The sequence below is a fragment of the Myxocyprinus asiaticus genome, chromosome 44 (assembly GCF_019703515.2).
Source record: "Myxocyprinus asiaticus isolate MX2 ecotype Aquarium Trade chromosome 44, UBuf_Myxa_2, whole genome shotgun sequence".
In the NCBI taxonomy this organism is placed as follows: Eukaryota; Metazoa; Chordata; class Actinopteri; order Cypriniformes; family Catostomidae; genus Myxocyprinus; species Myxocyprinus asiaticus.
The window spans coordinates 20,369,777-20,491,672 of record NC_059387.1 but is presented as its reverse complement, the minus strand read 5'-3'; the positions used below and the strand labels follow the sequence as shown (position 1 = coordinate 20,491,672).

Below are 121,896 nucleotides of genomic sequence, written 5' to 3'. Positions count from 1 at the left end.
TTATCATTTACTCACCCTCGTGTCATCACAGATGTGTACACATGGACCCAATTAGGCTTTATCTACCAAGGATTCTGCAAGACAGAACCACATCATAATTGCCAGATGCTGATACAGAAGGATGTGGAGCCAACCCCAAAATTAAAACAGGTAAGACCACAAACTGGCTGTATTCCTTTAGTTTACAGCACATTCTAAAAAAAAAAATAAAATAAAATAAATAAAAAATGCTATTTATATATATATATATATTTTGTGAAACATAAGTGTCCCCATGCCACAATGTTCTTTTGCAGATTATATACAGTAAACAGTTGTACTTATATGAAATCCCACGTAAGAATACCATTTTTTTTTAAAGCCCAAAGCACAAGGTAGGTGAAACAAATGTTTGGCAATTTTTTATTTCAAAATAGCCTCTTGGCTTTCCAGAAGCCAGAATTGTTCCAACACCATTGTTTAATAGAATGTAATATTTGTACATTTTCAGGTCACCTCATATTTAAAAACATTTTTACTTCAGAAATTAATTTAGACATTGTAGTTCTAAAGACAGGACGAAACTGGTCAGGCAAAGGGTAAAAGAAAACTTAGGATCATATGATCTCACATTCTTCATAAACGAAACAAGCTCTATTAAAGTGATACATTTTTGTGGGTTAGTATTAGTGAAAATGCTAAAGGTAGTCTAAAAGCACTTTTGGTGAATGCCCTTCTTACATTTACTGTATATGTATTGAATGTAGCTGAACTATCATACATTTTACTGTGATGCAACATGTGTGAGAAAACCATTTCACTGAACAGTACAACCATTAAACCCATGTTCATGCTCACCCAAGTGTCTAAAAAAGGTTCAAGCAGTGTTTTATTGTGTAAACAGTGAACTGAACCTAATAATCTGTACTAAGTAACCATGAAACACAACACCACCATTCAAATATTACTTAATGAAAGTGAACGCACCTGGACACCAGAAAGGTATAATTTCATATTTTCAAGACTGAAATGAATGTTCTGGGCTTTATAAAAGGGCATGTGACATAATACCGTTTACTGCAAAAATAATTTTGACACGTCCCTCGTTTAATGAAAAAAAAAAAGCAAATATCGTGGTCCGAGTAAGGTACTTGCTATGTAAGTGAAAGGGGCCAGTCCACAAACATTAAAATACACCGTTTCAAAAGTATAGCCACAAGACAAATATTATGTGTTAACATGATTTTAGTGTGATTAAATCAGGGATTTACCAGCATTAACCAGATTACAGGGTTTACTGGCATTATTTCATCATGACAAAGTTGTAATATTGGATGTAACTTTACACAAATAAGGTTAGTAAGTGTCTTTATCATGCTAATATAATGTATAATGTTTATGTCTTGTGGCTATACTTATAATATTTATGGACTGGCCCCATTCATTTCCATTGTATGCAAGCACCTTCCTGTGACCGCAATTTATATATATATATTTTACATACACACACACACATACAAACAAGGGACGAGTTTTGTACCACTTAACATTATGCCACAAATGCGGTCAATAGAGCTTAACTTGTATTGAACCCAGAACACTGCTTTAAAATGGGTGGACTTTAATATTGAATTGTTCTTGTATAAATGAGACTGTAAAATATGACATAAAAAAAAAAAAAAAAAAAAAATAAAACATGAAAGTGCATCAAATATCTGGGGAAACAACCAGCATGTGAATAATTCAAGACTGAATGTAATGGTTTCAACATTTTAAGCTGTTTCTTTTAAAAAATATATATATGAAAACCTTACTTTGATGATGTTTTCCACTTGAAACATTTGAGATGAATCCAATACTTTACCTCTACATTTTTATATACAGCTCTGTGAAAAAAAATTAAGAGACCACTGCAAAACTATCAGTTTCTCTGGATTTACTATTTATATGTATGTGTTTGAGTAAAATGAACATTTTGTTTTATTCTATAAAAGTACTGACAACATTTCTCCCAAATTCTAAATAAGAATATTGCCATTTAGAGCATTTATTTGCAGACAATGACAATTGGTCAAAATAACAAAAAAGATGCAGTGTCTTCAGACCTCGAATAATGCAAAAAAACATTAGTGGTGTTGATCTGGGGGTGCTTCAGCAAGGCTGGAATCGGGCAAATTAGTCTTTGTGAAGGACGCATGAATCAAGCCATGAACAAGTTTATCCTGGAAGAAAACTTGCTTCCTTCTGCTCTGACAATGTTCCCCAAAACTGAGGACTGGTTTTTCCAGCAGGACAATACTCCACGCCACACAGCCAGGTCAGTCAAGGTGTGGATGGAGGACCACCGGATCAAGACCCTGTCATAGCCAGCCCAATCTCCAGACCTGAACCCCATTGAAAACCTTTGGGATCAAGAGGAAGATGGATGGCCACAAGCCATCAAACAAAATCGAGCTGCTTTAATTTTTGTGCCTGGAGTGGCATAAAGTCACCCAACAGCAATGTGAAAGACTGGTAGAGAGCATGCCAAGACGCATGAAAGCTGTGATTGAAAATCAGGGTTATTCCACCAAATATTGATTTCTGAACTCTTCCCAAGTTAAAATATTAGTACTGTGCTGTTGAATGATGAAATGAATATGAACTTGTTTTCTTTGCATTATTCAAGGTCTAAAAACACTGCATTTTTTTGTTATTTTGACCAGTTAATGACAATATTTTTATTTGGAATTTGGGAGAAATATCGTCAGTACTTTATAAAATAAAACAAAAATGTTCATTTGACTCACATACCTATAAATATTAAATCCAGAGAAACTGATAATTTTGCAGTGGTCTCTTAATTTCTCTATATTACAAAATACATAACACTGATTTCTAATAAATGGAAAAACCTGTAAAAAATAAAAATAATTCATTAGATGATTCATACATAGGAAGCAGTCCATGCTCTATGGGGTTAATGTCTTTGAGTTGGCTGGTTATACAGTGCATGGCAGCAGTCCTTTCTTAAAGGGGAAGGGCCCAAGGCACTGCCCTCAGGGTCCTGAGGGTACCTGGGCTTGAGGGTACCGGGTTTGATGCTTTCATTCCACCTCTCCTGAGGGGTGTCATGCTGTGGTGGAGGCAACTTCTCGGTTTGCTCTGGGGGTTTGGCTGGCTGTGGGGAGAGGGGAAGGTAAACTTGGGCCTGAAAAATGTCCTCCTCATCCTCCTGCTGGTGTTTTGGGGTCTGATGGAGATCCAGTTGTTGCTCCTGCATGATGTTGGAGCTGCGCAACAGGAAGTCATGGTGAGTCTCCAGCTCAGTGACGCCGTTGCCACTAAATGTCATCCCGTCATTGTCCAGCTCATTTTCCAGCTGCTGAACCCAGGTGCCACCTCTGAGAAGATCACTCAGTTCGGTTTGGCGACCCTCTGGGAGATCATTAAGAGACTTGAGAGTCTCTGTAAGTGTTTTGGGAGTCAGGCCTGCTGTGGCGGGGCTCGGAGTGACCACAGGGGGCCATTTCTCTTGGACAGGGCTTCCAGCACCGCTGGCCTCCTCCAGGACCCCAGAGCCCAGCTCAGCCAGGGGGTCAAGCTTATTGGTTTGGTTGAGTACCTTTAAATTTCTCAGCAGTGCAAACATACTATCTACATCCTTCCAAAAGTTTGTCCAGTCATCCAGGCTTGGACTGTAGTTGTGTCTGTGTTCATACAGACTCTCATTCACACTGTATAGATCTGCCAGTCCTTGCCAGTTGACATCCTCTGTGAAATTGGGCATCTTAACCTTTGTGTATGTCCCAGGCTGGTTGTGCTCTAGGAAAGAGAGTAGAGGGAAGGAAAGAACTCTGTTAGGTCTGAAGGTTTGACAAAGGCCGTGCAAGAAAAGAATTTGCTTTGGAATGTGTCTAAAACATGCAGTTATGCCTAGCGAGAGCCCAGGGCCTTGAATTAGCGCCTCACACACCACTGAAGACCAATAGAAAGCTCTAAGGCAGTAAAGCAGTGTGAATTGCAGACAGAGTAAACCAGTATAACGTGCCTCCAAATTAAAAACCCAAATCCAATTCATCATAAATAAGGGGTGCACAGACAGACTGAAAATCTTCAAAGCAATGAAAAACGTAAAAATAAAACATCCAACAATGATTCGAAAGTTACTAAAAGATGGAAAATCCAGACAACCTGGGACCAAGAAAGTGGCAACCAAAGAAATAATGAGACGGAAAGAGTGGACAAGGTGTAGGAAATGAAAATCTGTAAAAACAAATCATGTTAAAGGGAGGGCAAGATGGAATGAGCATTCCCAGAGCAGGCCAGGCAGTAACTGATGGCCTAGGAGACATACAGGCAGCATTCCTGCTGCAGTGAACCAGTACTGCCACTCAACTCAAGGTCTAAAGAGATGTGGTGTGCAGTTTAAGTAACTACTTAAAGGGATGGTTCCCTCAAAAAATGAAAATTCTGTTATCATTCACTCACCCTTTTGCTTCAAAGTATGACTGTCTCAAATTTACCTAAACAAAAGGCAACATTTTAGCCTCAGTTCACTTTCAGGTGCATTTTTCTCCATGTTATGTAAGTGAATGGTAACTGAGGCTAACATTCACATATTGCTTAACATCTCCTTTTGTGTTCCACGGAAGAAAGTAAATGAGTAAATGATTAAAGAATTTTAAATTTTTTTTGGGTGAACTATCTTTTAAGAGTGGAATGAAAATAGAAATGGGTTCATCTAGTCTCAAAGACTCACAGGAATGAAAGGCTTGGCCTCCTCAACTTTGACCATTTTCGATGCTGCTGTTGTCTGGTAAGCAGGTAAGCCAAAAAGCAGATGTCAGGACAGGCGTGAATGAGAAAAATGTAATAAATATTCTGCTTGTGATGCAGTAGATTCAAAGAAAAGTTGATGTTCCGTGGAATGATATGTGTTCATATACTATTCCTCAACACAAACTACATCTGATGTAGTTGAAGTTTTGGAATTAACTTTGCAAATCATTTAACAGCAAATTTACTATGACATAAGCAGTGATCTAAAAGATAAATATAAAATCAGAAAATGTTAAGAGCGTGTAGATAGCCTGACATTTAGGAATGATAGCAATAATAATAAATAAACAAGAATTATCCATTAAGAGATAAAATTAGAGGAATTAATTTGTAATTGCAGTTTAACACTTATATTGTGGTGATTCTGAAGTAATGTAATGAAATACCTGAATTTCATGTTAGCTCAACCCAGCATGCAACCACACACTTAGTTCAATGAAACATGTCGTATTAGTGGAAACGGGCTGCCCATGCAGTTATTTCGAAAGCCAATGAGGGATTCAAAAAGTGTGGATACCTGTGTTGATCATAGCTTCCTCCATCTTTACTCCCTGATCAGGAAAATAAAAGCAATTAAATGTTAAATGTCTATTGTGATTAAAAAGAAAAAGAAAATAAAACAAAACAGTCACACTGCAGTTCCTCATGCAAAACCCCAGCTCCTATGGAGAGGTATTGTTAGATTAAAGACACAATGAAGGAATGATGTGGTGGAAGAACTGAGATGAATGAGTAATTACAAGGGTGGACATTTGATGGTCCTGCTTGCATTAAGAAACAGATGCATTTGTCAGATGGTAAGAAGATGTTGTGTTAAGAATGGAATGAATGTTACATAACATTACAAACATTCTGCAATGCTGTTATACAGTCTTGTAGGAATAACATGAGAATTGCACTAATGTGTATTAACATGCATCTTCATTTACAATTTTTAAAATATATATATTATAGTGTATCCTAGTTTTCTTCCTATTCTTATTTCTTTCCTCTACCCACCATGAATACACATATGAATATGTGTGTACACGCTTTTAAGGCTAAGCTACAGTTTTATCCCTGTTGAAATAAACAGCATAGACTAGCCTAAGTCATATTGCTGGTCTTGACTGGTCTCTCAGTCTGTTCAGGGCTCAGTCTAGTCTGGTTTTAGAGTAGTTTTGGGCACCTGTCAGCTGGTCAGGCCAGCTAGAATATTTTAAACCGATAAGACCAGCAAAACCTCTTAGTCTGGTTCAAGATTTATTTTTTTCCTGCAGCGATTATGAACCGAGAAATTTAATACCATCATTTTTGCCTATAACACACAAACTCTGGCCACATCATTGATTTTGTTTTTGAAAACAGACATGACAGCTCGTACTGTACACATTAAACACAAAACGTCAAAGCAGCTGTTACAATTGATGTCTATGATTTGTCCTGTTGTTGTGATGTCAATAGGATAAGTCAGTCTCTCCGCATAGGAAATTATAAACAGCTTTCCACTGTTCTGAAAGTACAGTTGTCCTGATGACAGCACACTCTAAACTGCTAAAAACACAATGTTACAGATGCATCTTCCTTCCTACTGAACAGAAGTGCCAGAAAATGTTTTTTTATGTTTTTAACCACAGCTCCACTGCTGAATAATATATATGAAAAAACACCCAAAGAGGATTGTGTGTCAGATATAACTTTATAATTTAAGATCATTGTGACGAGGAGGAGGGAAGAGCCAGACCGTGTGGACACACAGCTGGCCCTGAATCGGGCTAATCAACCAGGAGGGGGATAAAGACTAGCCGGAGGTGCCAGTTCGAGAGCAAGAGAGACACACGCGGCCACGTTGCATGTGTGTCTGTGTTTGTTTGTTTTATGTTGAGTTTTATTATTAAACTTTACGTTGACTGTTTAGCTGGTTCCTGCCTCCTCCTTGCCCATCCCTTACCTCGTTACATTGGTGCCGAAACCTGGGAGGGAGGAGGGATGCGCTGTTGCGGAGTCCATGCCACTACCGTCCGCCAAAGGAGCAGCCGCAGCGTCTGCCTAGGGATGGAGGGGTCGCTGCCGGCCCCCGAGAGCCAGAGGAACCACTGCCATGCGCCGAAGAAGGGGAGGAGCGGTTCCGTCCGCCAGGGGCCAGAGGACTCGCTGCCATCCGCCTGGGGAGGAATGAGCTGGCGTCCGCCAGAGGGCGGAGGAGCAGTTGAGGACCAGGCAACAGCGCATCCGGGAGCCGGTGGGCAAGATTTCCCTCTCTCTCTGTAACACTGCCTCGCTCTTTTCCTCTCCCCTTTCCCTCCTCTCGTCTCTCTCAGGGTTCAAAAAGGTGGGGAAGACCTGCTGGCAGGCACGGCCAGAAGGGCAACACCGCCCCCCCCCCCCCCACACCCTCCCAGGAAGGGAGGGGATTGCGTCATGCCGGGGGTTTCCCCGGCCTGAGTCGGGCGATGGAGAAGTGTGACGAGGAGAAGGGCGGGGCTGGGCCTGAATCGGGCTAATCAGCCAGGACGGGGATAAGGACTAGCCGGAGGCGCCAGTTTGAGAGAGAAAGAGACGCACGCGCCCCCGTTTCATGTGTGTCTGTGTTTGTTTTACGTTGAGTTTTATCAATAAACTTTACATTGACTGTTTAGCTGGTTCCCGTCTCCTCCTTGCCCATCCCTTACCTCGTTACAATCATGAAAATAGTTTACACAGAACACACATAGGTTTTTACACCTAATTTAAAAACAAAGCATATATTTTACGTTTATGCATCGATACTTTTATTGGAGTGCCCAGCACCGTCCATCTAGCCTGGTATTCACTAGGAATGGAGAAAAATGCAAAAGTATGAGATGATGTGATTGATAGGCTGCTGAAATCAAGCACAGCCCCTGGTGAGGGAATAAATGGAAAATATTAATGGGAAATATAAAGATGAGAAGATTGTTTAAAGAGGAAACCTATAGTCCAGACTCCATGATCAATCCATTATCCACCATTAGAAATCATGCCACATTGCATCATGTGGTACACCCCATTCATGCATCATGAAAAAAAAAAAATCAAACATGCCAGACCATGTGTTCCTAAAAATTTACACAACTGCATTTTTTGCAGACTTTTTTCCCCCCAGCAATCTTAGCAACAGAAATAAATGCCTCTGCATGTTTCATCCTCTATTTGGCCATGTGTTGCTAAACATTTAGGACTTTCTCATGTAAGAGCAATATGTAGAACTAAAACAGCACTAAGAATGGATGCAATGGGGGCCTGGGTAGCTCAGCGAGTATTGACGCTGACTACCACCCCTGGAGTCGTGAGTTCGAATCCAGTGTGTGTTGAGTGACTCCAGCCATGCCTCCTAAGCAACCAAATTGGCCCGGTTGCTAGGGAGGGTAGAGTCACATGGGGTAACCTCCTCGTGGTCATGGTCGTGGTGAGTGGTTCTCGCACTCAATGGGGTGCGTGGTAAGTTGTGCATGGATTGCGGAGAATAGCATGAGCCTCCACATGCTGCGAGTCTCCGGGGTGTCATGCACAGCGAGCCACGAGATAAAATGCGCAGATTAACCTTCTCAGAAGCGGCGGCAACTGAGACTTGTCCTTCATCACCCGGATTGAGGTGAGTAACCGCGTCACCACGGGGGACCAAGTAAGTAGTGGGATAATAAAAGAAATTATAAAAAACAAAATTAAAAAAGTGGATGCAATGGATGCAATTACATTTCGACAAACTTGCAAAGCTTTCTGAAACAAACAAATACGACGAGCTAGCATGTTTCATCCCCGTTTTAACACACAAAAGGTGGTGCAGAGAGAGTACAGGAGTGTTACCTGCATCTGAACTTTTCGGTCTGGGGTTGCACTGTTTGTGTCCTTGACAGCTTCTCATTTCCATTAGCTGAAGATGCAGCTGGCTCAGAACATCTCTCTCCACAGTATAAACTGTATTGGTTAACTGCAAAAAAATATGGTGCATCAGTAAGTGTCAGTAAGTGCAGTGATTAAGTGAATAAATGAAATCGTAATTTATGGGAATAATACAGGTATGTCTTAATTTGACAGGACAGTGGAGGGATAGGGAGGAAGTGAGAGAGGGTTAATGCGGTCAAGAAATGCAAGCCAGACTCAAACATGCATGTCCAATGGAGCACCAAGGCTCCCGAATGCTTGGAGCACATGAACTACCGCTGCACCATGGCTCTAACTCAAAGCAATTCTGATGATATTTAAGGAATTGCAGAATGCAAATGAAAACATTTTATGGCTTTACCTGGTAAGGATCACTGTTTAGGTCAAAGTACTCCAGGAATCCAGTGGCAAATTCACAGAACAGCGTGTTGTGAGTTTCATTAATAGTTCTCAGACACCAGTATGTGTTGTTGTTGGAGCTTGTGCAGGCACAGAAGCCACCCACTATGGAGAATAGGAAATTGGTTTACAATAAAGAACATCACTGGAAAAATATCAACTAGATGGACAATCCACATCATCACCAAGAGACTTATGTCCTAAATATACCAGGCATTATTTTGTTTGCAGTCATGTATCATTGACCATTTCCTTACAGTTCCAGAAGGGGGCAGTCTGCCAGTGGTCATTATTATGCGTGAAGCAGGTGAGGCCAGGAAGACTGCAATTATCACCCTTCCTCTGCCTCTTCCTCTCCTTCCTCTCTTTCTTCCTGCGACGGATCTCATTGTAGAGTTGAGCCTTGCTGTCCACTTCCAGCATGGCCTCTCTGTGGCATAAGTAAATGAGAAATTAGAGCCAGAGTAAAAGGGATCACTATCCCAGGTGGAATACACCATATGTAGACCAGATGGCTCTGCACAAACAATAGGGACAAAGGTCAAGAGAAGTGGGAAGACCTTGTACACATCCCCCATCCGCAACATCACCGCCTGTTACTTGCCCCATCTTCTGACATTGGACTTTGTTGCAAACCAGGATATTTCAGTGTTTCAAAGGGAAATTGGTGGATGTTGTTATTGTCTGCAGTAGTTATGGAACGAGCTCCTTGGGTTATAAACCCATGATCTGACCAATGGATTATGATGGAATATGAAAAGGTGAATTTAATACTTCACTAATCTACAACACTTCTGCATACATGCATGCATGTATTTCACACACCTACATAAATGAGACCAACAGAGAATGCTTGGAGTGAACCATCACCAAGATTCGGTGTTTGCATTACTTCCAAAAGCCATTTCCAACATTTCTCCAAACAGACTGTATTACAGTTAACAGGATACACATCACGGCCTTGTACCATTCGAATAAAGTTCATGTATATCCACATACAAAACTCCTTTGATGAGCAGAAGCATTACCAATGTTAAATGAACCACATGGTTGAAAAAGTCTTTGAGACACCATAAAAATCAATAAGTTAATCCAACACACTTTCTTCCAACTATTAGACGATACAATTGCGAACACACGAACATGTACACACATGAGAAGAACTCACTTAAAGGGATGGAGGTGGTCATTCCTATTCTTCAATCTCTCAGGTTTGTTATTCTGCTCTCTCTCTTTGCTATAATAGCTGGTTATAATGAGGAAAGAACAGCACTAAATTAAAGTAGACCATCAAGGCAGAATTTCTAAAAAGACCTTGATCTAACTCTGGAATTGATTTGGGTCATAATGCTATTTGGATTTGAAACAAACCAATTTGTATTCAACCAGGATTTAACAGTTCAGAACATCATACAAGTTATTTGTTCATAAACAGATTTCAGACCAATTGGATTGTGCTAGGAAGCTTAAAAAATGGAGAACTATTGCAAAAAGCACGCATTATCATGTCATGGACTAAAAGAGGGACGGAGAGTGGACAAATGGCCAATCATTTTTCCATAGTCCAATCTCAGATACCTCAAAGTAATAAAAAAAATAAAAATAAAAAAAATCACTTTGACTCAACAAGGAATTGATTAACAATGTTTGAGATTTTAGGACTTTATATGGAACTGACCTCTTCTTTTCACAGTCACATTCATCTGGTCTCCTCCTCTTCAGATGACCTCTAACCTCACGGAGTTTCTTCATTTTATCCTGGAGAAGTTCAATCTGTGGAACAAGCACATCAGACAAACACTTCATGTAGTTTTCAGCAGTCAATATAGGGAAGTGGAACGGGACTCCAATAAATTATATGTGGACAGTTTACCTCATGATCCACAAAGTTCTTGTGGTCTTTCCATGCTCTGGAGGACTGGTAAATTTCCCTTTCACATCGCACAGTGTCATTCATTAGTATGAAACACCTGTGATACCAGGATATCATGAATAACAAATGAGAAAAAAGCATTTTAAAAGGACCACAAACAACTAAAAATATGAGTATAAATGCTACAATGGAAACCCAAGATTAGACAGCAAATTATGTCAGGAATAACGTTAAATTTTACATCCAGGAACACAATTGCTACATATACCAAACATTTCACAACATCACAGTGTATTGCTACAAGCACTAAAAGTTGCGCCCAATGGGTTGGAGCTCTTACTTGTGTGTAACTTTGAGAGAAATGGGGTAGCCCACTGCATTAGTGTCATCTGACTGCATTTCTTCTGAGCCATCATCAGACTCCAGCCCTAAGTCCAGATCAAAGGCTCCCGCTGGCTCATAGTGCAGTTTGCTGATTGGTCGAGGCTCAAGGGGAGTTTTGTCATCAGCCTGCAGGTCCACATCATAGATCTCTCCCTCAAACTCCACTGACAGAGATCTGGCAGGCCGAGTGTGCACAAAGCGAGGTCTGTAGCCTAAGGGAAATGATCAGCGTAAGCCACACATGCTTAAATATTTATATACCATATGTAAATACTTATATGCATTGATACCATTCCTAAATATTTATATACATGAGGTACATTTCCTTGAATTCTTTCACAAATATTTTAAAAACATGCCATTTCACTGACTGTACAGCTCATTACCTATAGATGGCACCAAAACGTTTGACTCAGAGCTGTCTTACTATAATTGGATCCAGATAGAGTTCAGTCTATCAGTAGTGGGGACTGTGATCCTTCCCAGCGACTCAAATATTTTGAATCGGTTTACTAAAACAACTTAGTTTCATTCACCAATTCATTGAGTGACCATTCCTGTAGGCTACATTATTAGACCAAAAGGTGGTGACCAGTAAGTGACTTTCCAGACAATAATGACAAGCAATGGCTGATGGCATACTATTGATGAATGCTGATATACTTTTGATGAAAAAATGTACACACAGTTTTTATTAGCCTACATAACAATGTTTAGTGTTTATATTGTAATATGTTGTAGATCATTGTAGGAGGGTATATTTTGTTTTCCTTGTGTTTTTGTGTGAGCTGGAAGAACAGATTTTTTAAAATAAGAGTCCTCTGTGTATTTTAGGCTTGTTTATAGTTAAAAGTCCAGCATTTTGTAACAAATCATAATTTTTTTTCTGGTTGTTATTGGGATTTTGGCTGCACAATAAGATAGAATTTTATTCATTTTAGATTCTTTGGATTCTCTATATCTGTGCCCATCACAGTACGGAAAGAAAATGTTTTAAAAAACAAAAAATAATTTTTCCCCCCCCAGTCAATTAATCAGTAAGCTGCCCATTTCACCACCTTATATGTATTGGCAAAATCCAATTTTGGTCAACCTGTTCTTTCAAGTATGGCATCCAAGATTTCAGCGTTTGTCTAAAAACATCCTCGAACAGCTAACAAACCTATTCCACATCAACTTAATCTGGATTTTTGAGCATGCTTTCTTACGTGGACTGCTGCTCTGAGCGAACCGTCTGTTTGCCCGGCGCTCTGCCTTGGCTGTTTTGTAAGGTTGGTCTCCGCAGTTGCAGTCTTTCTCCCGGCTGTCATAGCTACGAGAACGGAGACTCCTTGCCCTTTTCTTGGATCCCTCCTTCAGGGAGCCCTTACACTTCTGCAAACGCCATTTCCCACTGACCTCCTCGACACAGTGCCATTTCTGTAACAAAGGGGAAAATAGCTTTCAATAAGAATCTAGTGGGACTTGGAACATTTGGTCTGGCTAACTACTTAGTGTGCAATAGCCGCTTAATTTGCATAACCAGAGCTTTGTTTATTAATTAAATTAATCCGTTGTCTGTGAAGAGTTTAGTGGTCAAGCATCAGCATCTGTAGTGTAATCCCATTTATTCACAATCATAAGAGCCCCACCTCACAATTTAGACCTAATATCCTAATTTGGTTAAGCCGTTTGCTCTGAAGATGCTCAAAGCGGACCACAACTCAGACATGTGTTCAATACTATGGGAAACCACATCCAAACAATAGCCACAGCCCTGCTCAGATTTCCAGTGAAACTGTGGTGTACCGTCATTGAGTTTGTGTCTCCGGGAGTGATGGTGAATCAGGCTCACAGGCACACAGATGGAGCAGCCTGCAGCTAGGATTTTTGTTTGCAGGGCATTAAGCCATAAAAGGGTGAGCCAAAGCTGGCCTGAGCACTTTAACTCATTTAGTTCATCCAGACAAGCATTACAGTAGACAACGCACACTAAAGCTCAGTGTACACCGTACGATTTTGGCCACAATTTTGCAGTCTAAGACAAGTTTCGGGAATCGTAAAAGATCTATTTCATCGTATGGCAAAATAGGCAGTCATGGATTTTTTTAAGGATAGGGTATACTTTGTTTTTCCGTGTGCCATTCCGTCTCATGAATGGTCGAGTGATTAGCCTTTTAAAAGTACACTCTTTTAACCGAGAGCCCATAAGGAAACATTTGACCCATGCATACTATGACTGCATTGTAATACTTTTTATACACAATCAACGGCAGGCACATGCTGACCGTTCGCATGCCTACAAAAACTAGGCTGTACGCAACAGTCTACACGTACTGTGCTGATGACACTGGTGCCCAGAAAACTTAAATATACTTTGGCCTTTAGTGTGACATGTTTACCGATAGCCATTTAATTGTCTATGTGATAATAAATAGTCTCTGGCAAAGTTATAACAGTGTGAGAAATTTTAGGTTGCAGTCCTGCAGTGTGACTGTTCTTGCGATTTACGCCTAACGAAGAACCAGTAGGAGCACAGCAATTAATGGTGTGTGCGTGTGTGTGTGTGTGCGTGTGTGAGAGAGAGAGAGAGAGACGTTCAGTTAAAAAAAAACTTGGCACTAGTGTAACCGGTCCTGCTCAACCCACACCGAGCGGGATTCGAACTGGCGTCAGCCGGCATGGGAGTTGGGCACACTAACGAGGAGGCTAAAGGCTACAGCCCCTAGCGTCAGTTGCTAGTGCCCCTCTTGAGGCCAGAAGAGTGAGGTTTACATGTACAGCACAGCCATCACGTACCAGCTGGCTTCCTTTACACTAGCTACAGTATTCCATTTGATATGTAACTTTTTTCAGCGTTCCCTTCACATTATGATACCATCAAAATTACGTGAAGTCTCTCGTGCGCTCTGAAGTTTATGCCTTCTTTTGGTCAGATACAACTCACTCCAGACACAATAATTAAATATATATAATATTTTTTAGGTTTTCCAGACAAGACATCGTCAGCATTAACACAAGGGCTTGCTTGGATTGTACGATACTACTGTATTTCAATTTGTCAATGAGGATGGCAGAATGTACACGGACCAGTCAATGCTGCCAGTGGACCCTTCCGGGTTTTGGAAAGTGGAAGTAAATGACTGCAGTGTAAACTTCGACAGCAGTGAATGGGTGTGAATGTGAGACCATGCCAAAATGTAACTTTTGCTTACCATTTGCTCCAACGTCAAAAGAAAAACGCAACTATTGAGTTTCCACAACTTTCCAAATGAAGAACAAATAGAGAGACTGTCAGGAAAGAGATGGCAGATTTAATGTCACTCTCTCATCAGCTGTATTGAACTTTTTTTTATTTTTTATTTTAAACGAATTCCAGGAAAATATAATACAAAGTATAATGTTATAAATTTATACTAAATAATTAAAATTATTGCCAGTATAAAAAAAGTTTGTTAGATTTACGCTTCTAAATAAAGTGAAAACGCATAATCACAGTCTGTGAAAAGGGTCCATTGTAAGCAAAGGCTGGGCTACGATGTATATAGATAATTGATGTCGCACATTCTGACTTGGCTTTAATGCAAGATCTCTCCGGGGTCATCCGATTAGCAACAATTGTAAAAGGCCAAAAAAAATAAATAACCGTGTGCACCGGCTTGACACATGTTGAGCACTGCTTCTCTCTCACATCCACACACACATATGGAGACTGGCTCTGAATAGCCACTCGTCAAACAGACATGAGTAAACAGAACTACCGCCAACTATGCAACAGCTCACTACTTTATTACTTGAATGACGGAGACACATCTCAAACTCAGGAAGAAACACACAGAGAAACTTACACAGGCATAAACTTTCACAAACCCTAAATCACATACACACACTGCCCTCATTGACTCCGCTGCAGGCACTTGTCAAGTATTGCATTAATGCTGTCGTTGTAAGGCTATAACATCACATTCCTACTAGCAATAGAGGAAAGCACAAATTCAGAGAGTGAGGGAGTGAGACAGACAATGTATTAGAAAGACAGAGACTGATACGTTCCACAAGCCAAGACTTGAACTGGAAGTAGACCAAAACTACTACAAGCTTTGTCTGGTTTCAACACCTAAACCATGTCAATCTTTTCAGTGAGTGCATTTCACACCAAAACATACTGTCTGATTGCGGTTTAGTAGTGGGTGATGGGGGAAAAAGTAGAAATTCTTGATTTTAAACATTTACTTAATCAGTATAGTTGTCTTGTCTTCAACTGAAACTTTCTAAACATCCTTGATACAAAAATAAGGTGCTTTAAGAGAAAGTTTTCTTGCCCTATTGGCAATTAGTTTTTTCTTGTTTCAAGCATAAATCTAACTATATTTTGTAATTGTCAATGAAGAAAAATACATTTACAGTAATAAAGATGTTTTCTGAAAACAAAACAAAAATTTTTCTTGTTTAATCTTTAGAAACCAAACATAGAGATTGACAAATTATTTTCTTTTTTCATCCTTGAACATGTTTTTAAAAACTTTAAAAAAATACTATGATTATAAAAAGCTTGATTTTTAGGTTTTTGTGTGAAACAAGAAAACTATTGCAGTTATGGGGAAATCTTGATCATATAAATTAAAAAATGAATTTAAGTATGTATTGCTTAATTACTGCAAACAAATGTTGCAGTTCTGTTACTTAAGAAAGTTGATTTTTTTTTAATTTTTTTTTTTTACTGGAAACAAGAAACAAGATATCAAATTTTGTAAGATCAAAAAATCAAAATAATGATTAAATTATTATTATTATTATTATTTTTTCAGTGTGCTACAGTATACTGAATCAAGATTAATTTGCATAATATTTTGAGTATGTGAGAATGTTTTACAAATCTGTAAAAGGGTACAGAAACTGAGCTTTGCATATGCATTAGGAAATGAGTCGGGATTGGCCATAAAAGTTTAATCTTCAAATTACAACCGAGCCATCATGTTTAATTATATAAATAAGGATCTAATTGCAGGATTAACTAACTAACATGGCAGGATTAACTTTGAGGCAGGTGACTGAACTAAAATGAAAAGATGGAAACCTGTGTGTTATTTCAAGCTGCGTTCAATCAAATTCCCAGACAATGTGTTGCGGGCAAACACTTAAATTGACCATAAAAAGAATCTGGTTTGCATTAGCACAGTCCTTGAATTTCTGTCTGAATTTACGCTACCTGAAATTGTCCCAATTTGTAATGTTCAGCACTCTCTGATTCATTGCCACACCACAGAAGGTCTGGTGGACACGGCACACAGTGTGCTGGTTAACTGAGCACTGATGAAAGAGAACTACAATCAATCTCCAATTATCCTTAATTTGTTGTAAATATCTGTTTAAATTACAGTGGCACCAGTCACAGGACTTCGGCTTTGCACTGCACATTGCAATCTCCGGTTTCTTGAAAAAGGTGCAAATGAATGTATTCAATCATAATCTAAGATTGAATGATTTGGGCAAAAAGCATCCTTACAATTCTCAGAGCATTTTTTCAACACATGAACACCCTGGATCAGGCCAAAAGCAGGATAAATGAGGGCCAGGTTGAGACTAGTGGACTACCATGCTGATAAAACCAGCTTAAACTAGTCTAAGGAGGTTAGATGGTTTTCCAGCCTGGTCAAGCTGATGTTGCTGGTCTGTTTTTGCCAGTGTCAGAGGGGTTTTGGGCACTCATCGTCTAGTCAGTCTGGGGGACAAGCCAGACCAGCTCAAAATCAGCTTGGCCAGTCATGGGGAGCTCCTAATCCATCTTAAACCAGCCAAGACCTGCATACCACCCTATGCTGGTTTAAGATGTAATTTTCCAGCAGAGTAACAACAGATGAAGTGCAGACATTGCACATGTGTTTGTCAGAAATAAAAAGGTGGTAGATACAGACAGAGGCTGAGAGACAGAGGAAGACAAATTAATGAGAGACAGACTTATGTATTGTGTGCATTGTGTCTATACCTGTCCTGGTTGTTCACAGGGCGTCTGAAACTCGGCCTGCTGACACACCTCCTTCACCTTCTTGTATTTAGGTAAGCTATTGGAGTGTTGGGTGTTCAAGTTGCCTACTGAGTCTTCCTTCTTCCGCAGGATTTTGCTGGAATGACAAATGGGCTTTGGTGAGTTGCCAGGCTGTGTTTCAAGGGTGGATGCCTCAATATGGCTTCAGGTGCTGTTAAAGCATGGGCGCCCCATCCAGGTCAGTTTCTTTACATAACCGTTCTGTGCCAAGTCAGCTGACCTCCTGATATTGCACTCAACCCTGCACCCCAACCCCTATCTTGTGTCACAGCATTTAAATAAGCCACAGAAATAACTGCATCATCCCCTGGGTAGCAAGATATTTATCCTGTAGTTTCATTGGATGTACTTTTGGCTCATCAAATTTGAGGTTGCTGTACATGGACAGCCACAAAAAATAAATAAAAAAATAAAGCATTTAAGGATTAGTTTATCCAAAAATGTAAGAATTATGCTGTAACAGAAGTGTACTTGTTGGTTTTTTTTTCCATGCAAGTGCAATAAATGGGGAGGGCACTTAAATAAAAAAGATCCAAAACCCTGCTAAAAAAAAACTAAAAACAGCTAAAACCAGGTTGGCTGGTCTTAGCTGGTTTAGGATGCTTAGTCTCCCAGCCTGACCATCTGAAAAACCAGCCAACTGACAGGCCTGACCAGGGTGGGAGACCATCTAAGAGTAGAAAACCAGCTTAGGCTTGTTTTAGCTGTTTTCACTGTTTTTTTTTTTTTTTTTTTCAGCAGGGAAGCACCGTAAAAGTCTCATAATATTAAATTCATGTGCAACATTTCAAGTCTTTGAAGTCATACGACAGCTTTCTGTGATAAAGTCATTATTCTCCAAATATCCATGAATTTCTCTTTTGTGTTCCATAGAAGACATAAGTCATACGTGTTTGGTATGACATGAGGCTGAGTAAATAAAAATTATGATTGCACCATTCCTGGAAAAAATCTTCTTTCACTTAGCCTTAGCACAAACAAATCACGGGCTGGCTGCTGGAGCGGTAATATGCCATTGCGCAGACTGATAGCCCCCTGTAAGTGACACGAGGAATGTTAGACCAAGACAGCAGCGTGGTTGCACCCACGGCCGCAGTTACCACACATAGTGATTACGTGCAAAAGGCTTCCAAGCCACGTATTTTAAACTCAACCCCTGGAAAGTCTAAAGTGGTAAGTGATAGAAGGGTCTCGAAAGATTTGGTTGCACGTTCTTGGATTTTTGTGTCGTAATAAAAGTATTCTGAGACAAAAATGCGCAGTGGCCCCAAAAAGGTATTTGGACATTTAAGCCACACTTAAAAATGTATGAATGTCTTTGCAGTATATAAGAAAGTTTCAAACCAATGGAATTTATTTGAAAGAAATACAGTACAATCACACTTTATGCAAAATATTAAAATAAGTTTGTTAGGCTTGAAATTATAAAACAATAGATACAATCTTCAAAATGACTACAAAATATATATGGACACTTTCTGATTGCCAAACAATAGTGGAATATGTCCATAGTTAATGAACAACATTCTCTGCTCAGGCACCTGTGTGAAGTTGAGGGGAACTGATTATACACATCCACTAAACATCACCATGAGATCGAAAATGACAGAAAAGTTAGCACAAAAAAAGGTCATCATTTGTTTGCAAATGCCACTTTTTTTGTCGTTTAATGCATAGAAATTCATATACTTTGAAGTGTGGCTTCCCAAATACTTTTTGGGACCATGGCAAGGTACTGTTAGTTAAAAAGGGTAATCTGAACTCCATACCTACATTCCCCAAGTCAGACACAGGGTAACAATAAGGGTAATGCTTGGTAGACATATTAAGTCTGAATCTGATACCACAGGTAATATCATATATTTCCCTGGGGAAGGATTTGTTGCTTGGGAGCATCCTGCACAGTTGCTGAAATGTATCCAATAATGAGCGTATAGGACTTTCATTTAAATAGCTGAACTCCTGAGGACATGTTTGATTGAAGGATGCAAAATTCTGATATTACTGGGATGCTTTAGTGGTTTTTCATGGTTATTTGGCCAAAAAACAAGACTATATTTCAGATATTTTCCCACATTGTTAGGTGAACTTGACCCAAGTCATGTCAATGTAGAAGGATGTTTGAGTAATGGAATCTTAAATTCATAACTTGCACTTGATCTTATCTCTTGGCGGTTTCTCAGAAAAATACTGGAACGCAACGATTTGCATTGTATGTGGTGAGCCTCCCATACAGAATAAATCAATTCAAATTTATTTCACACATTTTGTAATGATTTTACGGTATGATTGAGAAAAGAGGGAATAATGTTTGTTTTACCCCCGCTCCACAAGGAATGTGTCCCTCCAGACTTTAGGTTTCCGGTTGGGTTTGAATCTGAAAAACGAAAATGCAAATATTTAATTCCTTTCCCAGTATTCTTGTCATTTGCATACCATAAGCATTTGTTTAGTTTGGCCTGAATTATGACACCTTAATCTGCTCAATAACTCCTGCCATCATGAGTGGTAGTCATCCAAGAGCATTTATTACATTCTTTAAAAAATTAAATCCAAATGCAAAACCATAACTTCCATAACTCAACTTAACTGATTTAAAGCTATACACAATGAGATACTACTCAACCGTATATTTCCCTTCAGACTGGGAATATCATGTTTTTCATGGAGAGGAGTCAGCTCACCTATTCCCCGTCTTTTCCTGCTCTAGAAGTTTCAGGATAGATTTGCCATCCATATCAGGTGGAGTGTCAAGACCAGCTATGTCCATGATTGTGGGTGCTAGATCAATGTTTAGCACAAGATGATTGTTTCTATGAAAAATAGACCATAACATAATGACAAAGCTGAAAAGGACTCACAAGTTGACAGCATTCCCACACTTTCTGACCAATGAATTTCCATGGCTTTTCCATGATCTTTCCAGTTGTTTGTGATTACTGAAGGACTTTTTAAAAATCATTCATATTCAGACCGATTCACTAATGAATCATACAGACTGAGTTGTGAACCAGTTCGACCATTTTATTAAAAAGAACAGACTCAACCAAACAGTTTGTTGTTGCTTGCAGGCAAGTTTTACTCTACACAAGTGCAATAATGAAATATGCATAAAGCATAATTATGCATATTTATGCAAAGCATAACTAGAAAAATTCATATTCTCTATTGAAGTTTCCATAACTTAATATTTTGACTGTTACTCTACCGAAAAACAAACATATCCTGATATTTTTACAAGAAATATCAAAGAATTTGATTAATTCCATGATATTTCTAGGTTTTTTTAAAATACGTAAATAAATTCAGAAAATAATTCTGAAGATATGCCGCACCTGAATATAAGTTACACCTGGTCAAAAAAGCATCGTTGAAAGTGACATCTGCGTATAAGTCACACTGATACTCTTTGTGTAATCATGTGTTTTGGTGTTTGACTGGCTGACATAAATTACATTATTCAAGTCGCTTTGGGCTATGTCATAGGATCTTCAGGGGGAAAAAAATCAGAAAAATAATTCGGAAAATAAGTTGCACCTGAATATAAGTCACACCTGAATAAAACAGCATTGTTGAAATAAAAAAACAGAGAAGCTGCATCCATGTATAATTCACACTGATACTCTCTGGGTGTAAACATGTGTTTTGGTGTTTGACTGGCCGACATCAATTACGTCATACTGTATAAAATGCTTTGGACTATAAGTAAGGATCATTCCGATGAGAAAAAAAAAAAAAAAAACTTTTATTCCTGAAATTACAGTGTGTTGTGCAAATGGGCTCAAAGTTTTAAGTCAAAACTGAATTTACCTTGCACCTGGCTCCACATTTGGACCCCTAACAAAGAATGGCACCCTAATGTCAAAATCATAGGGCATAGACTTCCCCTTGATTAGTCCAAACTGCCCGATGTGGTACCCATGGTCAGCTGTGTAAATGATATAGGTGTTATCCAGCTCCCCGGTGTCGACCAGAGCATTGTATATCTGGAACACACAGTGAAAAAACATTTCCTTTCAGTTCATATTAAATATCTTTAGAAAATCTATGATTTGGAGCAAGAAAAAAACACTAAACCACAGACCTTTTCCACTGAGTCATCTACAGACATCAACGTCTGGAGCCTCTTCCTGTGCAGGAAGTTGGTGAACTCCATGTGAATTGGCTTCATCGGGCCTGTGTACTGCATGATCCAGTGCTTGTCCATGTTTGGTGCATAGTTGTAGCTGGGAGTTCTACACGGAAGAGCACAACATGCTACTGTAAGTCAAACATGCACCTGTCTGCTATTTCACAACCACTTGTGTTTGTTGGTGTTGTCTGTTGTAAAAAACTTGACAAGCATCAATAATGCTCCAGTCGCACCCTCTCCACGGAAATGTACTAATTCTTCTTGCTAGGTGTTTATCTTGGGTTAACTCGCCATCTCTTCTCACACCAAGCTGAGAGACCCAGGGTTTCTTGGCAGTGTTTAATCGTTTGAGGGTTGGCACATGCGTAAGAAAAATAACAGCTTCCCCAGCCTTCAGGCCCAAAATAAAGTTTGTAATATGTCCAGCAACGACAGAGCTATAAGTAATTTGCATTTGAAGTGGAGAATAAAAAGCTGTGTAAACAGGAGGCTGTGGACTTGTTTGTGGAGTTGAGGTTACAAGATGGCCACCTGTTGACTGCAGCTGGCCAAGCTCCACAGCTGAATCATTGTGCTGGAGAGATGGCTTTCTAGGCAGGACTCTTGTGCTTGGTATCACTATGAATGGTGGTCACAAAAAAGCTCTATTCTGTCTGAGTGAATGGCTCCTAGGCTCTTCTCCTCAGGCTGTCTTTGTCTACTCTCTGAACTCTTCACACACTTAGTAAGGTACACTAATACACCACACAAAAGGAACCTGTCTCTTCACATAGGTAGGGAAAAGGCAGCATGCCACCAGGAATTTTGAACTAAAAGGAAGGAATTAATCTGGATCTGACACCCATCACAAAGCAGGGTGGAGCACCATTGTCTTTGCAGAAACTATGCATAAGGTTCTAATCTCAATTACACTGTAGTTGCAAACATAACATATTCCATTAATATTTTTTGGGAAAGTATGTTAAATTTAATGTGAATACTGTTTCAACTTAAAGGAACAGTTCATCAAAAAATGAAAGTGTTCCAAACCTGTGTCCCTTTCTTTCATGGAACACATGAGGAGAAATTTTAAAGAATGTTAGCAGTGCTCTTTTCCATACAATGAAAGTGAATGGTGACTGAGGTTGTCAGTCACTAACATTTCCTTTTGTAGGCCTCCTTTTCTCAGAAGAAAGGAAGTCGTGGCATTCAGGTTTGGAACGTCATGATGGTGAGTAAATAGAGTTTTTATTATTGGTTAAACTATCCTTTTAATATGATTTTGAATACAAAATATTGAAGAAAGTCATGCTCTTTTTCCTCTCAAACCCCTTTCATGAACAGGTTTGTGTTATGGCAGTGCAGCCCAAATGCTTTTCAGATTACTCGTATCAGTTACCCCACCAAAAAGTTTGCAGGCTTATGCAATGCTTTTCCAGACTGGCAACAAAATGATTTGTGGCTTTATGCGTAATAACTTTGGCAGGGTACAACATTATATTATGGACTTGATGAATAAACCACAATTGCATCTTAAACTGTTTCCAGAAAAACAAAATCCACTAGTCAACTTTGGCTTTAGAATTCAATGTTCCAGGTTTAATACATGTTAAAGGAATAGTTCACCCAAAAATGAAAATTCTCTCATAATTTACTCACCCTTATGCCATCCCAGATGTTTGTGACTTTCTTTTATCTGCTGAACTCAAATGGACATTTTTTAGAAGAATTTCTCAGCTCTTTTGGTCCATACAATGCAAGTGAATGGGTGCCAAAAAATGTTGAAGCTAAAAATTCACATAAGTTAACATAAAAGTAATCCTTAAGACTCCAGTGGTTAATGACTTCAGAAGCAATATGGTAAGTGTGGGTGAGAAACAGAACAATATTAAAATCCTTTTTTTTTTTTTTTTTTTTTTTTTACTATAAATTCTCCTCCCTGCTCAGCCAATCTCCACTTTAACTTTCACATTCACATTGGTGATTAACATTTTTCATGCACATCACCCCCTAGTGGATAGGGAGGAAAATTTCTGGCAAAAATGGACTTAATTTATCTATTTCTTACCCACACCCATCTTATCACTTCTAAAGATATGTATTACAACACTGGAGTCGTATGGAATACTTTTATGCTGCCTTTGTGTGCTTTTTAGAGCATTACAATTTGAGCACCCATTCACTTGCATTGTATGGATCTAAAGAGCTGAAATATTCTTCTAAAAATCTTTGTGTTCTGCAGAAGAAAGAAAGTCATACACATCTGGTATGGCATAAGTGTGAGTAAATGATGAGAGAATTTTTATTTCTGGGTGAACTAACCCAGCTCAATTGACAGCATTTGTGCATAATGTTGATTACCACAAAAAATCATTGACTTGTTTGTTGATTATAAAAAAAAAAAAAATAATAAAAAAAAAACATTTCTTTTTTTCTTTTTTAAACAACACAAATTGCAGTTACAGTAAGGCACTTCCAATGGAAGTGAATAGGGCCAGTCCATTAAAATTAAATTACACACGGTTTCAAAAGTATAGCCACAAGACGTATACATTATACGTGTTAACATGATTTTAATGTTGACCTGTGTTACGGTAGTAACCAGATTACAGGATTTATAGAGTTATGCTGTCATGACAACAAAGTTGTAATATTGGAAATAACACACATAATGCTAGTAAGCAATTTGATCACACTAAAATATAATGTTTACGTCTTGAGGCTTTACTTTTGAAATGGGGTGTATTGTAACATTTATGGACTGGCCCAGTTCACTTCCATTGGAAGTGCCATAATGTAACCATGATTTTTTCTTTTTTTTTCTTTTCTTTTTTATAATAGAGGGAAGAGTTCAAATAATTTTTTGGTGGAAATCAACATTGTTCTACAAATGCTGTCAACTGAGCTCAACTTGTTTTGAACCTGGAACATTTCTTTAACTGCCTGTATTGGATGGCCCAAGAGCAGCTTCTGAAGCCCTACTGCTCAGAATGCAACCTGTGCCTGCCATCTGTTTTCCTGTTCATTTGGTTCAACTTGCCAAGCAACCATTTTGGCATTAGAGCAACCTGCCAGCCAATGAACCTTGGGGTATCCAAGTGTGAGCTATTCAGAGCCCAGAGTATGCGCTTAAAAAGATATTAATAACACAATGGGTTTTCTAAGACAAACAATGCATTCCACACATCCCAAAACCAACATGGTGAATGGCATGATTGATATGAGAAGACCTAGGAAGTTGTGTTGGTGGACAAGCTGAAAGAACTGTGAGAAAGGCAGATAGAAAAGGAGATGCCTGAGGGACAAAAGTGTGATCTTTTCCTTATTCTAAGTACTTGGAGATAGCAGGCTTGCTGCCACAACACTGTGTGGAATAGGATCCTAGCCATGGATTTGATAGTGCAGTGAACCCATCAAGGTCTTGGCACCAGAATGGGGTCCATAAAAATCTCATCCTCCATCATCGTGCTTGGCATATGCCAGAAATGTACTTACATTATAAATAATTTAAATTTCAAAGTGGTAGAATCATGTGTGAAATGCATTTCAGGGCACTGTCATCTCTTAAGAGTCTAATTTTAATGGAGTATCCAAATATATGAGGCCACAAAAATTCCTAGAACTCAAACTTATATATACCTGTGAGACAAATTTTAATGGTTTAAAATGTATAGGGAAATTATCTGCTTGGAATGCTACTGTTCTTTTGGAATATGGGCTCTTGTGTGCCTTGGAATATCATATTATAAATACATACAGAAAAATAAAAATATCTAGACTCAACAATTCCAACGCCAGTGCCTATTTCGAGAGGATTTGGAACTAAATGACACTTACATGTGCTGGGAAGCATTTGGGAAGAACTCGGAGTACTGGGGTGCTGAATCCTCTGGGCCGTGAGGCGCTGCATGGCTGATTACCATCATCACCGGCCGATGCGGGTACATGCGCTTGGACATTCTGAAGTAGTCGATACTGTTGTTGGTGATCAAATCAGTGAAGTAGTCCTAGAATTGACCAAAGAAATAAATCCATAAACTGAATAGAAGTGTTTAGGTTGCAGTCCCAAAATCTATGAGTAAGCATTTTCAAGAAATGGGTTCCCTCTTGAATTTCCAAAGAGATTCTAGAACAGTGGTATTGGATAATTGTTTTTTTTTGTATTTTTATTTTTATTTTTTTGTGGTTATCATTACTTGAAGAGACTTTAACATTTTGTTCTACAATGTAAGTTACTTACCCTGATACAATAATGTATCAAGAATGCTAGTAGTGTTTATATTGAAATATTCAGCACTAGCTTTATTGAGTTGTTCTGTTTATGTTCTAAACATAAATGTATATTTTATTGTTTCCTGACAAATGACAGTTAATTAAGCAGCAATTTGTTAGCAACTTAGCAAAAGCATACAATGGCTTCAAAAATGTATACTTAAAGGAATAGTTCACCCAAAAATGAAAATTTGCTGATAATTTACTCACCCTCAGGCCATCCAATATGTATCTGAGTTTCTTTCTTCATCAAAAGAGAATTTAAGATTTTTAGGATTTCATTTCAGGCCTCATCCTCTAAACAATTGAATGCACTCCATTTTTTTGACGGTCCAAACTGCATATTTAGGGTGCATCAAAATAATCCACACGACTCAGTCGACAAATAAAGTTCTTCTGTGTTTGAAATTGTTTTGGACTGTTTTGGTTTGTGAACTGCACTTGGTCTGTGCAAGTTTCTCTTGTAAACAATGACAAATTCCTGCCTCCTCCACGTGATGCGTGACTTACCAATGAGCTTACGTCATCCCTCTCATGAGCGCGCATCACAGAGATGTACGTGGAAAAATACACTGGCTACCACCCCTGGAGTTCGCTAGCTCGCTTGTTCGAATCCCAGGGCGTGCTGAGTGACTCCAGCCAGGTCTCCTAAGCAACCAAATTGGCCCGGTTGCTAGGGAGGGTAGAGTCACATGGGGTAAACTCCTCGTGGTCGCTATAATGTGGTTCATTCTCAGTGGGGCACGTGGTGAGTTGAGCGTGGTTGCCGCGGTGGATGGCGTGAAGCCTCCACACACGCTATGTCTCTGTGGCAACACGCTCAACAAGCCACGTGATAAGATGCGTGGGTTGATGGTCTCAGACGCAGAGGCAACTGGGATTCGTCCTCCACCACCCGGACTGAGGCGAATCACTACACGACCACGAGGACTTAAAAGCACATTTGGAACTGGGCATTCCAAATTGGGAGAAAAAAAAAAAAAGTATATAAAGTATTGTTTTGTTTCTAAAAATAATAACAACCTAAAAATAATCAATCCTTTGGGTTCAGAAGAACTTTATTTGTCAACTGGAGTCGTGTGGATTATTTTGATGCACCCTAAATATGCATTTTGGACCATCAAAAAAATAGAGTACATTCATTTGAATTGTTTAAAGGAGGAGGCCTGAAATGAAATCCTAAAAATCTTAAATTCTGTTTTGATGAAGAAAGAACTCAGATACATCTTTGATGGCCTGAGGGTGAGTAAATTATCAGCAAATTTTCATTTTAGGGTGAACTATTCCTTTAAGGTCAGACTGTGTAATTTTTATGGAATGATATGTGAAAGTCTCTTGAAGTAATGTTAACCACAGACCTTATTTTATTCATAAATGGAAAACTACGCTGTTCTAAAAACCCATCGGAAAATCCAGAGGGAGCCAATGGTGAATTAGCCTACAAATTTATGTCATAAATGAAACATCTCATTCTACCTACACCAAGTCATACTGACTGATGCAAGCAGTACTTTACAAGTAAGAAACTGCTGCATACAGTTTATTTCACAGCTTGAATAAATAAAACAAGTTAAGGTAGATTAGTGAAGTTTGACAAACTTTGACGTTGGCTTGACAAAGCCTGGCTTGAAAGTTTTAAAAGCTTGAGATCTGAAGGTTTAACAGACCTTACAGTAAGACACACAGCTAGTTATCTACCAAGCTAGCTAGATAGACAGATAAACCATCAGATAGATAGATAGCTAGACAGATAGAGAGACAGTTGATTAAGGTCACGTCCAGAGTAGTCTGGGTACCAGTAAGTTTGATGTCGCGTCACAACGCCTTGAGGCTGCCTACGTTGGACTCGTCAAAGCAAACGTTCTAAACCATTTATATTTCTTTTTGGCAGGAGTAGCGCCAGCACGTGCAGCACAAAATACAACAGGGCATCCATTTACTGTCAGCACAATGCAACTTACACACCAAGCGTAGACCGCATCATTGATTTTAATGGGAGTGATTTGCTTTTGTTGCGTCGCGCCGCTTGTGTCTGTTGTAGACCGGGTGCAAGGATAAGAGGCAAAATCAGTTTAAGTTTAAAAACTCAATTTTCAAACATCATAAGTATGCTGTTATGTAAAGCGTTTACAAAAGTCTTTGTTTTCAGTGTCGTTCCAGTGTGGATAAGAGCAGTAAATGTAGCTAAATTAATGCATTTTCAACAAAAAAAGTATTAGTGTGAATGTGACCTAAAGGCCTTCTGAGTGGGTTTGTTTACATTTCAGTGTTTAATTTTTTGACAGTTGGAGTTTGAAGAGTCTTTGTCTGCTTGAACATTCCATAAGTGCAAGTCTATCCACCTTTTTCCTGAAGGAAGTGTTCCACGGTTCACCTGTTTTCAATTTTCTCCAGTGTTTTCACTTCCATCAGCGTACAGTATATTTTTAGCGGGTAATGTAATGTATTACATTTGTAAAAATTGGCAAAATGTGGCTCTATATTTCTGATACTTCACTTGCACTTCACAGTGCCTCACCTGAGTGTGTAGATGTCATGAAGCGTTGGTCCGAGGTTAGCTACGTTTATATCATTAACTACTTTGAGTGCTATGACAGCCAAAAACTGCACAAGCTGAGCCTGAAATTCATTTTAACTCCAAATAACACTTAAATGGTTGTTGTTCTCTGTCTGGATCGCTCTCAGTAGTTTTTACATTGCATCTTGAGACCAGAAACAGAAAACAGGCAATTAGAATCATAATGGCACCACCCAGTGGTTGCTCAGGAAAACCCTAACCCAAGTTTGTAGAATAACAGTATGTTGGCTTTGTCAAGACAACCAAACAGTGAACAAATGAATTTATCCACACAAAATTAAGATTCTCTAGTACTAGGATCAGGTGACAGAGCTCATATGTTTGTTTAAAGAACCATGTTGTGCTTGTGCAAACCAGTAATGAAGATGTCAAGTGTGTTGACACCTTCACTCAATAGTAAGAGAGGGTCGTAGCCCTCCATAGAGTTGGCGTTATGAAAACAGCAAGGTCTCAATCTTACTGCTATGAGGCTCAGCAGGAATGTGCACAAACTCTGAGGGTTTAGGGGTAAAAATCACGTGGTACTGAAGCTATAAGCCCCTTGATGGCAGCGCTCCTGGCTCGGCCTGGTTGTGGGAAAGCCTCTAACCCCCCCTGACTCTCCCCATTGCTAAAACATCAGCTACTGGCATCTGTGGGAGTGAAAGTCTTATGAAGGCTATTGTACAGAGACTTGTGCAGTGGACTATGCTCCTCAGCATTCCAGCAAATGCTTCATTTCAACAACATCTCTTTTGTTCCTCTAATTGTCCCAGCATCTGTTTTGAGTATTTTGGAAATCTATTCAGCATCATCTTAGTGTCCAGAAGTGAGTGAAAGAGCACTGTTCGTAACATCTGAATGTGCCTTCCCTGACTAACATATTTGAGAATGGATCTAAAAATTGTTTTGCTTGGACTGACTTAAGGCACAAACTGTTCTAAAACTATTCAACAAAGATGAGTCAAATTTTTATCAATTCACTTGTTGACTAAACGGAGGCTACAGCTCATTTAAAATGTGTGGTATTCTTCAATAATGAGAATCACTGCAGGGACATTTTGGCTATACAAAATTTGGAGCAACATGTCAGCTTAAGATATTCTTTACTTTTCTCTTTTCCAAAGCACTGCATAGGTTAGCCTATGCATTAAGACATATTAAAGCTTTATTAGCAAGTTTCAACCTTTAAATGGGAACTTATTACAGTGTTCCTAAGGGTTTCCTGGAACCACTTGAACATCTAGCCACATGATTTCTCCAGCCCTCAATAGAGAAGCCTTCAGCCTCTTGTACATCTCCACTTGTGGGTAACAACACCTTCATCCAATTCAACAAGTGGGTTATTGACATCCAAGTGCCAGTCCAAACATTTATTTACTTATTCCTTAGACTACCTGGTAAAAAAAAAAAACAATATCAGGCCAATGTGTGCCCAAACCATGAAACCTCTGCACAAAATTCACATTCCCCAAAAACATGCTACCTGGGAGACAGCAATGAGGGAAGCCAAAAATGTATTTTGACAGCAGCTCTAAAACACACTGTGGAGATTGAAGATAGCCATGTCAGATTAAACAGTTTGAAACCAAATTTTATCATTTATCACATTTTTATCACAAAGATGGCAAATGTAGTGAGTTTTTTTTCACCCTCACTATTTTTTCACAGATAGATACCAGATACTGTGAACCATTGCTATGTTCGGAATGGAATACTAGCTTACCAGTAACTGAATACTGCACAGTATATACTGCATCATTTTTTTAAAAAAAATTTTTTACAGTATGTGTAACAGAATGCATAATGCAACAATAAATGTTTAAATGTTACATTGTTGTCATGTTACTTTGCATGCTTAATTCAGTAAGTGGCATCCAATTTATGAAAACAAAGCATGTTTTTTAATGAATTTTTAACTTGAAATGCCAAAAGACATTATAAAATTAGTCATGAAAGAGAAAAAAAACAAAAACATACTGCATTGTTGGATAGAGTACACAGCACGCACTGTAGTATTGTGCACATTTAAGCCAATGTAGCCGGTCATCCGTGTATTCTACAAATACAGTAAATGTGCATACTAAGCACAGTATACATACTATATACACTGCAGAAATAGTTATAGTATGGTAATATTCTTTTCCGAACAAAGTCCATGTCCACCCTTTCAAATCAGCGGTTTGCAAAAAACAAAACAAAAAACAAACAAAAAAAAACAACAACTTTCCCCCAACATCTCTTTATTGTCTACCAAGTCTTATTTGGTGTAACCAACTACTGATGATACAGAAGACATACCCCCTTTAATATCATCACATTCCATGTGGCATCATCCAACACAGGTTTTATATGCAATTAGAGGCCTGAAATTAGTTGAGAACAGACCTTACAATTGAGTTTAAACTGAAAACAGAGTTTAAAAAAGGAAACTTTGGCATGATGACAGTGCTGTGAACTTGCGTGACCAGAACGCACATACCTTGGCATAATCCGCTCCATGCTTTTCCTTGTTCCCATTCCGACAGACAGTGTAATTATAGAAACGGGAATTTTTGATCAGCCCCACCCATTCACGCCACCCAGGTGGGATGTAGCTGCCGTTGTACTCATTGAGGTACTTCCCAAAGAAAGCTGTGGGACAAAAACAAACAACATATAAACTTGATTCTATGTTCAGCGAGGTAGCAGAAAGACTAATATTATCGTCACCTCAAAACATTGCTTTTCAGTAGCACCTGTAAATGTCCATTTCAGCATTGGGTTCAGGTTGCATCTTTTTTCCACTGAGCTAAAACATGTTCCAAGAGCCAGGCAAGCAGCCAGTCTGCCCCAGAGAGTTAATTGTAGACTAACACATCAGCTGAAATAAACCACAAGCTGTGGCAAGAACCCCTGTATTCAGGGTCAGAATGTGCTGTAACTCTAGACACACAAAACAGGGCTGGCAGCACCATGTTTAGCTTTCACAAACCAGACAGTAAGATTGAAGATGGCTGTAAAACCTTTATTTAACCTCAAGGAACAAATTTAAAGCAACAGTCCAGTGGAAATACAAAATTAATTCAACACCTTAATGAACCTATAAAATCAAAACTGGAGTTGTGTGGCTTTCAGTCCATGTCTTTTAGCTTTGAACCTATCTACATGCAAGTGTACTACAAAAAGTTGATAAAATTAACTCTTAGCAGACATACACATTTAAAATTGACAGGGAAACAGACCAAAAACATTAATGACTCCTCTTGCACTACACAGATTTTTGTCCAATCAACGGCTTTTTAGAACGAGAATATCCCTCCCCCTAATACCACCTGCAACCAAACTACAAATCAAGTAGCAAATAGTGGTTCATGGCTGGGATTTGACTAAATTCCATTGCTGATTTAAAAAACAAAACAAAAAAAGAGACTAACCCTTTGAAATGGGAATATGTCAACATAGGACAGAAAACTGCACTCGTCAAGTGATGTCTACAGAATTTTACCAACACAAAACTGTAATTGTGTAGTATTTGTAGCTTTGGAAGATCTAAAAAGATAAGCTTAAGGATCACATCCAAAAGAACAACAGAGAAGCATATTAGAACAAAGATTTACATAATATTCATAAATCAAGCATATCAGAATGGGTCATTAGGTTCAAATTTCAATCACTCATTTGAGTTTACAGTATACTTATCTAAATCAAAATCTCTTACCTGTTCTGTATCCAGTATTGTTGAGATAAACAGCAAAGGTACGTGGCTCATGCTGAGCTTGCCAGGAAGGCGAAGAACAGTTCTCGTTGTTGGTGTATGTATTGTGGTTGTGAACGTACTTCCCCGTCAACATGGATGATCGTGATGGACAGCACATGGGCGTAGTCACAAACGCATTGGTGAATGAGGTACCACCGTCCTCCATGATCTTACGAGTTTTGTTCATCACCTGTAGTGAACCTGCAGCACCAAGCAAGACAAGTGCAATTTCAGTACCAAGCTCTACTGAAACAGTTTAAAAAGTCTGTTGACTTTTATATGGACATTTTTGCATTTGGCAGATGCTTTTATTCAAAACAACTTGCATTCAAGATACACTTGTGTTCCCTGAGAATCATACCCATGATCATTGCATTGCTAGCACCATGCTCTACCAGTACAAGAACTCTATATTCAAACCTCTTATCGTTCTTAAAATACATCATGCAGTCTGAAGAAGCCAATGTAAGAGTTATATGTGAAGAAGGCTTCCTGCAGCTTGTATGGCAATCCAATGATTGGCTGTGGTTGCAGGACTAAGGCCTTCAGCCTTTTAGATGTTTGAGTGAAGCCATTAAATATTAAGGCAGGAAATCAGTCAAACCTGTGATGACAGTCTGAGATTGAGACCTATTGAATGTTATGCTCTCAGAGGTAGGAACTTGATCCAGTGACAACAGTTAAGCTTGCAATGTGTGTCTGACATAGCTGTAATGGGACAGAAATGAACCGAAGGCCTTGGGTGGCAGATCAAGAAGGCTTATAACAACAAGCATGCTAATGCTCCCAGGACACTGGACTGAAGTGCGAGAAGGCTAAAAGCATTTTTCTTGTCAGGGTTGAGTTAATAATGAATGGTTCAAGCTAAAAAAAAATTAAAAGAAGAATGACAAGCTATAGTGTAAATGGATAAGAAATACATTTGTAACCCAACCCTGCTAAGAAATCCAGCATTGCTGGTCATCAGCTTAAGTTGTTTTGTGTGCTGGTCCCCCAGCATGGCATGCTGGTGTGCTGGTGACTCTTCCAGGCTTTTTAATTAGCTAAACTAGCTAAGACCATGCTGGCCAAACAACTCTACCAGCTGGGTTCTGCTGGTGAAAAGCATGGTTATGCTGTTTCACCTGCTAGACCAGCACCAAACCAGCACTAATCAGCATTAACCAGCTTAGACCAGCATAGGAATTGCATGCTGGTTAAACTGAATTTTTTATCAGGGTATAACACCATGCTGAAAAAAACAGCTTAAACCAGCCCAATGTGGTCAGATGACTCCCAGCCTGGCCAAGCTGGTTAAGTGGTCTGTTTTGATGATTTTAGAGGGTTTTTGGGCACTTCTCAGCCTCAAAGCCAGGCTAGTCAAGTTAGGCCGGTTTGTTTTGATGGTTTTAGAGGGTTTTGGGGGACTTGTCAGCCTTCAAACCTGGATAATCTGGTTAGGCTGGTCTGTTTCGATAAGTTTTAAAAGTTTTGGGGTACTTGTCAGCCTCCAAGGCAGACCAACCAAGTTAGGCCAGTTTGTTTTGATGGTTTTAGAGTGTTTTGGGCACTTGTCAGCCTTCAAGCCTTGCCAATATGGTTAGGCTGGTCTGTTTTGATAGTTATAGAGAGTTTTGTGGTACTTATCTGCCTTCAACCCTGGAAAATCTGGTTAGGTTGGTTTGTTTTGATGGTTTTAGAGGGTTTTTGGGAACTTGTCAGCATCCAAGCCTGGCCAATCTGGTTAGGCTGGTTTGTTTTGGTGGTTTTAGAAGGTTTTTGGGCACTTATCAGCCTCCAAGACTGGCCAAACTTGTTAGACTGGTCTGGTTTGATGGTTTTAGAAGGTGTTTGGGCAATTATCAGCTTCCAAGCCTGGCCAAACTTGTTAAGCTGGTCTGTTTTTAAAGTTTTAGAGAGTCTTGGGGGAATTTTCAGCCTTCTACCCTGGACAATCTGGTTAGGTTGGTCTGTTTTGATGGTTTTGGAAGGTTTTGGAATGAATGAACGAACGAACAAACACACTTATAGCGCTTTTCTGAAACCACACTCAAAGCACTTTACATAGGGAACAGGGGACTCTCCTCAAACACCACCCGTGAGCAGCATCCACATAAATGATGCAACAACAGCCATAGTGCACTAGTACATTTAACACACACCAACTATTGGTGGAGAGGAGAGAATAGAGTGATAGAGCCAATTTATGGTTGGGGATTATTAGGAGGCCATGATTGATAGGACCAATGGGGTAATTTTGTCAGGACACTGGGGTTACATCCCTACTCTTTACGAGAAGTGCCCTGGGATTTTTAATGACAGAGACACAGGGGGACACAGAGAGTTAGAACCTCAGTTTCATCCAAAGGACGGTACCTTTTCTAGATATCCCTATCACTATATTGGGGCATTAGGACCCACACAGATTGCAGGGTGAGCACCCCCTACTGTCTCACCAACACCTCTTCCAGCAGCAAGATCGTTACCTTAGATCGTTTTAGAGTTTTTGGTGACTTGTCAGCAGGTCAGGTTGGGAGACCAGATGACTGACCAGCTAAAAACCATCTTAGCCAGGCTGAGAGACCAGCTAGACCAGCTGAACACCAGCTAGACCAGGCCAGGAGACCATCTAAACCTACATAAACAGTTAAGACCAGCAAACCACCTTAGGCTGCTTTAAAATGTTCTATTTCAACAGTGTAGTTATTAATTTTATACTCTTTCAAACAAAACATTTTTTTTTTTTTTTTTCAAAAAATCTTTAATCTTCAACTATTTAATTGAAGACGGTACAAACGCACACATCTGAATCAGTAAGGGCTCATCTTTCTCTGGGCAGCATTGCCATTTGTGATGATCTCTAAAGCAACTTTTCCAGACTACTTGCCAATTCATAACTATTGCGTGCCGAGTGCTGACAAATGGGGTCTTCATCTTATTTGCCTGCAGAACAGATGGGCCATTAATGATGATCTGGTATGCTCACCAAGCTCCACGTCCTGGTCATCTGTCATGATGAGTATGATGTTGGGTCTGATGTTCCGCCGGTCGCCCTGAACCCGCCCACGCAGGCCCTGACTGCGGGTGGTGAAGCCATAGCAAACCAGTGGGGTGGCCAGGGCCATCATCCAGGCCAGGCACACCAGCTGCATGATTAGATCGCAAACAGGGGCACAAGAACACTCAGAAGGCTCAAGTCTTCACAAGGTAATCTGTTTGGAGAAGGGAGAAAATATGTTAAAGCATTAATGACTGAAAATTTGTGGGTGGGATTTCTAAAGAGGTGAAAACAAATGTTACTTTGGTTAACAGAAATTGGACCTCTGTGAGACAAGTAAATCACAATTCCAGATCCTTGTCTGAAACTTCTAATAAATCATTTACATCAGCTTTTAAGCTTCATATCGTTCACAAGCACGGGAACAGACCATAGAAAAATCGCAATACTTGCACTTAAAGCTTACATTAATATAATACCCTCTTACAGCAATGTCAACATGTTTTAAAGGATATTAAAATGACATTATTTACTCACCCTCATGTTGTTCCAAACCCTTTTGACTTTCTTTCATGGAACGCAAATAGGGATGTTAGGCAGAATGTCAGCCTCTGTCACCATTCACTTTCACTGAATGGAGCTTTCATTATGTCAGTGAATAAGAGCAATGTCAACATTCCTAAAAATTTCTACAAAGAAATTCAGGTTTGGAATGACATGGTGAATAAATAGCAAGGCTTTTTTTTTTTTTTTAGCTATTCTTTAACCTTCCATCATGCAGCATGGATGTGCTCCAGCCAATAGGCACATGCAAACAAAGACACTTTTGGAAACTAACCAAATAATTTTTTTAAAACAAAACTGCAAACTTACTTCAAATACTTAATGAACATTAAAACACAACACAAATCCTCTAAACCCAACCTGTACTGCTCTCAGCCGAGCAGCCCACGGTAACGTGGTGTCATACTTCCAAAAACTGTAACTTCAGTCACACAGACCTACACTTGTATGTCCAGACACTTTAAAGTCAAAAGGCCAGCAGTAGTGCAGCACATTTTCCCTCCGTGTGTGCATACAACCCAGCTCTTTCTCTCTAATCAGTCACACTCCTTCAATGCTACTGAGGCTTTGCTATTGGCTATTAGGGGCTGCACAAGCCCACACCCAGCCAATCACATTTTATGGCAGGGTTGTCACTCAGAGGGCCCAGAGCTTGTGACCCCTAGTGGACACCCGGTGGGAATTACGAAGCCAGCAGAGGCAGTACAGGGGGGAGAGGGTTCCGCTACATTAACCCTTGTGCTGCGGTCACCAGTCACAGATTTACACTTACCCCTTTAACCAATCCCACAGTTGCTCTGTGTGTCAAGGAGGGGTAAAAACGACAGTAAAGATGGCAGGCCAAAAGTGACTCATTGAGATCTTGTGTAGTTGTATACATTTTAATTTTTCCACAGACATGCTAAAAAAAGAACACACACACACACACACACACACACACACACACAGACACACAGACACACACACAGACACACACACACACACACACACACACACACACACACACACACACACATTTTGTCATAATGTACTGGTGCTCACCAAGATGTTGCATTTAACATCAAACAATGCAAGTTCTGGAGTGAGCGCGCTTCTCTCATAGCACTCATGAATCCACATCGGATGCCAAGATTTGCACTAAAAAAATGACTAATATCGTATGCTTACAGAAGACTCAAAATATAATGCACAAGTCGCATGGACTACTTTTATGATACTTTCACTTTCAAGCTTCATAAAAGATGCAATCACCATCCACTGCCACTGTACTGAACAGATGGACTGTGATATTAAATTTTTTCCTTTTGTGTTCCACATAAGTCATGCGGATTTTTGGAACGACATGAGGGTGAGGAAATGAAGAAAAAAAAACATTTTTGGGTGAACTATTCCTTTAAATTTTCTAAAAGCCAAACTCAGCCTTGAGTTCAAAGTCAATGTGAATTGCCATTTGCAACCCATTTTACTTCCATGATATTCTCTTTGTGAATATTCAACCCTGCCTGGCCGTGACGTCAACGAAGAAAGGAAAGTCATTTTAGAAGAATAGCATAATTTTTGATGAAAGATTATGAAGACATTCAGTGCATTAAAGGGATAGTTCACCCAATAATGAAAATTCTCTCATCATTTACACACCCTACTGCCATCCCAAATGTGTATGACTTTCTTTCTTCAGCAGAACACAAAGATTTTTAGAAGAATATTTCAGCTCTGTAGATCCATACAATGCAAGTGGATGGTGATTAGCACTTTAAAGCTCCAAAAAGCACAGACAATTATAGTAAAAGCAATCCATACGACTCCAAAGTGCTAATCACCATCCACTTGTATTGTATGGACCTACAGAGCTGAAATATTCTTCTAAAAATCTTCGTTTGTGTTCTGCTGAAGAAAGAAAGTCATAGTAAATGAGTAAATGATGAGAATGTTCATTTTTTTGGTGAACTAACCTTTTAAGAATGTAAATAAGGTCAGTTTAGATTTCGTGTTGCCTTTGTGTACCTCACACATTTGTACTAAAGAAAAAGACTTCAGAGTTCACACATTTTAATTTACCTACTGTTTGGCAGCATGCATGAAAGTGGGTTTGATTGATTTATCCGTCCAATTTCTCAGCGTAGTTTATTGTATAAACCTTATGAGGACCATATTGCCTTTGGCCTCATGCTGATCTTTGTCTCAGATCAATGAACTGTTAAACAATACTGGCATTTATGCACCTGAGCCCCATCTTATGCCATTCATTTGTCTTGATACTTTTCCTTGGCAACGAGAATGACCAAACTGGACTCCGAATAGTCATTCAACTTTTTTAACAAAAAGAAAAGTGAGAGTCAATGAATAAATGAGTAAATCAGAATCAGCACTGGTTTTAGAGTATCGACTCAAGGCCAATGCACACACATTCAAACTAACCATACTCCATTTGACCAGTGGAAAATCCCTTAAGCACCAGTGACCTGAATCAAAATCAAATAATAAGGAAGAGGAATCTTTTCAAAAGAACAAAGTTAAAGGGATAGTTCATCCCCAAAATGAAAATTCATATTGTCCAAACATGTATGACTTTCTTCTGAAAAAAGGAGAACAAAAGGAGACAATGAAAATGAATGGTGACTGAGGCTTTCATTCTGCCTAACATCTGCTTTTGTGTTCCACAGAAGAAAGTCAAATGGGTTGGGAGCTAATGTGAAGTCTGATAAGAGGGGACTCAAAGATTCTGTTGAATGGAAAAGCATTTGTGCTTGTTGTCCTCCATCAATGTATAGCTGATGGGCTGTCTCTCAGATGGGGTTCTAAGTGCTTTTTTGGATGGAGTGGGTTTCAGAAAGGCAGCATGAGGGCTAGCTAGTCCAGTCATTCTGACAGCACTTTGCAAACACTGGCGCTGTTTGGACAAACCCCTGGTGCAGAGCATGGCAGGGTCCACTCATTAAGACTACAAGCACACACGCACACACATTATGACTTCCAGAGCTCTCAAAAAAGTTATTAAATGGATAGTTAGCCCAAAAATGACAATTGTCACCATTTCACAATGTGAACCTTGATGTTGTTCAAAACCATATGACATTATTTCATCCATGGAACACAAAAGGAGTTGTTAGGCAGAATGACAGCCTCAGCCACAACTTATTTTGTGGTGAACTATCCATTAAAAACACACCCAAAATAATATAAAAATAGATATGAGTTTCAACCTAAAATGCACTAAAATATGCAAAGCAGACACATGCAGAAATATACTTTCCTTTCAGGCATCCATTTTGTGTCTTCATGCAAATTAGATTTACATTTTTCCATCAGTATTCAATTTAAAGTTCTAAATGAATCCTTGCATTGACCTTATCATACATCTACAATAAGAACTATTGTGTGATGTGCCTCCAGCAATTTGAAGCTAACATTAATAGAGATGGTTCAGTCATCATTTACTCAACCTCACATCATTCCAAACCTGTATGACTTTCTTCCATGGAACACAAATGGAGACATTGAAAATGAATAGTGACAAAATATATCCTTTTGTCTTCCATGGAAGAAAAAGGTCATACAGGTTTGGAACAACATGAGGATGAGTTAATAATGAACAGCATTTTAATTTTTGGGTGAACTAGTCCTTTAAATCCATATTGAGCTCAATCATGTGTTCCTCAAGCAACCCTAAATTGAACTGTCTCTGCCCTCAATGATGACACATTCACCCTCATTCTAGCACTGTAATTTTAGAATGCAGTCAACTCAAAATACCTCTCCTATTTTCTTCCCTGGAGGGAAAAGGGTCGTGAATTATAATTTTATTTTAATTACCCTCATTACTGTGAAAATGCGTTCCAGTCTTTGGCACTGGCAAGAACAGAAACCACTACTTTGCCATTCTCTGACGTAGTATGAGTCCTCCGCTGACCCTTTGCCTAAGAAAAACAGACCTGCAATCCTCCATCCACTATTTTCATGAGTAATGAGAAACAAAGCTTCCGCATGACCATAACTCTCACACTGAAACAGCACTGGGCCAGTATGCAGAGATAATAATGTGATGTTTGTGTCTGAAGCCTTCCGCTGAAAACCTGCTGACTTCCTCTGGCTTTACAGAAACTGTTTTTCAGACTAATGTGCTTTTAAAGAACACTGCCCATTCAAACAGAACAAAAAGTACCACAATTTCAATTAGCTTGATTTAAATGTCTATTTTGAAACTATTTAAAATGTCATCCGGTTGTACTGACGGACTGTGCATATGTCTGCAGATCTCAGTGAATTGCCTGGGCCAATGCATTTGTCTCTGGAAAGGCCTAAAAGAGTAGGCAAACTCCAAAGCCTGCAATGAACGAGCAAGTCAAAAATCCTGTGGACTGTAATTTATGAAAAGGGCTACAAATGAAGTGGAAAGAACAGAGGAACACACAGATAAAGCTTGACAAATAGCATGGATTTATGGTGTCCATGAGTTAATAGTTACAAAATAAAATGAGTCATTCACTGCCAATCTCAAGAAACTATCCGTTTAGTTTTGTTGCCAGGTTTAATGAGCCAGTCACCTGAGCAACAAATGTCATGTGACTAATCATGTGACTAATGACGCTGATTGGTTGCTCGCACCAGCCAAAACTTAACCTCTTAGTTGATCTGAATTAAATTTTTCTTAAATCATTTTGGAAATCAATAATAAAAGTGATTTTGGTGGGAAATACGTACTTTGTATTGGATAAACTCTTTCAGGGGTAAAACATATAATGATGGAATGATGGTGTAACCTGGAAAGCGTGATGTTACGAGTTTGGTCCTGGCCAAAGCAATGGTTGTTCTCAAGCTACGGCAACTTGAAGCTTGATTGTGGTCAAGATCATTGGAAGTCTTTAATTTCGTGCTCTTTACCCAGACCCGATGTGCACATCTGTTGAGAGCCATGCCTTTGTAGGCTTGCATAGTAGAGGAACACAAGAAAGCTTTCTTCTGGGCCACAGAGAAGCACCAGTGCAAGCATCGTCTTTCAGCCCTTATTGTTTTTTAGGGATTAGAGTAAATGACCCAGTAAATTAGCCTCTACTGTACTAATCAGAGCTAAGCTGGGGGAATAATATTTGGGATTTATTAAGAAAAAAGGTCTTGAAGGTTCAAAGGAGCTAAACAAAAAGGCCACTATTGGACTTTTCAGCCTGACACACAGCTGCCAAATAATAACCCCCTCCCCGTGAAAGAGGGACAATTTTCAGATTAACTGGATGACAGGACCAGGGTCCATCAATGCGATCCAAAAACTGTACTTTTATGATTTCGCCATGACCCCCCCCCCCCCCCCCTTGTTTTCTACCATGTACTGCTATCAGAGACAGTGGACCAGAGGTTTTTGGCAAGCAAACAGCCGCCACTGCTGCTTGTGGTGAAGGCCCAGACCACGTGCTTTTTATGTGCCCTGAACCCCCTTTGAACCACTTGGTAATGTGGGGTGGTTAACCCAAACCTCAAGCACCTGGGCTCTCAGAAGGCTCTTCAAAACAGGGGTTGTTGAACTCACAGGCTCCACAGGTAAGGATAGAGGAGTTCCTGAGGAAGAGGCCATATGATTAGGATCAGAATATCATAACCTAACACATTCTCCTTCCCAGCCACTCTGGGTTTTAAAATATCTAGCCCACATCTGGCCTAGTCTAGTTTCTGTCAATCTTTCGTCAAGAAAGACGAAAATGCCAAGGCAGATGATAACTGCTAAATCACTTGAAAATCTTGATATTAAAGGGATAGTTCATCCAAAAATGAAAATTGTCTTCATTTACTCACCCTCATGTTGTTCCAAACCCTAATGAATTGCTTTCTTCCATGGGACACAGAAAGGAGATGCTAGGCAGAATCAGAATGTTGAGAACTGACAGCCTCAGTTCAGACTGAATTTAAGTGTATAGAAATAAAGAGAAGCGTAAACATTCTTGAAAATGTTATGTAAGAATGTTAGCCTCAATTAACCATTCAATGAAATTGAATGGTGACTGAGGCTGTCAGACTGCATAAAACCTCCTTGTGTTCCACAGAGAAAAAAAAAAGTAAGAAAGGAAGACATTTGGGTTTGGAATGGCATGCGGGTAAGTAAATTCTGACAGTTTTCACTTTAAAATGGTCTGTCTCCATATTCAATGTCCAGCTTGAAATTCTTTATTTTAAAAGTACAATAGTAAAAAATTCTCTCCACCACGACAAGGTTGTTTTCGTGGGTATCTTTATTGCAAACAAGAGTCCCTATTTATGTAGCCAAGAACTAGTATAAATCAAACCATATGGCACAGCTAAATAGTGAGTAAGCCATTCATAAATGCAAGGTTTCCATAGACAAAGACTGTCTCGAGGGCTAATCCCCCTTTCCATTCCCTCACTAGAGACCTCGCTCTCTCTGTGCTCCACTGAATGTGCCTGTACAGAAGCCAAGTCACTCGAGAACAATCAGCTATAAGAACATCTCACACAGTTTATTGGTTGTGACAGTTTCATTTTAATTGCAGGCTCATAAAGCAAGATGAAGTGTGTAATTTACGTGCCACTAGCATTGCCAAACTAGTGATTGTTATCAATCAGGTTTCCTTGAACACTCCCCTGTCTTAGATTGGTCAGATAAACAGACAGTCCCAACCCAAACTCACATCATTGGTTAAGCCAATGTTGCTGTGTAAGCTGGGACAAGAGAAAGTATTTCAACAAAGATTTAGAAAGGTTTAGGATCACATGGACAGTTTTATAGAGCAAAGGACAGGCTGAGATGTCAGAGGTCTTTAGAGTTTCTGAGTGTGTATGGGGGGTAGGATGACTTTATTTCCGCAAAGGCTGTTTGCATATTTGTGTATGCTGATTATTCCCACTGAGGGAGAAATGATTACCCAGCCAGATGCCGAGAATGTTGAGGATTGGATTGCTTTTTTTAAATTATTATTTATTTTTAATAGCCAAGACTTTGTGGTTGAAGCCGTTCACTGCTCTGTCCACACTGAGCCATCACAGTGTCAAATCTTACAGTGCTTCACAGGACTTTGGCCAGGGCACACACCACATGCCACTCTGAGCACCGTACAAGAGCCCTGTCTACCCACACAGATGCAAGGAATGCCAATGGTACTAGTGGCCTAGTTTTAGAAGGTGCAAGAAAATGCTTGTGCTTGAAACCCAAATGTATCTCCTCTTAATTACTTTCAGATCAGAGTTTGCTGTCATTTAATTCTAGCTGATGGAACAGAGTTGTGATTATGTGGTGGAAAGAAGAATGTGAAATCCGACTGAAATGGTTTTACTTTGCTCTCACGACACTGGACCATTCAGCTTAATCACTGCAGTGAGAAGGTAATGGATATGCTGCATTCGCATGAATAACAGCCATGCCAACACACAAACTCACACGCAAACACCTTTTCCAAATGGGAAAAACACATGCAACTTCGAGCTTTCAGACATTTAACTACTCTAAAGCAGAAAAGAAGAGAGGAAACTACTTTCAACTTATTTTTTGTAACTGAAATACAAGTGTCAGTTGATAAGTGAACTTTTACTTTTGTCAAATCCAAGGATGCATCCCAGTTTGCATACTTTCGATTCAAAATAGTATATGAGAATTAGAAAATAAACCAAAATATATTAAATTATATTAAAACAGTTTTAAGTTATGTATTCTCAACACCAAGCACATACTTTTAGTGTATGCAAATTGGGATGCAGTCCGACTCACCTTTATAGACAAGACAATAACACTGTTGCAAATTACATGCTATCACAGAATGGCCTTTTAAACAGTCAGCAATAATTATACAAGCATACAAAGTGCCATCTCTCGATTTGAATGACCATAGCAGCTCCATAACAAAAGATAGCTGCCCTGGAAGTCACACAACTGTAATGGGAGAAGTTTTTAAAAAAAATGCTCTTTCAGATGCAAGTTTATATGCTTGAAACATCCCATTGATGTTTCTGGGCTGTTTTTCTCTTTGGCACTAGGCATGTTTCTGTGTTTTATCTACAGGCTTTACTTGTGCTTAGAGAACAGAAGCTTGCCTATCTGCTAGAACAGCTGAGCAAACCTCCGAAATCAAATCAAAATCAAGAGGGTAGCAGCTTGTCAACAGTGTGATGCCAGCCAACATAAAAATACCACTATCCAAATATGAGCATATGCCATGCTGCAGATTTCCATGTTGGTCTCTGCCTGTAGGCAAAAGATCGCCATCCTGATTGAGTTATCTAGTGGTTTCTGAAGAAACGGCCTAAAACAACTCATTTCTAGTGGTGACATAGTATTTTTAAAAGCCAAACTGCAATGGCTTTGGCCCTACAAGATGCACATGAACTAATTTGAACTATTACTTCATCTGTGCTGTTTCTTTTCTAACTGTTTATACGAGACTCATTTAAACAGACACTGGACTATATTTAGCCGAGAAACATAAGTGCTTAACCACTATATTGACTGACATAGAGGCTTTGACAGATTCAAGGTGTGGTTTGAGAGCAAATGGCAGTGACTTTCCTGGCAGTAAAAACAATGAAAACTAGTCTTATGCTAATCTCAAACCCCTTCAAAAGAGAATGGGCTTTGTGGACCTCTTAGAGTACCAGCTAGGGTCCACCTAATTCATAATGAATGCATGTAAATATCATTAAAATAATCCACCTCCCACAGACTTCAAAAGGTTGCTCCGTGTTGCACCAGGAGGCCTGGTAGGGATTGTGTGTGCGTGTGTGTGTGTGTTGGGGGGGGGAGGGGCTCTCAGTGAGGCACGTGGATGCCGCGGAGAATAGTGTGAAGCATTCACATGTGGCTTCACGCCGTCTCTGCTGTCTCCGTGTTAACGCGCTCAACAAGCCACGTGATAAGATGCGGAGACAACTGAGATTCGTCCTCCGCCACCCGGAATGAGGCGAGTCACTATGCCACCACGAGGACTTAGAGCGAATTGGGAATTGGGCATTCCAAATTGGGGAAAAAATACATAAATAAATAAATACATTTGGCTCATTATAGACTGCACTTTATTCACAAAACTCAACTATTTGCTAGTGCAACTTATATTTCGCCATTACCGGCCGAGGAAAGCAGGTGATGAACAACATTTTATTCAGCAACAAGGAATGTGTCTGTCCACATTTAAAAAGCTAAAATGCTGTGTGATGTGACTAGAGCTACAACATCTAATCGTTAAAATCGATAATAAAAACCATCAACACTGAATTTCATTAGGCTATCGATTAGTTGGATATGTACTGCGAGCACAGAGAAGCTCCGTCAGCGATGTCACTATACAGCCTAGTGAAAATATGTTTGCTTGATAACTCGTTTGAAGTGCACAAGAGCACTTTATAGACACTTCAAAGAAGATCATAAGCATACAGTTTAATGTGGACCGGCTGCTGCGTCAGTTGCACTGACAAGAGTGCTAGTGCGGTTTGATGTGCTTGAGAGTTGTTTCTCTCCAGAGCAGAACTTATATTTTACTGCTATTTTCTTTGTTTTATAATGTATACATGTGCACATCTGCGTCAATCAAACCGATCGTAATAGAGAAAGGAGTGCAATTATTTAGATTAAACTGTGCTTTGCAGTTTAGTAATCATGCAACATCATTCAGCGATTTCAGTTTCAATGTAATCAATTGTGCAGCTTTCATGGATATCACACTGATGTATTAGAAGTCAAAGAGTTTAGATGTTAGATTTAAGTGTTTTAGATGTTTTCTCCTTATCATGTCAGCACATGTAATAAAATGAGAACTGTTGTGACTTTTCAGCACGAGAGTGAATCTGCACGGTGTTTACAGATGATTGTACTATATTAAACTGTATATAATGCTGAATATATTGTACAATGCTAAGGATCATGATATTTGACAGTCCTGATAATGTCACATGTAATGTCTGAGTTCACCAGTAAATTTGTACTATGGCAAATATTACTGGATAAGCATACACTACCGTTAAACTGTATTGTTTGGGAAAAAATAGTTTAGAATGTAATCAGTGAAAAAGTTTAGAAAAAGTTAGTAATCAGTGAAAATACTATTTTAAAACTTACAATATTAATTTAAAATAATTTTGGATCGTTTTGCACTTTAATGAACAGTACTACTTGCTTTTACTTTTACAAGTAAAATGAAAGAAATTGTTTAGCATAGGTCCTAAAAGTAATAATAATAATAATAATAATAATAATAAAAAAAAAAACTTAACTTTTCATGAATCAGGCTTTAAAGTTTTGTGAGTATCAAATTGTGTACCTTAAATTGAACCAAATCCTTATGCCCTTTATAATTTTTGCTTTTTAAAAATCTAATTTTAATAAAACACAGGAAATATAATGTTTAAATTAGATTAATCGGTTAATCAAATAAATATTCAAAGATTAATTGATTATCAAAATTATCCTTAGTTGCAGTCCTAGATGTGATGCAAACATAGCCAACCAGTACATGTTTGATGTTTGAAATACAGCTTTGTGGGACAGGATTTTGGACCAATGAGATATTTTCACAATGGGCAGGGCTACCCAGTGTGACACGGCCAAAAGAAACCTGGAAACAAACAAATTGTGCTGTCATGGTTGACTAGAAAAAAAAAAAGTCCAATTTACACTACCGGTCAAAAGTTTTGAAACACTTACTCATTCTTTATTATAATTTTTTTTTCTTCACATTTTAGAATAATAGTCAAGTCATTAAAACTATGGAATAACATAAATGGAACTATGAGAATTATGTTGTGATTAAACAAAATCCAAAATAAATCAAAACTGTGTTCCCTATCTGTCACTCACTCGACGTTGTGTTGATGTAGTGACACTAGGGGTCACTCTTGGGAGCCAGAAACACCTCTGGTCTTTGATAAAAGGCCAATGAAAATTGGCGAGTGGTATTTGTATGCCACTCCCCCGGACATACGGGTATAAAAGGAGCTGGTATGCAACCACTCATTCAGATTTTCTCTTCGGAGCCGAACGGTCGTGCTCACTGAGCTGAATTCTCACGACTGTTCATTCACCTCTGCTGGATCTGACAGCGCATTTCAGAGGCATCTCCCTCTTCTGCACTGGTGCACTGCAGAGAACGCCCCTGGGCGCTTCGGCAGAAAAAAGAGAGTATATTTTCCTGAAAGAGTATATTTCTCTAAAAGAGCGGCACACACGTAACGTCTTTTTAAAGATGCTTTCCGATTGTGTGTTATTCCTGGTTGCGGTCGTTACCTCTAAACTTCAGATGGTCATTGATCGCTGTCTTTCGGGTCTGGGCGCGACCCACACAGAGGCAGCGTTCGTGGATGGTTCATGTTCTCACTGCGAGAACATGACCATGGCAATGTTGCGGTCGCGGCTTGCTTTCGTAAGAAAGCAAACCACCCCAGCGGCTCCCCGCCTCGGTCCTTCTACCTACGGGTATGAGGCCAGCGCGGCTAGCACTGGGGGTGATTTGTGGACCCCAGTGGGATCATCTTCGCCGGGTATCCCCCCGCGGACCTCCCATTCCCCAGCACGCTCATCTGCCCCAATCGGGCTTCTGGATGAATCCGCCGGCTCATCTCATGGAGAGTTCGACCTCCTGTTCGAAGCCCGCGAAGCTGATGAGCTCTCGAGTGCAGCATCGGAGAGCAGGCTTGTCCAATCGGACGCAGAAGCCTCAGCTGGGCTCCCCCCTTCGGGGTCAATTGCCCAGTCACGGGCTGATGCAGAGATGACGGACATGATTTCCCAGGCGGCCGCGAGCGTTGGGCTAGAGTGGAACCCTCCGCTCTCCCCTGAACCCTCGCGGCTCGATGATTAGTTCCTGGGCTCGCGGCGCAGCTCAAAGCAGCCACGCCCCTCTCCAGTGCCTTTCTTCCCGGAAGTGCACGAGGAGCTGACAAAATCGTGGGAGGCACCTTTTACTGCCCGGTCCCAATTTCTCGATGGCGGGGCAGCCAGGGGCTATATGGCGATTCCCCCGGTAGATAAGGCGCTCGCGATGCACCTATGCCCGCAGAGCACCGCCACCTGGCGCGGACGCGCAAAGTTCCCGTCCAAGCCCTGTAGGTTCATGTCGTCCCTGACGGCCAAAGCCTACAGTGCTGCTGGACAAGCCACCTCTGCCCAGCATGCCATGGCTCTCCTGCAGGTCCACCAAGCCAAGGCACTAAAAGAACTGAACGAGGGTAGTTCCGCCCCAGATCTGATGCAGGAACTGCACTCGGCGACCGACCTTGCTCTCCGAGCGATGAAGGTCACGGCGAGGTCTCTCGGGTGGACGATGTCCACATTAGTGGTCCAGGAGCGCCACCTTTGGCTCAACCTGGTCGAGATGGGTGAGGCTGACAAGACACAGTTCCTTGTTGCCCCATCTCCCAGGCTGGCCTATTCGGCGGCACCGTCGAGGACTTTGCCCAGCAGTTCTTGATGGTGAAGTAGCAGACAGGCTATCCGGCATATCCTGCCCTGGCGTAGCTCAAGATCCCGCAACCCGTCTGCTCGTCGCCAAGGGCGTCCCCCTGCGGTAACCGCACTGGCTCCACTTCGGCCCGGCCCCAGCATGGAGCCCACCGCAGGAAGCAGATGCCACCTGTCTCATGGCCGGCCGCCAAGAACCCACGAAGGTCGTCAAAGCGCCCCTGAGACGGGTGACCCAGAGTTGACGAAACCCACTGCATTGGAGCTGATAGTAAGACCACTCCATCCCCCGGTGGAGGGCCGGGTGGAGAATCTTATGTTGCCTTTTTATTTGATTTCGCCGCATGCCCAAGTGGCTGCGGTACCCAACAGTTCAGCAAAAGAGCAGTTTCCTCCTTCCCTGGGTCACATACCCAGTGTGCACGGTCATCATCACGACCACCGTCCACCTTTTTTTCCCCTTGCAGGATTGGCGCTCCAGCGGCGGTCTCCCTGCCCCTGCGCGCCCAGCTGTGGCACACATCCACCCCCAATGTGACAGTCTCCATGGATTGCGAGGACAGGCCTCTTCCTCCCCGTCCCAGGCTGTTCCGGGGGTGGTCACAAGGAGCCAGGTAAGTGCTTCGATGTCCCAAGACTCAGCACGGCCACGACATGGTGTGCACCTCGAGCTCTGCCCTGCCACGAGGCCCCACCTGCCGGTACGTCCGACTACGTTGTCCCTTTGGTCCCCCTTGCGTGGAACTTGGATGCGTGGCTTGCGCTTTTCAATCCGTCACGATGGTTGGTCCGGACAGTCCGACTCGGCTATGCGATTCAGTTTGCCAGGTGTCCACCCAGGTTCAGCGGTGTCCACTTCACCTTGGTGAAGGACGAAAACGCTGCTACCTTGCATGCGGAGATCGCTACCCTCCTATGGAAGGGTGCGATAGAACCTGTCCCTCTGGCCGAGATGAAGAAGGGGTTTTACAGCCCCTACTTCATCGTACTGAACAAAGGCGGTGGGTTGCGGCCAATCTTGGACCTGCGAGTACTGAACCGGGCTTTACACAGACTCCTGTTCAAGATGTGGACGCAAAAACGCATTCTGGTAAGTGTCCGGCATCAAGATTGGTTTGCAGCGGTAGACCTGAAGGACGCGTACTTTCACATCTCGATTCTACCTCGTCACAGACCCTTCCTGCAGTTTGCATTCAAGGGTCAGGCATATCAGTACAAGGTCCTCCCTTTCGGCCTGTCCTTGTCCCCTCACGTCTTCACGAAGGTCGCAGAGGCAGCTCTTGCCCCGTTAAGGGAAGTCGGCATTAGCATTCTCGACAATCGGCTAATCCTAGCTCACTCTCGGGACATGTTGTGTGCACACAGGGACTTGGTGCTCTCGTACCTCAGCCGATTAGGGCTTCGGATCAACTGGGAAAAGAGCAAGCTCCTCCCAGTTCAGAGCATCTCTTTTCTCGGTTTGGAGTTGGACTCAGTCTCTTTGACAGCGTGCCACACGAACGAGCACGCACAGTCGGTGCTGGCCTGTTTGAAGGTGTTCAAACAGAAAACAGCGGTTCCACTGAACCTCTTTCAGAGGCTCCTGGGGCATATGGCATCCTCAGCGGTGGCCACCCTGCTCGGGTTGAAGCATATGAGACCGCTTCAGCACTGGCTTCAGACTCGAGTCCTGAGATGGGCATGGTGCCACGGGACACATCGCGTGGTCATCACACCGGTCTGTCACCGTCTCTTCAGCCCTTGGACCGACCTCTCATTTCTACGGGCAGGTGTTCCCCTAGAGCAGGTCTCCAGGTGCGTCGTGGTCACAACAGATGCCTCCAAAACGGGCTGGGGTGTTGTTTGCAATGGGCATGCAGCCGCCGGCTTATGGACGGGCCCGCGGCTGCGTTGGCACATCAACTGCCTCGATTGATTGGCAATTCTGCTCGCCCTGTGGAGGTTCCGGCCACTGATCCAGGGCAAGCACGTGTTAGTTCGGACAGACAACACGGCAATGGTAGCATATGTCAACAGCCAAGGCGGTCTGCACTCTTGTTGTATGTCACAACTCGCCCGCCGTCTCCTCCTCTGGAGTCAGCAGCACTTCAAGTCGCTGCGAGCCACTCACATCCCGTTCGACCTCAACACTACAGTGGATGCGCTGTCACGGCAGATTACCCTCAGGTGGTCCAGCTGATTTGGAGTAGATTCAGACAGGCACAGGTAGACCTGTTCGCCTCCCAAGAATCCTCCCATTGCCCGCTCTGGTACGCCCTGACCGAGGCACCCCTCGGCATAGACGTGCTGGCACACAGCTGGCCTCCTGGCCTACGCAAATATGTGTTTCCCCCAGTGAGCCTACTTGCACAGACTCTGTGCAAGGTCAGGGAGGATGAGGAGCATGTTGTCCTGGTAGCACCCAACTGGCCCACCCAGACATGGTTCTCGGCTTCTCACGACAGCCCCCCCCGGTGAATTCCCCTGAGGAAGGACCTTCTTTCTCAGGGACGGGGCACCATCTGGCACCATCTCGAATCTCCATGTCTGGCACCTGGACGGGACGCAGAAGACCTAAGCGGTCTACCACCCGCGGTGGTAGACACGATAACTCAGGCTAGGGCACCCCCTACGAGGCACCTGTATGCCTTTCAGTGGCGTCTATTTGCTAAGTGGTGTTCTTTCTGATGGGAAGTCCCCCAGAGATGTGCGGTCAGATTGGTGCTTTCTGTCTTGCAGGAGAGGTTGGAAGGGTGGCTGTCCCCTTCCACCTTGAAGGTGTACATTGCTGTTATAGCAGCACACCATGACACAGTGGACGGTAAGTCCTTAGGGAAGCACGACCTGATCATCAGGTTCCTGAGATGTGCCAGGAGGCTGAACCCCTCCAGACCGCACCTCGTTCCCTCATGGGACCTCTCTGTAGTTCTTCAGGGTCTACAGAGAGCCACTTTTGAGCCTTTGCAGTCAGCTGAGCTTAAGGCACTCTCCTTGAAGACTGCCCTCCTGACTGCGCTCACTTCCATCAAGAGGGTAGGAGACCTGCAAGCGTTCTCTGCGAAACGTGCCTGGAGTTCGGTCCGGACTACTCTCATGTGATCTTGAGATCCCGACCGGGCTATTTGCCCAAGGTTCCCACGACCCCTTTTAGGACCAGGTGGTGAACCTGCGAGCGCTGCCCCAGGAGGAGGCAGACCCAGCCCTGTCGTTGCTGTGTCCGGTGCGCGCTTTACGCATCTATTTCGATCGCACGCAGAGCTTTAGGATCTCTGAGCAGCTCTTTGTCTGCTTTGGTGCACAGCGGAAAGGAAGCGCTGTCTCCAAGCAGATGATTGCCCACTTGCTCATTGACGCCATAGCTATGGCGTTTCATGCCCAGGATGGTAGGGCTACAAGCCCATTCTACCAGGGGTTTAGTGGCCTCCTGGGCCCTGGCTAGGGGTGCCTTTCTAACAGACATTTGCAGAGCAGCAGGCTGGGCAACACCCAACACCTTTGCAAGGTTCTACAACCTCCGGGTGGAACCGGTTTCATCCCAGGTAGTGGCATGCAATACAAGCAGATAAGCCTGGGATAGCCGGCCGGGTGTATCGCATGCAGATAGCGCCTTTCACCTCCTCTGAGCTGAAGACGTGTGCCATTAATTCCCAGTAGTGTTCACAAACTATGTTCCCTGCTTGACTTCCTCCGAGCCCTGTGGAAGTCGAGTTTTCAGAGAGACTCACTGCCGGCCCAGTACACGTGCTAACTAAGAGCCCTATTCTGGGGTAGGTGCTCCACATGTGGCGGTTCCCTGTAAGGTAACCTCATGCAATGTATATCTTCTGCTAATTCGTTTCTCTGTTGGCAAACTGCGTCTTCCTTGGGCAGAGGCCCCTCTGCCACAGTCTCCATGTTTGTAGCAACTCCTCCCCCATTGGGTAGGATCTATAATGAGACTCTCCACATGGTCGGCAAGACCATGCGATGTATTTTCCACTTAAATATCCCCCCTCTCTTTGGGCATGGTGTGGTCTCCATGGTGTCCTCCCCTTGGGAGGGACACCCCCCGACTAGACCTGGCGGCCCAGTCAGATAATCCCCTTGTTTTTTTAGGGAGTGGAAAAAGAAAGGGAAAAGAGGCCACGACTGGGTTAGCCTGTCTCTATCTTTTGAGTGGTCGACCTCTCCCCCAAAGGGCCGTTTGACACTCATAACTATGTTGGGGGAGGTTACGTGTCGGCCTGGTGCGCTGGCTACGAGGCACACAGTTGTCTGCTCGTCACACACCGCCAGTTCATGTAACACAGTTCAGCCAGTTGAGGCGTTTTGTATAGGGACCCCTAGTGTCACTACATCGACACAACGTCGAGTGAGTGACAGATAGGGAATGTCCTGGTTACTTGCGTAACCTCCGTTCCCTGATGGAGGGAATGAGATTTTGTGTCCCTCCTGCCACAACGCTGAACTACCCGCTGAAATGGCCGGACCTTGTCTCGGCTCCTCAGCATAAAACCTGAATGAGTGGTTGCATACCAGCTCCTTTTATACCTGTATGTCCGGGGGAGTGGCATGCAAATACCACTCGCCAATTTTTATTGGCCTTTTATCAAAGACCAGAGGTGTTTCGGGCTCACAAGAGTGACCCCTAGTGTCACTACATTGACACACGTCTCGTTCCCTCCATCAGGGAACGGAGGTTACGCAAGTAACCAGGACGTTACATTTTAGCATCTTCAAAGTAGTCCCCCTTTGCCTAGAATTTGCAGACATGTAATCTTGATATTTTCTCAACCAACGTCTTGCGGTATCACCCTGGGATGCTTTTTAAACAGTTCTGAAGGAGTTCCCATCTATGTTGGGCACTTATTGGCTGCTTTTCTTTATTATTTGGTCCAAGTCATCAATTTCAATACTTAATTTTTAATTGTATAAAATTTTAGTTTTATAATGAAATAAATTAATATGGTGGCACAATTATATTTTTGTTTACAAAACTAATTTCAAACATTTAAGCATACGCCTTCAGATCAAAAGATTTTTAAGATCATGAGAAACAGTCAAGTGTTTCAAAACTTTTGACCGGTAGTTCATAGGGTTTGAGTAGGACTCTATGCTAGACTTAAAATACACAATTTAATAATTTGTTCCTTGGGGACTTGTTTGGAAAGAGGCAGAACACAGAGCCTTTAGACTTTGAAACACTGATGCCATGCACCAGACCTCTTTAGTTCTGCAAGCTGCCAAACTGCTCTGCCATTCCAGCTCATATTAACAGCAGCTTCTCAGGTGTCACTGTAACTGGCAAGCGCCGGTCTCTCTCATTCACTCACATACACACACCTAGAGCTGCCATTGACTAAAAGATCCCCAACCACTGTGCCTCACTCACACCTTAAAGTTCATCCAAAACCCCAGTCAAATCTTCAAACTAAACACACATCACTACCCTGTGTGTGTGTGTGTGTGTGTTTGTGTGTGTGTGGGGGGGGGGGGTCAGGGTGACCTTGAATTATATGATTTTCCGTAATCCAATATACTAGCACTAAAGAGACCCCTGAAGTCACACTGTTGGATAATGATGGTTGCACTTGAGTGATTTGTAGCACAAGGAACATTTGTGTGCCAAGCAAAGACTTGCCATGTTTTCCATACCACCTTGGTACAGAAGTGCCGATGGGCACAGTGCAGCATCTCAGCAACTGTGAGAGAGAAAAAGTGCAGCTCTCGGGCTTAAACACACTCGGCACAGAATCCAGAGCTAAGCAAATTCCATTCAGCTATTCCTCGGTTTGGCTTTGGAAGAGATTAGCTTTCGCTTATGAAGGCCCAGCTCATTAGCCACCTGCAAAGTCGGCACAGCATACCCAGTCAAAGCTTCAGACCTCCTCAATATTTTCCGGCTACTTACTCTGCTGTTTAAACACAAGTACAATTCCCTGAAATTGCCAGGTAAGTTTGAAATCAACTTTAACTGAATCTGGCATTATTCTAGTGGACCCTGACGGAGAATCTTCCTGGCATTTTTGCTCAAGTTAAAGCAGCTGAAGCAAACCATCTTCGCTTCTCTTGGTCAGCTGGGAGGTCTCACTGTAGAAGTTTAAAGTGATTTCCAGGCCATTCCTTTAAGTGTGTGGTTAATGAAAGAAGCAAAAAAGCAGATCTCCAAAAGACAGCAAGACGGAGGAAAATAGAGGAGGGCCATGTCAAACATTGGCCTTTGATCAGCTTGGTATATGACAAATAACAGAGAAACAGACATAGTAAAAGCATTTTATGGGTCTTTGGTGGGGGGAAAGAAAAAATAATTACAGATGCAACCAGCCATACCATAATAAATGTGTTTCTTTGTCTTGAGAAATGTTCTTTCAGAGCCTCTGATGTTCATTTTGTATTCTTCACAAAACACATACTTCATTTAGAAAAAAATACCTATTTTTCTTTTAAATCTCTTTCCGGATGCCAGAACAACAACAGACAAGAATTTTTACATTTATTATTATTATTATTATTTATTTTTTAAGAAATCTTCCACTCACCACAATGCCAAATACACCAAACACATTAAAATGCCACAAAGAAAATATTCAAATGGCTTCAGTGAGTTTCCACTGACGTAACCATTCTGAATAAATAAATCATTGTCTTTTCCATGAAATCAACAGCCAGCTTCCACATGAAGAATGAAGGGAGCCAGGATAATCTGTTTGAGCTGGTGTATACTTGCCGCTTAAGTGAGCCTAATATTATACACGCTGTTCCCTGACTGAAGACATCTGGCACTATTACAATCTTCATGACATAAAACCCTCTCTTTAATGGACACCAGCTTTCTTTTCTCAGCTTTCAGAGGGAGAAGAGGTGGTGGCACTGGGCTTTGATGGAGCTATGGTTGAGTCATCTGTATTATGAGGGGGTTCCATGTCTTGGAGTGCTGGTTATTCATCGACATGGGCGGGTGAAAAGACCTGGCTACAGAGGTATACAAATGTAATGACCCATGGAAATCTGCTAATGATTAATGAATACTCCTGCCAGAGCAGGGGTGGACTGGCCAAAAAGGAGAACCAGGACTTTTCCCGGTGGGCCAACCACAAAACGGGGCCAAACAGGCAGCGATAAGCTGAAGCGGGCCACCGCATTATGCTGAACAGGTCGCAAAATGGCGCCCTGATATGCCGAAGGTGGCCGCGATATGCAGAAAAGGACAGTGACACCCAACCCCCCATCAACAACTTTTGGGACGGTTTCTATGCAAAATTCAGGCCCGATTTCTCTTCCCGGTCACTGCGCCGGAGTACATGTTGAACAAATGTACTTAAAAGGCGCTCAATTGTTTTGACAAGGCAGAAGGTAATTCCAGGTCTTTGTGCACTTGTTTAAGTAAAAGTAAAGTGTGCACCTCTTGTATGTTTTTGAACCTTTTCTAAATGCAACTCAGATTCAGTAAGATTTGGCTATAAAGTTCTGCACATAAACTTACATATGATACAACAGGGCTAAAAGCCCCTCTGGGTAAATGGCACATTTTATTTTATTTTCTCCCAAAACACTTATTAGCAACAGAATCTACCACAGCACTTTCCTAAACACCTGTTTGTCACTGTGCACTGCAAAATCTTCCTGATCCTTGAGATCATTGTGTGTAATGTCTAAAAGTTGATTGAGGCAATTTGATCTCATTTTTAATCATTTTTTAAATGTTGCACATTTATGTAGCTAATGAAAATCCCTTAAATTATCACATTTATTTTGAAAAAGTTTTTTTTTGTTATTTTGTTGAAGGTGATTAAATCAAAAGTTTTTCAATAACTGTCAAATAAGTGAAAGGGTAATTTGTTATGAAAAATGTTCAAAGTGGGCTCACACTGACTGATCCAATCACAGTGATTTATTTGTTTACAGAGTACTTGAGATGATCTGAAATGTCAAATGTGATTTAAATTAACAGGAAATGGTGCACCCTTTTCTGAAGTAGTTATTTTGAATAATCATTTTCTTAATTTGTTTCTCAGAAAAGAATCTTGCTGTCAAAATGATTTGCGTTGGTTGACAAATTTTGCATTAACTATTGCCCCTTTATCTACACAATATAACAATAATCCCCCTAGGGGCCTTGTAGCCCAAGTGTGTGGGCCTTTAAACCCAAGTGTGGGGTAAAAGGCCTCCTCACCACCTTTTTTTTTTAAAAAAATTGAATTTTCAAATCAAAACAACCTTTTGCTATTATTTCAAACAAATCATGTTGCTCTATCAATATTCAATAAAAAGAAATACATTTTTTCTATCTTGAAACATTTTGTGACCAGAAAAAAAGCTATTTTTCCTTAAATTATACCTATAGCCCCACTGTACCCTCTCCCTTGCAAAATCAATAAGATTTATATATATATATTAATCAATTATATACTTTAAAAATAGATGGATCATAAAAAGAAAATCACTTTTGCTATTAATAATAATAATAATGTTTTAGTAGTCTAATCTCGCAGACATGTGTTTTGGGCCAGATTGTACATAGTCTAACACCATCAGGCATTAACCAAAAGACATTTGATAGCATGAAATATTTCCATTTAGTACTGTCCATATGAAACTATTTGACAATTGAGGGACACAACTTTTACAAAAGGCTGTAAACAGTCACTGATGCTCAAAACAAAATTTAAGAACCAAGGGTGTGCAATCTTTTGAACAGGATCATTTAATTTATTATTTTGTCTTTTGAAATCTGTAAGGGATAATCCATGGCTAGGTGTGCATTAAATGATTTTAATGCACAACGTGAAGGTAAAGAACCACCCGATGCGAAATGGAGTGCATTAAAATTGTTTAGTGCACACCTAGCCTATATCCTATATACTGTACCATGGTCACTTGCCAGCATTGATACATTTTCTGCATTGCAAATTTGACTGGAAGAACAACAATAATGTTCATGGTAACTTTATCTACGGGTCATTAGATCTTGAGTTCTACCCATTCTAAACCAGACATAGAGATAAATTAGTGTGATTACATTTATTTGAAAATATTAAATAAAAAGCTGTACAAGTAATTGGAAAACTTCTGAGCTCATGAGTTGTACTTTGAGAAGTCAAATAAGTGTGCATGTAAAAAACAAAACAAAAATTTAAACCAAATTAGGCAGTGATTCCCTAGACTCCTTATTGCTATTTAATGAGCCAAAATCAATTGTGTTCAAACCCAAAATATAAATACTTGGTCTACCAGCAAGCGTGTACGACAGGCCTTACCACTGGAACATATGGCCTGTCTGAAGTGGAGAAAGTGAGACAGCTTGAGGATCAGCTTATAACTCGCACATTTCATCAGTAAGAACAAAATTCCAGACAGCCGTTATGGGAGGGGTGGGTGTATAGAGGGCTCTGTCAGCAGGCCCCAGTCAGAGCACTTCTGCCCTGGTGTGAAATGGTACACTTCCAGAATGTGGGGCATGTACAGACAGAATCTTAATAGAAAGACACCAGCTATGAGAAAACCCATCCCTGACCCCATCCATCACTCACTGCTGCTACAGATACCAGTGGGTTGACACTCGTCCAAGAAAAAAAAAAAAACATATTTGTTATCCATCTCGTCAGACACACGCAGAAATGCAACCTGTAATCTGTACTCTGTTGCTCCCCACACTAGCGCTTGGGGCGCAAATGTGTGTGGCTTTTTTCTTCTTTTTTTTTTCTTTTTTTTTTTTATGCGTGTGATCACATAATTTGTAAAGTAATTAACTTTGAGTGCTCTCGCATTTTTCCGACACCTGTACTTACAGCTCACACCCCATCCACAGACTGTATGATCTTTCCAATTTGCAGGATTCATTTTCAAGAACTACACAGCCAAATATTCACACGCATTTATGAACCTACAGCCAGAAGACCAAACCTACAATGCTGTGTGCCAGAGAGAAACACATGCATTACATAAATAAGCCTTGAGTTGAGTTCTGCAAAGTACTCTGGAAGCTCAGCTGGCCGGTCTCTTTGTAGTCCTGGAGCAGTCACGAAATCTAGTGGAAGCTTGCTTTTTTTTCTCCTTCCTTTTGCTTTGAGTCATAAAACATCTGCCAATCAACTAAAAACAAAACTCTGGCATCATTAATTATAAGAGAAAACCGATATGATTTCCATAACCTTGATTTAAGCCTAATTTCTTCACCACATTGATCACACCGTGACAACCAAACAGGAAAACCACAGAACCACTATATTTTGATGGAATGGCTCTCCAGTGGCTTGCATGTTGGGCTCTGGTGAGACAAACCCAACACAATGAAAGGTTTATAGGCATTCCACTAAAAAAGCAAGCCATAGCAGAGGTCAGACTCATATCCTCATGGCTAAGACAAGAGACAGATGAAAGTAAGTCAAAGTCATGCAGAAACAGAATAATTTCTAGAAGCACTGCATGCTGCTTAGAGCTGTGATGTCGAGAACAGACCATTACGGACCCACTCAATGCATTTGTTTGGGGGGGGGGTGGGTGTTACGTTTTTGAAAGCATTGCATGCTGTCTTTTATTAGGCATGCTGTCAGTGAAGCATGTCTATTCTTTCCCCTCCTGTTTGTTCTCCATTTCTATTCTGAATCATGGACTGTGTGCTGGGACATCGTCCCACTGTTAGTGGAGAGAGCACTCGGGACACCATGGCAGGTACAATAGGTGAATTGTCAACACTAACTTACCTTGCTAGCTAGCTAATGTGTACAAATGGTATAAACTCAATATTCTAGATAATTAGATAACATGATACCCCAGTTTGAACATCCCTCTTGCTTGTGAAATGGGCGGGGTGTGTGACGTTGGCAGCAGGGCTTAAGTTTTAAGGGTGGGTTTTAGGACAACGCTGCTGGGCTATTGGCCCGATGGTGGGAATTTTGATTGATTTTGGTCTGGTAAGTTCCGAAGCTACTGACCCCAGCTGCAACACAATGGTGCTCAGATCAGAATCTCAGAGGATCTTGGGAACAGCTGGTACTGGCGGCCATCTCCACATGCTGCTGTTTTTCCAGCACTTGACACAAATGACTGTACAACACAGGCTGTTAAATGTCCAGCACCCTGGCAACTGTGATTTGTTTGACAGAATGGCAGCGAATGCGTGCAACTAGTTAAGGGCAAGGAGGCATTTTATAAACAGCACAAGAGCCATGCAGGGCTGTGGCACAGAGGTCCCCGCTGCTTTTGATTTGAGCTGGTAAGTGAACGCAAATGGCAGGGGGTAAAACACTTAACACATGTCCAAGACTTCAGGAAAACGGAGAAGCCATACAGGATATTAAATTATAGTGTATGAAATGCTTATTGAGAGAAAGTCACACTGAATTCTTAATTCAAATCACAAATATGTGTCCTTTAGGTTCATTTTAAAGAACCACCATTGGAACATAGTTTAAGCCTTATCTTTATAGCGTCATATTAGTTCTCTCTCACACACACATAGTGCTTAAGAGATTGTTGCACTCTCTCGCTAGCTCACTCTCACTATACAGCTGATCCCCGGTCAAACTCTCCAAAAGACAGAACAGCTACTGAAACAATATTATTGTTGGCAGATCCTAGAATGGCAAAATATTCACAACAGCCGCAGTGACTGTTTATGCACTTTAGACACAACACTGCTCCAATAGTTCAAAGATGCTGGGCTCAGGATCATGTGTCCATCATATCTGAACCAGTCTGCACTTCTTAAAAGATTGTTCATCCAAAAATTGAAATTCTGACATAATTTTATCACCCTAATGTTTTTGCAAAAGCTTGCAGTATGACTATCTTTCTTCTGTGGAACACAAATGGAGATGTTAGATCAAATATTAGCCTCAGTCACCCTTCACTTTCATTCCATCTTTTTGCCATACAATGCAAGTGAAAGGTGACTCAGCCTGTAGCATTCTGCTTAACGTTTCATGTTAAGTGGGAATGGGTTTCATTGTCATGGGTTTGGAATATGAGGTTGAGTAAATAATGACAATTTTTTGGAGTGAAGTACCCCTTCCAAACACTTTGCACAGAAATGGGAACCAGCCCCTTAAACATTAAAAACAAATTGGACCTAGAACCTGCGATTGATGAATAACTTTGACAAGTTTATAATTCGGAACTGGTCACAATGAAAGAACATGTCAAGGGTATATAACAGACCATAAACAGACTTCAGTTCAAATCTCCTCAAAGACCTCAGAGCTATAACTTCTAAATACGCACTACTCAAGTAAAAGTAAATGAAATGTGATGAAAAGCTCTTTTGAGTGCTTTGCCACTCGTAAACTGACGTCACCCATCAAGATTGATTTAATGTAATTTCACATTTACATATGCATTTGTCACACTCTTTTTTATCCAAAGCTTAACATTTTCTCAGTATGTACAATCCCCGGGAATCAAATCCATGCTAGTGCCATGTTCTACCAGTGCATGCTTGTTTTTAAATTACATTTTTAATGAAAGGTAATGTCTGCACAGACTTCATCTTTCAAATGATTTTTCTGACACTAATGAATTTAGAGCCAGTTTAAAGGCATGACTGTACATCTGCAGTAATGAAAACATATTAAATGAAAAAAAAAAAAAAAAAATTATGTCTGCTTGTAAATTCATGTCCCTTCATTATCCTGCATTCATGACTGGTAATGACTGCCCTCATTGTAAAATATCAACACTGGTTCTGATGTATTTGTGGTTTTTCTCTGATGAATTTCATCATGTGAGTGAGTATGTGAGTGAATGATGTTGACATGGCTGATTAATGTGTGTAAATAAACATAATTCACACAACTCTGTCTTTGTGGCATTCCTGGCATCATTCTTTTGCCCCCCTCACCCTTACAGCTGTACAGTCCCCTCAGCAAACACCTCACACTTTATACATGCCTGGCAGCAACATTTTAATACTTGACATCTCATTTCTGCTCGCTCCTTCATTGGCAGGTCAGACCTTTGGGTTGACTGGAGTTGAGTGAAACTTGAGCCACGATTTCTGTACTGCAACCCCTCCGCCGGCAGGTATGTCATAACTTGGAAAGCTGGTCCAGGAGATGCTCTTAAATGGCACATTTGTTTAGTATGCAGACAGAGTCAGCTTAATGCAGGACACAACTCAGTGAAATGATTGATGTGCATGTAATGCACTAACTTTGAGTTTGCCGACAACGTGGGTGGGCTTAGTCTCGAAATTAATCTGTGGCTTAAAATATAACTGAGGTAGACAATCCGAAAATGTTTGAAAGTAGTTCCAGTAGATCTAGATTAATTCCCAACCAATTTCATGTAATTTCAATCAAAGTAAAAATTATGAACTGGCACAGTTTAAAAGTTAAGCACATGAGAACTACACTGGCATGGTGAGATATTCACTTCACTCAAACTTTGCAGCATGACAGAAATTGAATCATGGTTTAGCAAAGAGGTAATGCAATCTTTATGTATTGCCAAATTCCAATACCACGGTTAATTAAAACTATCATAACAACATCCAAATAACCAGAAAAGCCGTGTCAGTCACAGAAAGTTTACACAGCATGCTGCAGGTCTGCACTTTCTCTAACTTTATCCACCATAATCTCTCATTCAGAAAACCTTCTCTCTGAATACCAAACCTGACAGCACACTTCAACTTCATAGAGACAGACAAAATTATTTAATTCAAAAGAACAAAAATATAAGATCTTCTTACTAAAAACAATCAGAAAAAGGGAGAAAGAGATAGAATTAGAGAAGCCATTACCTGAATAACAGGATGCCACAGACTTGTTCATGAAGTTGATCTCTCTTGTTGAGCCGTTTTCTCTTGAGGTCCTCTGCTCATGAAGTCAGAGTGTTTGTGGGGACCACTCTTCTCCTTGAAGACAACCTTCCTCCTCTACTCCTTTCTCGATGTGATGACATACACTAACCCCAACCATCTGCTGAAACACGTCCTCCAGCACTCAGCATATTGGTGCATCAAGACAAACTACCCAGTCCAATCAGAGAGGGTACTGGGTGGCTCTTCCCAGGCTGGAGGCAGGGACAAGGACATGAGGGAAACACTAGCAGAGATGTCTAAAATCTCCAACCACAGTAACCTGAGATTTAGAGAGAGGGAGAGAGAGGGTGGAGAGGAGAAGAGGGAGGGAGGGGACTGAGAATGTGAGTATGAATTTGCGAGCTCAGCGGGAGGGAGGGGACTGTGCCTCTGAACAGTTATGTTACCACTTGTAGCTTACAGGAGTCCCATAGAAGCAGCCTGGAGTTCCTCAAAAATATCACTCATTCACTTAACTCATTCACACTCTGTTTTAGTGCTGTATTCCACCTAAAATCTCCTCACTGATAAGCATGGTCAAGTAAAAAGACTATATTGCACTGCTTTTTGCACTACACTGTTACATCTGCACAACTCACACCTCCCTGATATAAATCTTCAGCTGTCTAGGCAACATTCCTGTCCTTCACAATCCATTGCCTTAAGTTAAGCTAGAGTGAGATTTTCCAGAGATAAGACTTTTAAGCATGATTATTAGCCCTGTTTTGTTTTATTAATTTTAGTTACCTCCATCTGTGACGCTGTTCTGTATTTAGCTTCACCATAATTACGCCTCAAGCTAGACTATATACTATATGTTAATGACATCTTTTACCTCGGAATTGTACTTAGAACCACTAGAAACATTTGCTCTGGCCATCAAGACTTTGGAAAAACAGTTTGTGTTTTGACACACTGACATTTGAAAGTGACTTATTTCATCCTCGTGTTAGTGGAACATCAACAGAAAGTGGCTTGTCTTTTATCAAACCTGCGGCTCAATAAACATTCTAACCCTGGCTCTGTCCTATCTTAGCAACTAAGTTCATCAGTTGAGGAAATGAAAACAAAGGCTGCTAAGTGACCTATTAGCATTCTTTAAAGCTGCTTTCACACCTGGTAAAGGTTTCTGTTAGGCCAGACCTAACTCAAACACTGATCAATCTTCGCCAGTGACAAACCCTTCAACAGCCCAAAATCAAACAAACACAGCAAGTTTGTCATCACGTAGCCTACTCAGGTAGACACAGTTAAGTAGATTAGCTACCCTTTTATCCATTAATGCCATAAACTCCATGCTGAAGAAAAGCTTAAACTTAATCAAACCATGGTTTACTGGTCTTCAGCTGGTCTCCCAGGCTGGAAGACAAGCTTGGCCAGCCTGGGAGACCAGCTGAAGTAAACCAAGCTGGTCTTCAGATGGTCTAGCTGCATGGTATTCAAGCCTGGCCAAGCTGGTCACCCAGCCTGGACAAGCCGGTCTTCAGTTGGTCACCCAGCCTGGACAAGCCGGTCTTCAGCTTGTTTTGCAGCCTAGCTGGTCTTCAGCTGGTTCCAAAGCCTGGCCAAGCCAGTCTTCAGCTGGTCACCCAGCCTGGCCAAGCTGGTCTTCAGCTGGTCTCTCAGCCTGGTTAAGCTAGTCTTCAAATGGTCTAGCTGGTCTCAAATCCTGGCCAAATTGGCCTTTAGCCATTCCCTGTGCCTGGCCAAGCTGGTCTTCAGCTGGTCCCCCAGCCTGGCCAAGCTGGTCTTTAGCCATTCCCTGTGCCTGGCCAAGCTGGTCACCCAGCCTGGCCAAGCCAGTCTTCAGCTGGTCACCCAGCCTGGCCAAGCCAGTCTTCAGCTTGTTCCGCAGCCAAGCTGGTCTTCAGCTAGTTCCAAAGCCTGGCCAAGCCGGTCTTCAGCTGGTCTCTCAGCCTGGTTAAGCTAGTCTTCAAATGGTCTAGCTGATCTCAAAGCCTGGCCAAGTTGGTCTTTAGCCATTCCCTGTGCCTGGCCAAGCTGGTCTTCAGCTGGTCCCGCAGCCTATCTGGTTTTCAGCTGGTCACCCAGCCTGGCCAAGCTGGTCTTTAACTCTCTTTGCCTTACCAGCTGAAAAAATGCCCCAAACCCCTCTAACTCTTTTTAAGATTTGTTTCACCTTTTCTGTGCCAATGATGTCACTAGAGAAACTACACCGAAGACAGTTTCACGGGGAAGCTGGAAGAGCTGATAAAACCAGCAGATGGTAAAACATGACAAATCAGTCTAGAAATCAAGGAGAGTTGTAACAGTTTACTCAACAATGGAAAGAACAAGGATGACTTAGGTCTAATACCACATCTGTAAGACATGTTTTTTCCTTCTATCCATCCAGTGTGTAATCAAACTAAGAAGGGCTGCCTATGCAACAGAACACAAACCTCCAGCAAATGTATTCATCTCTTAACACTATTCGCATGCTCTCATTCAAGTCCCTCTGTGATCCATTTTCCGGCCAGCACATTCAGCGGAACTACTGGCTGAAAACAGATACTTCCACCTTTTTTTTTTTTAGCAGGATTCTCATTTTCAATGCTGTTTAAATGCACAGGATATTAGATTAAAAGCAACAAAGGATATTTTCATTAGGGGCACGTGAAACCCACCAGACTTTGTTCTCAAGAGGTTTGGAAAAGGGGAGTGGGGATGAGGGCTTCAGGGGAAGAGCTCAAATTAGATTGACTGAATTCATAAAGTGTGACCCCACCCCCTTGCGACTGCACACTTGGTACATGCCGCACCTCAAACCCCAAACCTAGTCCCCCAACCCCCACCCTCAGATATTTCTAAAAGCTTTCACTCACGAGAAAGCTCTCGTTTGGTAAAAGTAGACAATGTCTTCAAAAAGTTTAATTATTCAGAGACAGGGGTTCCATTACTTTTATGCAAGCGGAACCCCTTTGACCTAAATAATTTACTTAATCTCGGGTACTTACATTTATTCATTAAGCAGACAAATTTATCCAAAACAACTAACAGAGCATTCAATATAAACATTTTGGCATTTTTGTGTTCCAGAGGGAATCAAAACCACGGCCATGGTATTGCTTGCATTATGCTCTACCAGTAGAGCTAAAAGGAAGTCAAACTTCAAGTATGTTAACTTTTCAAAATACAATGAATTTAACATCTTGGCATGTTCACTTGTGAAAATGTATCTTATTTTATTTTTTATGAATTTAAAATTAATTCATTATTTTAAAATGTTCAAATTGTATTTCTATCACCAACACAACCCCTTGCAGTTCCCTCACAAACCCCAAGGTGTTTGTGAGCCCTGTTTGTGAAACACAGCTCTAAGACAAAGATCACCTAACACATTGCTTTACTTGCACACAAACCCATCTTTTTCCACCTAAAATGCAGCAAGGAGAATCTATACACTAAAAAGAACATTCTATATAGGGATCTTTGGGATTAGGTGTTTTCTAAGCCTATAGAATAGGACACTATGAACTCTTCTTGTGTCCAACAAGCCTAAAGACCCTGCAGGAGGTCACATAGGCTGTGGAGAGCAAAAACAAAAAAAGCTCCCCCTCCCAAAGCACAAAAGAGAGGACAGTAAGGGACACAGAGGACAAATTCAGCAAGAATAAACCCCTGCAAGGGCCCGCTCCCATCTACAATCATAAATGGGGCTCACAGGTGCAGGGAGATCCTTGCATGTGTGTGTATATCAGCAAGGGGGGCTTACTTGGTTCATTTGTCTCATTCATTATGCTTGGATGAAACCTGGTGTCTTTGCACCATGGGTAGAGAGAGTTAGAGCAAGAGAAAGTGAGAGAGCAAGCACAAATGTAAGAGAGCGGTCTAAACATAAATTACATTCATAGTGTTGACTTCCACATTTTTGGGTGTCAAAAGCGTGTGTGCAATGCAGCCACGCTCCGGATCAAAGACTGCATAGTGACAGCTGCCTAATGCTTTGACCTCATGCATGTTCTGATCTAAAAGAAACACCATCACAATCCTGAAATATCCACATCTTTATTGCCAATGTAACTGCAACAGCTAAGCTTAGATATCAAACAGAGAACACAACAGCTCAGCTTAAGTGTCAAACACAGAACACAAAGCAACAAGTTTTCACTTTGGATTCAACAAAACCCCAACTATTTCAGAAACATTACAGAACACCATTCATCAGACTCCCAGACTTCACACAGATCAAAAGGTAACTAATTGCAAACTAATTGCATTGAACCATTTTGATTTCCCAGACACCGTCACCATTGTCAGCCTCGTCAGCACAGTTCTTTGAGATTCCACATCAAAGCTTGTAGCTAGTTAACGCAATTATCACTATACAGAGAAGTGTCATGTATCATTGGCTCTAATCAACCAATAACTATGGGGAGGAACCTCAATTATTGAGACTTAAATCAAAGTAATTTCACCCTACAATTGCAAAGCAGTTGTGTTTACTCATGTCAAAATTACATTAAACCACTATTTGCATATTTGTTTCAATTATTTTTTACAGAGAGCAGAGGGGGATTCACACCTCACTGAAACCGAATGACTAACAATAACAGATCTGCTAATGTGATGGATGTGATATCTCATGTTTTAATAGCTGGTAAACTGCTTAGCCAAGACTCAATTGCACAAACTGCAACATTTTTATTTCTTGACAAAACTTTCCAGGGTTTAATATCAGGGAAAGCTAACTTCAAGCTAATTGTCCACACAGGTCCAGAACTGATCACTATGCGCATGGTTCCTTTTACCAGAAAGATTAAGAGCACTTGTCAAGTACTTTCTTAATTTCAATAAAAAAAAACAAGATGAGCCAAAAACAAACACAAAAAAGAAGAACGAGGCACTTTATGGGTAAAGTGAACCAGGGACTACAAACGCTTCAAGGAACGGAAACAAACTAATTGTTTTGCAGAACGTAACCGAAAATGGGAACTAAGTGATTTTCAATTGTTCCGGAGTGAAAACTTTATTTAAATGCTGGTAACCGGTTATAACCAGTTAATTTCATTCTGATAATTTTTTCATGAAACCAAAAGCCAAAGGGTTTATCACAGTACATTTTTGGAACTACACCACTTCGTGATGTCAAGTGCTTTGATCCTGAATTAAACTGCTGCATCACACATTTCTTTGCCTAATTGCCCATTGTGGATGTCGCATTCTGTGAACAGCTACTGTACATGTTCTGTTTGTATAATTACTACATAGACATGCACGGCTAATCCAGATACAATGAAAACATTATTAGAGGTAAAAGGTACATTTCTCAGTTGATTCCAAGTCTTCACTGAATTATATGATGCATGTATAATTACAGATTTGATACCGCCAGGTTTTAACTGAGAAGCAGATCTGTAATTAAATTTACAGTATGCTTAACTGTTAATTAACTGTATGCTTGTTATGATTCCTATGATGATAAATACACCACACAGGAACCGTTTATCATCACTTATTTTGGTGAGGCAAGTGGCTCATTTTGGGCTTGTTTTTCCAGACCAGGTTGCTTGTTTCTCTTGCGAGATCTGGCAACACTGAAATTGGTATTTCACCCACCCCTTAGAGCAGAGTACTGTCATTTTTAAAAGAACATTATTAACCGTTCTTTTATTTTGTTCTATGAAAATAAAAACATTAGTTTTATTCCCTGAAGTGAATACAATGTTCTGTTATCTGCACAACATTCAGAACCTACAGTAAAAAAAACAAAAAGAAGTTAAAAAAACAATTCTTACTCAGTATTTGTCTTGAGTAAATACATCCTTAATACAAGATTAATTTACTTGAAGCAAAATTGCTAAATATATTAAGAATTGTTTTCAGAGAATCTTATTATTATTATTATTATTATTATTAATATTATTGTTGTTTTCAGTTCATTTTGCTTAGCCCATTGGCAAATTATTGTTTTTTCTTTTAAGCAAAAATCTAACAAATTTAGGGAGTTTTATGCTTAAAACAACAAATTAACTTGAAAAGCCCCACTGGCAGCTCTTTAGACGTTTTTACTGGGGGAAAAAATACAGACTCATTTTATTTAGTATTTTTCCTGTTTTCTAGTAAAATAAGATAAATTCACTTTAGAAGCAAAATTACATAAGATAATTTGTCTTGTTTTCAGATAAATTTGGCAAGTTTATTTTGCTTACCCCATTGGCAAATAGTTTTTATCTTGTTTCAAGCATTAACCCCACCAAATTTTGTTAAATTTAGCTGACAACAAAACTTAATATCTTATGCCATTCTGCTTCAAGTAATTTTTTCTTGTTTCAAGGTTATTTAGATATTTTTTCCAGGAAATAAGATAAACATATGTAGTAAGAAATTGATGTTTTTGCAGTGTTGCTGTTGGGCTCTGGGTCAGGTTAATTGACCTCCAAACCCAGGTGACATATTAAAGCCATTGTCTTGATGAATGATGACAGTGATGGATTGAGTGAAAGGGACAGGCAATCTTCCAGCCTGTCCTGGGGTTTGCATACCCCTCAGTGGCACTCAGGAATCCCAAGATCTCTTGGTTCCCTCAGGCTCTGTCACTGTTCAGCATCTCAGCACTCGAGAAACAGTGAAGCACAGTGTGGCATGACAGCATGTGTAAATTATTAGCCTGTGGGAGCCGCACATGTAAGAATAAACCAATACTAATCTTGCATTCATAGCAGATGGGGAGCAGCTGCGAGAGTGTCAGAGAGAGACACTCTGAAACATTCCTCCATTGCAGAAAAGGCACCTCAAGCAAGGGTCATTTGAGTGAACTATCACCATCTCCTATGGAACAAGACTTTGAGTCAGTGCATCGTCAAGAGAGCAGGGCGGAAGACCGAAAGGAATTCCTCCAGGTAAGAAAACTCCCATCCTCTAAGACTGTAGGAATGAGCCACAACATCTGAACTCTAGGTCAAATACATATCTTACATAATTGATATGTATCACTATATACATCATTAAACAGACCAAGAGAAACAAGCAATTCGTATCAATTCTAAAAGTTAATCCTGAAGCAACAGTGAAGTTGAAGACCAACACTATAGATGCCAAGGAATCCATTTCTGATTATTAATTTGTTGCAGAAATTTGGTATTCTTTCAAAGTAAACAAACAGCAATAATACTGTTCAGATAAACCTTGCCACTTATAGCTCAAAATCAAAGAATTAGTTCACCCAAAAATGAAAGTTCTGTCTTTAAAAATGTAAAAAAAGAACCCAAGTGTCAAAAAAGTAGTCCATGCATTTATTCCATCATATTCCAAGTCTTCTGAAGGCACTGGTCATGAGACACGCAAGAAAAAATTAGGTTTGATGTCTTGACGTGTTGCCATTTTTATTTGGGCTCTGTATACAGGAGTTGATCAATGATTTGATTTGATTTGATTTGAGGGTGAATAATGACTTAAATTTGGGTCTGTACAAAGCGATTGCATGCCTTCAGAATACGTTGCAAGAGTCACAAGGATTACTTTTAAGACACTCTTGGGTGCTTCAGGCTTTAAAGTGTGTCACTATCAACTGCTGTTGTATGGAAATCAGCGACTGCAACATTTTAAAAGATATATCCTTATGTGCCTGTGTCTGCAGAAGAAAAAGTCATTTGGGTTTGGGATGACATTTTAAGATTAAATATACCTTCAAATGGAAAATGACAAGTTCAAAGTCTCAATCTGATCTCTGGTGCCACTCACAGTGTTCAGTTTAAAACCAGACAAACTGAGCACTTATGACAGATAAAACGTTTGAGTCACACCCCCAGAGAGGCGGAGAAAGAGAAAGAGACAGGAGAAAGAAAAACACGTATGTATAGCATATTCTGTAGCTTTGCTTATTTGTCCATGACTGTAGTCATACGTGAGCAGGTTGTCATGGTTGACAGAGGGCTAATGGATTCAGGACTGGAGGTCTACATTTCCTTTTTCATAATTTTTCTGCACCCATCTCTCTCCTACAACAAAGACTTCTGGCCCCTCCTGAACAGCAGGGGTTGCAACCCTTTATGCCAATATTGCTTTCTCAAAGTACATTTAAAAAGTAAATTACATTTTTAAAAGTAAATTACATCTTAAATCTACAACATTAACCAAAATGGTTCATGCAGACAAAGTACCCCATCTCTTTCAATACTTAAATTAGAGATCTATTTCTCCATTTTGGCACAAAAAAGTATTTTAGATGTCCTAATAGTGTTTACAAGCTGTTCATATGTGGGAAAATTCATCTTCACTCCTCTATGTACAATAGAGAAAGTGGCAGGTAAAGAGAAAATGCAGCCACATAAGAAATCCTACACACTTTAACACAATCCCATCCCTTGAGCAGACTATATCTGATCCTTGCTCGGGGGAGGAAGAGCTCAGAGCATTGAGGTCACAAATCTAAAAGGGACATTATGGACTGAACAATTATAGCAAGCTGCTCTGTCCACAATAACAGTGTTTGAGTCTCTTCCCTCATGGACACAAGACCGACAGTGCCACAATCTTCCCAATCTTCCCAATCTTCAACTGCGTGTTTAGAAACTTTGACTTCTTTGGTCTCTTGATGAACTTCATTTGAACTTTTACTTGTCCTACACAGAAAGTAAACTAAATGTTCAGTTATCCATTTTTTCTTCTCTTTTTTTTTTTTATTTAAATTTTTTTCTAATTTTTTCCTTCTCTAGCTTCTGTACTACTCTAGCTTACTATACTATTGCAATTTGGCAGTGCAGTACTGCAGATATTGCTTCGGCTTGCATGACAAATTGCTTGTGATGTTCCTCATTTGTAAGTCGCTTTGGATAGAATCATCGTCTCGGTTACATATGTAGCCCTGGTTCCCTGAGTAGGGAAAGAGACACTGTGTCAGAGCTGATGCATTGGGAACACCCCAGGTTGTCACGAAGTCTGAAGTGTTATAGAATCATACTAATTTATTGGCCAATAGCACTTAAGCGGTTGGCCAATAAGGAGCTGTGTCATGAACTCCTTACGAGTGTGCGATTGACGCCATCTCCTCAGATTTTCTTCACTTCAAGTGCACAATTTTGTCTCAGCCCATGTTGTTCTTGCGACTCAGTGGCAATATGTTAGGACTTCGTTAGAAAAAGTAAGACCAAAATGAACAATTTCCTATGCAGATTCTGGGATTGTGATGGACCGAGGACAACAGTGCTTCATTGATCTGCTAACTGACTAAATGTAAACCCTACTGAAAAAATAGTATAGTTGGTCAACACAATTCATATTGTATTTTTAATTCAGTGCTGATGTTCCAACAAGACATTTTGATTAACTTAACTAGCAAGACTTGGTTTACCAGTGGTACCAGGAAAAAAAACAAAAAAAAACAAACAAACAAACAAACAAACAAACACATACTGGTCGAACAGCTTCACAGCTAAGTGTTGATGATGAACAACATGGCTATCCTGGTCCAGTTGTCCACCATGGAAATTGCTTGCTGGTTAAGCTGGTCTTGTTTTTAGCAGGGAATGTAAAATGTAAAATGTTTCAGAAGGCCAAGTTTCAAAAACCGTATAAAGTCCAGTAGTGCACCTTCGTCTTCAGGCATCACTAGATCCCAGTACTTTCCCCATCTCATCCTGGACAAATAATGCACCGCTTCCGGAAGCCTGATTTAATCCTCACATGCCCAGAGATGAAAAGCAGGAACAAGACAGAAAAGGCAAATCCTCATGTGAGGAGACCCTGTCCGCACTTTGACATCCTGAAATGGCTGGTTGAGAATAATCCCTAAAAGCATGCCACCAGCAGGTCACTGAGAGGGAGAATAAAGGTTGCTGTGTGTGGGGTGGATAGTCATCTTGATAATGTTCACCCCCTGCATAACCCTAGAGGTTGCTTAGGGCAGTGATAAGGAGAAGATATGAAAAGATTGCAGCTAAATGCATCATTGAGGTTGGACAGCTTAAGAGCAGAGAGGAGTCAGAGAAGAGGAAAATCAAATGTGACATGAATCAAAATTGACTCAAATCACAATGCTGCATTATGTATAGCCTTGACATAATGAATTATGGGGGGGGGGGGGGTTGCAGCACCTCACACAGACTATACCCACACACAATATATATAGCAGTGCTTCTGAACTTGTGTGTTGAGGCTAAAAAAAATGGGTTGCAGGTCTATTCTGATCACAGACAGCAGGGTATAAATCATGCTAAATACTATTAATTAAATGCAACTAATCATATATTTGTGCATAGTTAGAACAGTAATATAAACTCTTCTTATATCTCTTGTTGTTGATGTCAGAGATTGTGCTTCCAATCAAACTCTAATACTAATACTGAAATATTTCACCAAGTGTTTGTTCGATGTGTTAGTTTAGTAAATCACACTTCTGCTGTTGTTTATGCAGTCTCAAAATAGTACTCATTACTATAAAAATAGTACTCAAAATAGTTTTCCTATTCAGTATATTTCATGTAAATTTTTGTGCCTATGCTGTTCATGAAAAAAAAAAAATTATAATAGTTTATGGCCATATTATAGCTTTACTATATTATATAATGTAATTTGTAAAGAGATTGTTACTTCTGTACGATACAAAATCTGGGTCTTGAAGCAAATCCAGTTAAGAACGACTAATAAATCGCCTACTTGCATACAAGCAAATGTATCTTTGTGCAGAACCCATCCATGAGTCGTATGGAAAAAGAAAAAAAGCAACAGTCATTGGTGTTAATTCTAATTTCAGCATTCAGGAAAAGGAAGTGATAAGGGTGTGGCTATCTGTGATTTGTATGAGAGTAGGGAACTCTTTCATTTAACCTCTAGCTCCCTTCCCTTTTTTAGAGGAAATAATTAATGCACAGTACAACCGTAAAACAACAACTGCTCAAGCGAGGGGCTGTATCAAATCGCTGGGTATTTATGATGTTTATGAGACCTCTCCCTACAAACATGAGGGGGCATTCGTATGAAAATAAATGTGGAGAGTGCCAAGCAGACCCCTCCTGCCTTCTCTCTTCACCCTTCTCAGAGTGCTCACACCTGGCTGTTTATGAAGGGGGCAGTTGAAAGGGGACATTATGGCCCTATGCTACAATAGAGGACGTCTGTGCCCAGGCCTCTCAGAGAATGGATGCAGCTGCCGCACCGAGAAAGACCACATTTAAGGGTCCTCGTCACAGTGTGTGTGTGCCTGTGTGTGAGAAAACATGAAATGATGGTGGGGGGTTGGTCAACTTTAAAAGACTTGTGGAAAATTTACATTTACTCATGAAAGTCAAATACAGGCAACCGCTGCTGTCATTCATCTGAAACATAAGATTTTGCACCAATTATCCTCAAAATGGCCTTGCTATGTTCATAAATGGAATGCAACTATATTTCCCCTTCAAAACATACAGTATAAAAATACAACCCCAATTCCGAAAAAAGTTGGGACAGTATGAAAATTGCTAATAAAAACAAAAAGGATTGATTTGTAAATTATATTCACCTTTTGCTATATTGAAAGCACCACAACCACACATAATATGATGTTTTACCTTGTGAATTTTATTGTTTTTTTTTTTTAAATGTATAGTAATTTCAAACCAGATGACTGCAACACGCTCCAAAAAAGTTGGGACAGTCGAGTGTTTACCACTGTGAAACATCACCATTTCTTCTAATAACACTTATTAAGCATTTGGGCACTGAAGACACAAGTTTGTTAAGTTTAGAAAGTGGAATTTTCCCCCAATCATCCATTATGTAGGTCTTTAGCTGCACAATTGTACGGGGTCTTCAATTCTGGATGGTGTGCTTCATAATGCACCACACATTCTCAATTGGAGACAGGTCAGGACTGCAGGCAGGCCAATCTAGCACCCACACTCTCTGCTTACACAGCCATGCACTTGTAATCTGGGCAGTATGTGGTTTGAAGTTGTCCTGCTGGAAAATGCAGGGACGTCCCTGGAAATGATGGGGCTGGATGGCAATATATGTTGCTCCAAAGTTTGTACATATCTGTCTGCATTCATGGTGTTCTCACAGATGTGCGAGTTACCCATGCCATGGGCACTGACACACCCCTGGCCCACACAGACACTGGCTTTTGGACCTGACGCTGACAACATCTTGGATGGTCCTTTTCCTCTTTGTCCCAGAGAACACAACATTTGAAATGTGGACTCATCAGACCAAAAGACATGGTTCCACTGTTCTACTTTCCATCTAAGATGAGACCGAGCCCAGAGAAGTCAGCAGCGCTTCTGGACAGTGTTGATGTAGGGCTCCTGCTTTGCATAGTAAAGTCTTAACTTGCATCTGTGGATGCAGCGGCAAGTGGTGTTGACTAACAAAGGTTTACTAAAGTCTGAGGGATCAGAGATCATGTGCATTCAGAAATGGTTTTTCGTCTTGCCCTTTACGCACCAAGATTTGACCAGATTCTTTGAATCTTTTAAATATATTGTGCACTGTAGAGGGTGAAATGCCCAAAATCCTTCCAATTTGTCCTTGGGGAACATTGTTCTCAAAGTGCTGGATTATTTGCTGAAGAATCAGTTGGAAAATTGACAAGTCTTGAACGATCCTTGCTCTTGAAGGGCTAGGCTGTTTTTGGAGGCTCCTTGTATACTATGACACAACTGCCTCACCTGTTTAACATCTCCTGTTTCACATTGCCTTGTTATTTCAACTTGTCAAATAGTCTTGAATTGCCCCGTCTCAATTTTTTTGGATCATGTTGCAATCATCTGATTTGAATTTATTGTACATTAAAAAAATACAATACAATTCACAAGGTAAAACATCATATGTGTAGTTGTGGTGCTTTCAATATAGCAAAGGGTGAATATAATTTACAAATCACTCCTTTTTGTTTTTATCAGCATTTTTCATACTGTCCCAACTTTTTCGGAATTGGGGTTGTACAACTAAGGATATTAGAAGGCAGATGGTCTGTAAAAGTTTTTCAAGTTGAAACTCTATTGAGGTGATCAGTTTTAGGGAAGTTACTTTAAAACTGTAGCTTCCCAAGCTACAGGCAACTCATAAACCAACAGTATTTAAACTACAGTCAAGCAGCTCTTTAGAAAAGAAACAATTTGGAATATATATATATATATATATATATATATATATATATAAAATAAATAAATAATAATATCCCCCGATAGTTGTACATTTAATTAGGGTGACATTACCAAAAAAAAATTATGGTTTTAGTACATTAACCAAAGTTTAACCATGGTTAATTGTATAAAAAACATGGTTTTCACAAAATAACCAGCAATTAACTAAATATATCACTTAAGTGCCTTAAAGGCTGTGAATCATTTATGTGAACTGAAAGAGCCGATTCACTTAAATGATTTGGTTTCTCTAGCACCACAGAGAGGGAGGAAGGATTAGTTGAGCATGTTTGATTACTCCCTCTATTGGTCCATTCCTCCATTGAGTTCCCAATGCTAAATATAAAAGGAATTGTTTATTTTAACCAATTCATTTACATCAGGGGTGGGGAACGTCAGGCTTCAGGGCCGGATAAGGCATGTGAGACCATTGTCCCTGGCCTGCGAGGCCATTTGAGAAATAATCTGAAAAGCCTTGATTCAATTATCTGTACAAAAAATACATAAATAAATAAATAAATATTCAAGTAAAATAATGTTTAAAAATAATTTTAAATGATTATAATGGAAAATATAATATAATAGACAGACCTTTTAGTGTTTTTTTCTTGGTGCATGAGCATGTAACGGAATGCGTACGTTAATTTCAACCCACAATCAGAAATTGCAAGCAACTGTATGGCCCACAAATAATTTCATAAATACTCAAATGGCCCTTAATGGAAAAAAGGTTTCCCACCCCTGATTTACATGAACCATCCAAAAGAGCTGATTCACTTAAATGATTTGATTTCTCTAACACCACAGAGAGTTAACTGAGCATGTTTGATTACTTCCTCCATTGCTGCATTTGTAATACAATGCCAACGCTACTTGTTGGAAAATGCAGTCCATTACTGGAAAAGCTATACTACTATAAAAATAGCTGAGCTACTGTCACGCTACTCAAAAAATTAATTAGGTTAATAGCGTCACTACTTTTAGTAAAGTTCTCCCCAACATTGTTATTGATGGTACAATTTTGTAGTGCAAAAAAAAAAAAAAAAAAGGATATTATAAAAAAATAAAGTAGACTAGAATAAATGTCTGCACTCTGAAAAGGTCTATAGAAAAATACTACTTTAGTAATAGCAATAGGGGAATAAATACAAACGTTTCACCTATCAAAAGGTAAAAAGTTAGCAAGGCACAAGGAATCAAAATGTTGTCTTGTGATGTTGTCTTCTGTTTTTTCTTCTCCTTTGCCACTTTTATTACCAAATGTGAATTACTTCGCAGCAGCCAGTAGCGGTCATCTTTTAGGACATTGTTGAAGATAACATGGGCTTGCCCTGCAACAGGTGCAAATTCCAGTAATACCTCCGTGTTTGGGAGTATTGTCCTTTTATCAGAGCTGTTCCAGTGGCTCTTGCCGAATGATAACCTTGATTCAGAACAAGTACAACTCCATCTCTTGTGCTTCAGAAAGGAATATGCCTCTTAAGCCATAATTCACACCTTGGTGTTATCCACTCTTACCGTGATGCCAGGGCTATTTTCAGACTTTCTTTTTATGTATGTGAGTGTCTATGAGCAGGAAACTCACTACATTTTGAAAGGCACTGATGGGGCTCTGTTGTCATCTCAGTGCTAATTGGGTGCCCATTTAAACAAAGGCAGTAAACGATGACAAAAGAGTAACCTCTTGACAGCCATAAAAAGCCAGTTTGTGAGGGGAACAAGAAATCCTATTCTAACCCCCTACTGACAGTCACGATCCCCCACAAGCAGCTGAGAAATGTCCTCCATTTATGGAATGAGAGCTTGACCTGGATCAGGTTCATCTCAGCAGGACGGCTACTGTTAATAGAGCTTCCTCTGAAGTCAGCCATAAACATTCATGCAAATTTGGTGTCATGTAGCATGTTGTGACTTTGAATCACACAGAATGTGATGTAACCTGACCCAAAAATGCATTCCACAAATGCAGAATAAAATCCATTTGTCGTCTTCTAACTCAAAGCAATCTTTTATAGTTGTCATAACATCCGGTGTTCTTGTCTGGAGTTTATTTACTCAACGGCACCCCTCCAAAAAAAATCTCAAAATAATGCATGTGGCTGACGTTGGAATTCTCTCATGTCAAGGCACAGTATGCAAAAACTGCATCATAAATCGCAGCGCAACTCTGCCAGGCGAATGGGCAATCCAAGGAAAACCTTTCTTGATCCATCTGCAAAAGAACGGGGGATCTTGCATGCACACCACTGGTGTGAGAAAGCCCTGTGGAACAAACCAACTAATAATCCCATTAGACCACATAATTTCCTCTGGTACACATTCATTGACCAAATGGCAGAATACAACTTGCAGAGTCAAAGAGAAAGAAAAGGAAGGACAGTGGAAGTGGGAGGTAAAAAAAAAAGAAGAAAAAAAAAGAAGCTGTGTACTTTTCAGCTGTGTAAGTGAATGAAATGTAAATAGTGCTTTAGAGAACAGCTTTAGATCTTAGCAAACATTACTGGGGCCTCTATTCCACTTTGTAACCCTCCTGGCTGGCAGGGAGCTCAGCCTCTTGTCAAGCACCAATCTTTTGTAGTGCTCGCCTGACACTCAGCCAAGCTTCTTTCTCAGGATGTGCTTCTAAATGCATGTAGGAAGGACTGTCCGGCCTCACCCCCGCCGCAAACCAGTGCTCTTTCCTGGACGGAAGGACATTTCACAGCTCCAATTAGCAGTTCCCGAGTTCCTCAGGAGCTGTTCCTGAGATGACAATTTGATGGGTAGTTCTTAATGTGATCACACAGGAACTTGACAAGTGGCTAACAAATGTTCCGGCACCCTGACACTGACCACATCCTGCCGAGTTGCTGACAAGTGCCATCTCCCAGTGTATTTTTAAAGTGTCTTTAAAAGTCTAAATATTTTTTGTTTTATTTTCATATCATTTAACATAACCTTATTATTAGCCTAATTCTGTCAACGCTATTTTTAATTGTTGGTCTACCTACCTGCATTCGGTTGTGCTCTGTTCAGCTGTCTTTGAGCGCAAGACCTTGTCATCTGTGGAAGGCTGTGCTGTCAGCTCATTGGTTTGATGAGGCATGTTGCCTGTATGGCTGGAGTGCTGACTGCCCCCTACTGTATCATATTAGTAAAAAAAAAAAAAATTAACGCATTATTTTTCATACAATTACTTGCACCAAATCAACACGTTTAATCGTCAGCCCTAATATACTCAATGCATCTTCTAGCGATGGCTAAAGTAATTATGTCACCTTGATAACAATTTGGGTCGAAATTAGAAAACTATGCAAGTGGCGCTCTGTGTCTAGGCAGAATTTTGAGGTCCTCCAATGTTGTAGCTGGGCGCCGCTGACGGACGTGGTTTCAAATTTTAGGACATTCCTTTTTACTCCACTGACAGTTAGGTTTAGGGTTGGGGTTTTGGGTTTAGTGTATGGCTAATAAAATATTAATTCCTGTTGACTATTATATCATTTACAAATTAAAAACCACTTGCTTTACAACTCTACTTTGTCACCACTTTGTGCACATTTCAACCGGAAACGAGAGCACACAGGCCCATATGTTCAACAGCACTTCCAGCTTCGGCCACTGGGGGCAGTGGTTTGAATTTCAGTAAGCACAGACTGATTTCAGCTTAAGAACTTTAGACCTACAGTCACCAAATTCACAGTGAGATCTGTCTGATGTTCTACCAAGAAGAACCCCTTCCCCCACTATCTTGGAAAAGCTGCCCACGTTTTAGCCAGCAGCTAAAATCAGACTAAGGAGGTTTTAAACCAGCTGAGCACCAACTTTGCCAGGCTGGGAGACCTGCTTAAACCAGTGTAGAAAATCTAAAACCAGCTTAGGCTGGTTTAGGCTTTTTTTTACAGCATAGAGAGGAGAAAAATTAGAAAGATAGAACAAAGGTCTCATGTTTTACAAGCCCACTTCCTCCAAAGGACATCTTGATGCCCAGTGTTTTCAGCAATCTAGCAAAAAACAGATAAATATGACTTTTTCTTCCTGTCCCACCTATTATCATCCTTATTTACTTCATTCTCCGTTGTAGATAGCAGTCAGCCAGAATGCTTGCTTTCCAGGTGATTTCCTCCCGCCAATGTGGAGGGCTAATTCAGATTTTGCATGTTTGGACATAGTGCCTAAGACTAAAAATGGAGGCTGGGAAACAGTGCAGGCCTCAATTGCCAATGATTCACTTCATGACAAATAAAATTCCCCTTCTTTCTGGACTGGACATTGACGTTGATCAACCGCGGCTTATTGTCCATGCCAACATGTGTTGGGAAAGAACCTCAGAGCAATGAGGTCACCAGTGTAAAGTCCATTATAGTTTGAACAATTACAGCAAGCTGCCCTGTCCACTATAACAAACTCAGGGTCTCTTTTTCACTCATTTACTTAAGACACAAGGCAGAACTGCAATCTTCCCTTTTTAAACAAAATTATTTTAGTTCATTTTGGATCATTTGGTGAACTTCATTTAAACTTCAAGTAATACAGGTTTAGAACAACACGAGGGTGAGTAAATAATGACAGAATTCAAATTTTTCTGTGAACTATTCATATAATGGAAACATTAAGGACTGCTTCCTTCTGTGCAGCACCTAGTGAGGAGCAGTCTTTGTTTTCTTCATAGTCAATTGTGCTATTCCCTAGCTTTAAAACTAAACGTCAAAAGTGTCTTTTTCTTATAGAAGACCACTGACTGCTTTAGATGAGTGCAATTACATCCGACAATGTTCTTCTAGTGCATGATCCTCAGCTGACATTACTGCTAGCACTCTGCTAGCTATCATGGGGCAAGTTTGAGTCTTTAGAGCTGTTTCACAGAAAGCCCACCAAGACATCCACTAGGGTTAATGGTTAGCTGAGGCCAAGAGAAAGATTTTCTTTGCCACCCACAAGGCACAGAATTCTAACCAAAGAAAACAATATGGCTCTCTAAGTCTTTTCAAATCTTAGTATAATGCAGTGATTTTTTTGTACTTCACATCCCGTTTGCTATAGCATACAGATGGCTCATCTATTCCTGTGCATCCAGAACTCATTAAGTTACTTTTTTTTTTCAATGGACATTAACAGAAGATTTGAATGCAAAGAAAACATTCACTCTAAACTTTATTCAAGGTACAATGTAGGGGAATTATGACAACATATCATTTGTAGTCATCATCATGGAAACCAGGTAAACTACTGCACTAGGCATATAATGGAGGAGGAGCATCAACAAGCCAGTTATACACTCCACAAAACTATCAGAGCAGCCAAATGCTAGTACAGGGACAAGATTGAAGGACAGTTCAACACCAACTCTAGAAGCATGTGGCAGGGAATTAATATCATCACGGACTTCAAAGGGAATAAAAAGTCCACCGTGAACACCGCTGCCTCTTTCCTGGATGAGCTTAATACTTTTTATGCTCGTTTCGAGGGAAACAACACCGCCCTCGCAGAGAAAGCTCCTGTGGCCGAAGTTACAGAGGTTAGTTCACTCTCCACCTCTGTAGCGGATGTAACCAGATCCTTCCGAAGGGTGAATATCCGTAAAGCTGCGGGTCCAGATGGCATTCCAAGCCAAGTCATCAGAGTGTGCGCGAACCAACTGGCTGTGTTTTTACAGACATTTTCAACCTTTCCCTCTCCTTGTCTGTGGTCCCCACATGCTTTAAAATATGCACCATTGTGCCTGTACCAAAGCAATCCAAAATCACTTGCTTAAATGACTGACGTCCTGTTGCTCTGACCCCCATCATCAGCAAATGCTTTGAGAGACTAATCAGAGATTACATCTGCTCTGTGCTGCCTGCCTCACTGGACTCCACAACATCCACAACATCCACTCCACTGATGATGACATTGCATCTACACTACACTGCTCTCTCCCACCTGGAAAAAAGGAACACATATGGGAGAATGTTATTTGTAGACTACAGCTCAGCATTCAACACCATAGTGCCCTCCAAGCTTGATGTGAATCTCTGGGCTTAAACAGCTCACTGTGCAGCTGAATTCTGGACTTCCTATCAAGCAGACGCCAGGTGGTTAGAATGGGCAGAAACATCTCATCACTGACCCTCAACACTGGAGACCCACAGGGCTGTGTGTACGGTGTGTACAGTGTATTTTTATTGTATACAGTATTCTTATTTTGTGAATACTGTATATTATTAGATGTATATTTTACTGTGTTGTGTAACAAGATGTGTAAAATGTGTTATGTGTAAATCAGATGTTTATTGTAATTGTCATATTGCTATGTTGCTTGGAACTGCACCCAAGACTTTCACCCACTTTTGCACTTGTGTATATGGTTGAGTGACAATAAAGGGATTTGATTTGTTTTTAAAATTATGAGAAAACTTTTCAGTTAAGTTCACAAGCATTAGATGCTCCTCTTGAACTGAACCAAACATGCTTATTGGAAACAGCACTGAAATCACACACTCAGCAAGAGATAAAATATTTATAAATCTATAAATCACTTTAACAACTTTTAGCAGATAAAATCTACATTTATAAAAAAGAGAGCTCAGACTCTAAATTTGGACTGGATGACCCACGCTCAAATCTGTTTTAAAATAGCCATTATGCTCACACCTGTGACCACAAATCAGTTCAGTTCTATATTAAAGAGGCCCTATTATGCTTTTTGGAATTTTACCTTTCCTTTAGTGTGTAATATAGCTGTTTGTGCATGTAAAGGTCTGCAAAGTTACAAAGCACAATGTCCACACCAAAGAGAGTTACTCTCTCCCACAGAAAACACTGCTCCTGAACTGCCTGAAATGCCTAGTTCGCAGTCCAGCCATTACTTCCGTGACATAGCTACGTCACTATGTAACACATTTGCATAATGCCCACCTCAGAAATGCGCTACTCAGGACGCCTCGGCAGCTGAAACTCTGTTATGGTAAGAGCGTTACATTTCCAACACACGCTCTAAGTGGTTGACCAATCACAACACACTGGGCCAGCTGACCAATCAGAGCAGACTGTGTTTTTCGGAAAGGGGGTGTGGCAGCGGGTGCGTGGTCAAGCATCTCTCCGGAGAGAGAAAGCGGTAAGGGCGCTTACACCTGAGCTAAATTATGTCTAACACCTGTCTCTAATTTCAGTGAGCACGGGGAGAGCGGCATAAATAGAGCGACACAACACTCAGTTGAGAGAGACTGGATACAACAGAGCCGAGCCAGAGCAAAGATTTTTCTAGTAGTGAAACTTTATTTATGGAAGCTGTGTGTGTTAGTGTCAGTTTAGTGTGTGAAGGTAAACTGTGAATTGGTGTCGCCAAGAGGGGAAAATAAAGCCTCCCCTGAAGAAGGAAAAACTGCTTCTCGCCTCATCTTTTACAGGGGGGCTTTAAAGAGACAGGAGCTACAACAGAGTGTTTCAGACAGAGGGTGAAAAGAGATGCTGCAGCAATGTACAGTATGAGAAAAATAATGTTTTTTAAACATTAAAGCATGTAAACTTATTCTAGTAGACCCCCAAAATAAAATTATGAACCTGTAAATGAGCATAATATGGGCTAGGCTAAATAGCATAATATGGGTTAGGCTAAATGTTAGCAATATTACTTGGCAGAAAGTTGTATTTTTATTCTGCCACAAATTGTTATTGATAAATAGCTATTTACTGAACACTGGCATCTTATATTACCGTTAGGGATAGGTTAGGCATAAATAACCTAACCCCAACACTACAAATAATTGATATTTTAGAGATACACTACCGGTCAAAAGTTTTGAAACACTTGACTGAAATGTTTCTCATGATCTTATGCTTAAATGTTTGAAATGAGTTTTGAAGACAAAAATATAATTGTGCCACCATATTAATTTATTTCATTATAAAACTAAAATTTTATAAAAAAAAAAAAGTTTTTGAAATTGATGACTTGGACCAAATAATAAAGAAAAGCAGCCAATAAGTGCCCAACATAGATGGAAACTCCTTCAATACTGTTTAAAAAGCATCCCAGGGTGATACCTCAAGAAGTTGGTTGAGAAAATGTCAAGAGAACATTTCTGCAAATTCTAGGCAAAGGGTGACTACTCTGAAGATGCTAAAATATAACACAGTTTTGATTTATTTTGGATTTTGTTTAGTCACAACATAATTCCCATAGTTCCATTGATGTTATTCCTTAGTTTTGATGACTTTACTATTATTCTAAAATGTGAAAAAAAAAATTATAATAAAGAATGAGTAAGTGTTTCAAAACTTTTGACCGGTAGTGTAGGTAGAAGATATTTAGGGCTGTGTTCTACACATTTTACCATGATTAAGGGGTTCGCGTCATGCTGTGCCTTAATTTTTTTATGGCAAAATAAATAAAATAAAATAAACACCTCTCATGGCTTATTACTGTATTAAAATGGGAAATGTTTATTTTTCTCTCATGGTATGCATTTCATTGTAACTTGTTTTTCCCCATGCTCCCTCCTCTTACTGGTGAGAAATTGGACCAAATATACTGCTTACTTTACACTTGGTGCATGACATGTAAAGGCTACTCTGTTTGTTAATTCAAGCTGTGGGAGCACTGAGAGACCCAGGCATTCTGAAATGTTTAGATTCTCAGGTTGATTACATAGCAGACAACACTACATTTTTCCAGGTGTTTTCCAATGCAGCCATGTAATCCGGTCTGCTGAGTCGCACTTCTAGTGAGCACGTTTGGTGTAAAGCTTTTGTACTTGAGAAACTCCAAAGCCAATGAATCATTCTTACTCATGTAACCAGGGCTGAAGTAGCCACGATACCAGCCAAGAAATTAAACATTAGATCTCTTTCTACCAAAGCACTAATTGTAAATGAAATTATTACAGATCATAGTTTGGATGCGCTATGTTTGACTGAAACCTGGCTTAAGCAGGATGAATATATTAGTTTAAATCAATCTACTCCCCCAGGTTATTGTTATAAACATGAGCCTTGTCTGAAGGGTCGAGGAGGAGGTGTTGCTACAATTTACAGTGAAGGTTTTGGTGTTACTCAGAGGACAGGATATAAGTTTAAGTCTTTTGAACTAATAAATCTTAATGTGACACCGTTAGATATAAATAAAAAAACTCTGTTGTCTTTTACCCTTGCTACAGTATATAGATCACCCGGGCCTTATTCTGATTTCTTGGTGAATTTTCAAACAATTTTATCAGATCTTGTAGTTACTGTAGATTTAATTGTTGGTAACTTCAACATTCACATAGATAATGAAAATGACACATTGGGATTAGCATTTACTGATATTCTAAAGATAGCTTCACTAATAATCTTCCAGATCTATATCATACACTCAGTAAGCCCCAAAGAAGAACTAGAAGAACTCGATGAAATAACAGAAAACATAAATACAGTCTTCTATAGCACTCTTGATAGTGTCGCCCCCCTTCGATAAAGAAAATTAAAGAAAAAAGCCCTGCACCATGGTACAGTGATCACACTCATGCTCTCAAGAGAGCAGCTCAGAAAATGGAGTGCAAGTGGAAGAATACAAAATTAGAGGTATTTCATGGTGCATGGAAGGATAGTGTCTGTAGCTACAGACAGGCACTAAAAGCTGCTAGGTCAGCATATTTTAGCAAACTCATAGAAAAGAACCACAACAATCCTAGGTGTTTATTCAGTACTGTGGCCAAATTGCTTAGGAATAAAGCCTCAGCTGAACCAGATATTCCGTCGCAGCACAAGAGTAATGACTTCATGAATTTCTTTACTAATAAAATTGAAATAATCACAAATAAAATTGGAATTATGTAATCATCTGTCACAGAACCTCAGAAAACAGTGTCTCATAATTTTCCTCACATGCAACTTCAATCCTTTGCTGTCATAGGTCATGAAGAGCTAACAAAACTTATCGAAACATCAAAAGCCACAACATGTATGTTACATCCAATAAAAACTAAGCTCTTAAAAGAGGTATTCCCTGTAATCTCAGAACCTCCTAATAATATTAACTCCTCGCTATCCTTAGGACATGTCCCAAGGAACTTTAAAATGGCAGTTATCAAACCGCTTATTAAGAAGCCACAACTTGATCTTGGAGAACTGGCTAATTATAGACCAATTTCAAATCTCCTGTTTATGTCGAAAATACAAAAAAAAAAAATGTAGTATTCTCCCAACTATGTTCATTTCTACAGAGAAATTTTATATATGAACAATTTCAGTCAAGATTTAGGCCCCATCACAGTACAGAGACTGCACTTATTAGAGTTACAAATGACTTGCTCTTATCATCTGATCGCGGCTGCATTTCACTTCTAGTGCTTTTAGATCTTAGTGCTGCATTCAACACGATAGATCACAACATTCTCTTGAATAGGCCAGAGAATTACGTTGGCATTTGTGGACTTTCATTAGCATGGTTTAGGTCCTATTTAGAAGACCGCTACCACTTTGTCTATGTTAATGAGGAATTGTCAAACCAAACAAAAGTATGGAGTGCCACAGGTATCAGTTTTAGGGCCTCTGCTTTTCTCCTTGTATATGCTTCCCCTGGGAGATATTATCAGGAATCATGGAATAAGTTTCCATTGTTATGCCGACGATACCCAACTTTATATTTCTTCAAAACCTGACAAAATTCACAATTCTCCAAATTAGCAGAGTGTATCAATGAAATAAAAGATTGGATGGCCAGAAATTTCCTTCTACTCAATTCCGACAAAACAGAGGTACTAATTATTGGACCACAAACCTCTAAAAACAAACCGCTAAAATATCATTTGACTCCCAATGAATGTTCTGTTACATCATCTTCAACAGCGAAGAACTTAGGTGTTATATTTGATACCAATCTGTCCTTTGAAAATCAAATTACCAATGTTTGTAGAACAGCACTCTTCCACCCAAGAAATATTGCTAAATTACGACACATGCTCTATGTTGCTGATGCTCAAAAACTAATTAATGCGTTCATGACCTCAAGACTAGATTATTGTAATGCATTACTGGGAGGATGTCCAGATGTCCAGAGGACTGAACATCACTTCAGTCTATTACGATGGACTTCAGGGGATGAACTGATGCCAACTCCAACCATAAGACATGGGATACATCATATGCCATTGCCTGAAACTTGGACTTAGGATAGACCTCAATGAAATTACTGGCCGGTTGAACTGCGTTGCACCTAACCGATCTCTGCCTGCATCAGCTGGTCTAATGATGGACTACACTCTTGAAATGGAATACATAGACTATCAGTAAATTGCCTACAAAACCCTTTATCAGCCAACAAACAAGGACAGTGCATCTATGTGAACTTCTGCAGTTAATCCAGGATGGACTTCAAAAGACATCAGTCATTAGTCTTATAGTTCATACAAAATCTTTGTATAAACACTGACCCTTAACACTTACTTAGTTTAATAATTTTAAACCATGACTTGCACTATACATAAGTAATATTGGCATTATATTCATGATGTTAGCCAGAGGGGAACTGGCCCCCACAGTGAGCCTGGTTTCTCCCAAGGTTATTTTTGTCCATTAACCAACATCTTATGGAGTTTTTTATTCCTTGCCACAGTCACCTTCGGCTTGCTCAATGGGGTTCTAAATACAATTATTATTTAATTACTTATTTTTAAACAATTCACAATCGTAATTAATCAAACTACACAATGATGACTCTAAGACATTATAGATATTATGGTTTCATTTTCTGTTAAGGTAACACTTTATTTTGATGGTCCCAAATAGATATTTAACTGACTATAAGTGACTTATCAACTGGCTTGCTATAGCTAGAAAACAGTGTTTCAACAAACATTCAGTAGACTTTCAATAGCCTGTATAACAGCAGCAAAATAACAGCTTATCGACTGACTTGCTATAGGTAGTAAACAGTGTTTCAACAAACATTCAGTAGACTTTCAGTAGCCTGTATATAGATCTTTATTAATGACCTTTTAATGAACTGATGTTCTCAACAATAATGTAAGTAGGTCATTAATAGAGATCTCTATACAGGCTACTGAAAGTCTACTGAATGTTTGTTGAAACACTGTTTACTAGCTATAGCAAGCCAGTTGATAAGTAACTTATAGTCAGTTAAATATCTATTTGGGACCATCAAAATAAAGTGTTACCTCAGTTAATGCATGATTTCTGTAAAGCTGCTTTGAAACGATGTGCGTTGTGAAAGGCGCTATACAAATAAAAATGACTTGACATATTTTTCCATTTATGGAAAAAGGTGCAATGAAAGTGAATGGTGAGTGAGTTTAATCTACCCAACATCTCCTTTTGTACTCCATGAAATTATTAACTGTGAGTGTTGTAGTTAAAGGTATCTAAATATGTTAAGGCTATTAGTTTTTTCATGACAAATACTATAGGTTTATTTTTTAGAAAGACTACCTACATTAGTCTAACCACCGTAATGTGGAGAAATCCTTGGTCTTATCTGTGATTATGGCTTTATTATTACAAATGCCACTGTTAAAAAAAAAAAATGAAAGACCAATGGTAAACTTCTATTATGGCAAGAACAATTTAGAATGGTTAAAGGGGTTAAAATTTGCACTTCCATGGACAAATGGACAAATGGACAAATTATTGACAAAGTTTTCTACTTGTTCTGTGCTACTCCTGTTCTAACTGGTCAAGTTTGCTTTCAGATATTCTAAAAGGTGACTTAAATCATTAGGCCTATGTCCCGCTGAACTTATTTAATTCTTGTTCAAATAAAATGTCCAAACAAATGTATGCAGTTACAGTCTCCAGTTACTTTTATCACTTTTTGTGGGGTGGGGGATTTTGGCTGTGGAAATACTGATTGGCTAGTGAATTTGGAATACCACTAGCCACAGTGTTCAGTAAGCCAAAAAGTTAATGTCAAGCCCTGCTACCAAGACAGTATGGTGCTCACAGCAAGCCAAGTTCCACACCAGGATTTCTCCAACCCTTTTACATTTTGAAATTTGCTGACGATACTGTGTTAGTGAGTTTGTTGGGGGAGGATGAAACGGCTAATGGTCCTGTTATAGAGTATTTTTTAAAGTGGTGTCATGATGCATTTTTAACATTGCATGTTTCCAAAACTAAGGACATGTGTATTGATTTTAGGAGGCAACCACCTGCTCCTGTAAATTGTCTAGCAGTAGATCTAGTAGACAACTATAAATATTTGGGCACTATAATCGACAATAAGTTGACCTTTGAAATACAGAGAGGCTGTGTAAGAAAAGCCATCAACTCTTTATTATAGAGCCTATATTGAGTCTACTTGCATTTCCTTTGCTCTGTTAGTTTATTTCACTACGTGTAAAACAATGCATTAACAAGGATTGTCAACACTTGTAAGATTATTGGAGCTCAACAAATAAGTCTGTCTGACCTATATGACAGGCAAGTTTTGGGTAAAGTTGATTCCATTCTGTCTGACAGTGCGCATCCTCTCTACAAAGCTTTCCAGACCCTGCCATCAGGGACCCTTTATAGAGTTCCTTGAAGGATCAACAGATATAAATTTTCATTTGTTCATTATTGTTCAGTATCAATCATGGTGCAAGTCTTCGTGGACGGTTGTATAGAGAGAGAAAGAGGAAGACCCCCCCCCCCCCCCCCCCGCCCCCGCCCCCCAAGTACCTTGAACTAAACTCTAAATATCTGTAAAAGATTTGATGCTACTAACCTGTCGAACTCCAGCAAATATAGTTTAACTTCAAAAGTGCTTGTAGTATCGACCTGAAACCTTGTAAACAACTTTGCTTCTAGGCGGACTGATAAAAAAAGCCTATGTGCCTTTACTCCCTGAACTTGTGTAAAGTCAGCCTACCAGATCAAAAAAGTGCTTTCCATTTTTGTGCACAATATCGATCAGACGGTCAGCTAACGGACTGTGGGCGGTACATAATTGTGCCGTATGAGACCTACATGATCCAGACCAAATATGGGTTCCATATATCTGCAGACACAGGGCTTTTCCTGCTATTTGGATCCCCCATCTTGAGACGGTGCAGATTTATGCCAAAGCATGAACCAACTGAATAGAGACATGCATTGCACTGCTGTTGACTGACAAGGCCAATAAACTCAAATCACTCACAGGTTCCAGCGATGGTGAGGAAACAAAAAAGCAACTGAACTCATACATGGTGGGGCGGCATCCAAGCCAAGCTGGTGGACTCAATTGTCATGTGCATGCAACATTAAACAAGGGGAACATCTGGAAATGAATATAAATGATAATTAATAGAGCCAAGTAGAACTGTATGTGCCCTTGCAATGGTGCAAGTCCAAACAAGGTGTTTTTGACAATGTCTCCATGCCATTTCTATGGTTTGAATTTCTCTGTTAAATGTCAACGGGTTGCTCTGTTCTCATTATGGGATGACATCACCACCATCATGCATCGCCAGAGTTGTGAGAATCATCAGTGACCTTTGACTTTGCATTTGTGTAGCCACATAAGGTCTCAGATAATTCAGTCTTGACTCTCAAGGCAGATTGTTGAAATATACTTGAGCCTAAATCAAGACTGAGTATACGCTCACATTAATCTTGGGTATTATCTGTCACGGCTCAGCTTTACCTTGCAACTGAGCTTGAACAAAAGACAAATGTGCTAATTTGTGTCTCAACGAAACAGCCCTCACAACCTTACTTAATGGAATAGTTTACCTAAAAATGAAAATTCTGTCACCATGTATGACTTTCTTCTGTGGAAAGCACAAAAGGAGATGTTAGGCAGGATGTTAGAGACGGGCAGCCTCAGTCACCATTCACTTTCACAGAAAAAAGCAAGTCATATGGGTTTGGAACAACATGGAGGTTGAGTAAATGACAGATTTTTCATATTTGGTGAACAAACTTTCAGTTTAGAGAACACTATTAATAGGTGGACTTAGTGAAAGTAATGACAAAAAGCTTAACTCAGCTATCAAATAAGGAGATAACATCTAACAAATCAAATCACTTTGTCACTCAACCATATACACAATTGCAACAGTGGGTGAAAGTCTTGGGTGCAGTTCCAAGCAACATAGCAGTCATGACAGTGATGAGACATACCAATTTACAACATCAGATTAACACAACACATCTAATATACACATAATTACACACAACACAATATACAAATAATAATACACAATGTACAGTATACAATTCACACAATATAGAATACACATACACACAATATAGAATACATAGTATACAATAAAAATAGTATATATAAAATATACAGTAGGTTGTATTGTGCTGTATTGACATTCAGGCTGTAGTCAGTTGCCAGTGTGTTTTTAAGAGAGAATATATTTTATGACAGTCCAGTGTGAGATTAATAAGATTAATAAAGTGCAGTGCTGATGTATATTGATCGTAAGAGATCAAGAGTTCAAAAGTCTGATTGCTTGGGGGAAGAAGCTGTCATGAAGTTGGCTGGTGCAGGTTCTGATGCTGCGATACCTCCTGCCTGATGGTAGCAGTAAGAGCAGCCCATGGCATGGGTGGCTGGAGTCTCTGATCCTCCGAGCTTTTTTCACACACTGCCTAGTATATATGTCCTGGATGGAGGGAAGCTCACCTCTGATGATGTGTCTGGCAGTTCGCACCTCCCTTTGCAGGGATTTGCGGTTGAGGGCGGTGTTGTTGCCGTACCAGGCGGTGATGCAACCAGTCAGGATGCTCTCTACAGTGCTGGTGTAGAACCGTGTGAGGATGTGGTGGTTCATTACAAACTTCCTCAGCTGTCCCAGGAAGAAGAGGTGGTGGTGAGCCTTTTTCACAACAGCCTCAGTGTGGATGGACCATGTTCCTCTGTGATGTGGACACAGAGGAACTTGAAGATGCTGACTCTCTCCACTGGTGCTCCATTGATGGTTATGAGGCTGTGTTCTCTGTCTTTTCTCCTGAAGTCCACCACAAGCTCATTGGTCTTGCTGACGTTGAGGGAGAGGTTGTGCTCCTGACAACAGTGTGTCAGAGTGTGCACCTCCTCTCTGTAGGCTGTTTCATCATTGTCAGTGATCAGACCTACCACCGTTGTATCATCAGCAAACTTAATGATGGCATTGGAGCTGTGTGTTGCCACACAGTCATGTGTGTACAGGGAATACAGGAGCGGGCTGAGAACACATCCCTGCGGGGCTCCAGTATTGAGGGTCAGTGATGAGGAGATATTGCTGCCCATCCTAACCACCTGGCGTCTGCTTGACAGGAAGTCCAGGATCCAGCTGCACAGCAAGCTGTTTAAGCCCAGAGTTTCACATCAAGCTTAGAGGGCACTACGGCATTGAATGCTGAGCTGTCTACAAATAACATTCTCCCATATGTGTTCCTTTTTTCCAGGTGGGAGAGAGCAGTATGTAGTGTAGATGCAATGGCATCATCAGTGGAGTGGTTGTTGCAGTATGCAAACTGCAGTGAGTCCAGTGAGGCAGGCAGCACAGAGCAGATGTAATTTCTGATTAGTCTTTCAAAGCATTTGCTGATGATGGGGGTCAGAGCAACGGACAGCAGTCATTTAAGCAAGTGATTTTGGATTGCTTTGGTACAGGCACAATGGTGGATGTTTTGAAGCATGTGGGGACCACAGATAAGGAGAGGTAAAGGTTGAAAATGTCCATAAAAACACTAGCCAGAATTCCATCTGGACCCGAGGCTTTATGGATATTCAACCGTCGGAAGGATCGGGTTACATCCGCTACAAAGACGGAGAGTGAACTAATCTCTGTAGCTTCAGCCGGGAGAGCTCTCTCCTTGAGGGCAGTGTTATTTCCCTCGAAACGAGCTCCATGAGAGAGGCAGTGGTGTTCACAGCAGAGTTTTTATTCCCTTTAAAGTCAGTGATAATATAAATTCCCTGCCACATGCTTCTAGAGTCAGTGGTGTTGAACTGTTCTTCAATCTTGTCCCTGTACTGGCATTTGGCTGCTCTGATAGTTTTGCGGACGGCATAACTGGCTTGTTTTTGCTCCTCCGCGTTCCCGGAATTAAAAGCGGAGGTCCGCGCATTAAGTGCCGCACGAAAATCACTATTAATGTACGGTTTTGGTTAGGGTAGATCTGTATAATTTTGGTCGGTTCTACATCATTTATGCACTTCCTGATGAAACACATTACGGTATCAGTGTAGACCTCAATGTCATCATCAGAGGGGGACCGGATCATCTCCCAGTCCACGTGATCAAAACAGTCATGTAGCATAGAATCTGATTGGTCCGACCAGCACTGGATCGTTCCGAGGACGGGTGTTTCCTGTTTCTGCCTGTAAGCGGGCAGAAGCAGAATGGAAGAGTGGTCCGATTTGACAATTGGTGGGCGGGGAGGGATTTGTAGCCCTCCCAGAAGGAAGAGTAGCAATGGTCCAAAACCCGGTCCCCTCGTGTGTTGAAACTGATGTGTTGGTAGTATTTCGGTGCGATTGATTTTAAATTGGCTTTGTTAAAGTCCCCGGTCACAATGAACACGGCCTCAGGGTGCGCGGTTTCCTGCTCACTTATACTCCCATACAGTTCCTTGAGTGCACGTTCTGTGTCGGCTTGTGGCAGGATGTACACAGCTGTGATAATGACCGCTGTGAATTCCCTCGGTAGCCAGAATGGTCGACACAGAAACATGAGAAATTCCAGATCAGGAGAAGAGAAAGACTTGATAGAATGTACGTTCCTCTGATCACACCAGTATTTGATGATCATAAAACATACACCACCTCCTCTGCTTTTACCTGAGAGGTCTTTCACTCTGTCTGCTAAGTGCGCGGAGAACCCCACGGGTACGATGGCCGAGTCTGGAATCTCCGCAGACATCCAAGTTTCTGTAAGCAGATAATGCAGCAGTCCCTCGTCTCTCGTTGGAAAGAGATCCACACACTCAGCTCGCAGAGGACATCTGCAACATGAAGGACATCTGCAATGTTCCCCACAATTAGATGTTTTCCTCATAAGGGTTGCCAATAATACTGCCTCAGGAAACCAACTTTTCATCTCGACCATACAGACTAATGCTAACACACAATAAAATCTGAAAAAAGTTGACTTTTCTTTAGCTATAATCTGTCTGTGTTTACCGAAATTTGAAACATTGCTTCCAGTGGCCAAAGCGGTAAGTGTTGCTGGGCATATAGGTAGATGTGAGCTTCATTTTCAGGGTAAAATGGCCACGGAGGGGACGGAGAGTTGTTTTCAGCTGTACATGATGAAATGCAGGGAAGAGGAATGCATTTTATAAACTGAACTCCCCCAAAACAATGCCCAAACCTAAACCTAACCATCAGTGGAGAAAAAAAAAGCAATGTTAGAGGGGAAATGCGACCTCCGAATCACGTTCATCACTGATTATGCAAACACAAACTTCCTGGTTTCAAAGTAGGATCCGAACACAGGGTTTTCCCTCATGCTTCCGGTTGTGCCACAAGGAAAGGTAAACATACTAGAGCTGATGCAAAAATGTCTGATGGGAGATGCTGCTTGTCAGGGAGTCGGCATAATGTGTCCAGTCCTAGGCTACTTGAACTCTCGGAAATGCTGAACACACAGTCACTGCATCTCATTCAATAAAATCTGAGCCAGTTCCTTTCTTCTCCACACTAAGCAGAGTTCACTCTTCACACTAAACAGCCTCCCTCTTGTTTTGTGTTTGCTCCCTCTTGCCTGACGTCATAAAGACATATTAAAATGCATGAGCTTCTCTTTTGATATTTCAAATAGAACCGATTCTGCTTGTAGAGACCGCAACACACACATGGCAAAGTGCAGACCCACTTAAAGTGAATGTCATTGTTTATGACTGGGAAAGCAAAATAACCCCAGCAGTATTTGGCAAGAGAATTGCACTGCTGACCCAAATGGAAGCATTAACAAGAATTAGCACTTAGGTGACTTATAGAAACAACTACAGATTTAGTTGGCTAAGGGTCACTGCAGGTAATTGCAAATGGAAGACTTGAGCGGTATACAGGCCTGAAAAGGAAGAGAGCGTGAACCGATGCTGAATTAAGAGGAAAAAGTTATCTTCTATTCAACCGGCCAAACAGGATGAATATTTCGCCAAAGCCAAGGGTAAACAGAGGAGAATCTGCTCATTGGGAATGTCAAGACAGATGAGGGACAAAGCAGCTTCTGAAAAAAAAGACACACACACTATTCTCTTCATTTTCTGGGCCCTTTTTTGTCCAAGTGCTAAAGTTGGTGGGTTAAAACTAAATGTATTTAACCTCACAGTAGGACAGACGAGTGTTTCTCTATACATTCCCAGCTAAAAAACAAACAAACAAAAAAACATCTTAAACCAGCCTATGCTGATTGTCTGGTATTAGTTTGTTTAAGCTCCCAGCCTGACCAGCTAAAAAGTGTCCAAAACCCCTCTAACACCAGCCAACTAACTAGCTAGAACAGGCCGGACGACCAGCTAAAACAAAGTCTTTCTACAGGCCCGGTTCCAGATCAAAATCACTGAGGGTGCTTCTGAAAATAGTGGGGGGTGCTCTGTATAAAGTGGAAATGTATCGTAATTACAAATTTTTTAATAGATTAAATCATGTTTAAATGCTACTAAAACAATTTTTTATTTATTTTTAGTTTTTTTATTTTTTTTAAAAAATGTACAAAACATTTATTGCTTTGTTGTTGTTGTTTTTTTGTTTTTTTTTTTCACATGATCTGTCGCTGAAAATGACAGCAAAATGCTGCACCTTCAGATTAGGACATACTGATTTGCAAAATCATACACGTTTAAAAGTAATGATGCAGTATTTTGTGTGTTCACAAAATGCAGGGATTTTTTGAGTGTTTGCTGGGATTCAAGGAAATCTGCTTGCCAATTCACCGTATTAGTCTTACATATTCAACTGAGCAGGGGTGTGCAATTATTTTGGTGCAGGGGCCACATCATTCGTTAAGTAGGACATGGAAGAGAGAAGATAACATTTTATGCATAGTTGTATCTTTTAACCCCAGATGTAGTAGTGCACTCATGCACTTAATGAATGATGCACAATCTTCTGAAGTGTATACTGATGGGACCATTCTGCAATTGCTTGAAGTTTTGCTGCTATTTTTCTATCATGTGTTAGTAAAACTGAATAAAGGCTGAGTACAATTATTAATTGTTTATTTTACCATACTTCAATGCAGTGGTAATTTAGTATTCAATTTAATACTCTACATCAGGTGTCTGGTTTAATAGTAAAATAATATATTCAGAAATTATAGATTCTAAAAGCTTATATTAATGTTTGCCACAAAGTGGACAAAGTTGTTTTATTCTCAAAACATTATCAACCTGTTTACACACTCATGGGTCATGATGTGCATCTTGTCAATGGTTTGTCTGGCATCCAATTCAGCACACAACTGAATAAAACAGGCTACATGACACTGATAAATTATTACTGCAAAAGTAACATATGCATACAGGTGTGAGGCATTTCATCTCACGCTTGATTTTGCTCATGTGTCCCCTCCGTGTGCAAATGATGCGAAGATCTATTGGGATTTTACTAAAGTTCACTGAAAAGGTTTGCTCGCAGACTTGGCACTAAACAACGCACGCAGCCTCACGAATGGACACGGAGTGGCTGCATCACACTTTTCATAATAATATTACACTTTTCATCTTAATATTGCACCATTGAGCGGCAAGTTTTTTTTTTTTTTTTTTTTATCTGAAGAGAAGCGCGCGCAATCACATGCATGGTTGCCAGGTTGCATAAATTAAGTATGACATACGGCTAAATATTTCCAATTTGTGCAAGTATAAATCTCTAACTGGAGTGTTGCATCTATTATCTGGCAACCCTGAGCATATTAAAAGCTTGTGGATGCACGTTAGGTCCCAAAGCCAGATAAATCAGAGATCTAATAAAAAACGTTCATGATAAATCGACCCGCGGGCAGTAGTTTACCCTGGTCTGCAACTGAGGGTGCTCTAAGGTTCGTTTGAGGGTGCCAAGCACCCCCATAGCCTGTCTTTCTAGCAAGTCAGACCACTGGTGGCCATCTTTGTAATGCTCCTGGGAGTCTATTTTCAGTCATGACAGTGCAGCTCCAATCTGCTTGAATGTGGGATACACCGAAATCTCAAAAACGGTTGGTCAAGATTACAATCAAAGAAAATCTTCCCGGCTTGTATAGCTAATGTACATGCGCATTCTCAAGATGATTGGCAACCGATGTCTGTATCTTAAAGGTGATTGGCTCTTTTACCTGTAAGCAGGACTTCCTTTCTACATCCGTTGACCGTTGGGCACTAGAGCTTCTTGGTTGGGCGTTCCAATGTCTCCCATTCATTTTAATAGAAGTGGCCCCTCTTTGCTAAATAGTCTCTGGCTAAAACCAGCTAAGGCTGATTTTAACGGTTTTGTGTTTTTTGTTTTTTAAAAGCTTGTTTAAGCTTGTCTCCCTCAAACTGGTCTAGCTGGTCTCCCAAAGACCGGAAACCTGCTGACCTCCCAGCCTAACCAGCTCAAAAGTGCCCAAAACCTCTTTAAAACCAGCCATCAGACCAGCCTGACCAGGCTGTGAGACCAGCTAAAATCAGCAAAACAGCTTAGGCTGGTTTAAGAGGTGTATTCAGCAGGGCTCCCAACAGGGTTTTGACATCACTGCACCACAAAACATTAGCATCCTTTCATTTCATAATTTCTATGCTCTCTATGAAGCAGCTTAAGAGGTATTGATTTTCAGTGTCAATATCAGGAAGTTTTAGTAATGAAGCAGGATATCCCTGTAAAAATTCTGAAAATGTGGTGTAGCCCCAGAAATATTTTTGGTCCTCACCAAAAAAAAAATAAAAAAATAAAAAAAACACATACCAGTCCTTATTTGCATGTTTATTCTGGCCACTGGCTGTCTATAAGAAAGCAATCAGATTTGGAGATGGAATCCAAGTTTAGCAAGAAAATAACCCCAGGGACAACAGTTAGAAGGAGATGTCTTGTTCCTGAAAACAAAATGGGTAAAAAAAAAAAAAAAATTAAAAAAAAGGGCAAAAAGCAGTTACTTTCGTGGTTTATATTGGTGCATTTTAGTAACTGTGACCATCAATGGAAAACCATTGACACACACTCTCATGCACACATTATATTCTTATCGCGCACCACGACTTCAGATCTCACATCATCCATCAGTTGGTACACAGATGTGCAATTTCTTAACATGTGGTTTTTTTTTTTTTTTGTAAACACTGCAATAAATAGCAACTTCATATTGGCATTTTGAGAAGCAGAGAAACATTTTCAAAAGATGCAAAGAGCTCTGGGTTGAGTCTCTGAAAGATGGCCAAGCATTCAGGCACTGTGTCTTCTTGAGAGATTTAGATGGTATCAAGCAAAACTAACTAGCATGGAAAACCCTCTGTAGCCATTACCCACATTCATTTCTCTGTCCTCTTGCTGTCTGGGAAGCCAAAGGTCCTGAGGTGTTGTGGGCTCAGGCTATGAAGTGTGAAAGGAAAAAGGATGTCAAACAGACAAGGTCTTCATTAATCCTGCCCTCCTCAACACCTGTCTAGAGGGCTTGTTGATAGTATGCTGCGTAAATGACGACTATTTTTAACAGAACGTCACACGGAGCTCATATTTTCCAACATACCATTAGTCTGTCAATGCCACACAGCTTCGCCATTGTTTTTTCAAAAAGAAGGCTGTCAGACAGAGTTCTACATTGTTATGATGTCGTGTACGTCTTACTCTCAGCACATTTTCAATGACTTCTGAGTTTAGACCAACATAGTCTCATGTCAACTCATAATTTGTACAAGATGGCGAATTGAAGATATCAGTTTATTCCCATAGAGACCAACCAATTGACAAATGGAATTTCATATTGATTAAGATTTTAGCTAGCCTATACAACACTTTATTTTTTAATAAAGGAAACATCGCACAACAAATTTGGTTACTCATTACATATTTATGCAATACACATGACTGATATATGTTAATAAGCTGTAATATGCTTCCCTTGTCTCGTTCCAAATCCCAATGTTTTCTTTCTTCTGTGGTACACAAAAGTTATTTTCCCATTAAAATCATGGTTAGGTTTGGGATTTGGGTTTGGGGTGAAACTTAGAAAAAATCGTAAGAACGCTCAATCAAAACCCAGATGTTTCTCTTTCTTCTGTGTTACACAATAGTGTTTTTCCTATTACAAACATGGTTTGTTTAGGGATTTAGGTAAGGGGGTTAGACTTTGTGTTTAGCTTTGTGTTAAAGGTTAAACATAAAAATAAAAAAACTAAAAGGAAAAAAAGTGTGTTCAGGATTTTCTTTTTTTTTTTTTTTTTTCCCATTTACTTCAAGAGTTAAAATTCATAGGTTAGTTTATTTTTCTCTATGGGAGGAAAAGTCATAGTATAGAAGACTTCAATTTAGGTCAAATTAAAAACACAAAATTGTGTCCAAGCTATGGTGTAGTGGGCTGTGCACATGCTCATTTAAAAGCTGTTGGCTTAGGTCCGAGTCTGACCTGGATCATGTCCCGGTCCCACACCACCTCACTCAGCCCTACTTTCCGGAATACACTATAATAATATAAATAAATAACAAAAAATACTCTATAAAAAATAAATAAATAAATAAATAAATAAAAACATAAAAAGTCCAATAATGATAATAACAATAATAATATGTACCAAAAAAATAAATAAAAATAAAATAAAAATAATAACAAATACAAAATAGTACCTTTAGGGCAAAATGTGACTTAGTTAAAAACAGAATTGGGTAGCCAAGATGAGATTGAGCTGCGAGATGTCAGGGCAACACATAACATTCTCAGGATTCACGGCTTGCATTTTCCCTGGAATGTTTGCTCTAGGCTTCTGCAGGGAGTTGCTGAATGGATCCAACACTCACAAGATAAGATAAGCCAGAATTTAACACTGCCCATCTGAGGCCCTACAGGATATGTGGATATATATATCAGTGTTAAGAAAATATACTGTCTGAAGTATTTGCAATAGGACCAATAAATCTGACAATTTGAAACTAGGGAGGCAGACATTCCTCTTTACTGGGAATCTCTCTACCTGTGATGTTCGATCCCATTACAGACCAGAGGGTCATTTGGGTTGTCAGGTGAAGATGTATGGTGTTTAGGGAATGGACACTACCTTTCACTTAAGCCTGAGGGGAATCCAATCCTCAGACAACTGTGTAGTGTTTGTTGTTAACAGTCAGCAGCACTATCTCCTAAAGTATCAGAACATTCTACTGCAAACAATGAGGCTTGTCATTGGCTTCCTCATACAAGTAGGAAACAGCATGGGTTTTGCAGACATTTTGCCAAAAGACATTAAATACTTAAATGGTAGAAGTAAATCCTCTTAAAAGCAGAGTTTCAACCAGGTGTCCCTGAAGGAACGCCAGAGGGTCCATGGTGAATACAGAAGTTACATTTGGGATATTTCTACCTTTTGTTAGACAGATTTCCCCCACTTTATTAGACAGATATACTGGAGAGGGCAAAAGAAATGGTATTGGGACATGTCATAGGCTGGACTCCAACCAGTGTCATCCATTCATGCACCACGACTCAAACATGTCAAAGCACAAATCTTCATAAATTTAGGATATGACACCTTCATAAATTCAGAATATGGTGTACTATCATTTTATCAGAAATCCAACATTTAAAAGTTTTGCATTCAAATGATCCAAAACTTTCAGAAAGGTATCACTGAAACAACAGCATCACACTACATCAAATGCAAGACTTGATGATGGGCTTCCAGTCAACATGCATGCTTCCATTTTATCCGGTGAGGTAAGGCTGTGGTAGGCCCAGCATTCACATGGAGAGCAGCCCAAATGTGCAATTGATTGATTGCTTGCATCCCCGAACCTCTTCGGGAGAAATTGCCCTTCCACAAGTCCCTGCTCATAATAAAGACCAGACTTTGGAAGCTTTATTTATAGTATAACAGGTCCTGGCAACTTTTGTAAACCAGCGAATGTGTTTTTGCACCCCCAGGCATTGGAAAATGAAATAGTTATGGAAATTTCTCAATAACTTCAATGTTAGACAGAGCATGATTCTAGGTTTGGCAACACAATAGGAGATGTTTCTTGAAGAAAGGCGAGGGAAAGGGGGACTGCTCACTTAACTAAATTGAGCGTGCCTCATCCTTCAATAGGCTGTGTTTATGGAAGAACAAAATGAAAGCACCTCACAGTTGGTGCTCAGGAATCCTATAAGCCTCTCCAGTTGTGACATTCCTACTGTAGGTCCGGAAAATATTGTTTAACAGTATATCATTTTTAAATGTTGGTTAAAAAGATTACATTTAATTTAAATTCCCATTACAGCCCTTTTCCCAGATTATTTTGTGTAGATTGGGAGCTGTGGAGCAGTACCCTCATTTTAACTTATGTTTTGTTGAGAATAACTTTATTATGCTTGTGGTCCCAGAGACCCAATGATTAATGAAAAATAAAATAAATTTTGAAATTGATCTCCATTTAATATCTGTCAATAAGTTCCTCAGAGCAGGCAGATTTTATGTAAGTAATATAACATTTTTTAACATGGGATGGTTGAAGCATGTTATCAAGTTCATAATTGTACATTTTGCTTATAATCAGTTCTCATAACATTAAAATCATAAAGTACCAACCTGATACTTTAAAGGTGCAGTATGTAACAATTTTGCCAATGTGTGAACGGCTTGTAACGCAACTTAAAAAATTAGCCCTTCTCGGACTTCCTAGGTTGCCTATTAAAGCCTGTAGACTGATTTTCATGCGAAGGGAGCGGGTCGGTTTTGCCGGGAAAATCCAAAGGATGTGACGTTTATGCGCACTCCAGAGAGCCTTCTACTGAATCCCGTCTGGCTAAGTGGGAACGTGATTGTGGTCGAGCGAAAACTAGAGTGAACATCGGCAGGGCATTTGATTTCTGGAGGGACATTCGTTCTGTTTTGGCGATCAAAACCGACCCTGAATTGGCATTCTTCTAATTCAACAGGTAAGCTTACATAACTGCAAATTATGTGAAATATAGTGCCATAAGGATTGATCTGTGTAATTTTAGTTCCTTATCTGTCACTCACTCGACGTTGTGTCGATGTAGTGACACTAGGGGTCACTCTTGGGAGTCCCGAACACCTCTACTTTTTGAAAAAAGGCCAATGGGAATTAGTGAGTGGAATTTGCATGCCACTCCCCTGAACATACGGATATAAAAGGAGCTGGTATGCAACCACTCATTCAGATTTTCTCTTCGGAGCCGAGCGATTGCATTCAGTGCACTGAATTCAATTCAAACTCAGTTCTCTTTACCGTTCACCTAAAACTGCTGGATTTATGGTGCATTTCAGCAGCTTCTCCCCCTCTGCACCTGTGGAGTGCAGAGAACGCCCCTTTCTAAAAGAGCAGCACACACGGAAACGTCTTTTTAAAGATGTCTTTCCGTTTGTGTGTTATTCCCTGTTGCAGTTGTTATCACTCCACTTCAGACAGCCACGATCGCTGTCTTACTTGTCTGGGCGCTGCCCACGCGGAGACATCATTCGTGGATGGGTCTTGTCCTCATTGCGAGAATATAACCATGTCAACGTTGCGGTCGCGGCTTACATTCATAAGAAAGCAAGCCACCCCAGTGGCTCCCCGCCTCGGTCCTTCTACCTACAGGTATGAGGCCATGCCGGTTAGCACTGGGGGTGATCTGGGGACCTCAGTGGGCACACCTCTGCCGGGTAAACCCCCACGGACCTCCCATTCCCCAGCACGCTCGCTTGCCCTGGTCAGGCTCTCGGATGAGTTCGACCTCTTATTCGGAGCCCGGGAAGACGTTGAGCTATCGAGCGCAGCATCAGAGAGCGGGCTCGTCCACTCTGATGCAGATGCCTAGGCCGGGCTCCTTCCTTCAGGTGTGGTCGCCCAGTCTCAGGCCGACGTGGAGATGACGGACATGCTTTCCCGGGCAGCCGCGAGCGTCGGTCTAGAGTGGAACTCTCCCCTGAACCCTCACGGCTCGATGATTGGTTCCTGGGCCCAGAGCGCCGCTCACGGCCGCGCCCCACCCCCTTTCTTCCCGGAAGTGCATGAGGAGCTGACAAGATCATGGGGGGCACCTTTTACTGCCTGATCCTGATCTTTCAGCATCCCCCACTCTCACTACCCTCGATAGTGGGGCGGCCAAGGGGTATTCAGTGATCCCCCAGGTAGATAAAGCGCTCGCGGTGCACTTGTGCCCACAGAGAGCCGCCACCTGGCATGGGCACCCGAAGCTCCCGTCCAGGGCCTGTAGGTTTACGTCATCCCTGACGGCTAAGGCCTACGGTGCCGCTGGACAAGCCGGCTCTGCTCTGCACGCCATGGCTCTCCTGCAAGTTCACCAAGCCAAGGCACTAAAAGAGCTGCACAAGGGTAGTTCTGACCCTGGATTGATGCAGGAACTGCACTCAGCGACCGACCTCGCTCTACGGTTGACGAAGGTCATGGTGCGGTCTCTCGGGCAGGTGATGTCCACCCTGGTAGTGCAGGAGTGCCAACTTTGGCTCAACCTGATCGAAATGAGAGAGGCCGACAAGGCACGGTTCCTTGATGCCCCCATCTCCCAGGCTGGCCTATTCGGCGACACCGCCGAGGACTTTGCCCAGCAGTTCTCGGTGGTGAAACAGCAGATGGAGGCCAGATCTGCTCGTCGCCAAGGGCGTCCTCCTGCAGCAACAGCACCGGCTCTGCTGCAGCCCGCCCCTGCAGTCCGGCCCAGGCGTGGAGCCCACCGCAGGAAGCAGACGCCACCCGTCTCACGGCCGGCTGCCAAGAACCTTAGGAAGGCTTCGAAGTGCCCCTGAGACGGGCGACCCAGGGACGAGGAGATCCGCTCCTATGGAGCTGTTAGACAGACCACTCCATCCCCCGGTGGAGGGCCAGGAGGAGAATCTTTTGTTTCATTTTTCACCGTATGCCCAAGAGGCTGCAGTATCCAAAACTTCAACAAAAGAGTGGTTTCCTTGTTCTCTGGGTCACATGTCAGGTGCGCATGGCCGTCATCATGACCACTGTCCACCGTCCCATTTCGGCAGGTTTGGTGCTCCAGTGGTGGACCCCTGCCCCTGCGCACCCAGCTGTGACACAAACACGCCCACACCAGGTTGGCTCCGATGGACTGTGGGGACAATGTTCCTCCTCCACCCTCCTCGACCAATCTTATGGTGGGTATCAGGAGCCAGGTAAGTGCTTCGATGTCCCTGGACTCAGCACGGCCACGGGGCTCGAGCCGCTATGATGTGGTGCCTCAGGCTCTGCCCCGCCATGAGGCCCCACCCGCCGGTACGTCCGATGTGATTATCCCCTTGGTCCCCCTCGCCCAGAGTTTGGATGCGTGGCTTGCGCTTTCCAACCTGTCGCGATGGCTGACCCGGACCATCCTACTCGGCTACGCGATTCAGATCGCCAGGCACCCGGCCAGGTTCAGCGGCGTCCACTTCACCTCGGTGAAGGGCGAGAGCGCCGCTACCTTGTGTGCGGAGATCGCGACCCTTCTGTGCAAGGGTGCGATAGAGCCTGTCCCTCCAGCCAAGATGAAGAAAGGGTTTTACAGCCCTTACTTCATCGTACCGAAGAAAGGCGGTGGGTTGCGGCCAATCTTGGACCTGCGAGTACTGAACCTGGCCTTGCACAGACTCCCGTTCAAGATGCTGATGCAAAAATGCATTTTAGCGAGCGTCCGGCATCAAGATTGGTTCATGGTGGTAGACCTGAAGGATGAGTACTTCCACATCGCGGTTTTACCTCGACACAGACCCTTCCTGTGGTTTACTTTTGAGGGCTGGGCATACCAGTACAATGTCCTCCCCTTCAGCCTGTCCTTGTCCCCTTGCGTCTTCACGAAGGTCGCAGAGGCAGCCCTTGCCCCGCTAAGGGAAGTGGGCATCCACATACTCAACTACCTCGACAACTGGCTGATCCTAGCTCACTCGAGAGTTACTGTGCACACACAGGGACCTGGTGCTCAGGCACCTCAGCCTTCTTGGGCTTCGGGTCAACTGGGAAAAGAGCAAGCTCTCCCCGTTTCAGAGCATCTCTTTTCTCAGCTTGTAGTTGGACTCAGTCTCGATGACGGCGCGCCTCATGAATGAGCGTGCACAGTCGGAGCCGAACTGTCTGTAGGCGTTCAGAGAGCAGATAGCGGTTCCACTGAAACTTTTTCAGAGGTTCCTGGGGCATATGGCATCCTCTGCGGTTGCCACACTGCTCAGGTTGATGCATATGAGACCGCTTCGGCACTGGCTTCAGACTCGAGTCCCGAGATAGGCATGGTGCCGTGGGACACATAACGTGGTCGTCATGCCGATCTGTCGCCGCCTATTTAGCCCTTGGAACGACTTAGCATTTCTACTGGCAGGGGTTCCCCTAGAGCAGGTCTCCAGGCACGTCGTGGTTACGACAGACACCTCCAAGATGGGCTGGGGTGCCGTATGCAATGGGCACACAGCCGCCGGCTCCTGGACTGGCCCGTGGCTGCGTTGGCACATCAACTGCCTAGAGTTGTTGGCAGTACTGCTTGCTCTGCGGAGGTTCCGGCCATTGATCCGGGGCAAGCACGTGTTGGTCCGGATGGACAACACAGTGACGGTAGCGTACATCAACCGTCAAGTCAGTCTACGCTCCCGTTGCATTTCACAACTTGCCCGCTGTCTCCTCCTCTGGAGTCACTACAAGCCACTCACATCCCGGGCAACCTCAACACCGCAGTGGAAGTGCTGTCACGACAGGTTACGCTCAGGGGAGAGTGGAGACTCCACCCCCAGGTGGTCCAGCTGATTTGGAGTCAATTCGGTCGAGCATAGGTAGACCTGTTTTCTTCCCTGGAATCCTCCCACTGCCCGCTTTGGTACGCCCTGATCGAGGCACCCATCAGTATAGACTTGCTGGCACACAGCTGGCCCCCTGGACTATGCAAATACGCGTTTCCCCCAGTAAGCCTACTTGCACAGACCCTGTGCAAGGTCAGGGAGGACGAGGAGCAGGTCTTCCTAGTAGCACCCTACTGGCCCACCCACCCTCGCAACAGCCCCCCCTGGCGAATTCCCCTGAGGAAGGACCTTCTTTCTGGAATCTCCACGTATGGCCCTTGGACGGGATGCGGAAGACCTAAGTGGCCTACCACCTGCAGTGGTAGACAGGATCACTCAGGCTAGGGCTCCCTCTACAAGGCGCCTGTATGCTTTGAAGTGCCGTCTGTTCGCTAAGTGGTGTTCTTCCCGATGCGAAGACCCCCCAGAGATGCGCAGTAGGATTGGTGCTTTCCTTCCTGCAGGAGAGGCTGGAGGGGCGGCTGTCTCCCTCCACCTTGAAGGTGTATGTAGCCGCTATAGTGGCACACCACGACACAGTGGATGGTAAGTCCTTAGGGAAGCACGACTTGATCATCAGGTTCCTGAGAGGCGCTAGGATGTTGAATCCCTCCAGACCGCATCTCATCCCCTCATGGTACCTCTCTGTAGTCCTTCGGGGTCTACGGGGAGCCCCCTTCGAGCCCCTGGAGTCAGCTGAGCTTAAGGCACTCTCTTTGAAGACTGCCCTCCTGACTGCACTCACTTCCATCAAGAAGGTAGGGGACTTGCAGGCGTTCTCTGTCAGCGAAATGTGCCTGGAGTTCGGTCCGGGCTACTCTCACATGATCCTGAGACCCCAACCGGGCTATGTGCCCAAGGTTCCCACGACCCCGTTTAGGGATCAGGTGGTGAACCTGCAAGTGCTGCCCCAGGAGGAGGCAGACCCAAATTTGACATTGCTGTGTCCGGTGCATGCTTTATGCATCTATTTGGATCACACGCAGAGCTTTAGAAGCTCCGAGCAGCTCTTTGTCTGTTTTGGTGGACAGCGGAAAGGAAGTGCTGTCTCCAAACAGAGGATCATCCACTGGGTCGTTGACGCCATCGCGATGGCATATCACGCTCAGGACGTGCCGCCCCCCGTGGCGCTACGAGCCCACTCTACTAGGAGTGTAGTGGCCTCCTGGGCCCTGACCAGTGGCGCCTCTTTGGCAGACATCTGCAGAGCAGCGTGCTGGGTGACACTCTTGCCACAATGCTGAACTACCCACTGAAATGACCTTGTCTTGGCTCCTCAGCACAAAACCTGAATGAGTGGTTGCATACCGGCTCCTTTTATACCCGTATGTCCAGGGGAGTGGCATGCAAATTCCACTGGCCAATTCCCATTGGCCTTTTTTCAAAAAGCAGAGGTGTTCAGGGCTCCCAAGAGTGACCCCTAGTGTCACTACATCGACACAATGTCTCGTTCCCTCCATCAGGGAACGGAGGTTACTAAAGTAACCAGGACGCTAATGTGCTCTTGCCTGCTAATGGTGACGAATTGCAAGCTATCTTGCTTCGTAACTCATTCTCTTTATAATAAAAGTCAGGTATAAGGGATAAATTTAAGCAAATACGCTAGTTTCTTGATCATAGTACAACATATAAAACATACAATAGTGCAACATAACAGTGCAGTGCAACAGTAAACTGTATGGTATAGTTCGATAGTATGTGATAAGCTGATAAGTAGTTTTAGTCTCAAAGTTTGTAGTAAAACAATCATAATTTTAATTATGCTATCTCATCTGTCAACATGATGCCGGTGGATCACGTTCAGTCTCTTTGTATGTTATGTCATTGTTTTGGCCGATGCTCGCTTGCTCGTGTTCCTATGGAGTGTGTGCACGAACGCGAGCATGAGCAACAGGTAGCTGGCTGCATTCACTTAACGGCCATCGGTGTCATTAATAACAAGGGTTTCTGAATCTTACATACTGCACCTTTAAGGTTAGTTATGCTTTTTAGGCCATTAAAATGGCTTTGTGTCCAGAACAGAACATGGGGTTAAAATGTATTGGAATGCAAAAGTTGGATTATATAAAAAAAACCTACAACATGTGAGTATTGAAAGGTATATTTGTTTTCTTTCCAGCTTTTTCATGTCTATTGCTGCCCAGCTTTTTTTTTTTTTTTTTTTATGTATCTTGGCAAATCTAATATACCACAAATCATCTGTTAATGTTTCTGCTTGTCAATGCTTGATAAAGTTTCAAAGACCAAAACAGACTATGGCAACCTTGCAGTGTTTTCATGCTGAGATTTGAAATCATTAAATGTACCATGTTTCAGGTAAGTATTTTCAAAAGTTAGTTTAGTGATGAAAATTGCAGCATACTCAGGGCATCAAAGCAGTTGCGCTTTTGATTTCTGCTCAGTTGCTCTGATCTGTCAACCAGAAAAAAATGTAGAGGCAACTTCAAAGGACAATTTTCTGTGCGGGGGCAAGTCACATAATGTCACTACCTTTATGCCTGGACCTATGGTAAAAGACTCTTTCATACCCGCATGAAAATTGGTTTTATGAAGAAATAAGTGAATCATTTCATCAGAAAAGCACGATGACAAGCACCAACGTCCTCACCTCATTATACATATAAGCAATAAAAAAGTATTGTAAAATAAAGTGTTTTACATTAGCCCTGAAGGTCATTCTCTATGAAATTTGGATTTGGATATTGAAATCACTATCCAAATCCATAAAGTCAAATATACGGAGATTCAGCAGGCTGCAAATTGGGAAAGTTAACTGAAACAAGTGAACATTTTTGTATTATTTAATTATGTACTACCTGTAAAAAAAAAAAAAAAAAAAAAAAAAAAAAAAACAGCTTTTAAAATTAGCTTTAAAAGGTGTGGTGTAATTTGATGTATTATAAAATACTTTCAATCCCAGCCAAATATGCAAAGTCTACAATAATTAAGGCATTCTTAGGTTGATTGTCCCGAAAAGTATGAACACTGTGCCGCTATCATGCATTGCTCTTTGTTTGAGCAGCCTGCAGCAGGACATAGTAATATTGGCTCAACCAGTCCCTTGAGTTTGGGGCGGGACTATCTGTTTGTACAACCTTGGACGATGGGTTGAGTGTTCTGGAAACGTGTTTGAAAAGGATCATTATTGTTAACATTTTGTTTGGTGATGCTAATAGCAAGTAATTACACATTTCACCTTTAAAACACAAATGCTGGTCATTTAACTGTATTAGCTTTGCCGGGAAATACGAAACATCAAGTTTAGCCAATAAAGGAAATGTAATAATAATAAAAACAAAAACAACAACTGTGTCAAAACAACTGAAAAGGTAAATACCCTTTAAGACAAAAATTCCGGAAAAAAAATCAGAGTGGAAAGAGTAGGCCATAGTTAAACATTTCAGTTGCAAGAAATGGAAGATCAAAGGCACAGAAAGAGAATCAGAACCCCTCATTTCAGGTCAGGCTAATTTCAAAAGTCTTAAAAGTTGGAATGTTAAACTGCGGGTCAGCAACCAATTCACACCCTTTTAGTTGGGCTGCAAAAGGCTTCCAGCTGAAACAGTTACAATAACATCCCACCAGAACCAAGTAAAGAGAGCCCTGGAAATTGCAGGAATCCCCACATTTGCACACTTTGCTTGCCAAGATAATACAATTTTACCGCATCTAGCTAATGAAGGAAACTAGAGCAACCTTTGTTCAGTGGTTGCAACCTGCAGAGAGAGGCAAGAGAGAAAGAGACAGTCTTAGTGCTAGAAACATTTTTATATATAAGAATATCAGCAGGTTCCCTATAGCTTGTTTGCACATGACGTCACGTCACTGCGTTGCTGTGGTGCGAAATGCAGATCGAGGGCAGGAAGTGATTTTCTACATAGGAAGCACTATCACAAACTCAAAATGCCTATGTTTGCGTCGTTTACGGTTGCTCAAATCGATCAAACTGAGAAACCACAAGGAGCTTTTATTGAAATAATTCAAGAAATTGACTGAAAAATGCAGGAAAAAATGGCTTGTAAACCTGCATCTGTGGTCGGGAGGAGCTGAGTCGGATAATGCTTGTGTGTGCAGTGACCACTTCATCAAAGGTAAGTTAATACAACTTATGTGGCTATGTTTATGTTTATGTAACGTTAGCTGTTTCCATACTATGTAAAGTTAAAGTAATTGTTTTTTCTTTTCTTTGTTTGAGTTTGTACCCCGTAACTGAATAAAAATATGTAACGTTAGCAAAGCTAACACCAGCTTCAGTGGAAAAAAGAACTGCCCCTACATGAGAACAGGATTCTGACAATCTGAGAAAAGAATAGAATAGACATTTCTTTATTAACCACAAATGGAACATTGTATTTTGCATAGTTCATCTGTGGGTGTGCACTGGTGATATATTTAAAACAATAGATAATACAAGCAACACCACACTAACACTTAACAGTTACACAAAATACAGGCAGACGTAAATAACTTAACCTGCCATGCAATTGCAATGAGCTGCAATGACTTCTCCATCTTGTTTCGCGATGATCCATGTCTTTAGTGCCGTTTCAGCCGACCTTTGAGAGTGGTTAACCTAATAACGTAAAGTAAACAACTGTAACGCTAACATCGAGAGGTGCAGCAGCGTTGAATATTTGTTGCTAGGTTAATCCACAGGACAAAAAAGAAATGCCACCCGGGTGAAAACCAAATGACAGTCATTGTGGAGCACCTTGGTACTGAGGTCGATAACCTAACCACTAACAAAAAAGTTGTATGCCTCCATACTTTTGTATGCTTTCATTTGTTTTCTGGAGTAGAAGGATGTCTGGAGGACAAGGTAGTTGCTTATATCTACCGCCTCGATGGCAGGCAAGTATTTCAATTCAGTTGAGAAAAAAAAAAAAAACTCCTCTTCATAACATAAGGATCACATCCAACATATGTTGTGATTTTCTGTTTATATCTTTCTCTCGTAATAGTGTAAAACTAGTATAGTACGGACTTTCCTCCATCTCGTCCATTCTGTTTTTCACTTTCTGCCCTCCATCTGAATTTCGCGTGTCATCAGAATCACGTGACTGCAAACAAGCTATTGACTGGCTCAGCTAAGTCTGGCCTAAGAAAACCAAATAAATGGAGGAATAATTTAGGTTGAGCAGCTAAAGACCTGTACTCTTAATAACAGGTTGGTTTAAACAACTAATACATACATATAGTCTCAGCAGTCAGGGTGTGACTCAAGCCAGAATCTAGTTTTCAGTTTTCTGTGGCTCAGAAAGTCTAATTTTATCATAGGTAATCTAACTCAACAACATATAGGATGTACATTTACTGGACTTTATGAACTAATGGATTTGTTTCTAATTGACTGGTTCTGCAGCAACCCCTGGTTATAGAATTATTATTATTTTTTTCAGAGTTTCTGGAGTTTATGTCGTCAAAAGGGCAGTAGCATCCCTAAGCCATGGAAAAAATTAATAATAATAATTTGCCTCTCTTATCAGTCACATACTGCAGCTCTCTGAGGTAACCATTAGGAGATAACAGCCATATGTAATTGCATTTTAAAAAGTACATTTTGATTACAGGGCTAAAAGCGTAAACTTTAAGTGTATACCAGTTAGGGCTGAATGATTAATCGGAATAAAATCGTTATTGTGATATGACGTAGTGCGATTATCAAACCGCAAAGGCTGCAATTTATTTAGATAAATACTCTAAACACGCTGCTCACTGCACTTACTAGCTGCGTTTCCATCCAACTATTTTTTTTTTTATTGCTATATACAACTCACAAAATAACATTTAACCAAATACAAATACAAAAAAAAATTGTCCCCACCATATACGGCTGCACCCCCCCCCCCCCCATGACAGATGCCACAGAGAACGCTGGGAGATGCATCAGGCGCACACCATGGGCCCATTTTCCCATGCCCTAGGGTATATGTTTCCTTGCGCTTTTCAGCAAAGGGATTTGAGATGCATAAATTGAGTAGGTAGGGGGAGGACCCAGTACAGTTCTAAATACAGTCTGTTCCAGCAGGCATTTCCATACCATGTGTGCATGGCATGGTCAAGCCACTGGCATTATTATTTTTCCACCATGTACAAAAATACATAGAGTGGTAAGGCATATTAACCAGGTTCCCTTTTAAATCCCATATGAGGGTGGGCCCTCAGTATGCACCAATTTGCCTTAATACAACCAGGTAATTTTCAAGTTGTTCCCAAATGTTCTTCTAAAACCCTCTAAAATATTGCCAGCATACTGAATTGTGTACATCTTAAGCAGTTGAAGGCTAAGTGCAGCAAAATATGAAACAATATAAATTTGTACATGCATTTACAAATCCAATGGTAGTCTTCGAATGCAACAAATTTCATAATGAACAATCACAATAAATGGGTATTATATAAAAAGGACTGAATTCCAACAATTGAAATGACTGACGGCCCCCAAGTCCAGACGAAGATCAGTGCAAGAGCTTTCTTTGCCATGGTTTCTTTCTTTCTTTCTTTTTTTTTTTTTGTGGCCTTTGATCAGCCAGACTGATTTCAACTGCTTGAGACTAGGCCTAAAGAGACATTCTGTAGAAATGCATTCAATACATTTGAATGTTTTGTCCAACGTTTGGACAGTGTTTGATCTCCATTTAGTCAAATACAGAACCCCAAAGTATTGATGAATTTCTACACTTCAAAAATCAGTGATGCAAAGATTTACATTTGTAGCTTTGTCATCGTAGTTCAAAGTATTAACATTTAAGCTGTGCTGATTCACATTTCAAAACTTTACATTTGAAGCACAAGTCACTTTTTTTGTGGTGGCCTGTAATCTACAGAATGAAGCTTAATTCCTGCAGGATTGTGTGGAATTTGCTCATACTGTTTGTGGGATACATACAACGGACATCGTTTTTCAGAGTTTACCCACTGAAACCACATACATGGCCCATATCGACCACTCTAAGTATATAACATTTAAAAAGTAGCATCTTAATTGAAAGTCCAGCATTTCAGTAATAATGCTGAACTAACTGACTGAACGAATTGCTAGTTCTCGAAAATACACAGCAGTTTAAGGGATAAAAGCAGTCTTGCCGCACTCAGTTTTGTTGCTAAGTGATTAAAGCACAGACATAATCAAAATAGAGTATGTAATGTTTTTAACTTATATGAGACTGTTGCCAGTTTTCATGGCAATAACCACACCAAAAGCATTACCCACGTCATGTAAGGCCATATTTTTCCATAAGTGATAACAGAAAGTCTGCCAGAACAATGAAGGCGGGATTTTGAGGGGCAAAATTATGCTTGCTTTAGATGTTTCCCCCTGGGACCATCACTGCCAGTTCACTCACATTGTTATGCATCTGAGCGGGGGGTCACTGTCAAAGCAGATCACCCACCCATTAGGTCTCAATACAGCTCACACAGCGTAAAAGGCTGATATTTAGCTTCGATTTGTCTCGAGGCAGTCAGGACACACTAAATACAAAGCCAGTCACTGACAGTTGGAGATGTGATCCCTCAAAGTTGAGGCTCTGAGGTTCTTCTAACTCTGTGGCAAAAGGGTGAGATCAGCATACCAGATGCCATTTAGACGCACAAGATCATTAATCAAACACTTTCACCACAAGAGCGTGTAAGATATCATCGAAACCACATCAAAACGTCAACAAAGAACCACATTGTTATACATATGACATCATAATATGATTCCAAATATCCTTTATGTGTGATGTATGGAGATCAAATTTGTTGAATAAAGAATGTGCCCTTAATCTGAAGATAAAGTTGTTGCATGTGTCAGATGTAAACATGCAAACAAGGTGAGCTTTTATGGTTTGCTTTTATGGTCAATTCCAAACCCACATGTCCTTTTTTGCAGAACAGAAGAGACGGTTGACAGTGCCACACTTTAAAGCTTAAAAAAGGACCCAATATTTCAAAAGTAGTCCATGCAATTTGAGCATAATTTACCAAGTCTGAGGGCATACAGTTGGTTTTGGTGAGGAATAATCAAAAACTTAAAGGAATAGTTCACCCAAAAATAAAAATTATCTCAATTTTCTCACCCTAATGCCATCCAAGGTGTGTATGACTGTCTTTCTTCAGCAGAACAAAAATGAAGATTTTTAGAAGAATATTTCAGCTATGTAGGTCCATAAAATGCAAGTGAATGGGAGCCAACTTTTTGATGCTCCAAAAAGTACATATAGCCATCATAAAAATAATCCATACGAGTTTGACCAGTGGTCCAATTAATGTCTTCTAAAGCTAAATGCTAGGTGTGTGTAAGAAACAGATCAATATTAAAAAAAATAAATAAAATTTTTTAACTACAAATGTTTGCTTTTGACCAGCTTGACATTTGTACGTTGAGAAGGGTGGAGTTCAAACTGTCTCTTGCATGACACAAGCACATAAACATCCTCTGTATAGAGATTCATACGTAAATCCCTTATTAGCAGCTGTTTCTATGGACCGCTGTACTTTTGACACAAAAGGAGTTTTTGCAGCAGTCTAAAGCATCTCCTCCACTCACTCACTCACATTCAAACCAGTTCAAACAGCTCTCCTTGTTCATCATTCCAAGGTGGTGCCGCAGTTGATGTATTCAAACCAGCTGAATGAGGCATCTATATATGATTATCCATGCTCCTCTGTTGCAAACAACACTGCGCTTTCATTTTTTTTTCATATTTAACTCGTCAGTTCACACGTGAACTTGCCAACATGCTTCACCTCGACCCTTGTGAATTTTTAGTAAACAAAATAAAATAAAAATTATATATATTGATCCATTTCTTACACACACCTAGCTTTTTGCTTCTGATGACATTAATCCACTGGAGTCGAACGGATTACTTTTACGATGGCTATACGTACTTTTTGGAGCTTCAAAAATTTGGCACCCATTCACTAGCATTTTATGGACCTACGAAGCTGAAATATTCTTCTAAAAATCTTCTTTTGTGTTCTGAAGAAAGAAAGAAAGTCATACACATCTGGGATGGCATGAGGGTGAGTAAATTGAGAGAAATTTCATTTTTGGGTGAACTAATCCTTTAAGCCATGTTTCATTGAAAACCTTCTCTATTGATTGCAATGTGAGAGAAGCTCATTTACAGAGGCTTGAATGTTCATGTGAGATTTTTAAATTGCAACAATGCAAGTTCTCGCATGAACACTCCAGGCACTGTAAAATGATGAACCAAGATATTTATTAAAAGATCTCCTTTTGTGTTCCACATTAAGAGTTTGAGTTTGGAACCAAGTGTGGCCACACTTTTGACTGGTTGTGTGCATAAAAAGACGCATTCATGCAATTACAATTTTCTTATATTCAGCACTGACCCAAAAGAACATGTCAGAGAAATTGTAAAATAATACACATACACACAAACACTGAGACTCCATCATGCCTCTAACATTCAGATGATAATTTGCTCCATTCTGCTTTGCAAGTATGCTCTTTAGACAATCAATATCTTACAAATAAAGTCTTCACAATATCTCCGCAAGTGGCCTCCTGTGTGAGCTCCGGAACAAACAGGCTCACTTCATGACATACAAGATGCTCACAACACATCTGGTCACATTCTCTGAACTCAAAAGGCAACAGAGAAAATCCTGAACCATCATTCAAATTGGAGGCGAAAATCCCTGGAAATCTAATTGCTTAGATCAGAGACCTCAGTATGAAAGACTTCAGACTGAGTTATCCTGAAAACACATGCATTTGAGTAAGGGTGAAGTTTTATGATGTGGGATCAAAAGATCTTAAGATCCGAAATGCAAAGTCTATTTGACTAAACATTTCAATCCAGAAATACACTTTCATCTGTGCTATAATACAATTAAGTATCTAAAGGAGGACTCTAAAGGATACATTTGCATGCATTTAGAGAATCTACAGACAGACATCCTTAGCAAGGCCAATTCAAAGTCAAGATCTCAGAATGTGTCTTTGCCTTAAATCATCAGCAAGCATATAAGATGTCTTAAGGCTGAATAAATGGCAAAAACAGGTCTCTGAAAAGCTCTCTTCAGGTCTCTGAAAAGTACTGACAGAGAGCTTGGTTTATGTTTAGTCTTTATTTGTTTGATGATTTAGGGATGGGTCATGGTCACCCATCAACAGACTAGTCAATTTGTGAGGTTGCAGCCTATTTATTTGTTAAATATCAGTTAGATACCCTACGGACCTTTTTGAAAGGCTGTGATGATGCATTTCTGCCTTAATGTAGCACTGTAAATTTAATGTCCATTTATAATATTACCATGGCATTAATTTAAAAACTAGTTAATACTGCTTTTTTGTTGTTGTTCTGTTGTTGGAGCAAATGGAAACGCAAAAAATAATCTTTGCTAGTCTCCCATGTAGCACATTGTGTTGAGCCACAATTCGCCCCATTTTATTTTCTGTGCGTTGCACTGTGAGCATCATTTTTAAGACTATGGCCACATTCACAGCAGCATTTCCGGTATGCATGGCCCCGTAAGGCTTTTATATTGTACTTCACACTGTCGCCCTGTTCTTTTGAATTTTATGCAGCTTTACAAATGTTGCCAGACACATTTACAGCGGCGTTCTGGCTGAGAATCTAAAGCTGGGAGGATGTGCTATTAATTCCATCAATGGGAAAGGCAAGGAACACTTTAGGCATTAAAAAATGCCATGGAGTTTAAAAAGACCTTGTGATGATCCAACAAAGAAATAATTTACTGTAAACATTTCAGCTCCAGCCATTTTCATATTCAACAAAAGCTGCAGAGACAAGAAACCAAACCATCTACTACTAAAAACAGGTCAGAGGGGCTCAGATCCAGCAAAAAGGCCCACCTGTTACTGTGGTTATGAGACAAGACTGCTGAAGGAGAACAAAGTGGTGGGCTGGAGAACACTTTAACAGTCTGGTAGAAAGTCAAAGACACAGCCATCTGAAAAGATCATTCACTCCCTCTTCACACACAGGATTTACAGCTCGCATGACATCCACTGCTTAATATGCACCGCTCCGAACATCTGGATTCTCTAGTGTGTCATCTGTCATTAATGCCCTTAAGTGGAGTGGCATTCCTTGTAACAGTTTGACTTAGTGGGTGTTTTAGTACCAGAGGATGTTGCTTTTCTAAAAAACTAGAATGTTCCAAAAGAGTTTTATAAACTACTACCTGCATTCTAATGGACACGTATCATTTAATGACATTTAAGAATGCACCACATGGACACTTACCAATATGCAGACACAACTGCAAAGCCATTTGGAGGTTGATATTCCCAAAGTGTAAACACTGTGGCTATAAAAACATTGCTATGATTGTTTGAGCTTCCAGACCAGCCTAACAGTGTAACATTGGCTCAACCAATGTCATGAGTTTGGGGGCGGGGCTATCAGTTTGTCCAATTCATGGTAGATTGGGTGAGTGTTTGGAAAACCTGTTTGAAAACTATTTTGCAATTCCATTTGTAGACATTATTGGTGCAGACAGAACACACTTCAACTATAACAGGATTGATGTTAAACCAAACCTTGGCAGATCGATAAAAATAAATCACAATGATTTCACATAAAAGGACAGTTATTTCAAGTTTAGAAACTGAATAAACACTAGTGCATTGTAGTTCAGGATCTGCATTTTGGCCAGCATTGATTTCAAAACAAGTGACCTGATAAAATGGAAAGGAAATTTACAGTAAAGATCCTTCGCTACTCTTTGCATGTGCTTTCAAAATGGGATGGGGGAAAAATGGTATAAGGCTTGACTTCAGTTAAATAGTCCTTAATTTAATTTGGCAATACCAATTAATTTTACAACCTCAAGAGCTGGCCATGATTTTATTTTTTATTTGCATTCTATAGTTACCAAATTACTTTTTCAGTAATAGATCTGAACATTGAGAAAAATGTTTTAAAACACATTTAATAGGCCTCTGTCTTACCTGTACCATTCTAAAGATTAAAATGTCCCACACATGAGCTGTGTGTAAGCAGGACCAGACACCAGCTTAGACACACTATCCCAAGGCTATGAAAACAAACACTTGAGAGACATCGGAGCAGTTCTGTGGGCAGACAGGAGTGGATGGAGTAGAGACACTCCAACTTTACCACCACATTAATTTATCTTGTCTTCCCCCATACATATGACTTCTACTGTTAGTTCAGTTCTGTTTAAACTGGCTCCCCTAATTAACCAGATGCACTGAAGAATTGGAGATCTTAATACTGAAGTTGATGTGACAGAGTGCTAAAACAGAAAATAATTCCATCAACAGAGAGAGAAAAAAACAAAAAACAACTGTAAAATTCAAGTGACTAAGGGGCTGTTTACAAAGGACGCATTCTTGCGGTCAAACACAGCGAGACGCGATGCAGCAGAGGGTAATAAAACACAGGTGGTTTCAAACCTATTTTTAACTTGACACAGTGCCTTAAAATGCAGCGTTCGTGCCGTGAGATATTTTGCAAAAGCAGCAAGACGCATTGCAAAAATCAAACATGCCTGTCATATGCATATGTACATGGAAAACAATTCAAGGAATATTCTGGGTTCAAGCTAAGCTGAATCGACAGTATTTGTGGCGTAATTTAGACTTAAAAAAAAAAACAAATAAATAAATAAAAATCTGGGTTACAGTGAGGCACTTAAAATAAAAGTGAATGGGGCCAATCCGTAAACGCTAAAATAATCGCTGTTCAAAAAGTGTAGCCATAAGATGAAAACAATATGCATTTTGTGGGGGCCTGGGTAGCTCAGTGGTAAAAGAAGCTGGCTACCACCCCTGGAGTTCACTAGTTCAAATCCCAGGGTGTGCTGAGTGACTCCAGCCAGGTCTCCTAAGCAACCAAATTGGCCCGGTTGCTAGGGAGGGTTGAGTCACATGGGGTAACCTCCTCATGGTCACTATAATGTGGTTCATTCTCGGTGGGGTGCACGGTGAGTTGAGCGTGGATGCCGCAGTGGATGGCGTGAAGCCTCCACATGCGCTATGTCTCCGTGGCAACGCGCTCAACAAGCCACGTGATAAGATGCGTGGGTTGATGGTCTCAGACGCGGAGGCAACTGGGATTCGTTCTCCGCCACCCAGATTGAGGCGAATCACTACGCGACCACGAGCACTTAAAAGCACATTGGGAATTGGGCATGCCAAATTGGGTGAAAAAGGGAACCCCCCCCCCCAAAAAAAACAATAGGTGTGTTAACAATTTAAGTGTAATAAAAATTGCTTGCTAACCTTTTTTGTGTAAGTTATATCCAACATTACAACTTCGTTGCTATGGTGACATAACGCTGTAAACCCTATAACCCTAAAACGACTGTAAAAAGGATGACTGAAACAATTTTACAGCTCAATAATGCTCAAGTTTTAACAGAAGAATTAGTGCAAGTGATTTAATAAAATTATATGCTTCACTTTTCTTCCTTTAAACCCTCCAAAAATTGGCCCCCATTTACATCCATTTTAAGCGACTCACTGTAACCCAGATTTTTGCTTTTTTTTTAAAGGGACAAGTCAAAATAATTTTTGTGGTAATAAACATTATGCCACAAATGCTGTCAATTGAACTTAACTTGTATTGAACCCGGAACATTCCTTTAAACAGCACAGACAGCAGCAGAAATGGGTTCTTTGTGAACGACCCCTCAGGCTGATTTCACACTTTCTCGGATTGCTTGGTCCAACTAGAGATTGTGTTCCACCCTCCTCCCCCCACAGAACTCTTATCACATTGTACTTTTGGATCCAAACCCTAGTACGTTTGCATCATTAACAAGTACCATCACCAATATTACCGGCTGTTTACCTCTGAAGACAGGCAACAACTCAGGAGAAGATACGAGTTTCACTTGAAGCATGTCTCTTGTGATTTACCACTAAAACATCACACGCAGAATGCAAGCTACTCTCCAACAGCAATTTATTCATAAACAAGTAGCTATGAGAAATGCATCATATTAGTTTAATCGTAAGTGAACAAGACATAAATGACTGTATACCCCAACAATACTTGTTCTCTTCTGCAGGTGAAATTGTATTGCTTCCATCCGATTTGGGAACCCTACCAAAGATCAATTTTACAAGCGGTGCACACCCAAATTTATAAAATCACTTTTTGCACAAAACACGCTAATGGGAAAGTACTTTTAAACAAGGCACATTTGGTCAGAAAATTGAAATTTTCATGGTAGCCAAACAATTTGAGGAGCAATAGATCACTTGTTTAACATTTCGGCACCAGGTGTTGAAATAATAGCTTGCGACTTCCAAGCTAAGCGCCAGATCTCACAATCTAACAGGTAAGAGACAGGCCCTGGCTTTACTTATAAGCAGTTGCTGAGATGAGATGGGAGATGCTGGATCTAATTGCAGGCTTTTAATGAAGATGATACTGAAATAAACAAACGTGAACTCAAGTAGCAACAAACTAGAACTGACAAAGAGGGAACAAAACTAGAGGGTATTTATATAAGCAGGAGTAAATGATGGAAATGGAGAACAGGTGAGGATGATGGGGAACAGATGCCTGTGATGAGGGCAGTGTACCATGGGAAATGTAGTTCATGGAACACAGAGGGCAGAAGACAAAAACTATCAAAATAAGAGTCCTTGGTAACATAACGGAGACACACTGTGACATTACTGCAGCAGTACTGTTGGAATCTCATAGGTACAAAGTTAAATATTAGACGTTGCCGGACTCTCGCATCATTTTCATTAGTAAAGTTCCTGAAAGGTACAGAAATATGCCCATTTACATGTCACATTTTACAAACCAAAGAGTCAGACATATTGCTTGAAAAAAATGTTTAAATAAATAAAAAGCTGCCAACTTAAATTTTCACCTGTGTATACAGCATTTTATTTTGGTAGAACTCGTAAAATTTGAGAGCTGCTGCACATTTTCCACAGATCATAAATTCATCCAGGCGTGTGCCATACCAAGAACCACACTGAACGAGATTGTTTGTCAGCAAAATGCCAAGCTTCACACATTTTTCCTGTGTACATACTTTGCCTCCCACCCACTTCCTCACCATTTCTCACACACAGCCATGTCGGAATAATCAGAAATAGTCAGTGCCGTTATCATTAACAAAGAAAAAAAAGTTAGCTGAAGCTACACAACAGAATTCTGGGCTCTCTATCAACATCTGTGGTTCAAGTTACTTCCAGAGGATCATAGTTTTGCACTGCAGTTTTAGTTTTGTATGAAGTTAATTGCTAAAAAATTATGGCATTATTTTTGAAAACATCCTCACTATACAACATTTTTCTTAACTGCCTAAAACTTTTGCACAGAACTGTTTAGGCCTATCCGAAAAAAGGAAGGATGAATGACCTGAAATTTTCAGCCAAATCAAACCAAACAGCTCTGAATACAAAATCATTATTGTAGGCTTACCATAGTGACTCTGGGTAAGGAAAGAACATTATTTCAAAACACATTTGAACACACATACTGTATACTGGCTCAATAAAAGGCATTTTGTTTAAAACAAATTAAAAAAAATCCTCCGTATAGTACCTTTAACAAAGAAAAAATAAAAACTTGCATATTTGGAAAAACTGAAACCAAAAAAATTGGCATACTTTAAAAGAATAAATGATAATAATAATAATAATAATAATACATACATACATACATACATACATATATATATATATATATATATTTGATATACAGTGTACAATTAAAATGTAAAAACCTTTACAATTCCCCTTCATTAAACATGAAAATGCCTCTAGATAGTGATAACACCAGATTTAAAACATTAGACATTTAAATGTATTTAGTTAAAAAAAAAATTGGCAAACCTAAAATACTAAAAGCTAGATATGCTGAAAAAAAAAACAAAAAACAAAAAAACAAAAAAAAAAAAACCAGACAAAAGGCAAAACTAAACTGTAAGAACAATTTGAAAACAAATAATATATATATGTATGTATATATATATATATATATATATATATATATATATATCACACACACACACACACACACACACACACACACACACACACTGTATATAAGTATAAATGCAAAATTATAGTAACCCTGGAAATAATCTTTTGCTCCATGACCTCACTTCAGTAAATGCTGAGCAAGACTGCGGCTGCCAGGCTCAGGTGTCCGCACTCTGCGTCACCTCCAGATGTGAGCTTCTGTCACAAGGGCTCCATTAATCAAAGCCCAGCTTGTCAGCTTGGTTTCAGCCTTCATCAAATCCAAACCAAAGTATTGTAAATCCCCCACTCCTCCAAGCCTACTGATATGAACACTTTCGCCTGAAACTCTATATTTTGTTTAGGAAATGAGTCATAAATTAGGGGAGCTCCCAGCCAAGGTTTGGGTAGAAAAGTGGACAGAGAGGGGTCTATGACCACTGCCGGCAGGAGAAACACATCCCCACCATTACTGAAGGAATCAGACCACCGCTACACACCTGAAAGCACTGCCATGCTTCGGAGGAATTTTCATGACTGAGGAAACTCTGAGATATTGTGCTTATGCCAAAGTTAATGACATTTTATGTTGTGTAATGTATTCTCAAAAATGGAGAGCATAACTAGCCAATGAACTGTAAATGGATGTGATATTGTTTAGCACACTGAAAGAAACAAATGTAGTTTATGGCAAGTGACTAGTAAATCCCCTTAAAGATGTACATTTTTTAAATGCAGGGAGAGGCAGTAATCCATTCACAGGTTACAACCAATATGCCAAAATGAGTAAATGTCACAGCTGAAATGGTAAAAGCAGAGTTGTTACATATGAAAAAATAAACTGCCTTTTTATGTGATCATAATGAGTTTATGAAATAAATTAAAATTGGGGTGGAAGCAGAATGCAAGTTCATCAACGTGATATCTAACAATCCCTCAAGTAAACGTTTGCCTCATTACAAATATAATTGGGCCTTGTGGGTTTTTAATGTTTTCTGACTGAGGTTATGTAGCATTGTTGAGCTAATGGTGTGTCTAAGGAAGATCCCAGTGTATAGCAGCCTAAGTCTAATTAAAATCTATGTAGAACAAATAGGTTTTCTGGACCCTAGTCTTCCCAATACAGCAGATCCAAGCAATATAACAGTAACCTAACCCTAACACCTAACCCTAAGTGTAATTAAAATCTACACAGCAACTAGAATGGCTGGACCTTAGTCCTCCCAATACAGCAGATACAAGTAATATAACAGCACTTTTGGAAAAAGGTCTAATCAAGTGCGTTCTCATGAAAAAGAAAGCAAAGCAATCTTCTTTATTTAAAAACGTATCCTTTGAGTAAATGGTCCCTGAGGGAGGTTTACAAACAGAACCATAATGAGATGGTTAGAAT

General features: G+C 40.7%; 1 protein-coding gene across 2 annotated transcripts; it reads right to left on the bottom strand.

Moving 5' to 3' along the window:
- Nucleotides 1-366: 366 nt before the first annotated feature.
- On the bottom strand, nt 367-61,828 carry LOC127434610 (extracellular sulfatase Sulf-1-like). Of its 2 annotated transcripts, XM_051687452.1 has the most exons (20): nt 61,665-61,828; nt 35,008-35,233; nt 32,004-32,243; nt 30,786-30,937; nt 25,312-25,481; nt 21,448-21,598; nt 21,174-21,349; nt 20,048-20,176; nt 19,684-19,740; nt 17,304-17,439; nt 12,547-12,757; nt 11,295-11,550; nt 10,955-11,051; nt 10,760-10,854; nt 10,250-10,327; nt 9,339-9,511; nt 9,044-9,186; nt 8,605-8,728; nt 5,318-5,351; nt 3,610-3,783 (listed from the first exon to the last, which is right to left on the bottom strand). In XM_051687452.1, exons 2-20 carry the CDS (start codon nt 35,171-35,173, stop codon nt 3,750-3,752), a joined length of 2,622 nt encoding a protein of 873 aa, XP_051543412.1. In that variant the 5' UTR covers nt 35,174-35,233; nt 61,665-61,828; the 3' UTR covers nt 3,610-3,749. The 2 variants fall into 2 exon arrangements, with proteins under 2 accessions (XP_051543411.1, XP_051543412.1); XM_051687451.1 differs by lacking the exon at nt 5,318-5,351 and having other exon boundaries at nt 367-3,783.
- Nucleotides 61,829-121,896: the final 60,068 nt, after the last annotated feature.

What these genes read in the sequence shown, in the direction of transcription:
- LOC127434610 (XM_051687451.1), bottom strand. Translation starts at nt 35,173, where the DNA reads ATGCAGCTGGTGTGCCTGGCCTGGATGATGGCCCTGGCCACCCCACTG. An exon ending in CAATACTGGATACAGAACAG is followed by an intron (nt 30,938 to 32,003) that starts GTAAGAGATTTT and finishes TTTGTCCCACAG; the next exon opens with CTTTCTTTGGGAAGTACCTC. An exon ending in CGCTCAGAGCAGCAGTCCAC is followed by an intron (nt 11,551 to 12,546) that starts GTAAGAAAGCAT and finishes CATTTCCCTTAG; the next exon opens with GCTACAGACCTCGCTTTGTG.